General features: G+C 38.3%; 3 protein-coding genes across 5 annotated transcripts; 1 reads left to right on the forward strand and 2 right to left on the reverse strand.

Moving 5' to 3' along the window:
• Positions 1-7353: 7353 nt before the first annotated feature.
• ABCC9 (ATP binding cassette subfamily C member 9) lies at positions 7354-80910 on the reverse strand. 3 transcript variants are annotated; one of them, XM_032208031.1, is made up of 40 exons: positions 80795-80910; positions 79410-79447; positions 73054-73219; positions 70300-70441; positions 69813-69934; positions 68547-68713; positions 67646-67888; positions 61876-62070; positions 58595-58759; positions 56906-57061; positions 54077-54211; positions 52659-52821; positions 52011-52051; positions 50936-51078; positions 48249-48357; positions 46943-47053; positions 45943-46015; positions 44218-44323; positions 40070-40108; positions 38397-38495; positions 36894-36978; positions 35438-35518; positions 34300-34437; positions 33687-33812; positions 33047-33143; positions 31138-31382; positions 29963-30111; positions 29095-29164; positions 28088-28245; positions 25118-25210; positions 22315-22417; positions 19963-20064; positions 17077-17197; positions 15863-15993; positions 14416-14494; positions 11390-11498; positions 11051-11154; positions 10240-10373; positions 9803-9865; positions 7354-7691 (listed from the first exon to the last, which is right to left on the reverse strand). In XM_032208031.1, the coding sequence occupies exons 3-40, from the start codon at positions 73196-73198 to the stop codon at positions 7554-7556; spliced, it is 4680 nt and encodes a 1559-aa protein (XP_032063922.1). In that variant the 5' UTR covers positions 73199-73219; positions 79410-79447; positions 80795-80910; the 3' UTR covers positions 7354-7553. The 3 variants fall into 3 exon arrangements, with proteins under 3 accessions (XP_032063922.1, XP_032063921.1, XP_032063923.1); XM_032208030.1 differs by having other exon boundaries at positions 38397-38498; XM_032208032.1 differs by lacking the exon at positions 40070-40108 and having other exon boundaries at positions 38397-38498.
• Positions 80911-103873: 22963 nt separating this feature from the next.
• CMAS (cytidine monophosphate N-acetylneuraminic acid synthetase) lies at positions 103874-115640 on the forward strand. Its single transcript, XM_032194759.1, has 8 exons — positions 103874-104066; positions 106356-106498; positions 106702-106857; positions 109394-109527; positions 110801-110895; positions 111677-111848; positions 113656-113806; positions 114531-115640. The coding sequence occupies exons 1-8, from the start codon at positions 103906-103908 to the stop codon at positions 114782-114784; spliced, it is 1266 nt and encodes a 421-aa protein (XP_032050650.1). The 5' UTR covers positions 103874-103905; the 3' UTR covers positions 114785-115640.
• Positions 115641-126273: 10633 nt separating this feature from the next.
• On the reverse strand, positions 126274-134831 carry LOC116485665 (sulfotransferase 6B1-like). Its single transcript, XM_032181158.1, has 6 exons — positions 134687-134831; positions 133648-133832; positions 132557-132683; positions 129605-129699; positions 128360-128546; positions 126274-126392 (listed from the first exon to the last, which is right to left on the reverse strand). Exons 1-6 carry the CDS (start codon positions 134829-134831, stop codon positions 126274-126276), a joined length of 858 nt encoding a protein of 285 aa, XP_032037049.1.
• Between the last annotated feature and the right edge of the window lie 9348 nt (positions 134832-144179).

Here is a 144179-nt window from a genome sequence, read left to right on the forward strand (position 1 = left end):
GTCTCCTAGCCCTTTTTGTTAAGAACATAGTGTCTGAGTACTGTGAACACATCCTGTACAGCAGAAAAAAAATAATCAGAATTGATGACAGGTTTGGGTCCAGGTTTATTCCAGCCCATTATGCTTCTCCCTTTTTGCTGATTCATTTGCTCTCCACTCACAAGAGTTACTGATATTATGGCAAATATCACTTCACAATTATGCCTACCTAAAAAGTATTAAATAATGTTTTTAGGCATGAATCTTAAATTTCCACATTATATCTGTGCCCAGTCCTTTCAGAAAATCCTGCTTCATAATAAGTTTTGTTTGAAATTCTAATCTTAGCTTAGAGATAGGATGACTTTTCAGGCAGACAGAGATGTCAGGCACTCAGCACAAGGCTTCCACAAAGACACAAAGCTGATAAGCCCTATACGGACAGCATGGATGAACTCTTCCCCAGCTGAACTGGCAGTAGATCCATCAAACATGAAAGAGCAGAAACTGCAAACTAAGGGCGCCTGTTACCCTGAAACAATTTTTCTTTTTTCTTTTCTGTTTCATGCAAGAGCAGCAGGACAAAAATAGTCTTTATCATCAAAATACATGTAACTCATGCCCCTCATCCATTATTGCTAAGTTACATAGTAGAGTCTATATATGTCCTGTGGGTTTGCTGGCAGAGGCACTGATCTACATTAAGACTGTCTGGTTTGGAAATGATACACGTTGTTGAGATCTTAGCCACTTTTTGGATAAATAGTCATTTCTTTTGGCTTTCTTTGTCACTGCAGTGGCAGAGAGGCTCCAGGGAGTTTTGACACAAGATTTTATGGAACAAGTGATAGCACATGCCTCTTTCATGCTTCTTCCTACACCAAGGAAACAGGGGCCAAGTCTGCTTGCGTAGGAATGTGTCCTGGGATGGGCAGTGGTACTCCAGCCAAACCTGCCCAGAGCTGGGCCCCTACCACTGCTTGCAAAACAACATGAGCTCCCCTGGCCCTGCTGGCTCCCATGGCCTCTCCTAGGAAGTGCTACCATACTTGGAGGGCTGCCCCCTGGTGCTCCAGAGAATCAGCATGAAGGCCACCAGCATGCATCCATGACAGAGGGCATGGTCTTAGGGAAATGGTGCAGGGAGATCCCTTTTGGGCTGGGGCTCCTGCAGAGTCAGCAGAGAGGGGGGAGGAGGAGGGAGAGGAGAGGGATTATCATGCCCAAACCATGTGATTCCTAGAGTGATCTGATTTATGAAATCCAGCATCTTTTAGCCTCTGCTTCCTGTACTCCACCTCTGCTCCAGAGACATGCCTGAGCCAAGAAGGGGGTAGATGAAAGAAACGCCTTGTGCTCCAGGATTTACCTTATACTCACTCTCAGCCTCATTTCCCTCTAGAGGCAACCACATTGTACTATGTCTGTGTGCAAAACCCACCGAGACTTCTTGCCACCCCACATTACTTACCCATCTCCCTGCCTTTGTCTTTTATTTTAGCATTGTGTTTGTTTCTTTCCAAATCTCAACAGTGAAGGTTGAAAACCAAAGGCTGCACATTGCTGAGTCTCAGCACTATAGAGACTGTCACAAAACCTTCATGCCCTATCCCTTGATAGGGCAGTTGCTTGTCCCTAGTTGGCTCTAGGGACAGGCAAAGATGCCTAAGGTAGCAAAGTGCTGACTGTGGCAGAACAGCCTCTGTCTCCTTTTTCTGTGCCAGAACTTTGGAGAACCAGAAGTTAGAAGAGGGTACACACCCCTGTTGCTAGGGCTTGGACAATTCTTTTCTCCTTTACTTCTGGAGGGATCTGGAGAAACAGAGCCAGGTATCAAAGGTTTTTTCATTGATGTCCTTGTCCAAATTCTCCTATTCCTCCTGTGTAGCTGGAGCCAGAAGGTTTGTGGCTGTCTTCAGCATCAGAGTAGCATAATTCATTTTCGTCTCCATAAAATTCCATAGAGGTATGGATTTTTTTTGTATCTCCATCTCTGTGCTTCCAGGTCGCTTTGGTTACAAGTGATTGATATAACAGCTCTCTCTGCTGGCTGCAGAGTGAGAGTTAAATTAACATATGCCATTGATGGAAGATAAACACTACCTCTCATCTTCAGATCATATCACGGAATAATTGGCAGCTCTGAACCCTCTGGTCTCAGATGCTACAGTGGCCCCAATAGATGGCCCCAAACCCAAATGATTCAGCTGTGAAAATCTGTGGTACAAAGAGCCTCTCACAACTTAAGGCTCCCCCCTCTGATGGAGTAGTCTAATACTCATAGCTGATATTGCTGAAAGAGTAAGGGCCAAATCTAGCTAGTATGCTATAAACACACATAACTGTCAACCATCAGTCTATAACTTTATGCATTTCAAAGAATATGCGGCTTTGGAGCATCTGTAACTGTGATACTGAAGGACAGTGGTTCTGGACCATGTAATTTACACTGAGGTGCATTAGTTCCTTGGTTACATGGTTAAATATTTTACTGGATGTTTAAGTGATGTTTTCAGATGTAAGCTGGTACAGCCAGCAAACCCTGAAGGGAGAGTTAAGAAATGTCATGGGAATAGCTGAGACACGCATGGGCAGTTCTAGCTGTCACTGTTTGTTACTTATTTATACCTTCTATTCTGAGGATGTGCAACTATGCAAAGTATTCATTTGTAAAAATGACTAATACGCATACACAAGAATCAATTTTCAAGAATTGAAATCACCAAGAATTTCAAGAATTGGAATCTTCAATCAAGAATCACCAGGTGGTGAAATTTGCAACATGGTAACATTTGAGCTGAATGCTACATTATTATAGAGTAATTCATAGGATGGAAATCTCCATATTCAATGAAAATGAATTAAGACTTCTTGCACATGGTGAGTGTCAATACGCTAAATAGAAACTATTTCTTATTAATAAAACAGTTATTTTGCAATAAATGTTTGTTTATAGTCTGTTAAGAATGTGGCTTGTTTTATTAGAGGAATAAAAAACTCCTGCCAGGAATGTCTGTTATGTTTGCATGAGTAGTGTCTAACACCAGACAGATTCTATCAATGGTGGATAATTAATAACTGTGTAGGAAATTGTTTAAGACTTTTCTAGAAATCTCTCTTCTCTTGAAGAATTATATTTGGAAGCTTCTCTGAACTTCATAGCTTCATATAAGCCAATACTCTAAGCTGTCCTGCCAAAAGAGCATCAGCACATCACTGAATTGTAAGTCAGGGAACTTCTGCCTCATAATAATTTTTTGATAATTTGAGAACCTGGTAGTCTTTCCCCACAATTCTACACAGAGGTCAGTTCTGGTGGAGAAAAAACAGAGCAGTAAAAAAACAATGTGGAAATGATTGGGATGTTTGCATGGCAATGAAGAATTTGATTTACAGTTTTGTTTTCCGCCTTTTTTTTTTATTATTATTACTCTGTTTTGCCTCTGAAAGGATTTATTTCCAAAGAAACCAAAGAACTCCTCACATGACATCACTGAATTCATATCAGAGAGTTTACAAAACTTATTGTGGTTTTAAATTAGGCTTTCAAAAGGTACTGCTTGAGGATATAAAATAGCAAATCTGACTAATTCATTTTTGCTTTTTAACACATTTTATGGGAGAATCATTGCTCCAGAGAGATTTTAACTAGTAGCTATGTGGTTTCACTAGCTATTTTAGAATGGATTTCTACTGACACTATCACAATGGGGATACTGAGCTCAAACACAACTTAAAACCCCTGCAATGGGATTCATGGCACATGAACATTTTGGCTCAGAAATTAACACAACATTTGTATGGGGCATTGCTGGTGAAGCAGTAATGAGAGGTTAGCTGTTACTAGTATGGTGAAAGGTCACATACAAAAAGGGCACAAAGCCATTTGTGCCAGCCAATACAGGGAAAAGGAAAGACAATACACTGGTTGCAGCTCAAAGGTTGAGGAACACAGTTGTGGATCCACAAACAGCTGCATTGGCAAAAAGGGACCTTACTCCTTCTATTTTACTTCAAACATTCCAGAAAAATACTTGACAGAGAAAAAAAATGACAGATGAGATGAGAAACTTAATTTCAGAAGTCTCACAAGAGGTGATTTTCCTCTATCCATAGGTAAAAAAAATATACATGTGGCCAGTGTTTGCATTCAAAGCTCCTTTGTAAAAGGAGGAACTTGGTATTTCTAGAGTATAATTTTGCAATAATGAAGGCTTATTTAGTTACTGCTTTTGGGGAAAAAATCCAAATCATGATCACACTAGAGTATGTGTCCCCTGAAGAGGAGGGGTGTAAGGATAGCAAACTAGAGAAAAGCAGGGGAAGGAGGAGAGAGCAAAGCTGTGTCAGAGAGGGAATACAGCAGAGAACACAGAGTAAAATCAAGGAGTGGGAGGCCACAGGCAGAGTAGGGAGCACTCAGGAATACAAACATGAACCTCAAAGAGGGTATGATATACAGAGGTGCTGAGGGAGGAAAAAAAGCAAGGAGGCTGTGGCAAGAGAGGAAGGGCTGAGGAGTGACACCAGAGGTGGGAGTGTGGCAAGAGTCAAAGAAACCAAATCTCTAGGTTGATGCTTCCTTGTACATGTAGGGTCAACAGCCTAAGAAAACTGCTCCTAAAGGGGCCTCAGTTAAGACCTTTACATATAATCAAGAGAACTTTGTTTCAAAAGACTGTTGGGAACACCCTTCTTCAAAGCAAAAGTTCAACCTATTCCATTGCTGAGTATGTAACATAGGCATGGTGACTAAAATGCAAGATCTGACAGATCTATGGCAATCTGTGTGCTTTGTCTCTTGGAATCTGTGTGTATTGAGCAGGATTAATTGCTTGAGAAACCAAACCGTGCATTTAAACTTGCTAGAGGATATGCTCCAATGATTACCAAACACTTTGACCACAGTTGCGTAACTCCTGAACTCCATGCAGTACTCCTGCATTCCTTCAGCAAAATGAATCAAGCATGCTGGTAGACTATACTCAGCCCACAACGTATTTTCTTTTCTACATATTGAAATAGCAGTGTTTATTACACTGTATACCTCTGGAGGAATGGATGAGCAAAGAACAGTCTTCTTACTTCTGTGATGTGTTTGGAACAAATGTAAGAGGAAAGAGGTGCTAACTGTTGGCCCCTTTTAAGTTCTTTAGGATGCCTAACAAATCTTAGTTCTTCTACAGCCACTTAATGTGGCTTAACAGGAAACAGGATTTCAATGATAGCATCGGTACCTCTTAACATAAATCAGGACATCATCAAAGATACACAGGTGAAGTTATTTGTACTTCATCTTCACACTGTCTGAGTCTGACAGCAATGAATCCAGTTAGCTTTTCACTGAATACAATGAAATTAAACCAAGAATATTTCTGGCCTTTTGGCTCTGAAATCTATATAAAAACATGCTGTAAACATCTGCTTTATTTTTTTTTATTATTTTCTTTGTATGACAGGGTTCAGCAGAGAGTATTAATTGGGAAAAGAGCAAAAACTTTTCACAGCAGTAGACAGGGAAATCACGATGCTTCCCTTATTAAAATTTTCAAGGCTGATTTTTTTTGTTTAGTTGTGCCACAAAGCTTGTATTTCCAATAGTTAAGATGGGAAAACCAAACCAAACCAAACCAAACCAAGACCCATATCACTGACCAAAAACAAAACAAACAAACAAACAAAAACCAACCAACCAAAACACACACACGCACACAAAAACAAACAAACAAACAAACAAACAAAAAACATAAACCATTGTATCATTTTTACAATAGTAGACTAAATACAATTCCAATTTCAAGTCCTAGTTTTGGAGGCCAAGGGGAGCAATTATTGTCTCATGTTCTTTTCTTTACACTAGAAATAGGCATAACTGCACTTCTTGTTCATCCTCAATCTTACAGAACCATAGAATGACAGAATGGGTTAAATTGAGAGGGGCTTTAAAGATCATCTAATTCCAACCCTCTGCCATGTGCAGAGATGCTTTCCACTAGACCAGGTTGCCCAAAACCCCATCCAACCTGGCCTTGAACACCTCCAGGGACGGGGCGTCCACAGCTTCTCTTGGCAACCTGTTCCGGTGCCTCACCACCCTCTCTCTGAGTGATGAATTTCTTTCTAATATCTAATCTAAACCTTCCTTCTTTTAGTCCAAAGCCATTACTCCTTGTCCTCTCACTACACACCCTGACAAAGAGTCCTTCCCCAGCTTTCCTGTAGGCCTCCTTTAGGTACTGGAATGTCCACTACAAGGTCTTCCTGTATCCTTCTCTTTTCCAGGCTGAACAACCCCAACTCCCTCAGCCAGTCAAAATATATTTATATATAAAATATAAAAATTGTCTATAAAAATAGATGAATAAGAATCACATTGAATACTACTAGTGAAACTGATGTCTCAAACTCTGCCTTTGAAAATATGTCTATTAAACCCCTTCTAGAGGGGGTTCATTGCTCATTGCGCAGTTATCACAGTTCAGAATCTAGCCATATGCATTAGCCAAGTGCAGGCAACCTTTTCAAACATGTGTGAGGTAAATATATATCTAAGTGCACCTAAAATCTTGAAGGAATCATTTGAAAATCACGTCGTCTTGGACAAGATCTGATTTATGGATAATTCAGAAATGTGCAAAGGAAAAGACAGGTTGTTCTAGCATAAAAAATAATGTGAAGGGCTAAAGACATATAACACATTTAGTGGTTGTCTAATTAAATGCCATTTTAAATAGAATATTTTAGTGGAAATGTTTAAAAGATTGACTAATAGCAAGTTCAGATAAATTCAGATTAATTTTAATATGAAGTCTTATGATACTGTACAAAATGTATTCTTCTATAAACCTATCAAAGCATGCATAATTATAGGGTGATTTGATTCAAAAATAGGGGTCTTCGATTCAAAAAAGTCTGCAGAATGAATACAGATTTAGGAACTGGCTGTAGGGATAAGTCATCATTGCACTGAAAAAATAGTGCTGTACTAACTACGGTGTATGAACTAACACGAAGGACAGGAAGAATTTCCTTATTTCTGATGAAATTCCTTTCCCTCATTCACTGCTCCTCTACTACAACTTGAAGAGCAAAGTTTATCCCTTTGGAATGCAGAAGATTGCCCCAAGTGTTATGGGTTTGGATTTGTTGTTTTTTAATTTTCCTCTCTGGGGACTGAATGCTTCTGGGAGTCTCTAGCTTCCTTGACAAACTGCACGATTTGATTCTTGCTTCCAGAATAACATATGCAGTTTGTAAGAACAGTGCATTATTTTGTTGTCTATAAAAGAAAATAAGGTCACTTAAAATGTCTAAGAAAAATGTTGGATTTCCAGGAAATAAAAACTTTCTGCCTGCGTGTTTGTGTTTGTGAAGTTTAATGGATTTTTAATTAAGTGATACTTTTATTTCTTTGAGGCATACATGTATTGTAATGGGTTTTATTATTTTGAAAGATGGACGTGTAAAGAAAAAAAAAGCTCTGAAAAAAAGGTTAAAGTGATGTTACATTGAATATAAAGTATTTGCATTTGAGTTGTTTAAAAATAAGCTATTAACATACATCGTGTGATTCTTCACATGTCTGCCCGGACAAATGAAGCAAAGATGCCATCTTCTTGAGAAAGCAGGTTCTCAGGTGTATCATATTCTAAAATGTTCCCTCGTTTCATGACGATGACCAGGTCTGCAGTTAGAATAGTGTGAACCCGATGCTGCCATAAAAAGAAACAAAAAACACATACAGATGTTTTCATTTTGATAGTTTTCATTGCAGTTCATTAATGGGCCTAATCCAAGGCCTATGAAGTTGGTGAATGGCTGTCCTTGTTTACAGTGGTATTTGGAGTAGGTCCTTGTACTATATCTTTAATCTGAAGAGATCTCAAAATATTTTACAGCCTCTGGCACCAAGCCTGAAAATACTTATGCATGCACGCACTTCACTTTCAGTCAGCTAATTGCCTTTATGGACAACACAGCTGTTGGAATAAATCCCACGGCATCACTGAAATACGTCTTCCCCTTAAGGAAATATGAAGAAACATCCTGAGTATGCCTGTATAGTCAAGGTGGCTTATCGTCCTGCTCCAATCCTCGGTTTTCGTACATTGTCTGTACACACTGCATACATCTTAGGGAATTCCTACATTGTCTCCTTCTGCAAATCATTTAGCTCCCTCTGTGATTAAATTGGTGTCTGCTGAAGGGAATAGTTTAGTCCTATATAACAGGAATGAAACCAGGTAGAGTTTGGTTGCAATGCTTTGTGAATATAGCCAGTCAGATATAGACATGACTAGCTCTAAAAATGAGACATTTCATTGTATAGGCTGAAGGTCAGGGATTACTTTATGGGGTGGATTTCTTTCACGTCATAGAATCAATGTTAGTTGCATGTCTAGGCTTTAGATAAATCTAATTAGTATAAATATTGACAAAATTAAATAAACCCAGGAACCACACAATAAACTCCTTCTTGCACTGTCATCTCAGATGTTGTGCAGTAGAAAGGAAGCAGAATGAAAGGGAACTAAAGAGGTAAAAAATAACTACCATAGAGCCAGAAGTCTTGTGAACAGTGTGGACTGAGAGAGTCTATTTGTGAGTCTTCACCAAAGTGGTGAACAGGCCATCCTCTTTGAGGAGTAAGTTTGAGGCAGTGTCACATTCAACTAGAGAGCCCTCAGAAAGGACTAGGACAATATTGGCATCCAAGATGTGAGATACACGATGCTGGAAAAAAGAAAAGAAAAACAGGTGGGTGAAGGAAAGATCATATATGAGTAAAGAAAGGAAGGAAATGAAGCCAGCTGTGTGAGGAAAGCTAAATATTAATATGTGCCATTTTGAGACATGAAGTTTCAAAAAGCAAGGGAAAAGTGAGATTCCAGAGTGAAGAACAATACTAAAAAATCGAATGACATTTAACTGGAGGGGAATATGCTTACTGCTAGCATCTTCAGCACTTATTTATCCAGTAATCTTAGAGCCTGTTGTAAAGTACCCTGGGATAAGTCATTTGTCTGACATCAACTACCACTGACAGACTTGAAACCAGAGTCCAGGAATCATAACTCTAATCTCTAACCACAGGACTCGATTCTAGACATGGTGAAGAAACATCTGTTGAAACATATTTATCTCTTGGATAAAATGTCTGCTTTTTGAGTAAGCCTACAATCACAAGGTAGAATTTATCTAAAAGGTATCCTCTGTGTGTGTGTTTATGTATGTACATGTATGCACATACCTGTGCATACTTGCACAGATATTTGTTATGTTCTGTGTCACTAGAAATGGCAGGAAAAAACAGGAAAAAATGTCAGAAACATTTAGTTGAAGAGATATTAATTTTTGAGCAATCCCTGCTGATTCTAATTTTTAAAATCTTTATTCTAAAACCAACCTTTTAAAAAAATTATTATTCTAAAAGAGAAAAGACCATCTGACCTGAGAGATCTTTTGAATCTTTTGGAATTTCAGCTCCTTTTATAAATTTGTGCCATGGTTTTAGATGCCATACATGCATGAACTTTAGAGGCAAAATTCAAATCTAGATTTTAAAGCAACTTTCAATAATGGTTTGACCCATGGATTCAGTTTAAATTTGTTAATGAGAATAACTGCAATTTTTTTTTTTGAGACAATCTATATGCTGAAGTTTCCTATAAAGTCTTTCTTCAGATCTCAGTGTTTTAGTTTGGGAATATTCTGACCTTGGGTTTTACTTTTATGTTGTTTTCATTATGATGTTTATATGTTGAAAGGCAAGAATAACTGCTTAAGAAATGAGGACAGAGCATCTGTGGGTGTCAATACTTACCGCTATTGTTACAACTGTACGGTCTGCAAAGGCAGTCATCACAACTTTCTGCAAAATGTTTTCCTACCAAAGTAAAAGACTTACTTCAGTTATTTCATCCTTCTTTATTCTACTTTGTTATGTATCTTCAAACATCAAAAAGACAGGGTCATATTCCACACCATCTTCCATCCGCACATCAGACTCTTAGTAATGAAATGACACAGGTGAAATGTAGGGATGCTCTAAAATATTTAATCTGTGTTGTTTTTTTTGCCCCTCACTGCAGGCATCGACCCCCAAAATGCAACATAAATAATTGAAACTAAACACAAGACAAAAGAAAAAATTCTGTCAGTTTTCTTTTCTAACTAGATCTCATAGCTTACATTTTGGGGACAATGACGCCTCTTCTCCTAGTAGATCCATGCATCAATGGTATAAATTGCTATACTCACTGTGGCCATGTCAATAGATGCTGTGGCTTCATCCATGATGAGAATGCTACTCTTGCGAACAAAGGCTCGGGCCAGGCAGAAAAGCTGTCTTTGCCCTACACTGAAGTTCTCTCCTCCTTCTGTTACCATTGCATCTGTAATAAAATCAATTAAGTTGAATGTATGTTCTTACAATCAGGATGCAGTTATTTTGAGTGGTCACCATGAAAGCTCTGCTTGTGCACTGTTCCTGCATCAAGCAAGATCCCTGTAAAATCTAGTAAGAATAATATTGACTGAACACTGGCATAGAGAGATACCAAGAAAAATGAGCACATCTTGGGAAAGGATCAACATATCATTAAGCAAACAGCTGGCAAAAATAGTTAAATCTGGTAGGCTGCAGGATTGTATCTTAGTAATATGAAATACACAATATGGTAGGAATTAGGTGAGCTTCCTTCATGAACCAAATCTCAAACAATAAGGTAAATGCTCTGTCAGTGTTCTCAACAAGAGCAACAACTCTGCTGGCCAAGCCAGGTTCTGCTGAAGGAGCAGAGGTAAATCTGCTCTTTTAAAACTCTTAAATGATAGGTCACCCCTCTGTGATGCTGAAGTGCCACATTTTTCTCTGAAATAAGTGGAAAACAAGACTACTCTCCAGCTTTTTACTAACAATATTTTCTCTGTCATGGAGACAGTATATTCATAAGATGCCTGTCAACATGATGGTTCAGTGTGTAAGATCCCATGTATCTATCTATATAAGTCCATGCTCATTCATGTAGAATGACTTTATTGGCCTACATTCCTGGCTACTTGGACATACCAAGGCCTCCTGGCAATGATTTGACCATGTTCTTCAGCTGAGCAATCTCCAAAGCTTCCCAGAGTCTATCATCAGTGCACTTGCATTCTGGATCCAAATTAAATCTGCAAAGAAAAACAGAGCAGGAGTCTTGTCACTACAATTGCAGTTCATTCAGGTCTTCTGTAACGGAACAATTTGGCACAGTGTATCTCAATTGATTTCTCTTGGACAGACTGTGTGGACACACTGGAGTGAGCTGGGAATGTTCATTCCCATTTCCATCCTTTCCTGTCCACAGTAACCATCACAAACACGCCATGCAATGCTTTTCTTCACCCCCAGTCTGCTTACACCTACCGGATGGAACCGCTGAACAGTATTGGATCTTGGAGGATAATGGAGAGTCGGGAACGAAGAGTATGAAGAGGCAACTTGCTGATGTCTATTCCGTCGATCACTATCCTCCCTGTTTAAAACAACATACAGAAGATGTGAGAGAATTGCACAAAATGTGATTTGCAGATAGCAGGCAGAAAGATAAAGCAGATCCTTTGTGCTGGACTCCAGATGATGAAACAGCTTGCTTCTGCATTCTCTCAGCATTGTTATATAAACATGGAGAAGGTGCATGTATGCATTAACACAAGCCAGAGGGAATCTAGTTTATTAGTGATGTTGTTGCCTTTCTGTCTGCTCCCCACCCACACACCTCCCCAAGGAAATGTGTGGCTCCTATGCTACATGATTAATAATAGCACTTGAAAGATAATTTATTTTGGGGCAACCTAAGGTTTACAGCCAAACAGATCAAGAAGAACGGGAGCAACTTATGCAGTTAGGTCATGTTCTGTACCTTTCTCTATTCCCCTTGACTCTAACAGTAGCAGAAGATCTTTAATTTCAGATATGCTCACTTCTTTTTCATAATATATGTTTCTACAATCAATAATGCATCAGGAGCCAAAAATCTTGTAACTCCAGAGGGAATGGGATAGCACTAACTTTTTAACAAGAGGCAGATCAGGAAAAAAAAAAAAAAGGATGTCATACTGCAAGCATTTTAATACTATTCATGGCAGTTCTTACATATCAATTTCATTTAAATATTTGGTTGTGAATTAGCCATATACTGTTCTTCTAGCATAAGATTACTGGAAGTGGTCACATTAATCATTCCTTAAACTAGTAGTTCATTCCTGTACAAGAAGTTGCTGGTACAGCTGGGATACTTGGTAAAGCAAGAAGATTTTTCCATTCCTAGTCACTACTCCAGGTTAATGAGCATATGGATCTCATCTGAAAATCTGATTCATGATGTGCTAGTTGTTGGAACTGTAGATGTCCAGTTGAGGAAGGTGGAGGAAACGTATAAGAGGAACCATGGATGGCTACTCTGTAAGTTGAAGAGCTGGAAGGGCAACAGAAATCTCTTCCCTTCGATCCTCAAAGAAAAGCCAGGAACTAGTGAATCCAATGACTTTCCCTGGACACAGAAGCTTCCCTCTTCACATGTGGAAGGGATGGGCCAGCGTAAACTGGATGAGGATATTATAAGAGGTGTTTTCATCAGGCTCAACTCTGCCTTTTCCCTGTGGATTACTTCATGGTGTGACTGCACCCAGTCCTGGAAAGTACCTACTTAATGTTCATTAGTTCTCAAACAGGGAGAACCTAACCATGAACTGGCAAGTAAATGGATATTCAAAGCTCTGTGTGCATGACCCTTCAATCATTTCCAATTTTAATGACTTTCCATTTTGTAGGTTACAATATGAGGGCCTATTCCAATGAAAGACCCAATTCCCACCTAGCCAGACTAACATGCTCATGCTTTTCTCGGAAGTTCAGAGGAACCAAGATTTCATCTGTGGAATGCAAAGCTCAATTATTTCCAGACTTTCATAAAGGCTGAATCAGCTCATAAGACTTCAGCATGAGACAACAGTGGTTGCATGAACTCAAGCATGAATGAGGACATAAGAGAAGGTTAGAAGAATATGAGGTGGACTAATGAGAGAAAAATTAATATGTCATGCCTTGGAAACAAGGTAAGATATTTTTGATAGAAGCCAGGGTGCTCAAGGAAAAGAAAAGAGCAGATGAGATAATATCATTGCGGGAAAAAGTTAAGTAAAGAGGAGTTGGGAAACCAAGAAAGTAATGAGGGCGTTCAAGCAAGACAAAAGAAAGAGATGGTTTGAAGAGAGGACAAGAAAGGGAAAACATTAAAGACTGAAGAAGAAAGTGAGAACATGGAATATGGAATAAATAAAATTTTTAAGAAGTAACACAGACATAAGGAAGCAAGATGGATACCTTGAATGAACTCTTGGCTTCACTGAAGTTACTTGTAATCTTGTTAAATAATCTTTTTTTAGAGCCAGGACCCCACCCAGAAGTGGATCAGCTTACAGTCCAAATACGGTTTTTGCTGAGAGAGAGATGGTTATGCACAAAGGATAAACTAAGCTCAATTAGAAAAAGCTGAGGAATTCCCATAGGGAAAAATCAGGGATACAGAAGGAACAGACAAAGAAACGATATAGAAAGAAGATTAAAGTAGAAGGAAACCGAAAGCTGAGCAGAAATAAAACTGTTTGCACTACTTACATATCCAGGAACCTCAGTCATGAATCAGAAACCATATATACATATAGGCACAGAACCACAACAAAAGCAAGTATTAGCTGCATCAGATTTACTTATCTTCGCACATCCTACTGGGGTTTCCCTAGCAAACATTTAATGCACAACAACCAATCTAGAAACAGAAATCTTTGTAACAAAAAGATCGGTAGTTTTCCATATTTGTACAACAGTTCACATGTATATTTATTATAAATGCCAGGGTGTGTATTGCTGCACACTAGTTCATTCCAATGAGCTAAGAGAGTGAAATGCTGCAGGAGTGAAAACATAGTAAAAGGTATCCAAAACCCTTAGTCAGTTTCTGCTGTAGTTGTGGGAAAACACAATAAAATAAAAATAATTATCAAGAGAATGGGCTTGTCAAGTTCCAGTTTCTATTCTGCTAATATTATGACACTTATCATAAGTTAATACAGTCATTCTTTAGTGAGAAATTTTGAGACTCCAGACTTGCATATTTTTTCCTCCTACCTCAAAAATGGTATATTGTTTTGTCAATGCCAAATAAATAAATAAATGAATAAAATTTACAAGCATAATCTGTGTGCAACATTTCCTGGAAGAACCAAATGCTACTCACTATAGGACACTTTGTACTTTGAAGAATCAGGTATAACAAGCCCCATTCAAACCAAGTGTCTTCCAAGCCAGGATATAAATTATCAATATAGTGTCTTCTGAAGACATAAGGGGGAGCAGGTCAGGAGTGACAACAGACTCCAGTGAAAACTAACCATCAAATATGTCCACCATTCTGAAGAACGCCAAAGATAGGGATGACTTGCCACTGCCAGTGCGACCACAGATCCCAACCTGCAAAAGAAAACATGTAAAGATGTTCCTTATAAAAGGAAGCTGTAAGTCAGACTTGCAGTCCTTCAGGAAAGCTGGACTGGACTGCCCTACTGGTGAGAATAAAGGTCCTTCCCAATGGCCAGTGGCAGACTCCTTTTGATCTGTGCATCAGAAAAGACTTGTAAAATGAAAACAAAAGCATTGGGCTTTCACTGATGCTAAGAAGTATTAGGAAGAGATCATTACCCTGCTCCAAACTCCAGGCAGAAGGTAATAACAGAAACAAACAAACAAACAAACATATTTTAAAACCTATTTAAAGTGGTATTTCAGCTGCTACAGATGATATCTTATCTCAAAATAAAATAAAATAAAATAAAATAAAATAAAATAAAATAAAATAAAATAAAATAAAATAAAGAAAAGAAAAAAGAAAACCTGCTTAATTTCTCCATATGGCTTGTGCAGTGCTGAAATTTCAGAGACCTGGAGAGGAAACCTTAAGTGAAAGGTGAAGCTGCTTCACGTGTACACTGAAGAGCTCATGGAACATGTGATAGAGATTCCTACCTGTCCCAAGAAACAACCTTAGCAATCACATCGTAAAAGCTAGCTATTTACAGCTTGATAAAAAAGAGTATTATTTACTTCACAGTGAGACCTTATGGTGTTTCTCATTTACATGCAATGAGTTTGCATGTATGCATCACAATTCATACAGTGGAAAACAAAATTTCTGCAATATTAATATTGCAATAAATGCAATTTTAACCAAGGGAAAAATATATTTTTTTGGTTCATGTAGAATTTTATTTCATCTTATTGAATTGATCAGTGGGGTAATGTGCAATTTAATATTACTTTTATTTGAGCATTTTATAATGATTTCAGTAGCTGAAATTTAACATAAAAAAAAAAATAGAATTTCAGGAATGTTGGGATATTCAGTCAAAAATGTTGGAACAAAATAGTTCCCTTTTGCTAAATAATCTTTAGAAACATCTGTTCCAGGAAGATTTTAAAAATTTTGTAATTTTTTTGTCCTGGACTCCAATGACACTACATGCTGAAATGTGAGATGTTCTTGAGTGTTCACTCATCTCCTTTTTGATGTTCATCTAATCTCATCTGCCACCTATGCTCGCTCTAAGCAAGGGGGATGGACACGGAAAGAGATGGGAGTCTCAGAAGAAAAACTGATCCCAGCCAATAAAGTGATATCATCAGGGTGTTTCTAGACCCATGGCTAGGGACCTCAGAGAGGACCATCAATGTATGCGGATGTCACTGCAAATTGTTATTCTTGTTCTTCTGCTACCTTAGAAAAGAAAACACAATAAGGAAGGATCTGCTCCAGAATGAGGACCATATGCAATTATACAGTACCTTTTGTCCTGGTTTAATATAGGCCTTAACATGTTTGAGAACAGGCTTCAAGTTGTTTTCATATCTCACACACAAATTTTCAATCTTGATTTCCCCCTCTTGAGGCCAGTCTTTTGGGACTTGAGAAGAGTCTGGAATAGTCACAATAAAACAAAACATGCTATCAAAGGGCCACTTTTTATGACATTTCCCTTTCCCCTCCCTCCTTCCTGGGAGTCTTCATGAAGCCACTTGAGAAACCTAGGCCATGCCAAAAGGACATAGGCTAAGGGTGCGCCCTCTGCTAGGTTGGCGTTCAGATTGTTTTGCAGGGGAGCTGAGAACCGTCTCAGAGCACGTTAGCACTTAGCTGCCAGATCTTGACACATAAGACGAGAGGGTAAATGCCTAAGGGGCTCTTAGCAATGAAATGGGGAGAAGCAAAGAGGGCAGAAAAGGTCAGCGGAGTGTTAACATCTTCTGAAGTCAGTAACCAGCAGAGGAAGGACAGTGCAAGGAAGGATGTTGTTACTGCTTTACAACTTGAGCTGTTGACATTATCACAGCTCATATGTCATCCTGATTTACAAATATGCAGTCAGGTTTTGTCTTCAGAATAGGAGCCTGGCTTTCCAAGGAGGCTTTCTGACCTGTAAGCTTCTTCATCTCTGCACTGCTAGCACTTGCAAAATACCAGTCAAAGCTAATTTGAATAAAACAGCAGCAGTACAAAGAGCAGCATACAGTTCAGGGAAGAGTTGCTGAGGTCTGACTGAGGTTTGACTGCCATCATACCTCTGTCTTGCAGCAAATGGGGGCTACAAAAATCCCACATTTGAAGCATGTGACTGTTAATGCATTTTTAATTCTTATCTACATTTTGATAGGTTTCTTCTTCTCCTCCTCCTCCTCCACCTCCTCCTTCTCTTCCTTTTTCTTCTCCTTCTTCTTCCTCTTCCTCTTCCTCTTCTTCTCCTTCATCTTCTTCTTCTTCTTCTTCTTCTTCTTCCTCTTCCTTCCTCTTCCTCTTTTTTTTTTTTTTTTTCCTGTTGGCTAGTACAGGCTACATATCTCATGGCTGCTTTTGGCTATCCTTGTTAGTCAAATCAGTGGGAGTTCCTACATAACAAGGAGACCTATAAATTTTGCATGACCAAGTCTACCTTGCTTTAACAATCCTCTAGAAGAACAACAACAACAAAAATCAACGAACAAAAAAGTTTAGAGTGCAATACCCAAGTAGCCATCATAGTTCTCCGACTCCATGTTCAGGAAGCTGTGTACTTTTTTTACTGCACCCATCTGCACCTCCAAATCAGCCAGATTTCTCACCACCCAGTTCAAATAGTTTGTTATCTACATTACAAAAAGAAAACAAGGACAGGGTTCAGGTCTGTGCATCTATCTGTTTGTGAATAAAACTCAGATAAATTTGCGAAAGTCTTTGGCCTGACCCAGCACCGTGGATCTGTTACTGGCATTGCAACAGTCCTAAACTCAGTGGAACAGCATCAAACACATAACAGGCTTGTCATACTCCAATGCAAACAACTGTGACATAGTAATTTAGCACACAGTATACTCTTTTTTTTTTTTTTTTTTTTTTGAAAGAGGTTATACCCAGAGTCTGTAGATGTGATTGATTAGGGAAATCTCTTGTTCCCAAGTAAGCAGTACTGAAAGACACCTTCTTTAAACACACAACACAGAAGAAATCAAAATTGGTAATGCCATTTGGGAATATGGCAATTTATAATCTTTCAAAGACAGACTAAAGATTAAGAAAGTTCACTATTTGCAAATACATTGAAAAGAATTTTATGGGCATTTCAATTCTGCTTCTTTCTGTGCATATTTACATAATCCATTTATCTCAGTGGAAAATGTGTGTTCCTTTATCATAGCAATATATGAGAAAAAATATACTATCAGCTCAATGATATTTCCTTCTTAGTTTTTATTCCCATTTGTAATCAAAAAGGTATTACTTGTAGTAAGTAACTACTGATAACTAGTTGTCAAACAATACCCAGTAACTTAGGGAAGCTTATCCCTAGTCAAGACTATTTAAGGCTGAAAACTGTATAGCCATTTCCTAAACTTATGTTCCTAAGTCTGTTTAGGTGCTAATTAAAAAACAAAAACAAACAAACAAACAACAACAACAACAACAAAAATAATCTTATTAGGTACTGTTGATTGACAAGCACCTTTAGAAATTGAGCAGCTTTAGAAACCTGAATAAGGGTGTATAAACCTCACTTACGGAGAACATTCTATATGCTAACATAGCGAGAGAATGATTTTGTCATTTATTTGCCAGAGATTGATGAATCTGACAGATGTTTATTATGAATAAATCACTCAGATTCACTTCTTTACCACTTACCTAATACAGATGCAACAGGCATACAGTAAATATTTTTCACTCAGAGTCAACAATATTTGTTTTGGTCGATTTAGATGATTTAGTTGCTTGCCCTAATGATAAGGAGTTATTCTCAGGGTAGTGTGAAGTACTTTCTTTATTGGTCAGAAATACACATCTTCTGTGTCCAGCTTTTGATTCAGAAATTTATCTGCAGTCATAGCTCTAGCAGATTTGATAAAAGAGCCTGGTATCCCAAAGGCTCTGCCCATTGTTTCAGCCTTTATCTCAGTTGTGAAACAGAATTGGGAGGGTTTATACAAGGGGAGAGAATAAGCTTCTGAATGTCTATAGTAAACATCATGTTGGTGCAAACAGTTTGCTCTCATCCAGGTCCAAACATCAGCCTTCTCTTAGCTCCAAAGAGAAATGACACAAAAACCTGTCAGGAGATGCAGGCAATCATCCAACTGCATCCAATGTTTCACTAATGTTGTTATGAGGGAGGGGAGAGACAGGTAACCACTTTTTAACTGGAGCATCTCTTCATCTGCTACACCAGACTTGAGTGAACAGCTAACTTGCACTAATGATCTGTTTGCAAATGCAGACTAAATACAAAGTAGCCAAAGCTGATGCAGACATCTTGGCGCTTCCAGATCTCTGCTAATGAAGCAGGATTACCAGGAATGTTTTCAGAGTGAAGCTGAAAGTCTGGGACTGATTCTCAGTTGCTGGCAGATGCTCAAAGTGCTGCAACAGTGGCTTGAAGGGGATCTAAGGCCACCCTAAGACAGCTGCTGAGAATCTTCTGTTGCAACCATAGGCTCACCAGCATTTATGCTTAAAGCCAAATCTCAGTGTTAGACCCATACCCGTATCCTCTAGAGGACACCACCTTCCTTGTACCAGTGCCTAAAGCAGCCAGCTTTGTGCCACTCCAGACATGATTTCAAAAATTCTCCTTGCGACTATCCTCATCGTGCTTTTATCCCCACTCTCTTGGTGAATTTAGCAATATTTTTGTTCTCAATGATGATAGTACTCAGTCTATGCCCATGATGCTCTCTCATCCTGTCTTACAGCCTACTACACTAAAACACCGTTCCACCTTTGTGACTCGTCTCAAATAGCTCACTGTTAATGATAAGAGTTAAAATTAATTGGCTATTGTGCCATCAAAATCTTGTCTTTCCTAACCCCATCTTCTCTGATTTCCAGTTGCTACTTGTCATGATGGGCCACGCCTACCAACCTTAAAGGTCTCAATCCCCAAATCCATCCAGATTTGGATGGAGAATATTGGGTGTTTGAGCAGATTCCCTCCAAAGCAGAAATGGCATTTGTTCTTCTTCAGCAATGATTCTATCAGCCATTGGTTAAACATTACCCAGGTTATGACAGTCTGTGGGATAGCAGTTTCTGGCAGGTTTTGCTGTATACAGGAGCAACCAACACTGCGCTGTTCAAAACAGAGTGCACAGCAGGTTCTCTTACGCATTTTTAATTTTTCTGCTCTGCTTGGGAGCACTCGGGGCCTGGGAATGGCTGTGTTTTTTTAATTGGCTCATAAAACCTGAAGCAAGTCCAAGTTGTCCTGAACTCTCTCAACTTTGGCTTGAATCCATTATTTGCAAGATTTTTTTTTTTTTCTTCAAGATTAAGAAAGCTGGAAGATAATCATGTATATGTATTTTTAAAACTACCATAAACTTGATAATTGGTCTGAAAGTTCCTCTGCTTTGGTACATACCGTCAGAGCGTACAGGAGACCTAGCCCCACAAGCCCCGAGTTAGGCCCTTCAGTGATGGAAGTGACAGCTGCAGTAAGAACTATGCAGGCACCGAGGTAATCCTAAAATGAGACAGAGGGAGAAAGAAAGATTCTAGACAACATTAAAATGCAGCACCAAGAAAATTTCTTCAGTCTCACAGCACATTCAGTTTACTGAGAGTTACTTCTATAATGGCACCTAGTCCTTACTTCTGGGTTGTTTTTCCTGGAAAAGGTCAGGACTTTTGGTGCCCAAACTGAAATACTCTTGGACTTTGCTGGACACAAGTGAAACAGTCCAGTATTTTCTTCAAATACAGTTGGGCTGGGGCATCTCAGTGTAGCTACACCCAAAAGTGGAGGTATAAAAAAATCTATTAAGTGTGTGAAGAAAAACATAAGAATAGCATAACATTGACACCCTTATTTACTACTACTAAAACAAATCAAGTCTATTCCTCTCCACTTCCATGTCTTCTCAAACATGGGTTTACCTTTCAAAACAGAAGTAATGCTGACTTCACAATGTCCATGAAAAGATTCTAGTAGGACTTCTACAGTTAATGCACACATTTTGTAGGCAGACAGACATAAAGTGTCTGCAATAAAGCATGATGCATAAAGCATTGTGCAATGGAACACTGTGCATGGGGAAGACATCTCTAAGCCTGCTATACACTCACAGATTGCAGTGAAACACCATGTTGATGTTGGTAGCAGTAGCTGAAAGCAGTAGAGCAATGTAGTTATAGGGCTGCATTTGGGCTAGTAAGCCTTGCTCTTGCAGAAATTGCTGTGGAGATTGTATTGGACAGATCTGACTTCTCATATCCTCTGCAGGAGCTTGAACCAATCTCCTTGATGTGTATCTCTGTTTTGAAGTGAATGCCAGATATGTGTGGTCTTGTAGTTGTCAAGGTGCCTGATTCATGGGACTGCTGGCGTTCCCACTCTCTTACTGTTCCCTGCATTATATTTACTTTGGATTACAGGGTTAGCATTTTCCATCTATTTTTTTTCCCTCCTGTTTGATAATGTCCTTCCTGGAGTCTTTCCCTCTGAGATTTGAAACAAGGGTTGCCTAGTTCATCTCTCTGTAAGAAGTGTTGATGAGCAGATGACAGACTCTAACCTAACTACTGGGAAACAGAAGCACAGTGCTCTTGGATCTCCATGAGCAGCTGGGACAGGACTTCACAGCTGCTATTAAACTCTCCTAAGTTTTGAGTGGTATTAGTACCACTGCACTGTTAGGTAAAGCTAAATGAACTATTCCTTGGCAAGACCACATTATTTCTAATGTGATGATGAAGCAATGCATATTCTTGGATCAAATTCATTCTGCATGTAAGCAAGTCTGAGACTGAGACATTAATGGGCATTGCCACAGCTTATTTCAGGACTTGATGAGGCTCTGTTATTTTTCTGTCTTTGGTGTGAATGCAAGTTCAGCTTGATCTCACATGCTGAACGCTTCATGCACAAGGGAAAGACATGCCACCATAAGAAATGAAGCATAGCTTTGTTAATTTAGCAGTGTACCACAAAGTGAAGGTTGGAATAATGCCCCTGATGTGAGGATTAGTTGTGTATGTTACTATTTGTGTCTAGCAAAATCAGGTCACAGCTCTGTTCATTCTCTGCTCTTTTCACGTCAGATGAATAAGGAAATCACAGTGATTTTGCTTGCCCCTCATGCACATCAGGGAAGTTCCTCACATGCTGTCACTGGAGAGCCCCTATAAAATCCAGAAGCCTGTCTCACTGGTACTGGCTGTGTTGTGGCCTACTGTTTTTAAGTTGAAGCCTAGCTCTGCTATGTTTTGTGATATTAAACAGTCCTGTACATTACACACAGTAAGGGCTGTGCAAATAGGGGCTCTAAATTACAGCTGTGGGATTAAACCTGTTGTTGGGGAGACATCTCAGGGAGCTTCACGATGCCTGAAACAGCCCTGGCAGATTTATGACAGTTCACAAAATTACTTAAAAGCCATGCTATGCTTTGAAAATAGCTGCTGCAGGGACAGGTCTGCAGACAGTAGTAGAGAAACCTTATTTCAAGTTATGTAAATGTTTGTTCTTGCAGTCTCTTCAGACAGTAGACATCACAACAGCAAAAGATGAGGGAGACTCATATTTTCTTATTCATGGCCAAGAAAGCTTAAAAACCCCTATGTGCTTAACATAAACAATCCCAATCTATTTTAAGTAACAGTGTGTATAATCTCATCGCGAGATTTATTCTTGTTATCTTCTCTTCTGCATCATGCAAAATCTCTGTTTGCTTCCAAGGTTTCAAAATCATGGCTGGGACTAAACTGAACGTACCGTCCTGACCTCCAGCCATCTGTTGGCAGCCGATAGAAATAAGTAGGCAATGTTGTTCGTATCCGTTAGTTCCAGCATACGTTGTTTAAACCTGGCTTCATGCCTGCCGAGAGCAAAGTTGTTATATTACAACACATTACACACTCATACACAAAAGGATGAAGTATTAAATTCTTCTTTCCCTCCCCTTCCCTCAACCTCAAACTCTTTGCCCTTGTGCCTTTGCCAAGCTTTGGATTAAAAGCCCTTCCCCAAGCCTGCTGCCAAAGCTTTCTGACCAGGCAGAAGTTAGCTGGACAGCTTTGTGAGTCTTCAAAATGAGTGGCATCTCTAAGGTTTCATTGCTTATTAGTAGGTTGTAGATTGATTTGTAGATTGATACCTCTCTGCTTAGCTCAGCTGTTTTCTCAGTCAGCTATACACTGCCTAAGAGGCTCAGACAGCTACAATGAGGGAGTAGATCCCATGTAGTCAATGATCCCTATAGATCATTTCTGAATTACAGAAATGAGTTGTATCACCTCCAGTGTCAATTGCCTCTCCCATTTAATGCCCATCACCTTTAAAAACCAGTGCAAGAACATCAGAGCACCTGAAAATGAAGGTACACTTGAGTGGAGAGGAGGGATATAAGTAAAATGTCTGTTGGTATAAATACACTAAATTCATGGTGCCTTACAGTACTTCAGTGTCTGGCCTGCAGTCAGGTGGAAGACATTTTCTCATTCCACATTCTGCTGTCTGTTCAATACCATCACTTGAAAGAAATAGCCAAACTTCATACTGCCGCTTATCGTCTGTTTTATCATGGCAAGTTCCTACATTTCAAAGTTTCAGGGCCCTGCTATGAAGCTCCTGTAATCCTTGTTCTACCAGAAACCTTTCCTATCTTTTTTTTTTTTCCTTTTTTTTTCTTCTTGTTCTTTTTCCCAGTGATACTTCATTTTCCTCTGAACAGCTTGTAAACATGGCAAGCAACCTCCCCAAGGCAGCAACTGGCAACAGCAATGACATGGGGAGGAGCAAAGATTCACTGAATATTCTGCTCATCTGCCATTCTGGCAGCAAAACTCCTGTTTTCCTAATGGAAAATCTGACTTGCTCGATCTGTATCTTTTCATCCACATCCAGCTCATCTTCTGGGCTCTTTTAGACTTTTATCCTGTCAGATGACAAACAGCAAAGGTCACTGAAATTGCTTTCTTATCCAACTGTGCTACTTTGTGGTAAGTTATGCAGAGAGCTGCTCTATTTTATCCTGGAACATACTGAACTCAAACTACAGAGAATGACTAACGGGATTATTAGTAAATATGAGCTTGCTGACAAAAACCACTGGAGACTTCAGGTTCTTGGTTGACAGTGGAGCAAAAAAAGGGAAATGAAATGGCTTTGATTTGCACCAGAGATCTGGGAAAATTCAAGTGATGGTTACAAAGCCTCGTCATTTTTTGGGGCTGTCTTTTACTCTCTGCCATCCAAGCTCACTTAGTTGTTTTGTTAAGTAAGGAGGAGTTGAATGACTCCCAAGAAATGCTAAGCTCCTCTTCTTTCTCAGGAGATAATGTGATGAAAGGCCACGCTGAATGTCTCAAGAAGATGTCTCAGCATACATCAGTATCAGGACTTAATTATGAATTACCGGTTTAATACTTCATTCATATTGACATAGCTTGTCAAAATATTTTGTGTTAACCACTGGCTCATATCTCTTCAACACACTGCATACGTTTTTGCTCGTCTTGCCACAGTCCTTTCTGCAGCTCTCTGAACTAATAAACTGGGTCCTAAAGCTAGCTTGAAGTGATGGAACAGTCTCAGAGAATGTGTAATTCATTGACAAGATGAGAAAAGAGTTCTTCCAGACACTGGCCATCTAGGGTTTAGACTCTATCCCACTCTGTCCATCTCTCTGCAAAGAGGCAGAGGCACTGTTGTTAAACTCAGCCTGATCACTGCTGGCTAAAATGGGCCAATACCAGTAGAGCTGGAAAAAATATCAGAAGTCTCCTGCAGAGCTGAACCAGATCAAATACATATGTAAATAGTAGTACAGTGTGATCTACTCTGGTTTGGAATTCTACTGTGTGTGGAATGAGTGCAAGTTATACTTGGGGACAACATCAAGCTTGCACTTTGACAAAGTTATGCATGCTAGCTGTAATGCAGTGAAAATAAGCTAATTTGGCTTATATTTCATGTAGAAAAGAAAAGAAAAACATGGAAAAGTGAAAAAATTCTCACCTGGAATATAATTTTTTGTTTTGGCTGACAAGGCTACATTGTAGAATATCAAGATCAGGTTCTGTCCTGTCGTAGTTTTCTTGGAAAGTCTCTCTAGTTGCTTATATACTCTCCCAGCTAGTGAGTACAGCAGTGATGCATCCCTGACTGAGGTATTGGCTAAATACAGAAATGATTCAGAGGCACTTGGATAACACAGCTTGTAGGCTGTAGCACAGGGATTTTGAAGGAGTGATTCCTGTGCCTGCCCTCAAAGGCGAGCTCCCTGCTGTCCAAGTAAGGCACAGTTAAACTAAACATCTTCAAAGTTTAAAAAGCATATCCTAAAACTGTCACCATCTTTAATTCAGAGGAAAACCAATATACATGTTTAGTATGTTACTGTAAACATGCACAAGAGTTTAAAGGTATGGAAAAGCAACATGAAAACAAAAACCACTTCCCTTTTATGAGATAGCTTAATTAAAGTCCACCAAATCAAGTAATTTGACATGCTCCAAGAAAGCTACATGGGCCTGACCAGAACCCAAGCCTCCCTCTAATAACTGGTTTTACAGACCTGAATGCTCTGATGGTGGTAAGACCTTCAGCTGTTTCAGAGAAGTGACAGAGTAAAGGTAGCTGGGTGCTGTCGTCAAGTTCCTGGAGGTCCCTGGAGCAGAGAAAACAAACAGCAGGAAGCTATTACATCTTTTCCTGTAGAAATGTTACTGCCTAATGGACAACAGCAGTATTTTATGTATTGAACATATTCTTTTCAGGATCATGCAAAATACAATTTCTATAGTGTAGAAAGAAACTGGCACAAAAATCTGACATTTCATTTTTGTCATAGAAGACTACAATCACAGTGCAGCCACCTCCGCCCTGCCAATTTTTGGTTACAGTCAAGCTTCTCTTGGTCCCACAGTGAAGATATCACCACCTCTCTCCTGGCTAAAACCCTGCTGTCTATTTTAGCCATCACTAATCACCTTTTACTCTTAAACATTCTAATTTATTAATATAGTTAATACAATCAGCTCAGAGCAGTTAATTTGAAACTTCATAGCATGTTATTTGTGGCTCTTACACCAGTTATAAAATAAAGCTTGTGTATCTGTAAATTTGTCTATTTTAGTTCAAGTGTTTCAGCTGGCCTGACAAAGTTGATGTCTTTGCATAAAAACTTTTCTTCATTTTCAGTATCTGTAAGTACAACAGCATGCTGTACACAAAATATGGCAGAGTATAGCAGACCACCTGTTTGTAGCATTAATATTTGCCCACTGGTTGAAATAGAGATATCACTGATAGAGCAATAATATGAATGAGAAATTTTCTTATTTTCAAAAACTGTATGGAGCAATGACATTTAAGTCTAAAAGTTCCAGTCTTCTGAAACGGGAATGTTTTCCAAGGCACAGAGACAAATACATCTTTCTGTCACACACTGCCATTGGCATACCAGCCAGCTGTACAAGTATAAACAGAACAGAGGCCACAGCATTAGATATTTAAACTCCTTATTAAAATACTACTCTGTTTGCACACTGTATTAGATAGGCCAGCAGAAATAGCTGCTCCATGATGCTGAACGTTACAGTATACAGAACTGAATTTGCTGCTTATGTTTTGATGATAAATATGCTCTATTTCAAATTTATGATGGAAAATACACAGAAGTTTTTGAGAGATGTAATGGAAAATGCAATAAAGAATCAAAGTGCTGCAAGAAATACTGTAAATATTTGCATTTCTAAAAATTGTTGAAGCTTATATGGCTGGAAAGTATTGCATGCAAATATGTTATAAATACTGGCTCAAGCTATTCCTTCATCACACATTTCCCAAGAATATTTTTTCTATGAATAACTATTATATGTATTCTTTTCTACCATGAAGTGGAAGAACACAATTCAATCCTGTGTGCCTCATGAGTGATTTAAAATAATTTAATTTAAATAAGTTAAAAAAAAAATAAAGCACTTGCTGATGCATGTTTTCCCAGAAAACTGTAAGGAAATAAAATAAATGAGGTAGTTATGGACTTGCAGAATATCAGGGACTGCAAAACCAATGGTACACATGTGTGTGTGCTGACCTACAGGAGTGACTAACCTCTTGCTGGCTCGTGTGCTATGGCTATCAGTTCAGCACGTGGGAAAAACAGGTTTGGAGATGGATGGAGACTTTTATTTCCCTTATAAAATCACAGAGAGAAAACACGGTATTTCCTTGGGGTCTAATATATCAGGTTTTGCTTCCTCTTGTGTTTTTTAAGAATTTTAAATGATGTGCACTGCTGTGTATAGCAGAACAGGGTGACAGAAGATCATAATGAATTTATGAATGAAAAACAGGTCCCTTGGTTCCCTAGCCACCTTGAGTCACACTCTGCTGGACTGTCATGCACAGATTCAGTTTGGAAACACAGTGTAGAAATAACAAGGTTTTTGCAAAATCTTAGAAAATGTAAGCAATTATTTTAGAATTAAACAGTTTTTATTTTGCCAATTCTGACTTTAAGGAGTTTTCTTATGAAAAAAATTCATTGGAAATTCTGAGGAAAGCTGAAGAAAAGCCGGCTACAGTGAAGATAAATTACTGATACTTTGCTCTGTGCCCCACCTGCTGCATTGATTTAAGGGGAATAACTGGCATAATTCTTTCTCAGGCTACCTAAATAAGATAATTATCCATGAAATTAACTGTACTGGAGCACTTGATTTAAAAGCACCATGCCTTTTAGATGGATGCTAAAAACCAGAAGTTAATGCTTTGCAACATGCCTACTACAGAGACAGGGCCTGAAGTGAAGTGTTGCTGATGAGAAGGTTATTTTGGCCTCCATGCATGTTCCACCAGCAGGTACCTTGATGGGCATTTTTAAGTATCAGGAATTGGAATAAAACGAGTCAGACATCTGTCTGATTACAAAAAGAAAAGAAAAAAAAAGAAGCATGACTGAGTAAACTTAAGAAAAAACTTAGAATGACTTGCTTAGATGTGTTACTAAATCATATAATTAGTACTAAAAACATAACTCTGAGAAATCATGGCACTTTTCTACTGAAAAAAATGTTCTCTTTAAAACCAGCCAAACCATTCTGAGTATGAGATGTTGCTGTACAGCAGAAATAACTTTCTGTGGATTTTTTCACAATATGAAGAAAAAGTCATGACTGGCATTAATCCAGGAAGTTATTTTCAATTCTCTACTAACCCTCAAAAGATCAAAGAGGAGCTTTGACCAGATGTGAGCTGGCTCAGGTGACTTACCAAAACTCACACTAATCAGTCTCAACAGCTAATAGTGTACAAGACTTCAGCAACAAATGTTACTTCCCAAAATACCTTATTTGTGGTCAGATCAGCTGGAAACATCCTCTAATGCATGGCTCAAACTCATACCTCAGGACTGTATACAGGATGCCATGGTCACTATGGCAATTTTCCCCTTATACTAGTTCAATAATCTCACATTTCAATACAGTCCTATATACCAACTTTTTAAAAGAAATTTTCAGGGCAGATTTTAAATGCATACTTGGAAGCAACTCTGAAGTATTTCTGGATGAAGTAAAATGCTATGCCAAGGGGCACAAGAGCAACAAGGAACCATGGAGTGGCATACGAGATCATCCCGATGGCTGACAGGCAGAGTAATGTGGACCGGGTAAGAGACTCCAGGGTAGGGGGAATGTGCTAAAGCAAACAGAAAAACAGAAAACAGAATATATAAGACAAAATCAACTGATAGCACAACTATATGCCTTTTCCTGTAGAGGACCCTAGGGAAAGTAGAATGATATTACTGTACACTCATTGATACCCCCTTACACTGGGAGCCTGCATGTTTCTGTGGTTCCACTTCCCTAATGTGCAGAGGTTAAAAAACAGCATAGTAGTTCTTATTCTAGAGGTCAGTGTTCCAAAGATCATGATGAAGTAGGGGCCATTTCCACCTCACTTATATAAGAGGGAAGAAAGAGTATGTTGTTCTTGATATACTAAATATTTAGAGAAACAGCACTCTCTTTCTCAGAACTTCTTAATTTTTCTTCCATGTTCCCATCATCCTTATATCCAGGATTATTACTCATTCAAACCTTTTGATTTACAGACATAATGAAAGTATCCCTTTCTCTCCCTGAATGATCTAAATTCATACGTGCTACAGCCAGGATGGAGCACCTATTTACCTCACATGCACTACCATATAGTAAAAGTTATTATATTCTAAATTCTGTTTTCCTGATTTGAATCCAAAATCTGGTGTTTTGCTAACCCAGATTTTCCAACAAAAGTTACTAATCTGTATATGAAGAAATTAAGAGCTGCCATCTCCTATCACATTTAATCTAATAGTTTAATGCCCTTGTTGCTACAAATGTATGACTAATTTATATTTTGAATTTGTCTATTATCCTTTCCAGACCCTCTTTTTGCCATGCTTTTCTCTAGTGAATACTTTAATGCATCATCTTATTCAGCAGCTAAGTGAAAATTTACAAAGCTAAGATATAATAAAACAGAATATATTGATATGTATACCTGATCAATGATATTGGTATCAGCAGAGAAGCGATTTAGAATTAGTCCCAGTGGAGTCATATCAAAGAACCTGTTGAAAAAATTAAAAGCAAAATGTTATTTGAAATGGAATTCCAGTTTTGGATAAAAATCCTAGTCAGATAAAATACAAGGCTGTGTCCAGCTATTTTCTAAAACTAAGCAATAAACATAAATATCACACCAGCCCATCATGTCTGCATTCTAACTATCCAAATGCTTCTCTTGGCGTTTTTCCCACTTAGCTGCTAACTCATCTCTTCCAAAAGCTCCCAAATCATTTTACCTTTTGCTCTTTCTTCTACACTCCCTCCAGGCTTACATTCCATTTTAAGGATCAAATCCTCTCCCTGGCTGCTATTTGACCTCCTGCACAGGTCCAGGCACCAGGACTTCATTGTTTTGTGAAAGAACTGTGATAGCTGTATTCATTATGCAGGAACCCTTCTGGCCAGACCATTGCCTACAAGAGACCATTCTTGGCATGTACAGAATCTATCCCCACAGGCATTAGAAGAAGCTTAGTGTTCAAATCATTTGACCCCAGGGCTGGCTCTGGGTACTGTGGAGCCAGAACTACACTTAAAGCCTTCCTTGATATCCAAGCCTTGAAGCTTGCATGGAGCTATCTGACACACCTACCTTTCAGCCAGATAAAAAAGGGGTCAAAATTTGACATGTGCTGACATGGGATTTTTTCCCCCATTGCTTCACTGCTTATTTTCACTTTTTGAAGTCTTGAAGGAAACAGGGCCATTACAAGAGTTTTTCACAGGAGTACATTTCCAGCTAAAAAGAGGGCAGATTTTGACTGTGTAGTTCTCCAGAAGGAACATTATTTTTCCTGTACCTGATTGGTCCAAGGATGATCTTATTGAGGAGATTATGATGTAGGTTCTTGGCTGCTGTAAGACCCATCCACTCCACAGTTAGAGATGTGATGAGGCACAGGACTATTCCTGCTCCAGAGAGGATGCTGAAGACAGCTACATGATAAGTCTAATAAAATGACAAATATATCAGTCCTAGGAGTAAACACACATTTATTTTGTCTACTGTGAAGTTCTCAAGGTACTGCTCTTCAGAACTAGTACCTGGTACAAACAGCTGCTATGTCACATTGCAGATACTACATAATTATATTACATTTTAGATTGTTTTTTGTTTTGTTTTGTTTGGTTTTTTGGAAAATAAAAGAGCTGTCATGGAACTGAAATTCATGAAGTTAATGTAATTAGAAAATCTGACTGCTCCAAGATTACTCAAGCTACTGACAAGTATCCTTCAAGACGCTGAAGAACTATGAAGAACTATAGAACTATAGAACTATGAAGATAGACGAGGTGGGTAAACATGAAAGTAGGCAAATTGTTAGCCAGGGAATTCAGACAAACAGACTAGATTATCTCAATAATTAAGGCACTATAGAGACGTTGGAAACTTCCACATTATTAAGTTCAAGCACCACTAAAATTCTTAGAGCAAATCCTACACTAATCTGCCAGGGCTATAACACTCTTAAGCCTTCTGAAAGTTTGCTAAGTGGATTCTGATAAGATATTTGTATATTAGTTACATTTACAACAATAAACAGATCCTATTTAAGCAGTACACTTGAATATTTGAAGACTTTTTGTTTATTTGTTTGTTTTTTTTTTTTTTTTTTGTACTTTTCTTTCCTGACAGGACATAACTGGATAGCCAGTAAATGGGGTCATTGACTTAGGTGTTAAAAAATCCAGCTGGAAAAGTTTGTTATGAGATTCCTCATTTCTCAACCATTTTTCTACCCTTAACATGCTTCTGCTTCAGTTTTACATGTTTGAAAAGACTGATAAAATTTGAATTGCCTTGTATTTTTAGCATAATTTTTTCATACATCCTATCTAATGATTAATTTTACTATGTCTATCTATCTTTCCAGTCTAGCTGGCTTTGAAATGAACAGCAAACATTTTCTCTCTTTTTTATTTTTTTAAATTATTTATTTTTTTATTTTCTGTCAGGTTCCAAGGTATGGCCCACCTTTGTGCTCTTAGCATCATCAGCATTCCTGAGTTCATTTTCATTGTCCATGGATGTCCACGTAGCAAGCCAATAATCTATGGCTACTATAACTGAGTGTTTCAACAACTTTGAGAAAATCATCAGAAAGAGCAAGAAAAATCCTCCAGAAGTTAGATATCTCCAGCAGGTTCTCCATGGCATCTTTGTCCTGAGCCTCAAGACAGTTGACATATTATCATCTTCATCTTCTTCCTCTTCTTCCTCTGTGATTCAGACATTTAATCAAGTTAGCTTGGATGCAGTCCTAAGAATCATACCTGGTTTTACTGTATGTGGTTGACTTTTGTTTTGAACCTTACGTTTTAATGACAAAATACAACTCATCATTTGAAAACAGAAAACACTTCAGACATATTTTCATAAGACTTGTTCTTTGTCCTGTGTTCTTTGAGTAACTCTGTAGTCTGTCAGTCTTCGACTAGTTGAAGTTTCACTAATGTTAAGTCTTCAGTATTGACTGTATTTATAGTAGAGACTAGGCCTTTTCCCAGTGTGTTCAGCTGTTTTTCTTGTACTGTCAGCACAGCACTATGGGTCATGTGCAAGATTACAAAATGTTCTCCCAAGCTTTCCATTCAGAGGCTCTGTCATTTGTTGCACAAGTGAATTTTACTCTCACTTTATTTAGAGGTACTAAAGTTTTGTCTATTTAAAAGAATGTAGATGTTGGATTAGTGTTTCTTCTGGGCCTACCATTGACTATTTGATAATTTGCACATCATACTGAAATACAATTGGTGGCAGACTTTTGCTATGGCAAATATGTATTTCATATATGCATAAATATTACATTAAAATATTTTTCCACCAAGTAAAAAGAATATATGTCTGATAGCTTTGCATGATACACTTGGGTAAAAAAAAAAGATGACCTGCTCTTACTTGACAGCTCTAAACTGACAGTGTATGCAACCTATTTCTGATTTTGAACATTAAAAATGAATTAGTAAGAAGCATTTTCTTTAAAGTTAATATTATACACTTTTGAAAATTATATACTATTTTGGGACACAGAGACGTGTACATTCCCAGGCTACATAGGAGTTGTGGATGACCTGGAATGCATTCTCAGGTTATATTTCAGCCCTGAAGATACTGATATATAGTTTATAATCCTAACGATGACTGTTTTTTGTAAGCATTCTGTGGACTATAAGGACACATCTTTTTTTTTGTACTTTCTATATTACCCCCACAAAGAAATAATGGGTTCCAATTTCTGGGATTAGGTTGTTGGCAAGGCTTTCCTGCACAGATCAAAAGGAGGAGCTTGGGAGTGACCCCAGTTTAAACTCCTCCAAGAAATTAACTGATAAAATGTAGTGATAACTGCACATAGTAAGAGCTGTTCTGCCCACATTCACCAAATAAGTATGAAGACAATGTAGTATTTCCATCTCAAGGACTTTGGTGTCTAGCTCTGCCTACTGTACAATGATTGGGAATCTCCTCAAAATGCAGTAATCAAGGCCCAACAGATCTATGTCCTAAATAGCAATCCACCATGAGTTTTGCCAGATTAAACACAAGGCATTAATAAAGAGCCTGCAAATAGCTAGTCTGTATTCTGTGATCATTACAGCAAACAGCACCATTGGAATCTTTGTGATTAGTGCTCCCTGTAAGAGGAAGCCTGCACTTCACCTCTTCTCTTCCCTGGCATCACTGAATTGCTTCTCAGGACTGACTAATCCCTTTAGGCCTGGTCTGTCATCCTAGGGATGTTCCTGATGGGTCTTGTTGCCAGCTGCCAGTATCCAGCCTCCCCTCAACATCTTCATACTTCACGGCTAGCTGTCAGCTTTGTATATTCAAGTGAAATGGCAATGATAGCAATAGAATAAAAAAATGAAATGATAAAACATACCTTCATCTTCATCTTCCAGTTGTGATTTGGATTCTCTGGGGTACATGGCTCTTCTAAGAGTTTTTCTCTCCAGAGTAGTCTGGTCAGCTTCCATATCCTGTGATAAGAAACCATTCATTAATTTGAGAGCTCAGTTGTCTGCTACTGTGTTGGCACCAACATTAACCTCAAAGAGACTTTATTTGGATCAGTTAGGCCACAGAATGCAAAAACGCAGTATTTTAGGATTTTTCTTTCAGAAAATCCTTCTTTGTCCACTTTCTTCCTCTTTTTTGCCTTGTATTCTTTCTTTCCCTCTCTTCTAGAATGATAAAAACTTTGAAAATAGTTCTTAAAGAATCCTAAATCCTTATGGCAATAACAGAACATAAGGCTAAAATAGAAAGTCCCTTAGTAGACCCCTTGCCCCAGGAATGGATCAATTGCGCACATCATTCCAAAAGGATGTTTGCCTAATGTGTCCTTAAAAACCACCTAGGATGGACTTCTCAGACAATCTCTTCTAGACCTTACATCTCCTACTGTTCATGTGTTATTCCTTAGTGTCTAGTTTAAAACTTGCTTCATGACATGTTTTGATTTTTTAGAAATTAACTGAAAAATATTTCCTTGATATCCTTGCCCACATGTTCCTATTTACCTTTTCCAATTCTTGATCCTGGCGATTCATCAAAGTTTTCCAGTGTTCATACAGCTCAACATCCTTGTTTTGTATATCCTTTAGTGTCCCTTCCCTAAGCACCATTCCATCCTTCATTGCTATGATCTAGGGGAGAAAGCACCCAATAGGTCTACTCAGCAATATATGTAGTATAATCACTGACCTGGATCCTACAAGATGTCCTAGAATTGTTGAGATTACATTCATATAAATTTCTGTGTTCACTGTATTCAATATTTAAGAAATAATTTCTTAATTTTGTTAGCACAGCTCATAAACTGAAATTTCTGTAAGCCAAACTCATCTGTACTTGTAAAACACATGGACAAGCCATATTAAGTTAGTCATAATTGTAATTAAGTCACAATTCTTTAGTGGCTTTCCATCAAAAATCCTACACAAATAATATAAAAATAAAATGTTTTCTTCTATTATAAAATCCATGTTATGTAATGTTGTAGCTAGCCACATGATATATAGAATTAATCACTCTATTACAGAAAGCAATAGTGAATTTGTCAAGCATTACAGTGTTAACTTCAAACGTATGTTCATCGTTAGCAGATCTGCAGCGTAGTAGCTCTTTTCTTACCCAGTCAGCATGTGGTAGATATTGTAACTTATGTGTCACCAGAACAAGAGTCCTCTTGTCTTCTTGGAGAAACTTCAAAATCCCTTCCTGCATTAAATGATCACTTAAGTGAATGTCCAGAGCAGAGAATGGGTCATCCTGCAATTAAATAAAATAAATAAAATAAATAAAAAGAGCAGGGTTTAAAAAGTATATATTTTTAATTTAAAAAGTTTTTGTTTGTTTGTTTGTTTGTTTGTTTTGTTTTGTTTTTTTAATAGAAAGCATCTTCCATGACCAATCATCTCTCTCTAATGACTAAGACCTAGTCAGAGGGCTGCACTATAAAGCAGTGACCTAGAATCCATTATTCTTCAATTCATAGTAACAGACTCATTTAATTTTTTTGTGTCTAGATGTGTGCAGTGCTGGTGCCACACTGACAATATGAAGTAAGCATGATAAGGAACACTAAGTCTGAAATTTCACATTCAAAATTGAAAATGTTGGAAACCAGAGCCAAACTTGAGTCTAACTTTGATGTGAAACTGGTACAGTTAAGATAAAGCAGAGTCAGGAACTACACTGATTTCACCCAAACTAAACTTGCAGCTAGCAATAAGATAACATTCAGCTGTACAAACACTTCTCTAAGAACAGAGCTAAGTCTCTGGTTAATTTTGAAGGGTCTCAGACAGCCCTTTCATGAACAGTAGCCTCCTGAAATTCCTGACATACCCTGAAGTAACCGAGAAGGAAAAGTCTGTCTGAATCCACAGCGTTCTACAGGAGACTGCTGAATGCTCAGTCTGTTCATTGCTCAGATCTAATTGCATTATGGTGCTTCTCCTTATCCTGAAGTCTTGCTGATTTCAGCAGGATTATGTTGATACAAGGTACCACTGTGAGTGAGTAAAAGGCAATCTGTTTGCCTCCTTCAGCATTAATCTCTGTAGGTCCCACCTTCTTTAGTCTCCCAGTATGTTTTGATACCGCCTCTGGTGGCTTTTTATTTCCTAACTCCATAACTTGAATTTGTAGTTGAATACAAGTCCCTATAGTTCTCTGAAGATAATATAAAGTTTTCTGAAGATATATACAAGGAATGACAGTTTTATTACTAACTTTATGTGCTCCATATGAAAAAGAAAAATCTTACCAAGAAGACAATGTTGGTGTTCTGATAGAGTGCTCGAGCTACACAGATTCTCTGTCGTTGGCCACCACTTAAATTAATCCCCTAATGAATATAATGGATCAGAAATATGCATCTTTGAATAAACATTATGATAGGTCTTGGGAAATATGATTTTTACAGTTATACAAGGTTCCAATAAAAATCAATTGCTTAGTTAAAATGCTAATCCTGTTGATAAACAAGCATAATCCTTACATTACAGACAAAGAAAAATTATTATTCAGCAACGAATCATGGATAAGTATGAATTATGAAGAGCTTCTCTAAGCACAGTAGGCTTCTTAGATTGAAAAATGCAACCAATGCTAGCATAAAATTCTGCAAGCAAAATATTGGCTATCAAAAAATCCCTTTTGAGGTACAGTTGAAGAAGGATTTTTTTTTTCAAAACAATTTTTAACATGTCAATACAACAAAAAGCATGGTGCAGCTGTTCAAAAGGAGCACATTACTTTTTATTTATTTATATATTTTCTTTCATTTTCTTTCCTTTTCAACCATTAAAGTGTCGGCCTTTTTCCAGGCATGTCCATCCTACAGTTAAGGCCACTCGTTCACATCCCTGAGGTCTTAATAAACCAGAGACCTTCTGATCTGTGCTGTTGCTGTACAGGCCTCAGTCCTGTCTAGATGCCCAAGTATTTATCCAAGGATGTTCAATTAAGATTTATATGGCCATGTATTCATTATTGGGAAACAGAATTAGCTTTTTTAAACTAACTCATTCACACACATTCAGACCAAAATGGAGATGTGCTTGACAAGAGCTTGGGAATAAAGCTCTCCTGGCTTAAGATCAGTGCCAAGTAACCCAATTTTCCTGTAGGACAAAATACACAGTTTAAATTTCTGTATGCTCACAGCAACATCACTCTGCTATATGAATATACTGTAAAAGGGCCATTTCACCCATCACTTTAAACCCTATTTATCCTTTTACTGACTACTACATTTTGAATTTTATCCCATAGTGAACAACAAACTCACTGAAATAATTCCAGTATGAATCTTTCCCAATTTTCTATGGAAATTTGCACAAAACTCATCCCTTGAGAATCTTTGTTTTTCATTGTGTATCATAACATCCAGTGTAGTAATTCTATGGCATACAAAGAAACAATATATGCGTAGGGGCAAATTCTGATCTCTGAAACAAAATACATTATTTAGATTTGTATCTGTCTTGTGCTCTCCAGATTAGAGATCACATAACAATATTGTTTAATGTCATAGCATTTATTCATTGTCATGACTGCCTAGAATGCTGCAGCAGCTAATGCAAAATAACTTCAGTAAACACTAGTGAATTACAATTATTTATCAGGCTGGCAACCCAAATCAGATTAGATGAGTGACATCAGAAAGTCCCTTCTTAATACATAGACTAAGCAAACACGAAAGCCTTGAGGTTATTTACCCTTTCTCCAATTTCTGTCTGATCACCAAATGGTAGTAAGTCAATGTCAGGCTGCAGAGAGCATGCATCCGTAACAGCTTTGTACCTGTAAAACCAACACGGTCATTGCAATTGTTTAACCAGCCACATGCTTTATTAACACAAAAACAAAAACAAAACAAAAAACCCTATATCTCAAATTCACAGCTAAGTTATTATGGCCCTGTGATGTTTTGCAAATGATAATTGCAAAAATAAGTAAGGCAAATGTTGTAAAAAATCACATATTTATCAGAAATTTTCATTGGCAAGACTATTTTTTGAAGATTCTGTTACTTAAATTGCTGGATACGTTCTTCCCTGTCACTGAGCAGTTTTGTTGGACTCTGGAGTATTTGAAGACATTTTTCAATGAGTTTTCTTCTTCCCCTTTTAGGTGCCTCTTCAGTTACTTCAGTGTGATATTTCAGGGCAAAGGATCCTTACAGTGCTTCTGATCTTGCGTCAGGAAACCTCTTGCAAAAACTCGAAATGTGTTATGAGATTTCTAGGTCTGTGGGGTATCTCTGATGATCTGCTAATAAGCAGCTGGGACCAGAAAATCTGAGTGGTGTTAATTCAGTTTTGCCCCTTTGATATGAATGAATTTAGGATGATGTACTAGCTGAAGAACCTAGTCCCTGAAAATGTAGGTGCTTGATTTTGAGTTATTTGTTAACTTTTGTTAAGTGGGAATGGAATCATACATCTTATCAAAGTACACACTAAGAGGAATGGGTTGTATTTTTTATAATTTAAAATAAAATGAGTATGACCTTTGAAACAACAGCAATTTATTTTACTTAAGTCATTTTTTCCACTGTATTTGTTAGCTAGCCTTTTTGGAAAGACGTTATAAGCAAGTGCTGGATAGGCAGAACAGAAACTATGCACTTCCAGCTTTCACACTCCCTTCTCCTGTATTTCTATAGGAAGAATTAAGGTTATTTCCTTGAGGTACCCCATCTGCATATGTGCATTGTTTTTGTAAAGTGGGTGCTCCAGCAACTATATCACAGCAGGATTAGGACATAAACTCAGTGGAAACATGCCTACTATCTTTGTTTCCATAGTCCTCTGGCAACCTCAAGCTCCACTAAACAAAACAAAAATATGGCACTAGCATCCAAAGATGGGATTCATCTCACCTGACTTTAGCTGCTTGAAAAATACACATAAGGCTTCCATTGTATTCCATGGAGAATCGCTGCTGCTGTGTGATTCCTCACATAAATTTTAGACATGCACTCAGGGTAGAGAAAGAGCCTCGAAAGGCTAATTTAAAGCAAAAGCCTTTTAAAATGGCTAAAGTCAGGTTAGCTAAACCCACACTAGGGTTCATGTGCATTGATATTTTTCAGAATCTGAAAGCTTCTGCCAGAAGGAGAAGACAAAACCCCTTAAGGGAAGCAGTCAGGTTTATTTATTATTTATTATTATTATTATTATTAAATTTTTATTTTTTGCAAGTTGTTTCATATTTACCTTTGTTTATTAAATGGGCTCCCAAATATAATGTTCTCCTCCACTGTTGCATTCAACAGCCATGGTTTCTGAGCTGCATAAGCCACTGAATATCTGTTTCTACTGTAGATGAATAAAGAACATTAGTAAAAAGCAACACATCCGCATTATGAAATGTCTGAGAATCAGGGGAAAAAAAATACAGAAAAAATTCATAAAAAAATACAGAGAAACACATAGACAGAGAAATTGTTACTGAAGTGAAGGGAAGAACTTTAAATGAGATACTTTTGTTAGAACAGCACGCACTCTCTCCCATGGTGGCACAATCTATATTCTAGGTTGTACTCTATTCTGCTATAAATGACTGGTACCTACCTCAATTTAGTAACTGTAATTTCAATCCAAAAGTAGATTATAAATATTCAGAATGATGAAATTATGACAAAAATGATTTTTTTTTTCTCCAACATTGAAACAGGTAGTAAAAAGGCACTGCTCAAATGTCATCACTATACTTGTCTTGCTGCTTTCTGAAGCCTTAAATTATTTTACCAGCCTGTGCACATGAAATATCTTTTTCTCAGTCAAAGTTTTTTCTTCTTTAAGCCTATTAGATGTTCAGTGAACAGACATGATATGGGAGGAGAGGACAATTCAATACAGATTTGGAAAGAATCATTACAGTATCCCAAGTACTTATTAGGCTTAATTTTAAATGTGTCTAAATACTTCATTAAATATGTACAGTAAGTGTAAGAAAATTCTTTACTTCTGGGTGTTTTGTCTGTGTATTGTGGCAAAAATGATCATATAATGTCAGGCCTTTTTCTGTAATGCCTGAGACGTGTGGGAAGCATTGTTAATGGCTTGTAAATCTGAACGGTTATCTTTCCTTTCTGTTTCTTTGATTGCATTGCTTCAAACCAAGCATTCAAATTAGCTTTGAATGTAAGTATCTATTACATTTGAGAGAGAGGGTGCTAGGGTATAAGTAATAGCTGGTTAGAAGCAGTCAGTAGTACTCCCAAAATTTTAGCAGTTTCAGCAGTTCGATATCCACTAGTATGAAATATGTCTACAGGACTGTCAGGTGTCAAATAACGGTGTGGCTCCCAACTACTGCTATTGGTGCCACTACTTGTTTGTCATTTATGGCGTGCCTTTTTAGTTTAGCTTGCCCATCTTTTAATCCTGCAGGCTCCTTCATGGAAGCCAGGGCTGGAATTACCGGTTGACATGAGCTGGACTGCTCCCTTTGCATGCCGTGGCCCTGCTTCATCGTGCAGCAAGCAGCTGGGTTACCAAAAGCATGAAACCTAGTGCCGATCAGAAAACATGCAAGCTCATGGGAGGGTACATGTGATGATGACTTGTATCTGGGCGTCCTGTCTTGAGAGATATGGAACACACTAAACTCACAGTGTTGTCAAATGGGAGCTAGGAGCACTCAACCTCTTTTAAGCAAGATGTGGGCCTTTCTGGGATGCTAGCCCTCAGATTGAGGTAGTGGTACAATGGCTGGGAAAGACTGGGATCCACTGGATTTAGAGCAATCTGTCAGTTAATTCTACAGTAAATAATTATTGACAGAGTAAGGAAACACAGAGATGGCTGAAGGGTATGAAGATGAAAGTTTGAGGAAATTCTGAAAAAATTAGTGTATTATGATACACTAAAAACAGAAATAATACCTTCTGGATGCTTCAAAAGAAGGTTCAGCCTCATTTACACTGTAAGTTATGGTAAATGACATTTAGTAAGCAGGAAGTAGAGAAAATAACATGTTATACAAGTTTTATATACAGGAAAACTGTAGTTAAGTACATACTTTACGAACTCAACATCAGTTTTTTTTTTGTCTGGTTAGGTTTTTGTTTTTTTTTTTTTTTTGCTCTTAAAGGGAAAATAAACATGGACTAATTAAAAGCATATAACTTTTCTAAATACAACAGTTTTGTGTCTATTGTGCATAGTGGCTAAACAGGCAATCTATCTTGTTAGAAAATGAATTAAAAATGAAAACTGCATTGTAAAACCTGTTAAAATGAAATTATTAACATTGCCTGTGAATATAAAAAATTGACAATCAATAAGTCAGCTTCTCTATACTGTTCCACCAACAACCTATGGAAGCTGGTAACTACCCTACCATCAGATTTCATTGGGGCAAAGACAACCTTTGCAGATATAATTTTGCAAGGTTCAGGTGACACGCTTTTACTGTGTAATCAGAACAGATTTTGAACCTGTTTGTAGCAGCGAGGCTGCATCAAGCTATGTATGGCACTGCAATGCCTAGACTTTTCTTGTCAGCCTCCACTTCTAAGGATCATATTCATGAAATGCACTTTGTAGAACACACAATGTCAGTAATGACAGTAATGATATTGCAGTGTTCTTTGTCCATGAATTAACTTATTAACAGTGCCAAGGCCATGGAATGCCATACAAAGGGGTTCTAGACCAGTAATGGTGCTTGCTGCCAGGAACAGCAATGCATCACTCCAAACTGCCAAACCTTAACAAGTAAGTTCATGCCACGTAAATGGAAACAGACATTAGAAAGGACTAGGAAAATTATATTAATGTGTTATTTGCCTCACTTAAACAAACAAACAAATAACAACAAAGCAACCACCAACAAAAATCCCCCAAATCCTCCCTTCCCAAGTCTACAAATACTCCAACTGAAGTATTTTGCTGCTGAAACAGAAATGTGTTTGCCTGCTAGGATACCAGTAACTGCAGCTGCACTTGAAAGCAGAGGATCCAAATCTGGCAAAGGACAGAAAAATTCTAATAGCAGAGCCCTGATAGTGCCAGACTCACATATTGAGCATCTTCCCAAAGTGCTAGAACTGAGACATGCTGCTTTCTGCACTACGCATCAGCTTTCTAAGAACTTTGATAATTAATGCCTCCTTAAGTGCACAATCAGTGTGTTTTCTTCATGCACCAACTGCTGCAGAACATGTTAGATCAGAGGTGAATGATCCCTGCTGGTTATCTCAGAAGGGTCAGAGAGCCACAAACCGAGGCTCAGTTTGAACAGACACTGCTTCACCAGAGTTTGTCCTTTATGAGCAGACGCTCCCAGTCTTCTCTATCATGGAAAGAATTTTCAAGAAATCAAAAGATGGACTCTAGTGAGAGATTAGAAAGAGGTCAGAAATTAGGTCAAACCAAACAAAAAGGAAGAAAGTCTAATGCATTAACTCTTGAGTTCCCCCTGTTTCTCACTTAGTACATGGCAGCCTGTTTCCACAGAAACCTGTTCGATAGTTGTATACCCAGTGAAGGGCCTTCCACTTAGCTACTCTTCTCTGCTTGTCTGTCTGAGAAGATGGTTCTGACTCCTTGGTTTGATGTGGATGAGGAAAATATACATTTTTCCCAGTATACAATTAACAGTAACTCAGATCCGAAACAGGCTCAGCTGAATCACTGAATCTTGATAGACTCGTTTTTCAGTGTTTAAGACATCTGTCTGGCTGATTGTTCACTGCGAAAACAAAACCACAGTTCCTTGTCTAAGGTTTGCAATGCACCTGAAGCATGTCTCATATAACTGGGAAGAACTGAGATCTGGCCCATCAAATTTATTCTTGCCAAGAGGTGTTACGCTCTTGCTTTCCCTAAGACACCAAAACGATGACAACCCTGGCAATAGAGCATACAGCTCTCAGTAGAGCCAACCACAACTGCAACAGGGCGTTCAAGCCCCATGATGAGCTTTCACAGTGATGTATTGCAGGATTATACTATAGCTGAAGTTTGATCCATCATTACTTTACTGTGCTGTTACCCCTGAATTTGTTGGAGAATTCACCTTTCCTGCATATCACCCTTGGATCAGTAGCTACGTTAGTCGTGCATATGGAACCACATGGAAAGGGATTCAAGAAAGTAAATAGGACCTTTATTGCTATTTTGTAAAGTATAGAATCCATTCAGTTAAATACCTGAAGTATCCTTCTGTACATGTATTCATCTCTCTGTCAGGCACTCTGAAATTATCAGCAAAACATAACCATGTTTGCATCAGCTATAGCAAGGAACCAAATTATACCTTGCAATGAAAACAGTCACTCAGTAAGGCCTGAGATGCTTGCAAAAACCTGAGTTACCTGTTTGGTTATGTACAGATTGCTGGTAAACAGACAATATGTTTCCAATCCCTTAAACACTGTGAAAGTTCAACATAAAGTTTCACGTTATTTCACAATCTTTCTGTAACTTCTTGCATTTGTCTAGATTTCTCTATTTCTCTAATCTTTCTAAGATTTCATATCCTTCTCTAGGACTCAATTTGAGTCTTTCTCAAATATATCTTTGAAAATATTTGAGAATAATTTTTATGTACACTATTCTGACTCATCTTTTCTTAAACTACTTCAGAATAGAATCCAACTCATTGTGACCTCAATATTTTCATTATATATCTTGAAAAAATTAACCATGGCAAGTCACATATTTGTCCATCAAAACTTCAGCTTGCATATTATTACACTAAAGTAAGTCTTGCCTTGGCTCCAACTGTACCTACTACTCTAGTGAGATCATACGTTTAGAATAGCAGACAGTGAAATATGGCTAGGGAACAAAAAAATGCCATGCGTACTAACACAGGAAAAGTAAAAATATCTTGCAACATTGCTGTAAGAAAAAGATGACAAAGCAGGTTCCTATTCAAGGACAGGGCAAAAAAAAATATTGGTATATTTGATGAAATTCATCCTTTCTCCTCAAAAAGTTACTTAAGAAGATTTTCGTTTGTTAGATTTAAGGAAACAGAACTGAGCTTTAGAACCAGAGAACAAGTCTTGGGGTTACAGCACACCACTTCCACAACCTCTGTCCTGCCTACACTGGAATAAAGGTCCCACTTAGTTTCCATAGGAAGTTTTCATTCACTGGGTCTGAATCCATGTAGATCCAGAGGTCTGACCCCATCTGCAATCCCCTCCTCAATAACAGCTTCTTCAGAGCATTCACTCTTCAGTATTTGGCATCCTCAGTCTGCTTTCTGTAGGCATAGGGGAAAGAATATGGCTCTCACAGATGAAGCTTGGGCAGATAGCAGGGAAGGGAGAAAACATTCTTCTCTGCTAGCAGCAACATCACTGAGTGGCGAAGACAGCCTTTCCCACATGCTAGTACTCCACACATGCCACTTCTCAAGTGAAGAAGCTCCAGCCTGTCACGCCTTCACTTGTGAACAGTTGCAGCATAATAATGCTGATTTAAGTCTGGGTAGGAATCCACACTGTTTTTCCTTTTACATTGGCTAACTATCCCATCCCTTCAATGCATCTTGAAGAATCTTGTTATTTGCGCAACCTGAGTTGCAAATACTATGCACAGTGTTACTAGACAACAAATGCCTCTGACGAAACACAACAGATATAAATTGAACCTCATTGTTCTTACCACAACAGGGAAATACATGTTATTTGCTGTAAGATTTTCTTCTAATATAATGAGTACCGTAAACCCAGAGCTGATTCCCACCACAGAAGGACATTTGATAATAGGAAGAGTGTATTCTATTCTTTCTATTCCAGTTATTTCCTAGTGCTAATATATTAGATACTAATCACCATACTGGCCCATTTCCCTTCCTGAGGCACTCTGCTCTGCCTGCTACGAACCATGAAAAAATCAGAAATGAAAATAATCCCTCATAAGCTTTCAGTTGATGCTTTTCAAAGAGAATCTGAGTGATGCACATGGGTAATTATTTAAGAAGCAGTATGAGACATGAAGTTTACATTTCTCACAAAAAAATCCAGCTACCTCCTTCTTGAATTAAAACAATTAATAGCTATACGATACATACTTGCTCCAGTGAACTTTTCCCTCCAGTGTCTGCATCTCTCCCAATATAGCAAGGAGAAGTGATGACTTGCCACAGCCAACTTGACCCACAATCATTGTCATCTGACCTATGATAATAACAATAAACACATTAAAACAAACAATCAAACAAACAAACTACTCAAGTCCACGAGGCCCAACTAGATCCCATTCTACAGCACTTGAGATAGTTGGTTAGATTTGTTAGTATACGCTATATAATTAGATAGCATTGCATCTGTTCAATTATAGAAATACACTTATGGATAGTACAAGTACACACCAAGTTCCATAAGCACAAGAATATTGCTTTGACATACTTTATCATACATTGTATGAGAATGTATTATTTTGTGAAAATTATTTGGGGTCAAATGATAATTTGGGTGGGAAGTAAGGATTCAGTCCATGATTCCATGAAAATCTGGGCCAATCACAGAAGTGTTTGCATCTGAAAGAAGATCCATTTTATTCTTTTCTCCTTTGCTGTACTCTTCCTCCTGCCTCCTCCTCCCCCCACTTTTCCATCTGCACCCTATGGTGGTAATGGTGTTAGATCTTGCCACAAACTTTTTGAAATCACAAAGTGTGCTATTTGTTGCTTTTGCCAGGTGAGCTTCTTGCCAGATAATGTGTTAATGGACTCATTCCTTCTAAAGTATGTAAGCTCTTAGAATGGCTGACCAAACTTGTGAACCTGTGGCCTTAGTTTGTAAACTCCCTGGAGCCAAGATCTGCTCCTGGTGTTACAGGTGGGACTGGGCCAGCACAAAGGAGTGTTCACTCATGTATAGGACACCTAATGCTACTGTGAGAAAGATTATGTAGAATAATGTACTCCAGGATTACTAACCAGCTATGTGACATTCAACATGTGTCAGCTTAAAGGAACAAACTATTTTGAAAGTAAACAGTAGGATATAATACATATATATTCATATATATAAAGTCTTATTTAATAACATGAAATACCACCAGACCAGCATTAGGAATTTTATAGTATTCACCATTATCAAAGTAAAAAATAGCTTTTGCACTTGCTTCATAGGTTTTCCAAAACAAATCAATGTTCTGTAAACCTGTGCACCTCATAGCCAAAAGATGCTGTGGATGCAAGAAATGTAGAGGAGGCAGACCAAACGACTACTTGAAAAAGAAATTCATTCAGGATTCCTTAAAAGACAAACTGCATGAAGGTCAAGGAATACACTGAGATGAAAACAGCTGTGTACTGGGAGACGGTAACATTAAAGAATGAGAGAAGTACAATATATGACTGCTGTGTCCCTGTGCACCGACTGGTGGCCACTGCTTAAACAAAATCCTGGTCTAGATGAACCTGTGGTTTGAAGAAGCCTGGAGTTCTCATTTTTTTTTTTTGTTCATAATAAAAATTGTATTTTTCTGCAACCATCCTTTTTACATTTATTCTTAGTGTTGTTCCTGCTATTATAAAAGCAATATAAACAATACAGGTATATAAAAACTACATTTTTTTTCTGTGTATATATAGTACTTCATGTTGATGACAAAGTTCCATACCCAATATAATTCATAACTTTGTGTATATTTTTAATGCTATTTTTTTATTAAAAAAAAAAAACAAAACACTAAATGTGTATTTTTAAGCCTTTCACAACATCAAGAAATGGAATTATTAGCAATCTGATATTACATACTTCGTTTTTAAGATGTGCATTTATCATACCTGTTGGGATTCTGATGTTTATATTGGACAATGTAGCTAAACCGCTTCCCCATGAAAAGTATCCGTTGGTCACCTACAAAACAATTATCATGTCAGATATAGAAACATGAGGAGCAAAATCTAGAATGTCTAGTTTGTATTTAAAATATGTTACTAAAAAAAAAAACTATGAGGAATGATGAGGTATTCTCACACAGACACATAAAAATGCAAGTTAGGTTAGAAAAGATTGTCAAACTCAGAAAAGCTTGGGAATAAGAAAGGTTACATACACAAATATATACACAGCATGAAAGGTGATAAAGTTGTGATCTTGAGCTGTACCAAATACTTTCATTCTGTCAAATAAAAGATTAAACACTGAATATAATGATCACAAGATTTCACAGGTGACATTCTAAATACCATAGCTTATCAAGGAACGAGTAATTCTGCATATTGTGATATATGGCCTATTGTGAATGGATTCCCAATGTACACATTAAATATTCTCAAGGTTCATGCTGGCCATAAGAAAAATATTCCCCAGTGGAACCTGGCCTTTGTGTGCATACCTCCAATGAAACATTATTTGCAAAGAGAACAAGGACATATGTGGGGAAAAGTTGTCCAAAATAACTTAAAATAATGTGGCAGAATAAACGACAAAAAATGACACAAAATTTTGATCCTGGTTCAAAGAGTGAAAAAGAAGTGCATGAAGGGAAACTCTAAAAAATCTGTATTAATCCTGAGAATCAGATTATCTAGTTTTTGTTCCTTTAGACTCATGATGCCTCTTGTTTCCCAAAAAGACAGGGAAACATTGTAAAGAACTGGTCTGAAGACAATTCTTCACACTTTATTTTTGGGTAAAGTGCTTATTTTTTATTTTTATTTTTATTTTTTTTCTTGTTCTTGCAATGGACAATTTGCCTTTGGAAGAGGAACAGCAATTAGGTGCTTTCTAGTATTGTAGTACTTAGCAGGAAGACAGTATGTGTTGATTTTTTTTAACCACCTTGATTGCAATGTCATCTGTTTCCACAGGACGTGTTTGCCTCCTTGATGGCTGTTCATAGCTTTCAAGCTGATACCTCAACGGCTGCCTCCTGTTGATGGCCTTGGTGTGCTAAACAGTGAGGTGAAGAGAAGAGAAGAGAAAAGTTGGAATTCTCAAGAAAGGAAAGCATTTCGTTCCATAGAAAAAAGAAAGTCCATTCCCTTTCCTCCCACCATTCTTGGTCACAAGAAGAAAACAGTGCTTTTCAATATGTGTGATAAAACACTATACTGTGTTGTACATATTGCAATGTTTTAATCATCCTTAAGTGAAGAACTGGAATTGATCTTTTTGATGTTGGTCTCCTATGTGTAACTATCCCAAATTGCAGCTCTGTCATCCTCCTCAAACTATTAGGTGTGTCTGCTCTACCTGAGGTAGCTCCAAACAAAGCTGTGTCAGTAAAACTGAGTAACAAACACATAGAGTGACTTAAAGACACACAGAGTTACCAGCTTGGTTCTTGGAAGCAAAATAGATGCAACAGTGAAAAGCATATTATATTAGCTTGTGCAGAATCCTCCACTAATGCATAATTCTGATTGTAGAACGAGCTTGTTTAGAGCTACCTGGGATATTTGTAAGCAGCACTGTATTGAGCTGAATAGGCATAGCAGGTAGACAAAAGAAAATAAGTAAACACTGAAATAATTTTGTTTTTATTTCCTTTATTATAATTGTTAAGCCAGAAGAAAAAATATGCTGTTTTGGTTTGGAAAGGTTAATTCAGCTGAAAATAAAGCTTGTTTTGTGCTTATTCTTTCTGTTGCTTTCTTTGAGTTCTAGTCACATTTTAAATGAAATCATCAGTTTGAAACAATTGAATTATCTAGCTTTAGAAAAATTTTGAAATGAAAAAATATATTTTCCCAAATCATCTTAATTGTTGTAACTGATGTCTTGGCTAGAACTATTCCTCAAATTTTACTCAAATTCACTAGATTTTTAGCACTCCAGCAACAGCACTTTGGAATTAATTCCTGTTTCACAAACTTCAGTGTTGTTTTTTTCCACTTCCAGTCCTGAATTTCCCAGAGCAGGGAGTTGTCCTACCTAAAAATGCCCAATGTACCATTATTCTGTCAATGTACAGAACAATCCCTGTAAACACAGAAAATGCACCTGGGACAGTTATAAAACTGGTCATCAGTAATGTCAGGTAAGAAGCCAAAAAAACCTGAACCCTATCAGCCAGGCCATTGGCCTTGTCCTGGGCTGTATGGGCTCTCTGCTTTGAAATTCAGTGCCATGAAACAGAACTTACAAGTCCCGTGTGCTTCTTACAGGATTCATAAGCCACAGAGCTGTCCCCACCTCTCCAGCTGTCATCTCCAATCTCATCACTGAGGAGAAATTCATTCAGCTTCTGTACACTTAAACAAACGAACAAACAAAACAAACAACAACAACAAAACAACCACAGGACAGTGAGTTAAATAAGCCCAGGTTTCCATGGGTACTTTTCCAGTTATCTGCAGTCCAGCCAGCAGGATACACCAAAAATATTTCAATAAAAGTTTGCGGGATATTTTCCTCTTCCTATTAACTGTCTGCAAGTTTTCACTTGCCATTGGGGCAATTTTCACCTATCAGGAGGACAGATGAAATAAATGCAGTGGTAGCTGGAAATGAAGAGGAGAACTGAAGTCATGTGCTTGCTGCTAGAACTCTGTGAATATGGTTTCCGTCTCAGCAGATTTCTCTCTTCTGTGCCTCTGCCATGTTTACACACAGTCAGGGTGCATAAATGAGTCATTCACCTACCTGCATCCTCTGAAAATATCAGTGCAGTAGGTGCATCCTGAACACAGCTTTGGCATAAACTACATTCTAACAGGACCCAACACTACACAAAACAGCATAGCCATGGCCAGCTTTGAAGAAATACAGCAAGAGTTCTCTATGCCTACTTTGTAAAACTGCTTCCTGGGAAATACAGCACAAAGGTTCATTTAATTCTTCATTCTTCAGAAAGGCTTTATCTTCCCTCTGTCCCACTTCCTGTAAGACTGCTATAAGTACCTGGCTCCATCATTCTGAGGAAGAGATGAACCTAAACTCCCACCTGCCACGATGGAGCTACATCACTTTGTGAAAACTAAGATCTAGGTGCAGGAGATAGCAGGAGGGTATATACCTTTAGAGGAATGATTTGAACATGAACCTGCAAATGGGAAAGTAGACCTGTTTCAAGACCTGCCTGAGCATTTTGTATGGAATAACCAGTACCTGTTCAAGCTACAGAGGTAGTGGCTAGCAAGAATGTACTGCTATTGTCATTGCTTCCTCTTGTCGGTATACATGTTCTTTAGATGTCTCACTCACATAACAGAATTTCAGTCTTTCATAAGTATATCTGCATCAGGCAAGAATTTATCTTGTAGAAGATAAGAAACCTTGCTCTGATCATCTGCCTAATAAGACATCGATCATTACTTTGTGTTTGAATGAGGACAGGTACCCTCAAAAGTTTTTGTGTTACTAGAACTACTCTTTAAAATAAAATGGAGATTCTGACCAAAGTATTAGTGTTTTAACCTTAACACAAATGAGTGCATACTTGTATACATATATTTAACTGATGGAATTCATTCTTTATTTGGGGGATGTAATGCTCATGGGAGAAAGATGATAGCAAAGAAGATCGCCAAAGGATAAATTTTGTTTTGGCAGACCTGATATTTCCCACTAGTCAGAAATCATTTTCAACGTAGGGAAAATCTCTCATGTGGCTCTGATGCTGCTTTGATAAAAATAAACGCTATTTGTTTAATTTGTTTTTGTTTATTAATGAGTGCTGGTAAATTACAGCTGTGTAGCCTGAAGTCTCACTGATTTTTATTTTAAGCCTTCCAGGTGGGAAGGCTAGTTTGATCTTCATGTCCTGATAGTGCTTGGCCTCTGACATGTTACTGCCCATCAGGTGTCCATCTGTTCCTCTTCGGGCAGCCTGGCAGTGCCTACCTCTAGATAACTGCCCTATGACTGTGACTCTTTCCATATAGACCACTGATGCAATAGCTGAAGATCTGAAATTTGACTTACTACCAACCAGCTTCCTTAAGATTAAGTGTTCTGTACCCCAGCACAAAGGAAGCTGTTTTGTCAGGTTACTTGCAGAAGTGTATGCGTGGCACATACATGCTTCTGATGAAGTAACGCATTTTATGAGTTCCTTTTTCTTTTTTTTTTTTTTCTTTTTTTTTTTTTTTCCACTTTGTGCCAGCTTCCTTGCTGTCCTGACATTAACATCTCTTGGACTTGAAGACAAAACTCCCAAATTTCTGCCTTGCTCTGCTTCCTCTCCTGCACCTCTTTAATGTCATTCAGGGGAATGACAGTAAAAAATTAGAATTTCCTCTATAAGAAAAGTCCTGTAGTGCTGTTGCTCTTGCATAATTAGTTCTTCAGTGCCTTATGTTCCTCCAATCACTCTCTTTCCAAAGAGAGTCCATGCTATCACTAGACAATGAGAGAGAATTATACTAACTTCTCACTTGAAGCACAATGCATCCTTTGTGGAGGTCAAGTTCAGCCTGTTGCTCTCCTTGTACCAGCAAGGCAAGCCTTACTAGATAACTGCAACCCAGCCTCTCTTATCAGCCTCTGCATTGGCTATAGCCCAGAAAAGTACTATGTGAGTGCAATGACAGGTGGCAACACTGTGAGAAGAGAAGCAACCTCAACACAAGAGAGACCGGCCTGGTTCTGAATCCAGACTTAGAAACTTAGTGAAGTTATAAAAAAGAACAGAACACTTATCTGTCTCTGTATCATGCAGTGAAGAGAAATGGTTACTCTGTTTTCTCTCAGGCTTATAAACATTCTGAGTCCCACCTCTAAATCTTCTTCCAGGTGACTAGGTAGGAACAACCTTTTTCTCTAGCACCTTTCCTGCTGTATAAATGAATGTAGATGTTAAGAGCTGGAGAAACTACAAGGACTGCTTACCTTACGATAGCCTTGACTGCAAAACGAACCACAGTGGAGAGCAGAAACAATGGTGTGACAAGGATGTGGAACAATGACAGTGATGCAAAGGCCTGGGCAGGCTGCAGTGGCTTGTCATTGGTATATGCATAAGTCACAAATGTCTGTCACATCAGAAAAACAGAGCATATTAGTATAAAAGCTCTTGAAAACAAAGAAAACAAACAAAATGTTTTACTTCAATAAGGCAGATAACTACATATCTCAGTTTGCTGGGAATTCCAGAAAATTGAAGAGAAAGGTGGGTCCTGCTAAAGTAAAAAAGAATCTAAACCTTTGCGAGAAATTTCAAGTGACTCAAGCAATTAAGAATGAAAAATAAAAATCTTTGTAAAATCAAAACGTTTAGTTTTGTAAAGTTTTGTAGAAACTTTGTAAAGTTTCAATGTTTAGAGAAAACAGACAACTTAGAAAAAAATCTACTAAATGTTTTTACTTTTTTCACAGACACAAAACTATTATTATATTTCACTGAATTCTGGTACACACCATCATCATACTCTGAGTAAGGCCAGAATTTGGTCTCTGCAGAATTCTTACTGACCAGCAGGCCATAACTACTGTAGTGAAGGCTAAGATTCATATCTGGCCAGAGGACAAGCAAAATTTATTTCTCCTTAAACTCTGTAGTATGCTTTCATGAATACTGAAATGGAGGCTTACAATGCACTGTGTAACAGGAATTATTTTTCACTGCTAGACAACAGAAAAGCAAAGCCACCTAAATGAGAACTCACAATGAGAGCTCTCAAAATGAGAGCTTCTGTGTCTATAAAATGGGCCTTTCATTTTTTATTATTTATTTATTTATTTATTTATTTATTTTTGAATTACAGCTGGTGAAATACCAGTACTGGGAATGGGCTTTTCTAACATCATGCTATGCTCCAGCCAGCACATGTGCATTAACTCATGTGCTGTTTTTATGACTGTAAACAATGGTCCTGCAATAACACCAGTGTCCTTCTTCTCTTTCTCCTCCTGTCTTTTTCTTTCCCCTTTTTTAAGAAAAAGAGTGAAAAAAAGCATTTCTTACTGCAAGAACAGCTGCTATTGGTATGGCTGCATTCATAAAAACTGGGGAAGAGAGATAAAATAGGCATCAGATTACATGATATATAAAAAACAGTCTTACAATATGGAGGTAGAATAATCCAGGTATTTCCAATTCAAGTACTGAAAAGTCCCAAGGGAAAATTCCTCTGCAGGAAGAAATTTCCTTCCGTGACAGAGAGATCTTAAACATACAAATGAATAAGCCAAAGAATTATCTCATTTGTATACTTTAGTGAACTTGGATGAAACGTTTTATGCGCACAATTATTATGCAACATAACTAAAACATTATCCCCTCAGCTCTTCCTCAGTACAAGAAATACAATTTGTTTTAGACACTAATTTATCTTTGCTGTAATCAGAGCTTCTGATATTATCTGGAGACTCCTTACTATAAAACAACTTGTAGTTGTAATGTCATAATTAAGGTGACAGAAAACTTACTACAAAAACCAACAAGACATCTTCTCAAGTTTCTGTGTTATGTATTTGTCATGTCTTTTTACTGTAATACATTCCACACAGAAAAATGTCATAGAAACAGCTGTATCTAACTGTAGCTGAAGTCAGAAGGAATGTTGACATGAGGAACAGGATGCATTTCCAAGAGCTAAAAACAGTTACTTACTGGAAAGAGATGTATGAAGAGCAAATGTTTTGAGACTGGTGAGTTCCTTCATTCTTGTTTCTTCTACGCTAGTACAAAATATGTGCTCCCAGGCATAGAGCTTTAATAACTTTATGCCTTTTAGTATTTCGTTTGTTTTCTTTAATCTCTCAGTAGAATAGTCCTTTATTTCAAAAGAAAACAAGGATAAGAAATTGACAATGCTTTGTATTTTTAATGAGAATTTTTCTTCCCTTTAATTCTCTTGTAAAATTCATTAAAGAATTATAATTTTGTTTGTGATTTTGCATAGGATTTCGGTTGTCAAACAGAGTAAGGCAACATACAATTTCAGGTTCTTTGGAGATATTAAAATACTTACAATCACGAGGAAAAATTAAGTGACTCTGTTCTGAGAAGAGAAATAAAACAAAATACCTGAATCCCTCAAACAGGTTGAAACTTGGGAAGGTGGATTAGTAGGTCGATAGTGTCCATAAGAACAGATGGAAAACTACACGTGTAATTGCTGATACAGGACTCATTTTGGGATTCATACAGAATGATCATGAAAATAGGTGAGATGTTTATTCATGTATTTAGCTAATTGTTCCTCACCAGAAAACATTGCTCATATGTGCACGTAAAATCATAATCCAAAAGATTTTATGAGTCAGAAGAAATTCAGAAGAGAGCAAAAAGAAAGATTCAGAAATGGTGAAAGAAAGATTTCTGAAACAGTGCAGAAGATAAATCCTCTATTGTTATAAGCTGCAATAACTCAACAGGATTGAAGTGTGCTGAAGAGTAGATACACTTAGATATAATTTGCTTACTGAATATTAAGATAACAATGATCTCTAAATATTTGAGGACTCGCACATCAAAGGCTGATCAAAAAAGTTCAAGGGCCATGAGAATAAGGTTAAACATTAGACAAAGTATCAGAAAACACTTGCAACTGGTAAACTAGATTAGACGATAAAATAAACTCGCAGCATTGAAGAGGGCACAATAGATATTAATCCAGCAATGCCAGCTGAGTTTTAGAGAATTCAAAGGCTTGGAGCGAAAGCGTAACCTCCAGCCATTTCAGAAGGGGGTTGTATTCTTTAATAGAGGGGGGTTGTCATTCTTTAATAAAATACTGCCATAATTTATCAGTCACTTGTACTATTTGGTAACATCCCATGAAATACAACATTTGAATTTAGGAGTAACATCCTTTCATAGAATTGAATTCAAAGAAAACTGTGCCATTTGGGTGAAAATACTCTCTGTGGAGAGGACAAACCAAGGCCCACACACTTTTTTTGGATTCTTTCTGACAAACATTGAGGTGGTTTTCTCAGACAGCAAGGGCTGCTGAGCCACAGAGAAACAGAAAGGGAAGAATGATGAAATTAAGTGATGGCTTGCCCCAAATATAAATTACTTACCAGTGTGCTCTTCTGAGCCTCAGCCAACTTTGTAGCTATGAAGTACTGTATTGGAGCTAACAGTACAATAACCGCTGCACCAACCAAGGCACTTACTCCAAGCAAATTATAGAGTAGAATGACACCCATTATTATCTATGAAGAAAAAAAGATATGTAGAAGGAAAAGTAGATTTCAATACACTGGAATGATAGCAAATATATCTATATTTTTATTCTTCTAATAAACAGCTAAATGTTTCCTAGGAGTTAAGTGAGACCTTATTTCAGAAGGTCATGTTTAGAAAGTGTGGGAAATGAACCCAGATGCCTTTATTTCTGACATTAACTGCAGTTTATTTTGGTGCCTGGTAGTCCTAACTCCAGATAATGATTCCAAAGAACTGAAGTAGCACCAAAAAAGATGGTGCTTGCCCCAAGGCATCTGACAGAATCACTGGCCTCAAGTCTTATTTACACTACAGCTCCTTACATCAAGCTAGAAGCATTCAAAGGTCATGGAACTGTCATGAATCACTTTTGCATTCTGTCCTATGGATCCTCTTCCAACTGCAGACAGAGGCATGTCTAAGACAGGCACTGAAGCACAAAGCAGACGTGCTGGGAGTGACACAAGCATGAGCTTGTGCATCAATACTGTATAGCTCTGTAGGAAAGTACCAAGGTGCTAGCTGAGCACTACAAAATGTTTAGAAACAGTACCCACACAGGTTTACTTGGGAATGACTGATGCAGTTACCATGATTCTGGTGCCAAAGTTAATACAAGCTCTATAACATAAGTATTTTAATATAAAGCTTCACTTTATGGTACAGAGAGATCCTCAGTGATAATAGGACATGTAGAACTTGTTCCCCACTTTGTTTTGCTCTCCCTTACATGACTCAGCTCTCTCTTTAAATCTGCCCTATTATACAGAATATGAAGAATTATAAAGAATCAGTGGAGTTCAACATTCTGAAAGCATTATTTAGATTTCTAGGCATCTGTAATGTAAGTTAACATACACAGATGCCTTTTTCTTAGCAGAAAAGTACAAGATTTCAGGTAATAATTTCTATTTGGGGTAAACTCCAAAATCCTTACTGCAGGCCCAATCCCATTATGAGTTTTTGCCCTTTGATAGTAGGCCAAATATATCAGATACACGATACATTTCCTAAGGTTAGTAACAGTATTCAGCAAGCTATGGCCAGTTATACTACATTTGATCACACTGGGCGGATATAAATTCAGTATTTGCTAGAAGCTGTTCTGCTTGAGAAAGGGGCAGCCTTTACAACTGCTGTTTCTTGGGACATCCCTTCTAGCTCATCTCTTTCCCGGATAGTTCCATCATCTTTTCCAAAGCAGTATGTTTCTAATCGAGTCCATAGTTACCAAGGGTTATTTCATTCTCTCTTTTTTTTTTTTTTTTTCTTTCTTTTTTTCTTTTCAAAGAGCTAAGAGCTGCCAATTGAACTGAACAAGCATAAAGACACATTATCACAATAACAGTGCCACTGACATCAACTGCATAATACTTTCAGAAGGAAATAGTATTTTCCTTCCGATTTTATTGTTGAAGCAGAGCTGTAAAGTACTCACTACAATTTATAGTGCTTTAAGCACAGAAGGAGACTAGTAAAACCCAGGCCACAAACGCTCACTAAATTCAACATCAGGTGCAAATTCCTGGGTGATGTTATGCTCATTCTTGGACAAAGATATGATCAAGTTGTTCTTGTGTTCACTGCCTACTGACTCCCTGAAAGTGAAATACTGATGAGGAAGGCCATTACATTCCTTCAGTAGAACCAGACCACCTGTTCATTTAGTAACACTGATATTAACAGCAACACTTCCAAATAAACCTGGATGTGAAACAGAAACCTCTTTTTATTGATTTATAACTTAAATCTGAACCCTCTGCATTATTTCTAACGTCTGTTACCACGCAAACTTTTTTTATGTCTTTTTCTCTATTAGTTATTTTATGACCATCTAAACCCTACCATATCCTAAAATATACACATAAAAACAATATTTGTTTCCATTAGCAGTAGTCATACTGCTGTCTAGTGTAATCAATTATTGACGCAGTTCCAGGCAACAAGAATGGCTTCTATACCATTTTTAACTTGTTTGGTGTTGATGGAGGACCATGCCAATCCCACCTGAAGCTAAAATTTTGAATGTGGTATAGGATTTCAAGCTTTTTGGAAAATCAGTGTGGCTTAGGACCTTAAGTTATATATGTACTTCTGAGGATTTATTTCAGGACAGTAATTATTACCTTTCCTTCCTACACATCTGCTCTTTTTTTTCCACCCTTGATAACAACCAGGTGTTTGTATCAGAGCACCTCTGAGCATTTCACGCAGCACAGTGTTGGTGCTGCCATCAGTCACAGAGCAGAATTCAATTGCTTTTCATTCCTGCCACAAAGTGCAGTTACAAGTGGGCACTGCAAATGCAACGCTTGGCTCTGGAGAGATGCCCATGCTGCTGCTATGTGGCAGAAGGAAAAGCAATGACTTGTGTCAGTAGACGAAGAGAGATGAGCAGGGAAAAGATGACAGGTCATAATTTTAAAGCCACAGATCTTATCAATGACAGCAAAATCCTCAAAAAAAAAAAATCCTCTCTTTATCGGCCCTTAAAGACACAGCCTCACAGTTCTTGGAGGAGATGACGGACCACATTTCTGCTTGTTAGTCCTCTTCCAAGAAAATGAGCATGAAGTGCAGTGCTAGAGGTTCTGAATTTGGTGTTAATCTCACAGCAGACATATACTCTTTTCAAACAGGTTGGAGGATCCTGACATTTGGCCCTTACTTTGATGCTCTACCTGAACAGGCATAGCCCACAGATTGGGGCACAGGAACAAGAACCACATTAATTGATTTGTTTCTATGGCGACCAAGTTATTGATTTGTCCCAGTGTCATCTCTCCCATGGACAAGTTGGATGTGGAAAGTCTCAGGATCTTATTGTATATCATTGCCTGTGGGAAAGGAATAAAATGGCATATATGAAAATTATGTCATTATAAAGCAATAGCAGCAGCAGGATGTTTCACATTTCAGTATCAGTGATTACCTAGCACAGCCTTTCTCCCACTCTCTCACTTGAGACAAAGAGAGATGGAGACAGAATGAGAAAAAGAACCAGAGAGAGAACAGACTTTTAAAAACTCCAAAAGCTTTGCTGTTTAATGCAGACCTAAAACAGAACAAAATGACAAGAAAACATCAGCATTGAGGAGACTGGGCAGATCTTTTTTTGATAAACACATGGTGAGCCTGGTTTTCTGGGCACTGTCAAAGAAATTCTTGTTTCCAGTGAAATAGTTGAATTCAAGCTATGAAGTTTTGAACAAGGTGGATTTATATTCCTTTGCATTTCTCTCCTGTACCTAGCCATCTATTTCCATAAAATCTGTAGGAGCTTAACAGGGTTTAAGGTTAATTAGGGCTTCTACCTACCAGAATTTTAAAGACAAATGCTGTGAGCCCAGTCACAGCTGTGATTAAATTTCACACAGTACAGCTTTAGGGAATTTTTTAGAATAATTTGTACTCTCTGCCCTGTTTTGTCTGTGAGCAAGGTAAATCCTATAGAACCCCATTTTGGCAACCAGGAATCATAAAAACATAAGCAAATAATCAGGTACTCTTTCTTCATCAAGTCTACACCCTCAATCCTGAGAGAAGAGAGAAAATGTTTAAAACAGCTACATCAGTCACTGTGCACACAGAAAGAGAAGCCTCCACAATGGCACAATAATCCTGTGGTTAGTTATACCTGGGAGAACATCAGTGCAACTTCTGTTCTGCTCAAAGTCCTGATACTTTCTGGGGAGTTTGGTTTGTGGATGTTCCAGCTACAGCCCACAATTTGAGCTGGAGTTGCTGGTTTTAGTTCATAAGCATGACTTTCACAAAGGGTTAATGGATGCTGGCTTTAAAGACAATTTTGGAGATGAATCATTCCTGTCCCATCCCACAGGGCTCTGTGCAAAAGGGCATAACTGTTCAGAATCACCACTCATGATTCATGGACTTGCTCTCCAGTAAAACAGCTCAGCCAATGATATGGCAGATGACTCTGTTCACAGTCAGCAAAAATAACTTCCTAAGCAAATGAACAAGGCAAACACAGAGCTTCAAACTTCAATATGCTGAACAATGCTGCTTATCTTCATATGACTACCTGCAGAGATATGTTCTTAGATGCACAGACTGAATGTTAAACTTCTCCATATTACTATGATATGTCTAGTTCTCAGTGAAAGGAATTGCTGCCATGACTTTGGCTGTGTCAGTGATATTACATTTTCTAGTTTTCTGTGTAAAAATACAGTGCATATCTTCTCTCAAACTATTATTATTAACTGAGTCTTTAAACAAAAACAAAAACAAAAACAAAAAAAAAAAAACAAAAAAAAAAAAAAACAAAAAACAAGATAAATGAAAGTACAAAGTGGGAGCTAATGTCAGTGAATTTCTTGGCAGATCACGGGAACATCTTTGCTCACCAGTAAAGCACCTCGTAGGTTGATACCCGTTTCTGTAGTCACATAGTAGGAAGCCTGCAGGAATGTCCTCTGAAGGATAAGGGCCAGGAAGAGGAGGACTGCTAAAACATAGACATTCCTGAGGAATTCCTCTGAGGAGAGATATGAATTTGACGGATCCTTTGACTGAAAATAAAAGGAAAAACATGACAACAGTGGCAAAGGAGGGATTGTCTGTTCTGCATTAGAATAAAATATATTGATAGTAATATGGGAAAGTTACAGGAATTATAACTCTTACTGTTGTACATATCATAATCATTTAGGCAGAATTTAAACTGTCTGTTCCTGTTCCAAAGATTTAGGACACTAATTTCTAGTAGTTCTGAAATAAATTGTTTTTAGCAGAAGAGGGACAGTGAGATTACCATGCTTGGTTTATCATTAGTTTATCCATTGAATTCTGATTTGGAGGATAGAAATACCACTCAGCAGAAGATAAAGCTTATTCCACCTGCACATGAAGAAGTTGAAAAAATAGTATTTTCTATAACACGTGATTGGTTATTGGTTTATTGCATTGATATTGCAATATTAAGTATGTTGCATTTGTACAATATGGAAGCAATTCCTTCCAGAAATATAGTCTATTTTACCTTTGTACTCTGAATAAAGAAATATTTTAGCTTCCAGTATTTCCCATGAAATGACATGTAAATGCCTCTACGCGGAAAAACAATTCTTGTTTAAAACACTTTATTTGTTTTCCTTTTCTACTTTTTTATGTTCGTTGTGCTACTCTGTTTCAGCCAGAGAAGGAAATAAATGTACCAAAATACTGCAAGGAAGGCTGTTCCTTTGGCATTTCCGATCCAGCTGGAAGCAGGATTTACTGGAATTCTTACAAAAAAAAAAGAAAGGAAAAGCCTGTTCTGAAATCCCCAGGCTGATGCTGAGATGAAAGGTCTGAGAAATACTGAAAGGTAAGCTGCGTATCTACACTCTTACAGAGTCTTTCATCACTCTGGGTTGCTGTAACCTCCCAGAGGACTGCAGGGAGGAGAGAGGTGCCCTGAGCTTGCAGGTGCACTTCACCATGGTCACCCAGCCAGGAGAAGTTCAGACTGGTCATTAGGAAAAAATTGTTTACTGTGAGGGTGGTCAAACACTGGAACAGGCTTCCTAGAGAGGTGGTTGATGCCACAGGCCTGTCAATGTTCAAGAGATGTTTGGATAATGCCATCAATAATATGCTTTAACGTTTGGTTAACCCTAAAGTGGTCATGCAATTGGAGTAGATGACCTTTGAAGGTCCCTTCCTATTGAACTGTTCTGTTCTTTCTGTTCTGTTCTGGTTCTGCTCTGTTCTATCCTATTCTCTTCTAACCTCACTCCACTCTCCTCCCTCTGTCAAAGACACAGTGAATGGGTAGCCTGGGTTTGGGCTGAACCCGTTGTGGGGCTGGGGGGAATCATTTCCCATCCCCAGTCAGACATCTTTTGTACAAATTAAACCATAAAATTCCAAAAGTCATAGATGTACGCAAACATTTATAAGCACCTAATGGTGTTTTCCAAAGAGCTAAAGTCTGTAAGACACCTAAATCCTGCTGAAATAATAGGACTGAGTTGGTTACTAGCTCAAGGCCTTTTGAAATGAGGGCTGCCTAAGTGCATAATTGGTCAGATAAATCTAACTTCCCCATGTGTACATAGTAGGGATAACAATAACAAACTACCATTTGTAGATACCTTTATCAATATATATAGGGTTCTCATGAAGTAAGGCAGAATATCCATAAAATTCAAGTAATTTACATTAATCGAAGCTAGAAAGAATTTAAAGGAGAAAAACATAATAGCAAGAACAACCAAGGGAAAGTTTATCAAAATCTGTAAATTAAAAGCAAATGTATTCTGAAATATATCCAACAGAAATAGTAACTGTCTGTCACCAAGCCAGCCTCTTGGAGCACTTTCAAGTTCTCTGATGATTTTAATCTTCCTCTTAGGCAATGGTGATTAAAATGCGACAAAAGAATACACTTCACTGAAGAGTGCAACAGATAAAGGAAGGGAAAAAGGTACAGGTTACTACATTTGAGATCCAGAAATGATCATTCCCAAACTAAAATGTTTTGTTTGTTCAACAAGCAAAAACAAAACAAAACAAAACACACCACCTATTTTTGAGGCAAAAGATGTACTTTGCCTTTTAATTCTGTGGCTCAAATCCAGTATGTGGAGGTTCAAAGATGATAAAATGCTTTATTTGATAAGCTGCACAGTTACACTCTGCTTCTTCAGTGTAATGGCTGGATGAGAGTCTAAAGCCAAATTGAGAGAATCAGTCAAGAAAATGAATGTCAGGAGCAAGCAGCCAAGAAGATGCTTGGATAACAATGACAGTCAAATCTGTTATCTGCAGAGGAAAATTTTATTCCATTACATACCTATCTGCTCATTCAAATATAAAACATTCACTATATAAAGTGTATGGCTGTATTTCCATACCCTAAAAAAGACAAAGGAAAATATTTTTCTTGTGTTTTGTATGATGTCAGCTAGTAAAATAAATGTTTTCTTTATGTTTTCACTAGTTACTAACAAATTCTTGTTCTTATGACAGAAAATGTCTTGCATCAGAGGTTTGCTCAATGCTTTGGGAGGTGATAATCTGAAAGTGCAGTCTCAGTGAAGTTTGAAATATGTAAACCAGCAACTTTTGTGCATCTCTAGAAGAATGGATTCTATTGAACAAAATGGATGGCCTTTAACTTTGCACATACTCAGTGTATTTCATCACAGCAACAAGCAGAATAATCAGTCATAGAGGGTGACTACTCTTGGCCTCTCAGAGGAAAATAGATTGCAAATTGCTCCAAGTGTCAATGACTGACAAATAGACAGATGGACAGAAGTTAGGCAGAATCCCCAGACTCTTCCTTACTGAATCCATCTTTGGGGCACTACCAGTGAGGTGTCCTGCCTGAAATGAGGAGGCACAGAAGCTGTTCCTTCTCCCCAGAAGTTCAGAACAGACTCCACAGAGAGGCAGACAGCTGGGCAGCTGGGGGAAGCCTGCACTACCTCTGTACCTGTGCTGCATTCATACCCAAGACTTTCACTACTTAGGTCTATAACTTGATGGTCTTTCACCAAAAATACCCAATTTGCCTGAAAGTAATAATAAAACATTACAATGATGATCATAGGCATATAGGAACATACAGTATTAAATATGTGATATCAATCAAGAACTTATGCCAAACAAAATATTTTAATCCATGTTGTCGGGTTACCTTTTCTGTTGTATTTGTGTTATTGGTTGTGTTCTGGAAGCCCTGGACAATGCCAGAAATGCATAATGGCCCAGCAAAACCCAGCAAGTCAGCCAAGTAACGGAAGGTGCTACTGAGAAGAATTGGTCGTCCAAAAGCACTGTACATTGCTAACCATATTGAGGGACTCCGGTTGGGCTGGTCTGCTACCTTTTTCTGGAAAACAGAAAGAAAGGTGTCAATGCACCAAGAGGCCTCCTTGGCAGTATGTGGCATCTTCCCTTTCATTCCTGTCTGGATGCCCAAATGGTTCCTGCAGGGTGTTTTAAGGGTAGACAAAGCACTAAACATGATGTAGGTATCAGCAGATTTCAGACACTGTTCACAGCAAATTCAAATTCTGCCTACTCTTGGTAACTGTGGTTCCTCACCTCTAAATCCTAAAACTTTTCTGAACCCATGAACACAGGGATGCAAATACAGATTGAGCATACTGGTATGTAGATATTGCTCTTTGTCATGTGTGCTCAGGAAAGGGTCTGACCTTTCAAGCCCTTGCTCCTATGGATAATCTTTACTTTCACAGTAGGTGTGAAACAACTTGATCCAAAGACTTCTGATATGAGAGGGAAAAAATATGGTCAGACACCGAGAAGAACATCATTTAATTTATCTGGATTTTCTTCTCTCTCTTGGATGCCTTTCAGGAAGATTATACTTCAGCTAATCACTAATTACTGCACTCAAAAAGGTGAAAGTGGTGGGCTATTTTAGGAGGTAAGGTTAAATCATCTAATGGTCCTTTTGAGCCTTCAGTTCTGTGAATCTGTGCAATATCTTGACTCTTGCACTAAAACACCAGCCAATGGATATCTCTGAGCCTTGTCAGAGGAGTACTGATATTGCTGAGGCCCTTTTAATCTTAAGAAGAAAGAGGTTTATTTAACAGATCCATGGTCTGCAGAGTGCTGTCTTGCACTTTGGGCAGCAGCTTTTGACACTGTAAAAAAGCATCTGTCATTTTTCAAGTAGCACAAATGCCTGCAAGTTATAACCTAAGCCAAGCACTCTTGAGTGTTCACAGAGACATTTTAAGTAAAGCCCAGTAATAACAGGCCCCTGACCCAGCAAGTTAACCAACAAAAAGCTAGTATGTCTGTATTGTCTGTCTGCTTCATGCATTTTTTTTTCTCTTTTCTCATTTTTTTTTCCTTTTGTGCCACTTCAACAGTGAGGTAGAATGTTCCCATGGTGCCAAAAATATACAAATGTACTGGAGGGCCAGATAACTGTTTGCTGGCTTCTAGGGATTAGACCAGGCTGGTCATAACCAATGGCAAGAAGTGTAGTAGAGAGAAATAGGCAGCATGGGGACAAACTAGACCTAACAGGCTGTTTTCAGGCTCTCCACTTCACAGAAGCAATTCTCTTTTTTTGTTGCTTGTAGGCAAGGAGAATGTATGTCACAGACAAACTTTGGGTTATTCAGGTAGCAGAGACCAAATTTTGAAGATGTTTTGACACTTGAAGATGAAACAACCAGATTAATAAATAAATAAATGAATACAGGTGGAATCAGACAGACTAAAAATCCCATTGAACTAATTTAGAAATAGGAGCTAGAGTGCAATTTTCTCAAGCCTCTTCTTTCCTGTTGAAACCATGGTACTGACAGAGTGACCTGGTCTGAATGGGTGTTATGCATGTTCTGCCCTGCATTGTGCCCACATCCTCACTGCTGCTGGGGGCAATCCAGACCACAGCAGCAGACGGTGGGCAACTCTGCACAACTCTGCACCCAGGGACTCCTACACATCTGTATCTCACCAGGCAGCTACAGAGACCTGCACTTTAACTGTTTGATAGGAGTTAAGTTACCTTCTTAGGAAAATGCATGTCGTCTTTTAGAAACAACAACACATGCTATTCTGGGCATTCCATCAATGGCAAATTTGGGAAATGGTAATGATGAATTCTAATTTCTTTAATTATTTTTTTGCTATTTTAATTGCTGTTTTCATTACTTATACAAAATTCACATAATTGTCATCACTGCATTTAATGCATTTACTCTTCACTGAAATTCTACTAATTAAATTAAATTAATATTCTAATTACAAGTGCAATTGTCATCCTCCTTGCTATTCAAGCTAAGTATATCAAAGACAAAAAAAATAAAAAAAAAGATAAGATCAAATGTAAGCCTTAAAGTTACTGTCTTTCCCTGATATCTGCCACTTCAATTTGTGAAGTCATTCCATATTCCTTCAAAGAACTTTCTACCAAAAAAAAAAAAAAAAGACATTAATTATAAACAGAAAAATAGAAACATCATTAGACATTTAATATCTGTCACAGGGTTGTTAGACTATTAATCTCTACTGCTTAACAATGTTTGTTCTCTTTGTATTTAATCAGGACTTCAACATAACTGAAGCATCTAATGTGAAGGGAGGAGAAAGAATAGTGGATTTTTTTTAATAATCACAAGAGATTTTACAGAATGGTCCTCTAGGCCTAATGTTATGAGCTTCAGTATAGTATGGTGTACAGTGCAAATCTCTCCTGGATATGTGATATATGCATTAGTTTGTGGTTTGAAACATCTAGACCACTTGTACAGTTACCAAAAAAAACAAACAACACCAAGCAACAGCAGAAACACAATCAAAATACTTTTAAGGATTATATGACAAGTCCTACTCACATGTAGTACATTGGTCCAAAAATTTGTCTGTGAGAGATTAGTTTGATATTATTAAGGACTTTTTTATCATCTTAATCTTAATAAAGAATTATTTATCTTCAGCCAAAATGTTCTTTTATAGAGTGGGAACTGGGAACATGCATTAAAGGTCTAACCCTATGCACATGGTGTGCACCACAGCTTATTTTGCAGAAGCAACCTTCCTATCCACTGTTACAGTTCTTAGAAAGGTGAGATTAAAATACAGTGATCAAGTATTTCAGTTTCTAGGGCAGACTATCTAGAAAAGCAAGAAAATATACTGTGTCTATCTTTTAGGATATTTACTGATGGAAAAAAAAAGTAAAGGAAATCCAACTGCAGCGTGTTTTGCTGAAAATACGTCCTTTAGGAAAAAACATTGCTTAAGAAAAAACAAATACATTGTTTAGGAAAAAACTCAAACAACATATTTAAGTAAGCTTGGTTATCAAAAGAGCATGTTTTACCTGTTAGTTTATAATATTTTCTACTTTGAAAGAACACATGCTGTATTCTATTTTATGATTATTCTATTTTATGTTGCCTGTTACAAACAATCTACAAATCCTGTAACAAACAACCTATATCTTATTGTAAGAGCTGGAATGCCTTTGGCAGTAGTGACTACTAGACTAAGAGACAAATAGAATGTCGATCTCCAGTTATTTAGCCTTTATTGTACTGTTTTAAAGTACTTTATATTATGATAACATTACTGATAACTGACTTCAATAGTCTATAAAATATAATGCAGCATGAAAGTGATATTAAAATTAAATGACTTGATGCTTTGAAAAAAATAGTTATAAGTCAATAATTTTGAGCAGTGTTTGTATTAACAATGCCAAGAACTGCTTGATGCAGATTGGTAAATGTAAGAAAAGAATAGTGAATTCAGATTTGTCACCAAGAAGTGTTAACTGTGTGTTAACTAAGTGTCTCATGCGTCAGTGGGCAAACCCTCATCTGGTAGGAGCCAGAAGGATTCTGTCAAAAGAGTTGAATACAGATTTCAGGAGTGATCCTACTGGCATCAAAGGTAAGAAGAAAAGGTTCCACCCAGTGTTCACAGACTTCATCGTTACTCAAGTGGCGTTTTATTTTAGCAGAATATAGCAGCCACAGAACATTGGTCTCAGCCCTACAAGCCTACAGTCCGATCTGCGTGGGACACAGAACAGGAAAACAATGATTTTGAGCAAACGGTCATTAACCTAATTAATTTCTCTTGCTTTATCTTTTGGTATGCCTTCAAATTAAATTTCAGACAGAAGGGACAGAAAAACAACAACAACATAGCAACAAACCACACTTCATGTGAGCTGTGTCAAAGGCATTTTACAATACAAAACATTCATTTTCATGCGCAATGTCTTTCATCAAGGTGTGATAAAAAGGTTTTGGAAAGGAACAGTAGCCTTCCCACATGGCCAGGGAGTACAGATGAGATCAGATCTCTGCAGGTGCAGGCAAGGGTAACCCAACTTAATCCAGCGGATATGGGGGCTCCTCTCACCACCTGTGGAAGGTTAGTGTAAAATCCACCCTGTCAACAGAGACAGTGACATAGCATTTATTCCAGATTGCAGACCGTGCAACCTTCCAAATTCTGTGGCTATTTTCTAACCTGGCCATGTACAAAACCAACATGTTGCTTTTAGCACTTCGGTTTACTTCCACACTGTCTATAAAATACCAGTTAAGGGTTACAGCCTGTTTTAGAATATTAGCACAAATAGAGGCTATCATAATCTTGAGACTTCAAACATTTATGCAAACCAACAGGAAGAAAAAAATCTGATGTAAGTCATCTTTATAAATGTAGGTGCATGCAAATGTATGGGCAAAATTCTGCAAGTGTTCATATGTTCATGGTGCACATTGATGGAAGCTATGCACTGAATGCTTGCATTCATGCACAGGAGCAATAACACACTTCAGTTGCCTTTTGGAATCTGAATCACGTGTTTGTGCAGGCACACAGTGTATCTGAAGATACAAATGAGCTACAGACAAATGCTTGCACTGTCGTATGCTTGTGATAAAGAAAAGAACAAGAGTGAGCTCTTCAGGGGTATGTATGTGTCTAAGGCTCATTGGTCTCTTTAAGTAAGATTTAGGCACCAAATGCTTCTTTAAGGAGCTGGTCTAAGAGATGCACTTCTCCTCTGGTGTGAAAAGCCCAATTCTGATGACTCCATAGTTTTCTGCTTAAAGTAGAGTCTTTGACTCTTTGATAGCCTAAAAATCCATTACAAAAGGCAAAAGAAGCAACCTCAATCTATTAAAATGTAAAGAATTGTACTTATTAGGCCTTCATATCAGAGACCACAGAATAGTCTGCAGCTCCACCGGCTACTGGGTGGAGAGCGCTGCTCTTTCCAGCTTCCCCTTGCATTAACATTCTTAATTGTTTGCTCCCCTTCCAATGTGCATCTTAGAGGAAAACCACAGCTGAGCCCTTACATCATATAGACAGGTTTGTCCATGAGTTTGTACCCTCTTGCAAGGGTAAAGGACAACATGTAGAGCTTAGGGATATGGTTGTAGAGCTTAGGGATATGGTTTAGTGGAGGGCTGTTAGCGTTAGGTTGGAGGTTGGACTCGATGACCTTGAGGTCTCTTCCAACCTAGAAAATTCTGTGATTCTGTGATTTACTTAAACATGCAACATTTCTAAGGCAGAATTTCTAAGGAGAAAGTGAAGATGAGTATTTCCAGTTGAAAATACTCATCATTAGAATACACTTCTAAATTAACATGCTGTCATGAATATCTAGTATTTAAACAAAGCTTTCCTTTTTAAAGAGGAATCTAGCAAGTGATCATTCTGTTATGGTTCTAGTATCCTCTTGCTCTCAATTTGGCAACTCTCCCCTGCTGTAAATTCACTTAAAACCAAAAAGTAACTATTGGATTAGAACTTCCTATACCAAGTTTGACCTTGGAACAAACAGTCCTAAATTAAAAATCCTAAAACCAGGATTTCATAGAAGCAGAAGAAATTCACAGTGACTTTACGGTTCTGAAAGCCAAAACAATGACATGGACATCTCTGGTTACCTTTTGTTCCTCATATGCTTCTTTGAGGCAAACATAATTTGTCAGTGCTCTCATTGCAATTGGGAGTTTCCCAATTGCCTTCAAGTCCACAGGTTTCTTGTGAGCAGATATGATGAGAGTATTCATCCACCAGTAAGTCGCCTTTGAGAGCAAATTGACAAATGGCTGAAGAAATCTCACCCCCAGGTCCTGTAGATCCTCTGGTGGCTTTACTTTCTGAGGGTTCATAAAAAATACATACCTCTGGAAAGAAGATAATAAACAGCATGTCCCCAGGAATTATCTTATTAAGCGCAATTTCTAGTAAAAAATATGTATAATATAACTGCAGTGACAAATTTGCATGTAAAAGCAATTATACATTACAATCAAATATACATTTGCATTTAAGCAGGAGTATTTCCATTTTGACAATGTAACTGTCAAATAATTGACCACTGTGGTATGTAGACAATCCACTATACCCTACCAGTACCACCTATCTCTGTCTGAATAGCAACAAAAGAACTCTTGGTATATGTTTTAAATTACAATGGGTAAAAGCATATGCTTGTTTATGCATATATAGTTTATCTGCATTAACATAGCATATACTGTACAGATTACACACACACATACCTATACATGCACAAATATGCTTGTATATCTATATACACATGTATTCTCTGTATGTATATATATTCATATGCACACATAATAACAAGTCTAGGGCCTAAATCAAGGATATATTTAAAAAAGACACCAGGTCCCATTGATTTCTACAGAATTAATGAGACATCCATAGATAAGACAAAGTTGGATGTAAACTTGACACAAGTTACAGTTACTGGGACTAATGATCCATCTTCATCCCTGAGATACTACAGATATCTTTTCAGAACCTGATCACGAAATCACATACCCTAACTCGAATAACATTGATCTCCACAGCCATCAGCAGTCCATAGAGAATGACCATAATTCCAGTGATGCAGAAACGCAGCTGAGAAAAAGGCACACCATCCTGGCAGTATCTGACAAGCTTGATTGTTTTGGTGACAAACGCCATTACCCAATAAAGAAAGAGAGCTGTAAAACAGGTGCACATGCATCATTATAAAATACATAGTTTAGCTATAATAATGCTGCAGAAGCTGTAGCTTTCTCAAGCAGAAATATTCTTAAGCTTAATTCGATGCAAGCATGGTGATCTTCTGTATCACCAGCCTGCAGGCTGGCCAAGGGTAATGTCAGCCAAAGTCAGGAGATGGGGATCATGAGATTTACTTTGCATTTTCTTTTCACAAGTCACTGTTTACTTTTCTTGGCTACCACCTTTCAAAGAGATCCACTATGTTGAGTCTTTGCACAGTTAAAAAGTCCATTAAAGACAATCTGATGGGAAACTATGTTAATAAAATTAAGTAAAAATCACTTAACATGACAAATATCTTATTGCATCTTTGAAATAGTAGGGTTCATCATAGGTGTGCATTTGGAAATGTGTTTATTTTGAAACAAAGTATACATAGTTTAATTATATCCTGCAGCCTGGTTTGTATCTGACAATTACTAGTTCAGGTTGTTGAGATACAGGTAATTTGGACAGTATAGTTCCATGAAACATTATCCTTCATTGTCTAGTCAAATTCTTCTGACCACCTGCTGACTGAGATAGATGTCATGAATACAAGGTAGCTGTGTTTCTCAAAGATATACCTTCCTTACCCCCTACCTGCCAAGCGTATTTGGAAAAAGCAAGGGATGGCATTCATTAGACTGGATAAATGCAGAGTAAGCTGCAATAGATGCTGAGAAACAACAGCCATCTGCACAGGATGGCTTGTGAACAGATTACTATTAAAAATGGCCTTTCAAAATAGCCCTTTTGAGTTGAATAAGTTTTTCCCCAAAATTAGTGAGCAGTGTCAAAAAAGAACACCTAAAAGCTCATGCCAGAAATACTATAAGCATACTGTGCTTTCCCTTTTGTGATTATTTTTAAAAATAGTTTTCTCTGTGTACCTAATAAAAGGTGTAGTAACTCCTACAGCAATAGTAGTTCTATGATCAGAAAATTACTTTTAATATTCCTCTGGATTTCATCTTCCTTTTCAATCTAAGCAAGCTGACTTTGGCTAACCTACTGCTTTTTGTAAGAGTACAGAAATATCAGACTCAGACTTACCTAACAGTAACTTTGGAAAGTTAGATGTTTCAATGTTATGATAATAGACTATGGATACAGTAGCAGCCACAAATCCCATTATAGCTGGTAGAAAGAGATGGAGATGGCGAGATTTCATTTGTCTGAAAATAAATGAGGTTTAAGTTAGTGAATTTGGTGTCTTTATTCCCCAATATTACATTGCTAGGTATTCTGTTAAACTACTTAAGAGGACAAATATGACTTTCCTAGTAGCATTTTTTTCTCCATGTGTATGTGTTAATTTCTGTCAATATTTACTTACTGTTATAGCTTGAGAGGAGAATAACAATTATCTAAGAACAGTCATTTCATTACCCCTTTGAAATCAAGAGTTTCTGAATTGATGCTCCATCTTTTTTGGGAAAAAAAGCAACTCTTTAGAACATATTAGCAAGCATGTCACATGTTAACAGTGTACATTAACAAATTTGATTAACTTGGCTATCCACCCATCACTGTCACTTACGTATCAGAAACTATGCCCTCTGCTATTTCACACACATGTACAAACAGGAGAGTGAATGTCAGGATCCACCGTAGGTTGTGTCCAGGGAAGTGTAGCCATGTATTGTGGTGAATCTGGACTTTGGAGCTTTGGCTTCCCCAGCCTGGAAAATAATATTAATGAAGGAAGAAAGTTAGCATTCAGCCAGCAAGAGATCTGGTTATCCATTCTAAGCCGTAGTCATGCTTCATCAGTTGAAAAGCAAATCAACTATCAACATCATAAAAGAGCTACAAGACCTGTTGTTACCTACCCTTGTGACCCAGGAGTGTCTGAGTTGCCATGTAGCCCTCCATAATTTAGATCTGACCCTGCAGACAACAGGACAACAGACTTTCCAAAATAGCAATCAAAGAGAAGAGGTTCCTGGCCAAGAACAAGGATGAAAAAGACAATAGGAATATCTTGGTCTCTCCCTCGCATGACAGGGGCTGACAGAACTGAAATGGTGGTGTCGTCATGTTTTTCCCAGCCACAGATCAAGAGCAGGCAAAGCTGCCAACTGATATAAAAATACATCCTCCAATGAGGCCTCAAAGAGATATATTTACTTCAAACAAATAAAATTTATTATGTCTCTCTCAGGCCTGGCTGGGAGCACTATCTCAGGGGATACCAGGCAGCCATTTCCCAGTCTCCTCTGGCGCAGCCTGGCCTTGTGCATTCAAAGCTCCCACTACCAGAACTCAGCTGATTTAATCAATGAATTAAATTTGAAGCCTATTTCAGTTTCATCACCTCAGATATCAACTATCCTCTTCAGAGAAGATTGTCTCTAAGCCAGTAACCTGAAAACAAGCTGGACACCAGGGACCTGACAGACGTGTCAGTGCTGTGAGGAACTGAAGTTTGATCAGAGGTTAGTCTCTCATGGTGTCAAGTTCTTTCTTGCATGTTGCTTTGTAAGGCAACTTGTCCTCTGTCCTTTCCCATTCTGGTAAAGGCCTGTCCTGAACCATTCAGTCTAAATGCTCTGGTCCGTACATGTCCCTTTTACTATACGGCAAATTCTGGAACTCACAGAGAGAAACTCAAGAACACAAATTTTTAGGGGAAGTAAAAAAATAAAAACACAACCAACCAACCAAACCAACAAACAAAAAACATTTTTAACCAGGATATGAGCTTTCCATCTTTTTCTTTCAGATGGTGCAGAACTGAATTTAAAGTTGAGGATATACCTTTGATACACAAGGATCGCAGAATGAAAGAATCATAAAAAGGTTTGGGTTGGAAAGGCTCATCTAGTTCTAAGTCCCTGCCATGGATGGAGGTAGTGTCTCATAATGCATAGGGCTCATCAGGTGACTAAGACATACACAAGAACCCTTGTTTATTCATTTTTGGAAACCATCAGTCTATCACCATTTCATCCTTTAATATGCAAAGTACTGCAGGACCAAAATATCCTCTCTTCTCCCTGTCTAACTCAAGAACTCTCCAGAGTTTCCAAAGATTTTCCTAGTCAAATATGTCTTCCTTTGACCTTGCTTTTATCTTTGTCTCTTCCAAGCTGCTTTTCATTTTTATTTCCTTTTGCACATAAATCTGCACACATTTCATCATCAGTTTTCAATTTTAGATTCAGTCAATGTTGTGGACTCTAGCTGGCTCTTAAAGCTCTGTCCAACACCTACTTCTCCTGTTTATCATGGTACAAAATAGAAAAGAAAGAATTGTATACACACACACACACACACATATATAATTGCATGCCATATAATTTAAGCTACCATGTTTTATTTCTAACATTGTTAGAAAACAGAGTGAATTCTTAGTTGTCACAATACTATTTCAAAATTAATTGGCTAATACCTGTAAAAATATTAAAGGAGCCTGCTACAAGTTGATACAACACAGAAAGTTGTAAAAGATAATGTCAGCCCTCAGACCCTGTACTAGGTTTCAAACACTTCTGCAGAAAGCCCTGTAATTCAAGGATGGCTTACATCTTACCTCAGAGAAAGATCCAGCACTGATATTAAGATTTCTGTTGGATGCAGTGCTCCATAACCTTTGTTGTTGATTTTTTTTTTTTCTCCAGTCTTTAATTACTCTTCTGTTAAAATTTGTTTCCTATTCCCCCATTTAATTATTCAATTAGCTTTCAGTCTCTGGACCTTACGATAGCTTTGATTGCTAGTTATTAAGTGTCTTAGCTCACCAGCCCACTTAGCCCAGAAATATTTATCATTTATTATTTTCATTCCCATAGGCAAAGATTGTAACCTTTGCTCTACCTTTGCTTCCAAATATTGGCAAAAGAGAGAATTATTCTGTTTTAAAAGTTTCCTACATTTCTCCTACTGCTAGATCCAAGATATTCTCCAAAATTCGCATAACTTCAAGGGAATTCAGACCCACTGTCTTAAGTCTTATAGCATCTATAAATAACAAAGTTTGCAAGTTGCTAATTTCAAATCTGAAGAAAGCCTCTCCAGAGAGGAGTTTCAAAGCATTTCAAACTGTTTTTTCTGGTTCTCATCCATCTTTCTTTTTTCTTACTTCAGATTTGTATCTAAAATTCCCAATATGTCAAGTGAGTTTGCTCCGGGTCCTCTGGATCAAACCACTCTTTCTCTTCTTTTTAAAAATTATTAAATACAAAGCATCCAGCAGTTAGCACCACTGGCCTCTAGGCACATGTAAACATGTCTGAGTTTAAACACATGCTCAAGTGTTTGTAGGATTGCACAGCTCCACTGAATAACTCACCAATGAACAAAATTGGAAAGGTGATAAAAAGCAGGAAGACATGGGGAACCAAGTTGAGGGCATCCACAAAGCAGACATTTCTAAGAACACCAGCACTGATGTTATAGGCTGAAGCATTGTCGTTACCACAAAATGCAAGCCTCATGGCTTCCAGAAGGTCTGGCTACTACAAAAAAGAGAATACAAGAGACATGTTGAAGCAAGAGTTGACTACCAAGACTGCTAACATTTATTTCAGCTACATACAGAGAGAGAGAGAGAGAGAGAGAGAGAGAGAGATACATGAGGAACACACTGAGCAATTGACAAAGAATAAATTTCTGGTATTTTGAAAATGCTCTGGAGCCTGTTCAAGTACAAGCACATTGGAAAGAAGGCCGTGTTTATATTAAATATATTAAACGAATATACATTAATTAAATATACTGTGCAATGTCTTCTAGTGTTCATTATATGCACAAGAGTTAGACTGCAAGTGCTCTATATTCATAAGAGGATGTGGAAAAAGAACAAGAAATTTTTGAGAAAAAATACTTTCACTTCTAGTAAGAAAACTCAAGTTCACATTAGCTGAATCTTGTGTGTTACTCTTTCTTTGATGAGACAACACTCTGCGCAACTTTTCTGTTCATAAGATTTGTTGCACATTTTCAGTGCAAGCACATTGAACCTTTTGTTTAGCAGCTTTGAATTCCCTGATATTTTGCATTTTTTCATTGTCCCATTGAACAACAGTGATCATATACACTAGTCATTCCAGACAAAGTGTGAACCTACTTAATCAAAGTAGGTTGTATTGAAGATTGCATGGGCAGTAAATCAGCATTCATGCTTGTTGATCCTGCAAATCCTTATGCACATGCTTAGCCTCATCTAGGCCACTATTTGGCTTCCATGTTTTCTTATGAGATTATCTTTGTACACCAAGATAAGCTCACGCATTCATGCTTGCAGAGTGTGGGCTACAATATGACCCAGAGTTATGGCCAGATTCTGGCTTTTATCACCCTGTGCATTAGTTATTTATTTATTCTTCTTTATAGGAAGATCAAAGAAGATTGCCACCAAAATGTTTCATTGCTGGTTTCTTTTCCCAAAACCTATACACAGAAATGTAGTGCTGTAGAATAGCTTGTGTAAACTTATCTGCTTACAACATTGTTTTTCAAATTTTACACGCTAAATAAAAAGAATGCCTTTAATTCAGCGAAGTATATTGTATGTTTTGGTGAATGCATCTTTCTGTAATAACATTGGCATTAAAGAGTTTTGCATACTCAGAACAATAAAGACATGCAAAAAATACATGAATACAATTTAAAAAAGAAAAGTTTAGTTCAATGAGGAAAAATGCTTTCCTTATTTCCTTAGATAGTTCAGACTAGTTTTATCGGTTTACTTGTTTAAAAACGGTAAATATGACAAGGTAAATATAAATTACTCAAGTACTACCTTGGAGAGAACACAAATACAAAGATCTTCAAAAGAATTCAGAGATCAAAGAAGCACTTTGAACCTCTGCTAATCCCCTCTTTTTTTTTAAAAATACTACTTTTAAGTAGTATTTTGCTGGGTCCAGAAAACGTAATCCATATTGAAATATATCACTGTAACATGTAAAGGAGTTTAATTGAAAAGAATGTGATAAATGCAACCCCTTTTCCAAACATATCAGGGATTCGTGGATTGAGATTTACCAGAAGTGAAGCATAACAAAGGGTCATATGGTGGACCACATTCTGCAAACATGAATTCATGTACCTACTGTGGTGCAACAGATGATGGGTAACCCACTCAATTTTCAGTAGAACAAAATTTGATGGAGAATTTGACCCAATCTCCAAAATGAATAGTATGATATGACCACTATCAATCTGACATTATACTTTAATATAAAATATATTCAAAATTCTAAATGTTTAATAATCCAAAATAAGTATTCCTTTGAATTCATGAATTCTTTCTAAATAGTCTGTAGAGTTATTAACAGAACAAACAAATAACTTAAAAAAAAAAACTACAAGGAGATTGTTTTTAATTTGTAAAAGCTTGACATGTCTCCTTTAAGAGAAACATAATGGTAATGATAATCTCTTGAAAATCAGAAGTGTTGTTTCCTCATTTTTATCAAAGGTCAGAAGTCCAAGGGAGTTCTGCTGGGAATTTTCCTCCCTTTCCCACAAATAGGGCTCTTTTCTGAGACAGCATAAGATGCTATTGTGGTCTAGTTGTTGGATTGGTACTGAAGGGCAGGGGGATCCTGGGTTCAAACAAGTACTGAATCACTGACTTCAAGTGTAGCTTTTGGCTTCTGGTCAAATATAAATCTGGGAGAAAGGATTAAAACTGTGTCCAAGAGAAGCTAAGGGAAACCGTTTTGCCTTTTTTTTTTCTTTCTTCCCATTTTTCTGGAAGTGAAATGGAATATAGGCAGTAGATGTCCCCATGCAAGAATAGGCCATTATCTGCATGGAGAGTGCTCTCTGCTAGCTAGGACCTAACCATCAGTTTCTAGAGGATTCTTATTACACCTCAAACAGTGGTCCCTAGAAGCTGTCAAGAAAGATGCATAGCACCTTTGCTGTGCTCAGTTTTATGGTGGAGTATGTCCAACAATATACTATCTTAAAAACAACCATCCTTTGTACATTGATAGAGCTGAGGAAAGAATCTGTTTCTGTCATTAACACCAATACAGAGAGACAGTGTCTGTCATACTGATGATCATTTTCAAGATACGTATAAGCTGTCTATTAACAACATTTTTGTTACAGGTTCAAAGAGCTAGAATTTAATTTTCTTCTCTTAAAATGAGAGAAATCAGAGTCTAGGTTGGTTAGTTTGTTAAAATAAACCAACAAACAAACAAAAACACAATCAAAAAGATTGCATTGTCAATGAAATGAAATAAAGTAATTGACCATTAATTCCCAAGTTACTAAATCAGAAAACACTTCTTTTTTAATCAGCACATCCAGTGACCGCCATTATTAATGCTCCTAAGGCTTAAAATCTATTAAAGTATTCTGATCATCAGGAAACATTAATATTCCAGTGGTCTGCCCTCCTGTCCATCCGTCCGTCCGTCCGCCCTTCTTTCCTTCCTTCCAACTGTCCATCTGTCATTGAGCTAGACCTGAACTATGGCTGTGAATGGAGGACCCACAGAGGAGATGTACTGCATCTGTTGGTACATGCCAGCTTTCATGGATGCTTTCTGGTGTTTGAAGACAGGCTGCTAGCTGTTCTTTGTGTCTTGAATAGTGATGTATGAAAATACACTGCATTACATTAGAGGCAGAGAAATAATTGTCCCTCACAGGGAGCAACAAACCACTTCAGCATTCCTTTCGCATCCACTTCAGGTGCAGAAGGTATCAGATCAGATAAGATCAGATACAACCTCCCCAGTTTTGCCCATGTGGCCCAAACCACTAGACCTAGCTCTGACTTTTGGAAAACTCATGTACATAGACTTTGGAGATGCACAGATGCACATTTGAAAATTTTGAGTCAAAAAACTGATCCTGGAAATGAAGATAGCTTGGAAGATCTCACCTGCATATAACCAATAAAAGGCAGAATGAAAAAGCACTAATCCCTCTTGTTCTGTAATACCATAAAGTTTCTTTTCACAGAACAAAAATGTGAAATGGAAGAACATCAAATTTTGAAATAATATCAAGAATTGTAGTTTTTCCTAATGCTAAAACTCATCAAAACTACAGCTGGATTTAGAAAGGAAGATGAAACACATTTATGAATGACCACTGACCAAATTTGGGTTCCTCATTAATAATTAGACTTTTCTTCCATTGGCTTTAGTAAGGTTATGCTAGGGTTCATTTAGAACTAGACTTATAGAGAGATGGATAGAGGTATATTGCCTAAATGAGGAAGTGCTGCTTGTTTCACGCAGTGCTAAGCATCATGCTATAACATAATTAAATACTCCAAAGACTTCTTATGTTTTTTCCCAAGCACCAGTTCTTTATCATTGCCAAAGATAGAATATTGGCCACACTGAAAAACAGTTTATGCCTGAAATGAATAGCCATGTTGAAGCTCTTTGAGTTAGCTCTAAGCAAGTCAGAATACAAAGTTCACTCAAGCTTTCCACACAGTGTAGCCAAAGCTAACTTTTCTCCTTACCAAAGATGTGGAGACAAACTTTTCAGGCTGCAGTATGTATGCAGTGAGGGGTCGAAGAGGAAAAGCTGGGCTGCAGAGCCACATGAGGAGAGATTTGAGGAGATTTCTGTTGTTAAGGGATGGTAGAGAGAACAGCAGAGGTTGTTGCAACTCAGAGACATTATCACAGTTGCCCTCCTACACGTGCCAAGCCTCCATCCTTGGTGACACTGGCAGCAGCATGGAGATTCTAATTCCTGGAATTGTATGTAGGTGAATCGAGCAGCAAAGCCAGGTTGCTTTATCTTCCCCAGCAGCCTGCTGCTCCAGGCAGCTGCCTGCTTTGTTGTACTCTACAAGGTCCAATGGGGAACCATGAATATATTAACTCTGTCTCAGAGTTAACGGTGTTCTATTACCACGGTACTCTTTCCAAGACAAGAAGCTCTGCTCGCTGCAAGCCTGAGACGAGATCAGTGCTGAGTTGTTGCAGCTGCCATACTTCAATTTCAATGTTAGCTCATTTAGGACAAACTCAAGGACCTATGAGTCATGGGGAATAGCACAGCAGGGAAATGTCCACTGGTTTCTTAGCAAATCTTTACCTATGTGTCCCAAAGGAAGGGACAGCCTCTGGAAAGCACAGAGACCTCTTCTTCTCACATGAATTACCAAGACCTTTTTTTCTAAGTTCTTACTCAGTTTGTAGTGTTTGTAGCTGAAGGCTTATTTACAGGCAGATGGCTTTGTATAGTGTACAGGAATGACTGCAATAAATGGGAGCAGTCCAACTGCCACTACAAAACAACAGAATGCATAACCTAGACATAAATATTCAGGAGAGGACAGATGAAAGGGTAACAAGTTGTTTTGAAATTTTTTGGACATCTGAAGTTATTGACCACTATTTCTCATCAAGTAGCAGTAGCCTTTCAGGATGCCTGTTGAGATCCTAACACTCATTTCAGAAAACAGTATTATGGCTATTACAAAAATGGCTTTCCCAGAGATAATTTCTCTTTCTGCTGAATACAGTAGGCCACCAAGCTATGCAGGGCTGATTGCACCAAAGTGAGGATATCATTATATATTTGCTTTACTACTAATTATAGTAGGAATGGTATACTTTATAATAACATTGGCAAGCACACTAGGCTTAACCTAGCATTTCAGTCAGGAGAAATGCAGTAATGTGATAAAGATCTTCAGCTAACAAGTGCATACTATTTGAGGGTAGCAGCTACATTCAGCCCCAGTAAGGCTGCCAAATACCTGGTAATTTTTTGTTTTATCACTTGTACAATGAGAGGCCTTTGTCCTTCAAAATTAATGACAAATTGTTCAGTTTAACTTCAGTCTTTGCAAAGAGTAGAACTAGTTACAGATTTTCAGTGGTGCTTTTTCTTTCTCCCTTTGCAAACAGTCTGCTGCAAGCTAAAGCAATGAGCAGAACTTCACAGAGTAGAGGAATGAAAAGAACAGTCAGGAGGATGAGTCCATGATGGTGCCAGTGGACAGTTTCATCTCTCCTTGACATCATTTGGCAATCTGATTCCTTGTTGGTTTACTTTAATGAGGATGTGAACTAACAGCAGCTCACCCTGCAATGAAATAGCTAAAAAAGTTTATGCCCTTTAAGCATTTAAATTTTCATCAAAAAATCTCCATCACTGGCAAACTGAGACTTTCTGGCTCTGAGTTAAGGTGTACAGACATTGTCATAATATAATAAACAGAAATCAGTGCAAAAGAGTTTAGGAACATACATGTATACTCATTGTGAATAAGAAAAGCATTTTGGGAAGAAAAAAGTAAAAGGACAACAAATTAAGCATGAATGTGATGAAATATTTAACCTAAACACTTACAAATCTCATTTTAACAAATTGAAATTGCTATCCTTAATGCATAGAGTCAATTCCTGAGATAATTTACATAAGCTATAGAAAAGAATAAAATAGGAAAATGGCAGAAAATGTAAATTTCCATAAAAACAATAAGAACAGCCTGAGTGCAAAACTGTTTAGAATTTGAGTTACAGAGTTACAGACATTTTAATTATCTTTAAAATTGATTTTAATTATATTTAAAATAAGATAAATAAATAAATAAATAAATAAATAGGTAAATAAATAAATAAATAAGATAAATACATTTTAATTATCTTTAAAATAAGACTTTAAAATTGGGCTTAAAAATCTTCATATTCAAGAGTTTTATCTTACCTGGATTATCACTGTTCTGCACGCTCTGCAAGATATGACTGTAAAGAAAACAGCATAAATACAGTTCTCAGGTGGACCTTGCTTGGGGGAAATATGGAACTTTAAAAAAGTATTTATTTCAGCAGTTCAGTTGCCTTAAAAAATAAAATAAAATCAATAGATGCACTTCCTGATTAAAATACATCAGCTTACAGAGCATATTTGGGTCTCAGTTCATATTTTTTTGGTCTTAGAATTTGCATTATATGCCCATATATGCATATATACAAGTACACATGTATACATATATATATACATGCATATGTGTACACAGATGCAGGATGGAGAAAATACTGCGAGTCTTATGAAAGTAGTTGGCTTTTAACTTCTCAGTAATGGAGTCATTACAAAAGCAAGATTTTTTTTCCTTCTTTCCTGAAATTCACAGAGAAAATTTAACAAAGATCAAATTATTTTTAGGTAGGATAAGCAGTATGGAAGGCCTAACTTGCCATGGATTTTCAGTTAGTGCTCTGAATCATTTTTCTTTCCAGGTGTAAACCTATTAATTCTTTTTTCTTACCTCCCTAAAAGCACCTGATATAATGGAATCTGCAATCCATAGATATGCACTATTTTCAAAGAGTTCTGCTAAGTCAATGGCAAAAAAGTGCTGCCCACTTAAAATCTCTTTTACCCTAAATGATCCTGTACCAAATTTCTCCATTTCTATTTCGGCTTTGACCAGCTACCCTAGATATACCCTGCTTCCTTGCTAAGCACTGTCCCAGTTACCTTGGGCCTTAAGGTGATGAATTTCTGATACTTGTCAGCATTCTCATCACTAACTGGTGTATACCAGCAGCCCGATCCAAACTGCACTGAAGTCAAAGCAAAGTATCTCATTGACTTCAGTAGGTTTTGGATCAGGCCCCAAACACAGAGAAAATCACAACAGCAAGGCTGCTAAACACAATACTGACGCTAAAAAGTATTTCACACAAACATCTGCAGTGCTCTCACACATCTAAGACATTGCTTTTTCTTTTTTGGTAAGCTCCTTAACACAATGCGATTTCAACCATCGGCGTGCTACGCTGCCTGCTGCAAAACCTATGACTCCACATGCTAAGACAGGACTGTTTAAAAAAAGAAACATAACCCTGTGCACAGCAGCAAAGAAAACATCAGCGGTAGGGTACTGTAAAGCCTGAGAATGCCTGAGAATGGAAAAGGAAAAGGAAAACAGATCTGAGTTGTAATCCCAGGAAAGAACAAGGAGCAGCCCTGTCCCACAGATATAAAGGGAAGGAGGAGGAGACGGTTAGTGGGGGATGACGGGGGGGGGGGGGAACACTGCATGCCCCGCTTGCTTGCTGAATGTTAGAGCAAACTCTGTAGCTTACCTTTGCAAACACAAAAACAAAATACCAACCCAAATTTTCACTCGGTTGTGCTATGTGATCAATATCATCCCGGTGGCAGGATTTTCCTCCACTTAGTGAAGCAGCTCCAAGCCCTGTAGTGGATTATTTTTAGGCTGGTGATGGGAAGATCAGCTGCTGCCTCCTATCGAGTTTCCAAAGCGCACAAACTCTGCTTGTCTTTCTCACACGCCGAAGGGGGCAGGAAACTGGGAAGAGACAGGCAAGCAAGAAGCACCAATTTTTCGCCGCCTGAAGCTACAGTCCCCTGGGATTTCTTCTGCTTGCTTTTGTTTTCATTCTTACTCGCTGGAGTGGTAAGAATCCAAGAGGCTGCATTGCAATGCGCAGGCTATTATCAGATGGTTATCCTGAAATAATTGGTTTGGACAAGGTAGTCTAACTTTTGGCAGGCATGGGAGCTTCAGTTTTTGAATTCTTTTGAATTAAGCTTGGTTAATTTGAATTTGACAACATAATTTTGTACATTGTCCATCATCTTGAGCAAAAGAGAAAGCATAAGTCTACTCAGATATTTTACTTTACCCTAGATCCCTCCAGACTCTCCCGCTTAACATACAGAAGAAATTCCACTTTTTTATCACTTAAAGTACTGGATAGCTTTTCTTTTGAAATAGATTGAAAACAAATAATCTTGAAATAAAATTCAAAGTAAATGTTATGTTTATTCCAGGGATATAATTTTCCATACAATTGCCCTTATTTATAAGGGATAATATTTTTTGGCAGCACTGGAAGTTGCTACACTGCGTATGTTTCTTTATTTAAAAATAAAGAGGTCCTCGAGAGCCTACAGGCTGGTTTGTTGCCTATTTTCTTTCTGTGCCATTGAAGCAAGATATGCCAAGGTTCAGATTTTTCTGTCATGATAGCTTCATTTTATCAAGCCATACATCTTGAGGCCAAAAATGGCAAAGTTCTTAGGGCTAGACCTGGGGCTTGGCATAAATACTCAGAGCATTTACAAGCACAGCGGTTCTGGGGTTGGGTACCAGAGCTAGAGGCCTCTGGTACAAAGTTTGCTCAGACCTAGCAGAATCCAGGGGTTGCACTGAGATCAGCGGGGAACAGATTGTCTCAAATAGATTGTGGTCAAATGTGTTTTCATGCTATGAAAGGGATTACAGAAAACTGTGATCTGAATATGCAGGGGAATGCTTGGGGCCAAATATTGCCAGAATCATTAAAATCTTGGCAAATCCAGCCTTTTCCTTTTTCTGAGATTTTTATTTTTATTTTTTATTTTTTACCTTATGACTATAGGAAAAAAAAAAGTGGAAACCTCAGATCTAAAGAAGAATACTGCCTTTTGATATATCCCATTGACTTGAAACATCAACACACCATTACACTGAGCGACTGAGACAGTCCTTGACCATCCTCCACAGCACTTGAAATGTTTTACTTGCCCTTTTTTTTTTTTTTTTTTTTTTTTTCTTCCCTCTAACATATTAATATTTAGTGTTTCAGGAAAAAGTAACTTTGAGGGGAAAGGATCTGAGTTCTGTTATATATCTATGTTTCATTAAAGATGATACAAAATAAAATCTTTAACCCATCATGTGGCGTTTTGGAAAAAAAAAAAAAAAGGTGTGATTTCAGACAGAAGGGGACAAAAGTAATGGAAAGATTTTCTTAATTAAAACATGAAAATTTGGTTCACCCATTTCCATCAAACTGTTTTAAAAGGAAGGAAAAAAAGGGTACAGTATATGAAAATAAAATAGCAGCTACCAGAATGTTTCATTTTCTATTTTCCAATTGAATGCTTTAAGTTTTATCTAAAATGCTTTGTAAATGAATGTTTAGAAGGATTAAGGAGAGCGGAAAGCTCTAAAATGTCAGAAAACATTCTGCTCTGATCCAGAATGATTTTTTTTGCGTTTGGGCTTCTTGATTCGCCAGATAAATAAATAAATAAAAAGGAATTCAAAATGGTTTAAGATACGTTCAGATCTGTAACTAAATGAGAAAAATTGGGTGATTTTTAGGTGTCTCTGCCCAAAACCTCCCATGCAGTTTCCCACGCCTGCCTCCCGAATGCCTGTAGCCACTGCTCAGAAGCCTCCGGACGCCCCCCACTGCGGGCCGCTGCCCCCTGGCCCCAACCCCAGCCCCAGCCCTGGCCTAGGCCCCAGTCTTTCGCCACTGTCCCTGCTCGGGGAGCGGGTGTGCAGCCATCAGGGCTGAAGGGCTGCAGAGCGCAGCGCCGCCAGCCACATTACCTGATGACTCTGGGGGGAAAGTGCGCAGATCTTACGAAACCACTGAGTTTTGGCTGCTGGCTCGCAGGCAGGCAAAATTAAGTGCCAAAGCCCATTAACATGCTGGCGATAGTTTCCATGCTGTTTGCAGGCTTGCATCACGCTTGACCGGCTCAACCCAAAGGAATTGAAATGGTGAAGGAATAGCGGGAGTGGGAAAAGGTTTTCATGAAATAGCACTCACCTTTGTGAATACAATCCATTGCAGCCGTGGATTAATTTGCCACAGGTCCCAGCTGAGCACTTTCCACTCTAATTGTCTTGGATTATTTAACTCTCCACACGGCAGAGGGTACCTGTGCTTTGGACACTGTTCACATAACAAGCTGTTTTGCAATATGTGGAGTCTCTGCTGAGTACAGCTCTCTCCCACATTGCAGACCAGTCCATAGACCTCCCTCAACACGTACTTCACGGCCCACGAACACTAGTAATCAAATAATTGGCCTTTAAAGAACTGTTACTCATTAGCCCAACTCAGGTAGCTGCATGCCAGCCCTCAGTCTCTCCCATTCCTTAGGCAAAGAGCTGAAATCACCATTGTTTCACATATACACACAGGTTTTGTTTGAACTGTTGACACTGAACCAGCTGTTTTTGACAAAACCTCTCACGGATCTTCAGCTGAATAAGTATGGATAAATTACTTGACTTATTTTAAACCTATGTGTACCAGAGTCTTACACTAATATAGCTACATAGGCAATGCTAGGAGGAAATTATATAAGCTAAAGCATATCAAGCCTTTATCTTACTTCTAAATTTGTCACAGTAACTGTCCTTTAGTAGTGCTGTGTCAGGACTCTTGCCATCATATAAAAAGACCAGAGTGACACACCTTCAAGATTAATTATATTTATGCTTACAGTTCTATTTAAAATAAAAGAAAGGTTTTCTGCATTCATTTTAATTTTATCTCAAAAAATGGATCTGCCAAGAACACTTTAAAGAAGTACCAAAACGTCAATTTTCTATTTTAATTTTTTTTAATGTAATGGAAAATGCAGCCTGCTCTTTGAATAACTTCTCTGTCCCTTTTAAATATTTATTGTGATTAAGCTTGGAGAGGAGAAGCACCAGAAGCTTAGCATTATTTAAAATATTTTCCACAGCTTTAAAAAAAAGTTATTATTCCTGGTTTCTATGGGGAAAAGTGTTGTGGAAAATATATACAGCAAAAGTTCAACAGAGCAACCTAAGTGGAAAAGAGCTCTATATGGAGAACTACAAGAAAATCCCAGACCTCGGAGTTCATCACTATAAAAGGTGTATACAGCCACATGACTTGAGCAGGGATGTACCATCCTTCTGATCTTTTGACGGACAACTAAGTGTAAGTGGTGCAGTAGTGAAGTCCCAGGCACCAAATGCAATGCTGTATTCATCTCAGTAGTTCATAATCTTGGCTGAATCAGGGTGCAAAATTGCAGTTTATCCGCAGAAGAGATTTGCACTGCTGCAGGTATCTGGGTTGCTCCACACAAGGCTCATAAGCACAAGTCTGGACTACTACTTAGTTGTTAGCATATCCTTCCATGATGCTTCCTCACATTGTTTTGCCAAACTTCCAGCCCCAAGTAGTTTTTATAAGAATACAAAAACACAAGTCCAACCACATAAAGAGTTAAAAAGTTCTAAGTTGCAACAGGAACACTTGAATAACATGCCTTTGTACACAGAGCATTAACTAGAAAGTGGCAGTAAGCAAAAATGAGATAGACTAGCTGAGTCTCAGTGTCTCAGATCCCAGAAATATGAAGTAAAGCACTAGGATAAATACAGAAAAATTAGTTACATGTTTAAATGTTAAACACAATATTACTTTTAGGATCTCCAGTTGTATTTGTTCTGTTTGATAAAGGTACTGAAGGGTAGTCACATGGGCAAGAAAACATGTACGGTTTGAATTAAACATTTTTATTCAAAATTACACATTTTTAGTCAAAAAAAAAAAAAAAAAAAAAAGTCACAAAACCTGACAGCTATTCTTTTAATACTGGAGGGCTTTTTGAGGCTGTCAAGAACAATAGAAGACTTGCATCTCCTTTAAGCACAGAGGTGTTTGATCCTAAATTTCATAAAGTAGTCTTTTTTTACTACAATATAAAGTCTACTAGATGCTTAGACTCACAAATATAAATGACAACACTGTTCTGGATGTTGTGTGTGTATGTCTGGCTGGAGCTGGAGCAAAGTATTGGTGTTTTCTTTGTTTTTATCTGTGCTGTATTGAATTTATTTCCTTGGGGCTGACATTGGATGATTTACACTGTTCTTGCATGTTGACCGTAAAATCTCTTTTCACTTCTAAACCAGCAAACCTTCTGATCTGATTTTATCCTTTTTGCAAACATGACAAGACTAAACTAGGGAGAGAATCATTTTCTCCCATAGAAATCAACCAGCCACCTACCTTCACAAGTCCCCTTTTTTTCAAATTTTGGATTTTAGATACATCATAGACAGGAACAAAAAGATGTTTAGGTGACTAATTTCAATGTGAACTGAAAGGGGAACCCAGAAAACAGAACTCACCTAACCTAGAGTTAGATAGCTGATAATTGTTTGCTTACATCTTAGCTAGTTGCCTAGACTATCTATACAGAATTTGAAGAGAAAAATATATTCTTTTCATTGTAAAGCAAGCATATAAGATACTGGGAACTCATTCACCTCTGGATATTTCACTATTTCACTCCATAGACTAACAGAGAGTCTGTATGATTGTTTTAGGCTTAAGTAATTCTCACACACATAGAATTAGTGAAGTGGACACCTGCTTCTATGATACATTTAGAAATGAGAATTATGAATCTAGATAACTGGAATATTTTTGAAAATTCTACCTTTTTTTAAAAAAAAATCTTTTTCTACCCTGTATCTTTTTATCTTCTCTCTCTCTCTCTCTCTTTTTTTTTCTTTTTTTTTTCTTTTTTTTTTTTTATTTTTTTTTCTTTGAGGTATGGAAATAAATTATCAACACAAGATATTTTTGCATGTAGTCCACTTTATTTATTTATTTATTTTTTAATATGGCAAAAGAGTCCTTTACAATGTGATAAAAAGAGTAATAATCATGACAAGTATCTTATAGAAGTCATCTTCACCATTTTTACTAGACCTGGTAGAACCCACACAAGCCTCCTCCAATATGCCTTACGACCTCTGATGGTAGTTCTGAAACTTGTTATTCATACTTGAGCAGTATTTCGCTCTATGCTAGCATGAATGTATAAATGCAAGTAAAGATTTATAAGAAATAAGAAAGATTTATAAGAAATACATTCTACAGGAAAACATAGAGTCCATATTTGCTTATATTAACCCTAAAATTTGACATCTGCTGTACCAAAATACAGCATTAGTTTTGTTATTTCCACCAGATATTATACATTCTTCTAAAAGTCACTACCATAAGAGGATGCATTCAATGCTTAAGAAGGTCCTTCTCACTCTCTCTCTATTTTTTTTTTCCAAGGCAAGATATGTAGTGCAGTCTCTTGCTATTCTCATATGCTATTCTGGACTATCCTCATAGTCCAGTAGTCCAGTCTCTGAAGTTTCTGGGAATAAAAATAAAAAAAAAGACTTCTATTAAAATTCACTTTTATTAAAAAAAATGCAAATTTGAAATATATTTAAATTAATTGTGGTCACTCTTTATGTTGTGTTTGAGTTAATAATATGTCATCTAGGTAATTTAACTGCTGCAGTGTGAGTGTAGTATCTCAGGTCTTAAAATGCTTTTTGACTTACCAACTACTTCTGTATCTGGTGGGTACTAAAGACTAGTATCCTGTATCTGTGACCTTTTCATCTTCTCTGCTTGCTTATGCCATCTATGACCTTTGCTGAAAATGGTAAAACAAGTTTTAAGTCTATCTTACAGCACAGAGAACATTATTGAATCCCATGGTTACAGATTAAAATCTGTAAAAGAATTTAGCTAAAAGAATTAAGATTAATTTCAAATAATTCTACTTCTGTACAGAAGGATATGCCAATGGCACAGCAGTGGAATACAATATCTAATCAGAAGACACAGAAGACCTCAAATCAAAATAAATCAAAATATCCTAAACTATCCAGCGATCATCACACTGTAGAAACACCACGTCATAAGGAATGGTATCCCCATAGACTCTCCAAAAACACTTTCTGAAAGTTCCTCATTAGGGTATATCTAAGGTACTTCTGTAATACTTCATCATGATCCTGTGACAGCAGTCTGACAGCATCGTCAAAGGGATTGTATAAATACAGAAAAAGTGGGAAACATTATTACAGCACAACTCAGTCCAGTTCCAAGACAGCAATAACATGATAACATATGGCACAAAATGGTAGAAAATAAAAGAGTCTTTGGGGTGAAAATAACAGTTCCTGTAGAACAGTAGTAGAAAATGAACACTGTGAGGTATATAATGCTTCCAGGCAGACTCTCAGCAGACACCATAAGATTTATTAGTATGACTTCAGGGAGATTTACATCATATTTGCTGCAATAAAGCAAATGGTCTGAGAAATGTCAAAGGGAATTAAACAGACTTTCACTAGTGTTCATTCTCTATTTTACATCTTGTCCCTGCAACAGTAATCGACTTGATAGGGAGCACTACCTCATTTCAAGTGGACCAGCGGATTCTTTTGTAACTTTGCATACAAAATGCTGACATGCTGAGGCAATCTGGACATCATCGAACAACTATGACCAGAATCACTCTAGCCAAATTTTCCATTTGTGAGTCAGTTTGTAAGTTGATTGCACACAATCCTGAACGCAGCTATTCTGATGAATTAATTTATTCCTCCTCCCAGCTATCTCAGGAAGCAAGCTAGTACATGTATGTGAGTCTGCACTACATATTAAGTCATGTATTGCTTGTCATTCCAGCCATAATTAGAAATTAACCCCATTTGCACAGCTCAGATCCAGATCTGGTTTGTAGATGTGTTATCACCCAGCAGATGTTTTAAATTGAAGGGTGTTTTATTATCTACAATGAGACAGATTCTGTGTGCCATCTTGCAGCACCTAACTGCTAGATGTGTCTGAGGGATGTCTGAGAGCAGTATAATGCAGTTTTGCATTTGAAACATAAAGAAAGAGCCATTACATATAAGAATCATATACATACGATGTTATATCTGAACAGAGGAAGTGATATCGTCATGAGGCAGAACTCCCTTGTCCCTTTTCAGAAAATCTTGGGTGGAAATATGAGTTCATGAAACTGGAATGTGGCATGTCCAATACATTTTTCATAGATTGTATTGTGTCCTGGGCAACTGATGCATATGTGCAGTCTTTTATTTACACTGTGAAGGGAACAGAAAGTGGAGACACTAAAAAGAATGACTAGGAGCATTTGTGTCTTTGAGGAAAAATATGGTTTTGCTCATCCCCTTTTCACGTGTATTTAGCAGACACCCTTTTAAGATAAGGTGGCTTCATTTGGACTGAAAGAAAGAGAAAGGAATTTGGTCAGTTTCAGAAAATAACAGAATAATGATGAAGACAGGGAGGTCCACTGCATGGCAACTGTGTTCTGAAGTTTCTTAAATTCATATGCTGCCTGTGGTTGTAAAGGATACCTTGTTCTGCTCCTTACCATTCACCCTGGTAACTAGTGTTTAATCAAGCTGGTTTATACTAGCTGGTAGGAAATCCATGACAAAAAGAGTTGATTGAAATTGTCCTTTGAAAAACTTTTGTCTTGCTAGTTTAAAAGAAAAAAAAATCAAACTATTTTTGTATCCTTTTTACTAATGAAAAATATAGCTGTTTTTTCTTATCTTCTTCTCCCCCCCGCCCCTCTTTTATTTCCTTCCTTCTTTTAGCAGCAAAATGCAAAGAAAAAAGTTGGAAAACCTAATATTTGGAATTTTGTGGGTCCTTGATATCTCATATTTATTGAGATGAAAAGTCTGATAAAATTGTGAGAAGTCTTACACATGAAAAATTCTTATTCTCATTCTTACGACATTTGTTTCAACATTTTCAGGATACTGGATACTAACTTTAGACCCCATATTTTGAAAATCTTACCTTCCCTCCTTAACAACAAATGCTAATTCTGTTAAGTACATTTCCACTGAAGCTGGGAGGAGATGCTGATTCCTGGCATCTGCAAAAATCACATTTTCTGAGGAACTTACAAAGCTATAAAGAGACATATATAATAATTGAAGAATATGAACATGAGGAATGAGTTACTTAATGTACTAACACATTGAATTATGTCTGGGGAAGCCCATAAAGTGCAATCCTGATAAATAAAACAAACGGAAATACTGTTTTACAATAGATTATATTCCCACTGCATTTACCCCAGTTTCTGTACACATGTTAACCAGTAGAAAATAGGATTCTTGTTCAGAAAGCTTTCTGTCCTGTAAATATGCATTTCAGCTTTCACCATGAAAATTTATAAAGCTTGTAACAATGGCAGAATAGTCCCCTTATGAAAAGTGTTCTGTATTTCATTATCAACTACCACCAATAAACATGTTGATAGAGCAACCATCTTATGTAGATATCTACAACATTCTCCTGTAGTCCTTTAGAAGCAAGTATTGAGGTTGCTGGAACTTCAGAAGCTAAAGCATCATGTTCATTCAATACATGATTCAGGTTCCTTCTCCCTATGAACAGTGTTTGCTGTCAGACCATATGGGTGCCATTCCCTCTGAGCTCTAAGGAACACCTCAATGGATACAAAAAATTATTGGTCTGAGCTAACAGAGTAGCTCATTAAGGAAAATGGGAAGAAAGACATGGTGAAAATTAGCCTACAGTGTTATTTACATGGACAATTTAGCCTGAAGAGCAAAATGGTTGACAGGGCAATTGGATGCTAATTGTCCTGGTCAGCGTGGCTATGGTCAGCACCAGGAGAAGCTCCAGCTCCAGAATGCCATCCCCTTGCAGCCATCTGTGCACTTTCTCCCTGAGACACAGCTATTCCAACATTAGAATAATCCTTATTTCTATGTCAAATATATATTTTCAGGTAGTTTTAACAATTTCTGACATTAAAGAAGATGTAATGCATTTCAAGTACTGTAACAGGCAAGAGATTAGCATTAAATTAGTACCACCATGCACCACATAGATCCCTGTAGGTGCAGTATTGTCAATAGTTACTATTTTTTCAGGAATAATTTCCTCAGAAACACGGTATAGAAGTGGTGTTTGATTTGCCTTAGTCTTCCCAAGAAAGCTCACTCCTGTGCTTGAACAGAGATCTTTGTTTTGGATCACTTAGAACAAACAATTGTGAATCTCCAAAATTGCTCTAAGATATAGTATACAACACATGATGCATGCAAATTGTAGCCCAAATATTTGAAAGCAGACCACTGTAATGAAGCGTAGAAAACTTTAAAAGACCAGGCTTTTTAATGTTGTTTGAAAGACAATTTGAGGTTACATGGTAGAACAGACTAAAGTTTTTAGTTCTACATTATCAAAAACTCCTGAGATGTTTTCAGAGATTTTACTGAAAAATGTCAAAAACCTTGCAAAGACAAGTATAAGAAAACTGCATCATAAGATGGGAGACAATAAGATGAATAGATAATGTCTCTTTCTACAAAGTAGAAATTTGTGTGTCCAACTCTTCTCCAAGACACAACAAGGAAAAAGTGGAGAGTACATGAGTCGCCTAAGGTACCTGGTCATTCTAATAATCTTTTGGCCATACTAGTCACCTCAGCTATCTGTAAAATCAGGGTAAAATCAATTAAAATTGCACAACTGAAACTATTAAAAAAAAATCCATAAAATCATACTACATTGCAGATGTTTAAATGTGCTCTGTCTTTATTATCAAGTTAAAATGATTCTTTAATCCATAATCAGCACAGTACATTTTGGGGGAGAGGAGAGGGTTGTGAAAAAGTAAAAACTATCCCAAATGATATATGGCTTTATGTTAGCTTCTGCAAACACATACTCAATGACTTGACTTCCCAGCAGCAATTATGCATGAGATGTGTCTCATGCTCTGGTGTGGGTAGTCCAAAATGACTACTCACTAACTGATTAGTTGGAGTGTGAGAACCGTCTTTCAAAAATTTCCATTGTAGTGAAACAGGAAGATCGTACGTGCAGACCTGAGCACTGTAATACTCTCAGCAGCTGCGCTGAGGCAAGTGACCCTACAGAAACATGACACAAAATATCTTTCGGTCTGAGAAGACAGTTAGCTAAACACAGGGGCACGAGAGAAATAAGAACTTTCTGACTCTATCGGCTGTTGCGTAAGCAATGGGGAGTGGGAAGTAGATTTCCTAACAGCATGAATTACAAAGGTAGTATCAGGAGACCCTGATCTCTGCCTGATCTTTTGTACACTCTTCTGTGATTCACATGCTCATAGAAAATTATTAAGAGGACTATTTATCTGACCCCGCAAAATGATGTTCGGACTTCGCATGTGCTTTCTGTCTAGGGCTTGCTCTGTGGGTCATCTGCCAGCAATGAGGTTGAAAATAGGAACTGGTCCAAACAACAACACTCTACTGTACTCGTTTCCCATCCAGCTTGAGGCCTAGATACAGGGAGGGTGTTTACATTGAAAGGAAGAAGAGCAACATGCGTATACAAGTGATTCATTTTAATAAAGGGAAACCACCATCTGGTCTGTACCTGAAAGTTTTGGTCTGTAAAAAATAGGAAATCCACCTCAGCCCGATCATAAAACAAATATAAAATACAGTAATTAGGAACTGAATACTGTAATAGAATAATGGCATCTGCAGAAGCTATTTCTTGTGTAATAATCATAGATGCCTGCCTGGAAATATATCTACAGTAAAAACAGCTGGTGATTTTATTAAATTCTCCATGGACATGTATCAGCATCATTGTTAGAGTAAGAAGGGTAATCTAGCAGAGTTCTTATTCCATCTCTGACGATGATTTTCTCAGCTGGTTTTACTTGCTTCAATACGGCATGGTGTTAATGCTGTTATAATAATGTCACTAGATGGCACTGTTCCCACCAGCTGCCACTGCTGCTTTGAGCTGTCAATCGGGTTACACAGGGTCGTGACAGGCTCTGTTACAGGAGCAGTTTCAGGAGACATAGCAGAGTATGAGCTCTAAGAATCTATAATTAAATCTACTCTGTTAGATAGAGGAAAGTATAAGTTGCTCAAGACTAGATGCAAATAAAGCAAGCTATGTTCAGATTATAGATCACGGTTTCAAATAATGGATTTCTCCTCTGCTGAGAAGGAATATGCAAAAGCACTGCACTTGGCAGACCAAAAACATTAGCGTCAGTCAGGGATGGTCAGTGTCAGACAAGAAGGAGGAAATATACACACATTCCTGTGTTTCAAGTGGAAGAATTTGTTAATGTGTAAAATAAACATGTATTTCATAAATAGTTTTGACATATATTGTAGGCAAACAGAGGCTGTAGATTGAGGATGTTTATGGACTCAGGCAGATAAACTGTTTAATGACCCAGCACACAGATAAAATGAGTGATTGGTGTGGTAAAGTTGTAGAGATTTGTAACAAAAAAAATAAATATTAAGAGTGTTATGAACACAGTATGAATGGAAACATATGTTTGTGAGAGCACCAGATGAGACAGAAGAGGAAGGAGTAAAGGAATAGACTGTACTGATAATGAAGAACACCATTCCCTGGACACTGCTCCCAGAACAGTGTTCTCAGCAGTAAAATTGAGTAATGTGATGTTTAGGTCAAGCCCAAAAGGCCTGTACTCTGATAAGGCCTCAGCACAGGCAACTTGTCATGAGAAGATGCTGCCTTCTGACAACAGGAAGATGGCAACAAGGTTCCATGATATGACATATAGCATTCCTTTTCCTGTTGGCCCATCAGAAAAACAGATGTACATTTCAAACAAACAAGAAAAAATGTGCAAAAGCAGCAACTTTGCCTTAGATTTATGGAGACTAGAGTAAGCAAAATCCTGAAACAAAAGACCACCCTATGACTAGCACTGGTTCCTAAAGGATATGAAAGATCTGTCAAAAAACAAGCTCACTATTGTCAATCAGAGAAATGACGAATATTTGACAGCCAGTGTCCCTTGTTGGCTGTGTTGCACACAAGTGGTCCTTAAGAGTGCATGTGAGTGAAATCTCTGAGGGAAAGATAGTGCATAACATCAATTTATATAGAAGCACAGAATCTCCCAAGTTGGTAGGGACCCACAAAGATCATGGAGTCCAACTCCTGGCTCCACAGAGGACCACCCAAAATTAGACCTTATGTCTGAGAGCATTATCCAAATGCTTTTTGAATTCTGGCAGGCTTGGTGCCGTGACCACTGCCCTGGGGAGCCCGTCCCAGTGCCCGACCACCCTCTGGGTGCAGAACCTTTTCCTAACACCCAGCCTGACCCTCCCCTGTCACAGCTCCATCCCATTCCCTCGAGTCCTGTTGCTGTTCCCAGAGAGAATACTTACATAGAGATTTTGTAAACAAATATAAAATGTTCATTTTTTTTCCAAGAGCTTGCATCGAATTTTGTTATGATGAATTTTCTTACAACAGCTTTTACTTGTATTCCCATGTCCTTTGATTACCTCATGTCTTTCAGTTCCCCTCTATGGCAATCTTCTCTGAGACTTCTACATAATAGAAGGTGTGGGGTTCTTCTCTTCCCATTTTCTTGGTCAGATTTCCTTCACTGCAAGTTATAATTTTTATAAAATAAAAAGAAAGGGGGCTGGAAGGGAGCTAAAGAGATCATTCAAAGAGGGCAGATTGTCCCCCTCTACTTTGCCCTCATGAGGCCCCACCTGGAGTGCTGCATCCAGGTCTGGGGCCCCCAGCAGCAGAAGGAGTGGGGCTGTTAGAGTGAGTCCAGAGAAGGGCCACAAAGATGATCAAGAGGTTGGAGCACCTCTCCTATGAAGAAAGGCTGAGAGAGCTGCCTACAGAAGAGAAGGCTCTGGGGTGACCTCATTGCAGCCTTTCAATACTTAAAGGGGTCTTATAAAAGGGATGAAGAAGGACTCTAATTGGGTAGATAATTATATGACAAGGGGGAATGGTTTTAAACTGAAAGAGGAGAGATTTAGATTAGAGGTTACGAGGAAATTTTTCATTCAGAGAGTGGTGAGGGACTGGCATAGGTTGCCCAGAGATGCTGTGGATGCCCTGGAGGTGTTCAAGACCAGGTTAGATGGGGCCTTGAGCAACCTGGTCTAGTGGGTGGCATTCCTGCCCATGGAAGGGGGGCTGGAACTTGATCTTTAAGGTCACCTCCAACCCAAGCCATTCTATGATTCAATTATTTGACATATAATATTTGTTAGATCATTAAGTGAATATTTAGGTCATCCATTGTGATACAAAGCAATGGCAACTGTGCCTAGAGCAAATCACAAAATCATAGAATATCCCGAGTTGGAAGGGACCCATAAGGATCATCAAGGGACCCATAAGGATCGTCCTGGCACCGCACAGGCCTACCCAAAAGTTTAGACCATGTGACTAAGTGCACAGTCCAATTGATTCTTAAATTCAGACAGGCTTGGTGAAGTGACTGCTTCACTGGGGAGCTTGTTCCAGTGTGTGACCACCCTCTCGGTGAAGAACCTCTTCCTGATGTCCCTGCCTCAGCTTAACACCATTCCCATGGGTCCTATCACTGGTGTTTACAGAGAATAGGTCACCTGCCTCCTCACTCCCCCTCGTGAGGAAGTTGTAGACTGCAATGAGGTCCCCCTTCAGCCTCCTCTTCTCCAGGCCCAGTGACCTCAGCCACTCCTCACACGTCTTCCCCTTTAGGCCCTTCACCATCTTTGTCGCCCTCCTCTGGACACTCTCCAACAGTTTTATGTCCTTTTTGTACTGTGGTGCCCAGAACTGCACACAGTACTTGAGGTGAGGCCAGACCAGCGCAGAGTAGAGCGGGACAATCACTTCCCTCAACTGACTAGCGATGCCGTGCTTGATGCACCCCAGGATATGGTTGGCCCTCCAGGCTGCCAGGGCACACTGCTGGCTCATATTCAACTTGCTGTCAACCACAACCCCCAGATCCCTCTCTGCGGGGCTGCTCTCCAGCATCTCATCGCACAGTCTGTATGTAAAGCCAGGGTTGCCCCGTCCCAGGTGAAGGACCCAGCACTTGCCTATGTTAAACTTCATGTGATTGGTGATTGCCCAGCTCTCCAATCTGTCCAGATCTCTCTGCAAGGCCTTTCCACCCTCATCTGAGTCCACAACTCCTCCAAGTTTGGTGTCGTCAGCAAATGTGCTCAGAACACCTTCTAGTCCTACATCCAAATCATTTATAAAAACATTGAAGAGGACTGGCCCTAAAATGGAGCCTTGAGGGACCCCACTAGTGACCATCTGCCAGCCAGATGTGGCCCCATTAACCACAACTCTTAGAGCCCTGCCCATCAGCCAATTGCTCACCCACTGTATGATGTTTTTGTTAAGTTGTACGCTGGACATTTTGTCCAGTGGGATCCTATGGGAAACTGTGTCAAAAACTTTGCTGAAGTCCAAAAAGATCACATTAGCTGGTTTCCCTTGATTGACCAGACAGGTGATCTTATCATAAAAGGAAATCAAATTTGTTAGGCAGGACCTACCCCTCATGAACCCATGTTGGCTCGGACCAATGACCGCATTGTCCCCCAGATGCGCTTCAGTAACTTCAAGAATTATCTTCTCCATAATTTTACCAGGCACTGATGTGAGACTGACAGGCCTGTAATTGCTAGGGTCTTCTTTCTTACCCTTCTTGAAAATTGGCACATTTGCCAGCTTCCAGTCTACTGGGACTTCTCCAGATTGCCAAGATCATTGAAAAATAATTGAGAGAGGTCCCACGATGACATCAGCCAGCTCTTTAAGCACCCTGGGATGAATCCCATCTGGACCCATGGACTTGTATGGATACAGGTGGAGCAGCAAATCCCGCACACGTTCAGGGTCAGTTGGGAGTTTGTCATTCCCACTATCATGGTCCTCCAGCTCAGGGCACCCTGGGTCCTGAAGCCCATCATCAGTGTTGAAGACAGAGGTGAAGAAGGCATTAAACATCTCTGCTTTGCCTATGTCATTGTCTGAGGAGACCTTCCCCATCAAGCAGCAGACGTATGTTTTTTTTGGTCCTCCTTTTTCTGTTCACATATCTAAAAAAACCTTTTTTATTCTCTCCCACAGACCATGTCTTGTCTCCCAGCTTCAACTCTAGTTGGGCCACATGAATTTTCTACCTACAAACATGAACAGCATCCCTGTATTCCTTCCTCGTCGCCTGACTCTCCTTCCAGCAGCCGTACATTTTCTTGTTTCGCCTAAGCTCCAGTAGAAGATCTCTGGCCTTTTGCCCCACCTACCTGTCTTCTTATATTTTGGAATTGCCTGATCTTGTGCTTTTAGGGGGCAGTGCTTAAAGATTGATCAGCACTGATGAATGCCAATGCCTTAAAAAGCAGTTTCCCAGGGGACCTTGCTGACTAGTTCCCTGAGCAGCCTGAAGTCTGCTTTCCCCATATCCAGGGCTGAAGTTTTGATGGCAGTTTTCCTTCTGTCACCATAAATTCTAAACTCAACCACTTCATGGTCACTATGACCGAGATGGTCGCCAATTGCCACGTCTCCCACAAGACCCTCTCTGTTCTCCAGCAACAGATCTAGGAGGGCACCTTTCCTAGTTGGCTTCCTTAGCACCTTCACTAAGAAGTTATCATACGAACCTCCTGGACTTGCTCGTGTCAGCTGTGTGGTGATCCCAGTTGATGTCTGGCAATTTGAAATCCCCGATAAGGACAAGGGGAGTTGATCTTGAGGCATCTCTTAGTTCTGCAAAGAATAATTCATTGGCATTGTTGTCCTGGCCAGGTGGTCTGTAATAGATTCCCACTACAACATCCCCTTTATTTGTTCGTCCCTTAATCTTTACCCAGAGGCTCTCAACTTTGTCATCGCCAACTTGAAGTTCCACACACTCCAGCCCATGCTTCTTATACATTACCACCCCCCCCAACTCGCCTACCCTGACTGTCCCCCTTGAAAAGCCTGTAACCATCTATTGTAGCACACCAGCTACAGGACTCATCCCACCACGTTTCGCTTATGCCGATGATGTCATAGCTTTGGGACTGGGCCACGACTTCTAGCTCATCCATTTTGTTCCTCATACTGTGCCAGTGTTGGCTGCCAATGAGGGAGATGTGGCATCATAGAATCATAGAATCATTTAGGTTGGAAAAGACCTCTAAGACCAACAAGTCCAACATCCTCCCTAAGCAATGAATTAGACTGTAATTTTTCTTCCAGTTAAGATTTCTTATAACTAGCCTGAATGACCTGTGGTACACCTCAAGCTTATAACTTCTCATCCTAAATATGCTAACATGGCAAAGAATTTTTCTTTTTTTCTTGCAGTGGTCTTTTACTTATTTCAGGCCTACCACCACGCCGTCTCTCAATTTCTCCTTCTTTTGATTAAAGATCTCTGTCTTCCTCACCATTTCTTCACAATTTCATGCTATAAAGGAAAACCATGCAGGATTTTCAATCCTTTGCTTAACCAGCTGGCAACACTACCTCACAATTTTGTGATTCAGCTACCGGTTAGTTGATAGAGCAGTAAGAACAATAGGCTAGAAAGAATCACATGGGCATGCATGTGATAGTTGCTTAGTTCAAAAAGTCTCAATATGCCAAAGCATGACTTTTTCTGACACTGTAACAAGACACAAGAGTTAGAGTGAAAAGAATGAAAGTCACCAACAAAAGGAAAAAATACCATTTGTGTACTTTAAAGGACATTTAAGTCCTTACATTTGAAGAAGAGTTTAGGGAGGGCCATAACTAAACCATACTACAGAATAAAGTAAAATAAAATAAAATAAAATAAAATAAAATAAAATAAAATAAAATAAAATAAAATAAAATAAAATAAAATAAAACAACATCAATGAACCAATTTAACAAAGATCTTTACAAGTCTCAATTAGAGGAACATTTCTTTCTGCCTGCACATCTGGCCATGAGCTTAATCTCACCTGTTGTGGTGGTTTTACCATACTAGGCAGCTAAACACCACAACCGCTCACTCACTCCCCCTCCTTAGATGAGGAGGGGAAGAAGTAAAGGAAAGAACAACTCACGGGTTGAGGATAAAAGGATAAGGATAAAAAAATAATTATTAAGGAAAGATTATTATTAACTGAACAATTTAACTAAGGGAAAAAAAAATAAGGGAAAGGGTAAAAGGGAGGAGGAAAGGGAAAAACAAAGCAAAACAAAACAAAACAAATAAAGGCTATGTGGAAGTGCAGAGGAAAGAAATTACTCTCTACTTCCCACAAATGAGCGATGCTTGACCATGTCCTTGAAGCAGGGCCTCAATGCACATAGCCAGTGCTCAGGAGGAGGACCAACATTTTCATGAGAGCCCACCCCTCTGCTCTTCTTCCTTCTTCCACCTTTTATTGCTGAGTGTGACACCACATATCACAGAATCACAGAATCACAGAATTTCTAGGTTGGAAGAGACCTCAAGATCATCGAGTCCAACCTCTGACCTAACGCTACCAGTCCCCACTAAACCATATCCCTAAGCTCTAGGTCTAAACGTCTTTTGAAGACTTCCAGGGATGGTGACTCCACCACTTCCCTGGGCAGCCTGTTCCAATGCCTCACAACCCTTTCAGTGAAGAAGTTCTTCCTAACATCTAACCTAAAACTCCCCTGGCTCAACTTAAGCCCATTCCCCCTCGTCCTGTCACCAGGCACGTGGGATAACAGACCAACCCCCACCTCGCTACAGCCTCCCTTGAGGTACCTATAGAGAGCGATAAGGTCGCCCCTGAGCCTCCTCTTCTCCAGGCTGAACAAGCCCAGCTCCCTCAGCCGCTCCTCGTAGGACTTGTTCTCCAGGCCCCTCACCAGCTTCGTCGCCCTTCTCTGCACATGGTATGGAATATCCCTTTGGTTGGTTTAGGTCAGCTTCCCTGGTGATGTTTCTTTCCTCACTTCTTTGCCCACCCCCTAGGAAGGTTAGAAAGAGTCCTGATGCTGTGCCAGCACTGCTCAGCAGCAGACACAACACTGGTGTGATACCACTGCTGTTCTAGCTACACATGCAGAGCATAGCACTGTATGGGCTGCTGCAGGGAAAGTTAACTCCATCCCAGCCAGACCCAGTACACCTATACAATCAGGACACACTAACCTGGCATCTGAAAAAGCTAAGTATGATGGATAATGAGCATCACTAAAACTCATTTTCCAGCTGAGGCAACCTTCTGATGTACCCTGTGTAGAGAGAAATTCAAAGATTAGGTGCTTTAGAGCATTCTTTAAAGATACCTTTTGAAGGATATTTGAAATTATGGTGTTTTGTTTTTTTTTTGGCCATACAAGGAAGGTATATATCCAAGGTATGCAGACTGCTAGTTTATTGCCTCAGTTAGAGGCCCGGATTTAGGCAGGGTGAATCTAAGCCACAAAACTGAAAAATAAATATAAGTACAAACATCTGCAACATAAATGATTTGATTTGCAAAATGGCTTGGATTCTCTTAAAGTAAAAAATAAATATAAATTACTTCTGTTATTACAATAATTAATATTCATAGGCAGGCAGGTAGTATCAACACCATTTGTCAAATAATTTAATAGTCATAGCAATAATAACGAAAAAGTCAAAGCAATAACAATGAAGAGTTCACTTAAACATTTTGAAATTACTGTTAATTATCCACATTTCAGGTCTCTCTGATTTCTTCTGTGTACATCAGATGGCCATAGGGAACCTAATCCATCTAGCCAGAATTTAATTAAACACAGTGCATTTCAGTATGTTTCAGCAGAGCAGTTTGCTCCATTTTCTCTTCAGAAAGTCTAAGTAATACACCAAGTCAAGTGTAAGCTCCAAGCAACTGTATTCCTTTCAGTCTGCTTTTCAGAGGTGACTTAGAGAATTCTTAGACCCTTGAGAGTTGGCTTTTTTTATAAACCCATGTTAATATTTATTTATCTAGCTCTTATGGACAGCCCAAAACTTGCATGAAACTTCCAATAGCAAGAACAGGGGATTTGCTCGTCATCCTGAGGCCAATTCCTTATTTCCTTTGTATTGTTTTGACCCTAGCATTAGTGATTGACTCCACAGACTCCACTGGAGGTATCCACAGTTCAGTGCAGGCAAGGCAAGATCTGAGCCTCTCAGCTTTCCTGTACCTGAGAAAGGCAAAGAGTAACTTCCATATGACCCAGATATAGCAGAATCTCCCCAAATCTGAGGGAGATTCTGAGTCAGAGATTTCCAATACATGCTTTCATTGAGTCTTTCTGATCTGTTTCTGTAGCACTCATTAAGTTAGGTATGTCCCAGAAAAAATAGGAGCCTGCAATTGGAGCCACCTGCATGGATCATTTTGGGGCCCTACTGACACGGAACTACACTTCATGCACACAAATTTACTCCTGGCCCGTTAGGTCAATGGCAGTCTTACCATTGTTATTAAGGAGTCAGGCTTTCACCAACATACCAGAAAGGCTCTGACTCATGAAGCTCCAATGTGAGCTTCAGAGAACCACTGTTAGACACTTTTCCCATCTTACAGACTAAGAACAGTGTTGCAATCACTGTGAACAGACTCATGACTGACTGGCAGTTCAGAAGATGGAGGGCAGGGTAGATGTCACAACTGGCGGTTCAGAGGATGTTGGTTTGAATGCAGACCCTGGCACTCATTAGGATGAGGTTTCTTGTTCGGCCATGCTTGAAACACATTGTATTTAACAGTCACATACTGCATAACAAAGTATTGCTCTAAACATCCAAGAGATTAATAGCCATTGTGCTAAGGTCGACAGCGTGCTGCCTGTTAGTAGGTCATAACCTTTGAACAGTGATCACAGTAACAGCTCGGCACAGATCTACCTAATACCTTCAGTTTTGTTCATTTGTCTCCCTGCTCTTATGCACAGATGTGAATGAATGGACTTCTTTCTTAAGCAAAACTACAGTGTGATAGTTTATAGCAACTGAACTATGGCCAGAAAGGAAATTTGCAGATTTTATTATCCCCAGTGGAATAGCATGACATGGAACATGTTTTTAAAATAGATTTATTCCCCCTACTTTTGCTAGCTTATCAGTATTTCCTTGAAATGAGCCAGTTTGGGGCTCATTGTTCAAGGATAGTTGGACGTGATAGGAGTAGGGGTGGGCAGGCTGTACAGTCACAAGACCACAACCACATTATGTGATGTGGGAATGTGTGCTGCACTAGCTAGCAGTGATGGGAGAGCTGAAACCCTTTCATCCATTCTGGGAAACCTGTGCCTGCAGGCCATTTCATGATTACATAAAACAGAGTACATGCTCCAAAGAAACAGAAAGCATAGCATTGTATTCTTTGTTTTGTTCTCCACTGCTCTATTATTAGAATAGCAAATGTTCTTATCTCAGAGTGTTATAACCCACACAGTCCCTTCAGGAGCAAGCTGCCAGTACAAATACAGAAGAAACAAGTCAAAATATATTTAGGTTAGTAATATATACTCAGACTAGCTCAGAGTTTCATCTTTGGATACTAAATCAACTGTCTGCTGAAATCTCAGTGTTATCAAGCCCATAAAGCATAAAATGCCACATATGTTAAAAATGGGTGGGGGTGGGGGTGGGGGAAATAGCCTGGAAACTATCCAAACGTGCTTTAGCAAGTAGTGTGACACAGTAATAGTTTATGTGCTTTGAGATTCAATTCAGAAGTGTACTCTTGTTTTGAACAAAAATGTTGATATAGATGCATTTGGGCCATTAGTCTATCAGTCAATAATAGCTTAATTGGAACAAGTCAAATAATTATAAATTCAATCTACAAAACTAGGCTTACAGCTACAGGAGGATGGATATCTTTAGTTAAAAGTCATGACAATGCTGCACATGTCTTTCATATAAACTAGGGGAACATGGTTTACATGAAAATATTTTAAGGTGGGGACAGAACTGGTTGCTGTAGGAGCAAATGCAATATACTGCATTTGGGCAGGTATTGCCAGATGCAAAGACACAGCTTGGAAGCATCTGGCTATGTATCAGCTCTTGCAGGAGCAAATCTTAGGCCAAAGTGAATCACTGGCTGAATTACGTCAATATTGTGCAAGAAAAGGAAAACTAGAGATGTACAAATGAGAATACGACCTTCAAGGTACATGAGGTACTGGTACTTTTGCTTCTCTCACTTGCAATGTTCTGTTTAATTTTGAGTCCTACATTATCAGCATTCTTGAGAATAATGGGCATGATCAGAAGCCTGAAGATTTGAACTAAATGAAGGTAACTTGCTCCTAAAAAGGAAAAGTCTAAGAATTGAGATGGTGCCTATTTTCAAATATGCATATGCCTGTTATAGAGAGATAGGAAATAAAACCGTTCTGAATATCTGTTCTAGATAAGACATGAATGGGCTAACATTGCAGAAAGGAAGATTCAGTAAAGATTAGGAAAGGCTTTGCTATCATATGTTTCTCAAGATTGCCTGGAGTACTGATAGTCTAAGAGACTGGGTTAGGTACATGTCTATGAAGAAGGGCAACAGTATTTAAGATATCAACTTGAGGATCATTCCAGCCCCACGAGTAAAAGACGTGCTTTTGGTGTGAAGGGAAAAAATACAAACAGGTTTTAATTATGTACAGACCTGTAATAAAAATTCTTACTAGATGAACCCAATCTAGAAAAGCTATGATGCATGCTAGATCTTCTAATGTCATTTCTTTTCTTTGTAAATAAAAGGTGAACCAGAATCGGCTCCTTGTTTAGGATATCCCTGGATTATGAGAAAGTACCAAACTGAATTATGAAGTTCAAGTATCTTCGCTGTTAAATCATCCAATTTTCACAATGTGATGAACCAAAAGACAAATCTTTTCAACCCATTCCTACGTAACTTGTAGGCATTTTGATTATTCTGGCAGGTATCCTACTTAATGTGTAGGCATTTTGATTATTGTAGCATCTATCTAAGAAGCTCAGAAAGAGATTTAATAGAGCATATGATCTCTTTGCTGTGTTTCATTGAACAGATGTCCTCTTCAGAAAGAACAAAACCCCAGCAATTATTCTTTTTAATGTTTTCCTAGAGCTGAATATAACTGGGAGTGTTTCCCCCAGCAGCGGTAGACAAGCTCCATCTGCTCTGTGACACATCTCAGATAACCTGAGGACAACTTCAGCAAAACGTGGGACACGTTCCCGGGATGGACTGAGAACGCGAGTCTCCAGGACTGACTTCATAATGCTGCTCAACAGCCTCTACTTCCTATTTTCCAGATTGTATTAAAAAGCAATTTCCTCTGCGGCCGTATAGCATTGGTAGTGCATCACTTTATTTTATCCATCCGGTTTCTAGAGGTGAATTCTTAGAACTTGGGGCGTAGTTTTACGCTTAACGCGGTTATTAGCAGGTGGAAAACAAGCGAGGAATGGTTTATGTTCTCACGTCTAAAGGCTCCGGTGTGATTACTCTGCCCTCTGCCGGCGCTCTCCCCACGGGAAGGACGTGAAAGTTTGAAGATTTATGCTGGCAGCTGACGGAAAGCTACTGAATCCAGTCAGCTGAGAGCCACGCGGCACTCCTGACACAGCCTGCAGCCGTGCTCAGCCCCAGGCTGCAAGGGCAGCCCCGCCACGCCCTGCCCCAGCCGCCATGCCGCCTGCCAGCCTCCCTCACGTCCCCGCCCAACGGCCGCCCCCTCGCGCACACGCAGGCGCGGAGCGGGACTACACTTCCCATCATGCACGCGCGGTAGCGGGAAGGGCGCCCGGCATGGAGGCGGGCGAGGCGCGGCCGCGCGCCCACCTGGCCGCGCTGGTGCTGGCGCGCGGCGGCAGCAAGGGGATCCCGCTGAAGAACATCAAGCTGCTGGCGGGCGTGCCGCTCGTCGGCTGGGTGCTGCGCGCCGCGCTGGACGCCGGCGTCTTCCACAGGTGCGCATGCGCACTCCGCATCCCCCCCCCAACCCCCCCGGGTGTGTGAGGGTGGGCGGGGGCCGTTACCCCCAGGCAGGGTCGGTGGCGGCGGGGTGCTGGGCCCTCGGGAGCCAGCGTGGGGCTGCGGGGGTTGGGGAGCCGGGAGCAGGAAAGGGTGTCAGGGGTGGTGACCCGAGGCTGGTTGCCCTCGTTGTGACAGAGCTGCGACATCTCAAGTGGCGTTTGTGGTCCTGCAGAGTGTCCTAGTGCTGCGCGTGCCCAAAAAATGTTGCTCAGTTTTCCTTGTGCCTTCGTGCTACGTATGCGAAGACAGCAGTAAAATCATCCCCCTGCCTGCGCTGTGTAAGGCTGAGGGAGCGTGCTTCTGTCAGCCTCTGCAAGTTCCCAGAGTCCTGGAGGCAGAGAAAGTCTCAGAATTGCCAAAGAGAATGAAATAATTGTGTGCTCGGAAGCAGGAGCTCACTTTGTGGCAAAGTGTGTGAAACTTTGGCAGCAACCGTTAGTCACATAGAAGCAAACACATCAGTTGTGCTAAGAATATGGGCATTACAAATTTCACAGAATCACAGAATTTCTAGGTTGGAAGAGACCTCAAGATCATCGAGTCCAACCTCTGACCTAACTCTAACAGTCCCCACTAAACCATATCCCTAAGCTCTACATCTAAACGTCTTTTAAAGACCTCCAGGGATGGTGACTCCACCACTTCCCTGGGCAGCCTGTTCCAGTGCCTAACAACCCTTTCGGTAAAGAAGTTCATGAATGAATTTCTTTCATTCTACCAGAAGAAACATGAGAATTTTCCGCACACATACTAGTAACTGTAATCAAAACTAGTGCGTGGTTAGGATACTCTTGGTACGTAGCATGCTTAGGTGCAACTTCCTGATACAAACCTTCTGTGTTATGTTAGGAGCAGGGACTTGAACTTCAGGTTTTATAGTAAAGTGTACAAATGTAGCCTGACAAGATTCAGAGCTGGACGTATGCACAAATCTGCCATATCCCATAGCTACTGTACTATTGTCCCATAAAACCTTACCATAGTCTGAAAAGTACAGTAAGCATCTGTGGCTTTATTTTTAATAAAGAAACAGTTAAAACATTTCTGACCTAGATCATTGATAATAACTTCATGCAGGTGAATCCGTATTGTTTAACAACCTGTTATGAATATGAGGGTTTGAGTGACCTCCACGTTTCTACTTGAATTTTCCTGATAGGAGTGAGGCATAACAGGTGTGTTAGATGAAAGTGTGATGGGTTTTCAAGTCCCCTTTGAAGCAGCTGTACTGACAGTGTACACATTACACAGCAAAACACTGTTAGTCAAATGGGTAGGGTATGTTTAAACTAGCCATCCTGAAGGAGGTTACGGAAAATACATCTTCTGCATTCATTTACGTGGGTGTGATTTGATATTGCTGTCACTGTCGTACACAGATTCTGATAATCTCATGATGTCTTTGAATGGAAAAGTTTAACTAAAGCACTACTTGCTATGTGCAGTGCACTGAGAATGCCGTTATTGCTGAGAGAATAAAGTTTTTTTTCATTTTTGTTTCTGCATCTCCTATGCTTTTTTGTCATAATGATGGCAGCAGCCACCTTACAGTATTCAGGTGGTGTTTACCTTCACATGATACTCAGACTTTGTCCTTCCTTTTGTAAATGTTTGTTATCTCTGACGCACAACAGTCTTGCCTTGCTAGTATTGAAGGTTTTCAGTGCCACAACACACACACAGTTGTAACTTGAACAGTTCTTTCCCTGGGATTGTATGGAGCCTAACTGATAGATTTTAAAATGCTTGCAGGATAAGCTATTTGTCTGAGTGGCATTTTTACTTACTGTTAGCCTTGTTTCTGAACTCTGCAGTGATTTTGAATACATCATTCAAACCAGTCATAATACAATGATCTTTTAGCATGCCTAACATTGTGGCATGCTGGCAATAGATTTTTTTTCTAGTTACAACTTTGAATTTTATGTTGTTTAAGATACCTATGGATGTGGTAGATCAGGCACCCTACAGAATTAAATTGAAATGCAACCCAGGCTTTAGATTGTACAATCTGATGAATGTGTGTGTGTTTTATCCCTGTTGTTAAAAGTGCTTTGTTGGACTGACAAGTAGTTTTACCACACAAATAAAAGAACTAGTTGCTTTCATTGCCAGGTATAGTACAGGGAGTTGTTCAGGTTAGCAGATTACAGCAGACAAGTGGACAGTACTGGGTGTTGTTCTGTATGTAATCATTCATTTCTGTCACTGTCTGCCAACAGTGTGTGGGTTTCTACAGACCACGATGAAATCGAGAAGGTTGCAAAGCAGTTTGGCGCCCAAGTTCATCGTCGAAGCCCTGAAGTATCTCAAGACTCCTCTACTTCTCTAGAAGCTATCAGAGAGTTTCTTAATCATCATCAGGGTAAATCAGTAATGAAACATGCTGAGCTTTTATGTTGTAGCCCTGTAAGAATGATGCATTTAGTATTTAGAAAAATAAGTAAGTCCTATAGTAAGTTAAAGCTGGAAAGATTCTCCTTTTGTGGCATCCACTCATACCACATTTTGGGGTTGTATGTATTAAAATACTCATTGTTTCATAAATGTTTCTTTATTTTTCTTTAGAGGTTGATATTGTAGGAAATATTCAAGCAACATCTCCCTGTTTACATCCCAGTGATCTTATAAAAGTGGCAGATCTGATCCAGAAAGAGGGCTTTGATTCTGTCTTCTCTGTTGTGAGACGGCATCAATTTAGATGGAGCGAGGTAAAAAAAGGAGGTAATATTTATCTGTTTCTGGTTACAGTTAAAATTAATCAAAGTTTTACTTATTCAAGTGTTTAATGTTTGTACCTATGACATTTATATCTTGAAGGGCCTTTAGAGACATAGGCTGGCTTCTTTGAAAGGTTAAGATCACTTAAGATTCCTCTTAAGTAGTGCTGTTTTAATATTACTGATCATTGCTCAGACAATCTTAAGATGCTGAAAATGAAAATACTATTATCTTGTCTAGGTTCAAAAATAACTTCCCCAAACTTTACATGTCAACATCTGCGTGGTGGGTGTTGATGTTTTTGTGGACATGACTCTGAGGTCCTGTCTTAACTAGGGAACTGTTTAGTATTACTGTGTGATAGCTAATAAGTAGCAAATAATGTGAGCTAAATCTTAGTCAAGACCGGATGGCAACCTCATAGCTTGGAGGCTTAGGGTTGTTTTCAGCCTGCTAAACTGTCAGCTGACTCAAGTGAGATTGCAAACTGCCTTTGATTCATAAGGACCGAAGTCAAGTAGCTCATACAGAGAAATACTGTTTTTCCTAGACAAAATATTCTTCTTTCCAAGGTGACTCAGGACTGAACTTTACTTAAAAAGCTTATATGTTATCATAGCTAGATAAGTACCTTCTGTGCTTGTACTAAGAACTATTCCCCACATTGCTTCTGTTTCTGTGATTAAAGTAGACATTTTTGCTTCCTTTTTTTTTTTTCACAAAATGATTAGTTCAGATACAGTCACATTTTTATTTTCTAAAAATTAATATGTTACTCAGATACTAATGTTATTCTGTTGATATCTAAAATGTTTCAGATGTAATTTTTTGTGAGTTCACAAAGTATCGTGCTGTAAAAGAAAATGCGAAGTAGATGAATGTTGATACTGGAGGTATGTTGGAATAAAAATTTGGCCTTTGTTTAGAATAAACAGATAACATGAACATACTCCTTTTTCCTCATAAGAGGAGGAAAATTTACTGATAAATGTGTAAGAGGAATATCAAAATCATGGATAGAAGTGTAGGATTCTGTGGTTTGTATTTTAGATGACTAGGTGAAAGTCCACTTCATGTCTTGAGATGCTAGATGGACATCTGAAAATCTAAATCTCATTTGGATGTACCATGTGGCTTTGAAATGATGGTGTGCCAGCACTTCTCCATAGGTATTTGGTAACCTGTATTGACCTCTGTAAATAACATCTATCCTCAAATTGTTACAATAAAAAAGCCTGGATGCCTACCTAAAAGAGCAAATTGCTCTTTAGTGCAAGAAGATACCTGAAGTCTTTTAATGTAGCAAAAGATTTACTCAACTGCAAGGCATACATATGAGGAGAACAAGCTAAAAATTTTGAAAACATTCACAGCTTAAGGGTAAAAGCAGCTTGCCTTTCAGGAACACAGTGTTTCAGGTAACACCAATTTGCCTGAGTAGAATCCAGTTCAGTATTGTGCTCTTCTCAGACTAATTTAAAATACTGATTGTACCTCTTCCTGTGTATTTCTGTTGTTCTTTCAGCATTGAGGTTTAATATTCATGTACCCTGAAATACACAGATGTCTTCCCCTGCTTAGGAATGTCAACTTCATTAAGCACAAAGTTGTATTTATTGAACACTAAGTTCATATATATGGAAGTTTCAGCATGTTTTGGGTTTTTGTGAATACCCTCTAACTTCTTCATGGGATAATGAGACCCAATGAATTTTAGCTGCTTTGTGCATGTGAATTGGGGTGGCTTAAAAACGGAAGTCTCTGGCAGCTGGTTCAGTTTCTGCTAACAGTATGAGATCTTACAGGATCTTGCTTGTTCAAAGGCACTGCTTGAACATATTCATTTTTAGAAAATAAAAATGTGACAGTATCTGAACTAATCATTTTGTGAAAAAAATCAGTGTGGACACCGATTAAACCATATAAGAATGGTTAATATTATGTATATCTCTAAATAGGAAGTATTTTGGGGAAGTACCGAGATATTTCCACAGGCAAAATTTCTTCTATGCTTATTTTTCACCTTTCAGATTTCAAGATGGTCCTCTCAGCTCTCCGTTCTTTTAGGGCATTTTGTTTTTTAGGTGTATGTAGCTGAATGCTTTTTTTGTGTGCTTAGCCTCTAAACCCCTTCCTATTGTGTACTAGGAGATAGATTATGGAAGGGATATGGTATTTCCTTCACACTAGCAGGAACACTCTAGAAGAATATCCCCCTACTACTTTCAGAAATCAGTTTTAGGAGATGATAACATCTCAGGATTTTTTTAATTATTATTTTTATGTTGGAAAGTAGAACTTTATTTTACTCTGCTAGAAATGCAGGACAGTTCTCCACTTCGTTACCCACAGTTCCAAAAAAGAGCAAGCAATTCAGTGATTCTTTATAAAGCTAAAAAATTAGAAATAATAATGAAATAAGATGGTGACTGAACTGTGTCCTTAATTTTCCAACAGAAAGCTGTGTTACAGAAAGTTATTAAGTGATTTTGAACAGGGATTCTGGAAAACTTATTTTGGCATTTCTGTCTGTTAACAGAAAACAAAATGACAGAACCCCAAAACCTGAATCCAGCAAAACGGTACCGGAGGCAAGATTGGCCTGGGGAGCTGTATGAAAATGGATCATTTTATTTTGCAAAGAGGCATTTGATTGAGAAAGGCTACTTGCAGGTTAGTGCTTCTGGTTTTTTTTACGTCTGTTTGAAAAAATGTATCTTTTACTCTTGTCACAGAGTGTTTTGAATTCAATGATGTCTTTCAGTTTCTGATGCCATCAGTATCTACTAACTGCACTTTGACTTTAGGACAGCATATTATTTGTAATTTAAGAGGGCTGGTTGTAGTTAGGGCAGTACCAGTTACAGCCTCCTTCACAACAAATTTGTACAAATAATATTGAACTGTATATACTTATAAGCCTAAAAACCTGAGTTTCATGTAGATTTACTGCTATGTAAGTGCATACCTTATAATTCAGTTTAGCGTTACTGAGGGTATAAAACTGACCTGCAGTGCCACAGGCTTCTCATACAATCTATAAACTTGCATTCTTGTCAAGTTTAGACATTTTGCCTTATGCCTATTTTGTGCTGTAGTTTAAACAGTCTTTTTCCCTTTCCTGATGTTTGTGTCCTTGTGTAGTAATACAGAGCAAACATATTTACTTCAGCTTTAATTTTGTTTATCTATAAAAATAGTCTCTTAACTTTCTCATGCAAGATAAGTTTGTCATCTTACAGATAATTTCCAATGTTTGTCATCACAACTGGAAAAAAGCCTAATGTAGGTATTTCCACTTTTGTGATATGAATACTGTACTAGTTATGTCAGAATACTATATTCTTAGCTCTTTTGCAGATACATTACTAATCTAGAGGTAATAGCTTTAGTTTTCTATGCTTTGGATAGACACATGCAGCACTGGATAGTGCTGTGTGGACTTGCAGGCATTGATGCGAAGTTGTACAGTTGTGCTGAATTACACATTTTTTGAAAGTTGGCCACTAACTCTCTGAGGATCAGGGGATCGGGGCTTTTATTTTTTTTTAAATTACACTGGGTTTTGGTGGATGTTTTTCCAGTTGAGATGAAGTCTTTGCGTAGACAGAAAGCAAAAAATAAACATACTTGTATTGATTCAGTGCTAAGGTATTACTGCTTTACTGCATTAAAAGACCTATTGAATCAGTATGACCTAATGAATACTAGCCTAGTTGCACACTTCCTCTAGTTGTGCAAGGAAGATATTAACTGTGGCTTATATAAAGTTTCAAATGCTTGGTTCTGTGTAGCTGACAAAATACTGTTGTTGGTGGCTCACTAGCTTCTAAGCTAGTCAGCATGACTTCCATGTAACCAACTTTCATTACAAGATACTAAATTGTAGAGTTTTGTAGCTTTATTAACCCAAGCAGAAAATTGTAATAGGTTCTATTTTATCTAGGGTGGTAAAATGGCCTACTATGAAATGCGTGCTGAGCATAGTGTGGATATTGATATAGACATTGACTGGCCTATTGCAGAGCAAAGAGTACTGAGGTAAAAGCAAGTCTCATTCCTTCATTTCTTTAATATTGGTCATTGTTTCAAAGAATGATCATGAGAATTCATAAAGTAGTTTTTTTAATTGCAATTTCAGAAATTAATCAAAATCAAATATAATTGAATAATTTAATTTCCATTCATCATTTTTCCTTTCTTTCTTTAAATCATTTGAATTACCTTTGCACTGTTTGTATGTGTTTCTTGTTTGCTAGTTCATGTAAGTTCAGCCTGGGAAAAGGGATTGTGGGCCTCACTATACCATAGCAATGTGTTAGTATCATTTCTGGCCTTTTTAGCTGAGCTGTCTTAGGTTTCCGCAGTCTAGATCATGCTTACTAATTCACATGACTAAGAGTGCTCCAAGTAGAAGGCGTGAGTTGATTACATTTTGCCTGCTGCCTTTTCTTTGCAGATACTGTGTATCTCTACAAAGAAATAGCAGCTGTGAATGGGATGTGTTTATTGTACCTTTTTCATCCTTTACTCCGTTTTATTTTTTCTTGCCATAAGTGTTAATAGAACATAAGCTTTTATGCTAGGGAAATGAATGCCTAATTTTTAAGTGGGTAATATAACTGAGCTGTCTTAGATGGCTTTATATTTTTTTCATTGAAGGAGAATCTACTTGGAGAGTGAAGGTAATGAGAAAAGGCGTTAGGGGAAAAAAAAGAATTTCAAAGCTAATTCTTCTGTGTGAAGGTCACAATTGTATTTGAAATGTTTGTTTTCAGAGTGTGCAAAAACTTCCATCTAAAAAGATAACTTCTTTGTCTAGCTTTGGGTATTTTGGCAAGGAACCATTAAAGGAAGTGAAGCTATTGGTTTGCAGTATTGATGGATGCCTGACAAATGGTCGCATTTATGTCACAGAAGATCAGAAGGAAATGGTCTCCTACGATTATAGAGATATTGTTGGTATCAATCTGCTAAAGAAAAGGGGAATCGAGGTAAGTGTTGTTCTAAAGCATGACACTTTATGATGAGATCAAGCAGGATGATACACTGGTTCAGGGTTGGGGCAAACGCTGTTTTCAGATTCTGTAGAGTAAAATAAATGTATTCTGATAAACTGATCCATTTCATTCATATCAGCTATGGCATCTTTCTCTGTTTGTCCTGGAAAAATGTGGAAAGAAATTTGTATTGTGTTTTGCTAGCATCAGTCATATTGTGTGCTCTTTAGTCTACGTACACATTAGCTAGCAGTCAGTTTCTTGTTTATTGTGACATGTCTCTGCTGTATAAATTGTATGTTTTTCCAACAGCTTTACAAAGCAGGAATATGTTGTTATCTCTTAGCTACCTAAGAAGGATACCCAGGCAAATTACTTGGTTCATCCTAGATGAGCCATTTTTATGGCAGAGGGGAAATTAAACCCCAATTGCTTTTGTCCACATAGTTGCTTTAACCATAACTTATGTGCTCCTAAGTTGTAAGAAGTCAAATGAAAAAAATAACACACTGTAATATGAATGCTTTCCTGAATTATTATTATTATTATTATTACTAAATTCTGCTGAACAGACTATTTGCTTGCATTGTGTAAAATTAGCCTTCCTGTTATTTTCTCTTTGTGCTGCTGCTTTTGATATAGCTAGAAGAATTTCTTAGAGTAAGAACTAAGTCTTGGGGTAAGAACTAAGTACAGATTTGGGCTTTCTTCAGAGAGTTGGGCATGGATAAGACAAAGATAGTTAAACCCTGAGTAGTTTGTTGCAGATTCATTTTGGTTTTCTGTTGTTGTAACAGGTTAGGCAAGATGTTCCTGATATATTTAGGTGCAGCTGGTGCTGCCTTGGGGTAGTGGAATGAAGCATGTGTTTTTTCAAAACTTCTTCAGCTTTGTTTTCTGTGAGGCAGAAGGGAGGAAGCTTGTAATGATTGTTTTGTTGCCTCTGGGTGCCCATTCTCATACTTAGTGACTTGGAATTTATTATTAAAAACCTCTTGGGCTTTGTGCCACACTTGCTGTATTTCTAGTGCATGGTTCTGGTGTACACTTGCTTTGTGCACTGCTCCCATTCATTCTGTGCTTAATGCCAAATACTTGTTAGCATTTAACAGCAATAAACAACAACAAAGATAAGCTTGTCCATAACTTGGGCAAAAACCTTGGAGTAGTTGTGTCTGAAATCCTTAAAAATCCTGATACAGTAATCTGGTTTTAGCCTACATTATACATCATTTCTAAATTTAAAATTTCGAATGAACTTCCAGAGATTAATGTGCCATGCCACTTCTGTCTCTTTAGTGGTCTCTTGACACTCTGAAGTCCTACTGTAACTAATGTGGTAACATTATAAGGCAGAGGAATCAGGAAAAACACTTAAAAATATTCTACTTCTACAAAAACTGCTGATACTTTCCTTGGAAATTCTTTTATTCCCTGCTATGGCTTAGGTTAGATGTTACTGCATTAGATAGTGAGCGTGGCACTGTACCATGATTTCCAGTATTTTTATTTGGTACATATTGCTTTTAAAAAGATAAATGTAAACTTCTGTTTTGTGCTCAAGCTCAAGGAAGCCTACAGTTTGTTTCGCTTTCCCAAAGCAACTTGTATTTCAAGACTGTAATGTGTTTTTTGGACACAAATCACTTCCACTCTGAGTTCTGAATGAAGAAACCAGTCATGCAACACTCTTCTGATATCTAAGAAAGCCTACATCTGAAACTTCTAGTCTCTTTTTGTAAATCAACTTAAATGGCTTTTTTCCCTTGTATATAGAATTTATTCTAACTTGATTTAATAGGTTCGACTCATCTCTGAAAGAGATTGTTCAAAAACCCTGCCAGCCATGCAGCTGGAATGTGTAGCAGAAGTTAATGCAACAGATAAATTACAAGTCCTGGAAGACTGGCGAAAATACATTGGCTTGAGCTGGAAAGAAGTTGCTTACTTAGGTCAGTTTCTTTTTTCTTTTTTTTTTTTCTTTGGTAGTAAAATTTCATGTAGCATACACATGCAAACTTCGTAGCACTGCTCATCTTCAAAATGACTTTGCCCATTGCTAATACAGTAAACATAGTGGGATTAGAGTGCAAATTACAATACAAAATCACCAAAAGCAAATACCTATTTGAAGTCCTGTTGGGGTACAATCTAAATATTAAATGCAATGATGAATCAGTGTCTACTGTTGTAAGTAATGTTTTACCTATTTTTGTAGTGTGATTTAGAAAATCTTTCGATATTGAACAAGTAAACAGTTGTGGTTCACACTTTTGAATTCCTTCTGGTTCATTTCAGACTAATATTGTAGAGTTATATATTCTGAAATATAAACAAAAATCAGACAGAATTAAAACTGAAAGCTATGTAATGTACAAAATTACATTTTAGTGATAACTTAAGTCCTGCAAATGCTTACTTAGCTGCTCAAATAATTTCACTCATCTTAGTAGTACCATTCTTTTGCCTGAATATTATGTGTAAAGTATGATCAGTGTCTACATATCACTGGGATTTTCTAAGAATACATATGCAAAGTGCTGTTGAGCTTCTCAGATGAAAATTGTGGCAAGAATAGAAATTCTGAAAACTATTAATAAGTATATTGAAAAATGATGATTTGGCTCATTTTTTTCCCTTTGTGGTATTTTTATATCTGTCATTTTTTCTCAAAAGGAAATGAAGAGTCTGATGTGGAATGCCTGAAGAAAGCTGGCATGAGTGGTGTGCCCGCTGATGCTTGTGCAGTTGCTCAGAAGGCTGCTGGTTACATTTGTAAAAGCAGTGGTGGTTGTGGAGCTGTCCGAGAGTTTGCAGAACACATATTCCTGTTGTTAGAAAAAGTGAACTCTGCAAGAAAGCAAATGGAAGACGTGAATTCAGCAGGAGAGGATACAGGGGGAAAAAGAGAGCAGCAGAAGTGGAAATAAGGAATTACTTAAAAAATAACACTGCAGTCGTTCTTCCCCGCTTTTCATCTTCTCCATTTCCCCCTCAGTAAGCCTTAATCCCAACGGATGGCTGCCTTTCAAATTTTACACAGCAGTAGAGTTAAAAAGATGTTTCCCTCAAATTAAAGATTCCATTCTGATAAAGTGCTAGTATCCGTGATTGTATTCATGATTATTTTAAAAGCCAGTTAAGTGCAATTGAAACTACTAGAAAAAGTGGTGTCATGTAAACCTACTCTAAATCATTACACTTGTCCAAAAGGAATGATGTATCTTTATTTCATAATACAAATATTTTCAGGGAATAATGATTTTTTATGATTTGTGGATATGTAATTCAGACTTCGAAAAAATTTGTTCTGCCAGTTGTGCAGTTATTTACATTTCCTCTATCTTCTATATGATATTGTGGTTGTGTGCTAGCTTTTCATGAGACACATCTTTAGGAAGGAAGAGTTTTAGTATATGCTGGAGAAGTTGGGTGTAAAATAACTACCAAACATTTTCCTATATTTTGAAAAGCTTAGTTACTGTAAAGCCAGCTAATACTAACACTAACTAACAAAAGCATTTAAGCATGTGTTCAATTTTGGGCTAAGTAATTAAGCAGCATTTGGAATTATGCCATCTTAACCTTTGAATCTGTTTATATTGGGTTTTATTTAAGTGCTTAAATTAACATACCTAAATGCTTTGCCAAATTTAGAACTAAATCTTCCATTAACTTTGAAATCTTTCCTTTGCAGAAACTCTGTTTCTTTCTATGAAGTCTTTATTACAATCACTAATGAGTTAAAAGAAAAAAAAAGTAAAGAAAATGTTCTTTAATGTTTATTTTATGGAAAAGGAATTGCCATGGAAGAAAAAATCATAGCTGACATTTCCACAAATATTTATATAAAATATATATTCAGACTATTTTTAGCATGCTAATTTAAAATTGGTGTATATGTGTGTTTGTATTTATGTAAAATACAATTTTTCCTGTTTTGATTTGAAGAACTGTAAACATTTGTATAACTGACACTAAAAATATGCATCTGTTTTCAATCCTAGCATTTACCAGTGAGTCAGGCTCAGCCTTGAGTTATACTAAAAAATAAAATAAAAATAAAATGGCAGTGGCACACAGGCAGTTATTACAGAGATGAATGATAATGGTTTGTTTTATTTTATGACTCTCAACATAAAATTCTCTGTATCTCTTCCCGTTATAACATCTACTGTTTTACTGCTCTCTGATTAACTTTGTGTTGACTTCCCTTTACAAAGCAAAGTTTTAAATTTGAAATTATTTTACTGCCTTTAGTAGTAAGGTTAACAGGTGAAAGGTGAATTAGCTGCATTAGTCCCCTCTTAAATTATCGTTCAAATATTTCTTTCATTGAGGTTTTAGGGCTCTGCATGAGATAAATTCTGTGGATAACAACAGTTATTTTGGACAGAACTATGAACTTCGTTATAGGTAGATAAATCATTTTACTCATATAAACTATGTGATAAATTACAGAAGTCTAGATTGTTTAAACAATTCAGCTTTAATAATGTCATTTAAAATTGGCCAAGTTTTTAGTTACTTCACCTTCTCACAGTCAAGTAACTTGCAAACTTTGGTTTCAGGAACAATTTCCTGTGGATAGGCAGGTTTAGAGAAATTGTGATGAACTTGATTTCTATTCTTTTTATGTTAGAAAAAGCAAAAATATGAGTAAGTGCAACTATAATAGAAATATGAGCTATCGATACTATTGCCAGGGTTACTGTTTGAATCAGGAACTCTTTAATGGTTCAGCTACTTGCTGAATGTACTGCAAATGCAGTGGGTATACCCCAAACCTCTACAGGTATCAAAAAGAAATGCAGAAACTTTAATGTGAGTGTTCATAAGGGGCAGAAAGAAAGGGTAGCTGATACATGTTTTCACTTAGACAAATTCTTGTTAGAAAAATCTGGTATAATCTTACGTCAGACACATCAAACGACAATGAATGATAAACTCTGCAGACAGTGTGCAAAATAAAGGCTGTCTGAGGATATGGGAAATTCACAATCTATTGCCTGTAAGATTCATTTTTGTATTGCTCACACTGCAAAGGAAATCCTGACTATAAAGCTACAGTATCTTGAGGCATGCCTCCATTGCTCCTCGTGATTTTATAAAAGCTCTTCAATCATATGGAGGATTTAATGGTCACAGAGGGGCAGAGGCAGTGACAATGAATGTAACAGTCACCATAAAGGTGAAATCCTGGATCCTGGGCAAGCTTGAAAAGTGTAGTATCTTGCTAAATATTGTTTTACTACATATCTGGCACCACAATCGCCCTTCACTAAAGGTGTGTAGTTCACTCAGACAAATTTCAGTGGTCATTTGTCATTTTTGTTATAGTGGGCTAACTTGGGAATAATGCTGCTTGGTCATAGAACTTGAAAAAATGTGCAGATTTGTTTCTCAAGGTGTTTTTTTTTTTTTTTTTTTTTTTTTAAACAGCCTGTTATGAAAATATTTCCCAAAAAGCTAATGTGGGCTGTTTATCATAATTCTGTGAGACTGAAAAAGGAAAACTACATAATTTACATTAAGCTATCTTAAAATATAGCTGGTTAACTGAAATTTTCAATAATCATTTCTCTTTAACCTTTTAGGTGGAGAATGGTTATGGAGTGATTTGTCATGCACTTGCATATGGTAAATGGTATGCTTCCAAGTTCCTGTGCCATGTGAATGGAATATATCCCATGAACGTAGACAGATGTAATAAATGCCTAAGTTACTCATTAAGGTGCACAATCAGTTGCCCGATGTCTTTGCCCTGATCTGCTGTTGGAGACCGATCTTCAGTGTTTGTGTGTGTGGTTATCCCCTGTTAAATAAATTTCTCCTTCACTTGCATGTGTTTCCTATTTTCAAGTAGTCCAAGTTCAGATCTTGACATTGCAGTGTGATTTGTGCCTGTGTCTGTGAAAGGTTAGATTCATTCTTTCCAGTTTTCTGATCCGTCAGAGTTAGCCTGGTATTTCTACGTCAGGATCATCTTGTAAATTGAGCAGAATGTACTGAGGATTTGCTGACAGGATGTTCTCAGAGAAAATTCCCATTTTAAGCAGGTCTCAAGAACTCTACTGTTCTTGACTGTTTGGTGGCTCTTGCCAAGAGTATTGAGAAGAGGGGAAAAGGCTGGATGGTAACATGTTGTCATTATGTTTGTTAACCTCTGCAGAAGGGGTATGTGTTAAACCTTCACCTACTTCTGGCTCCATTATGTCATTTTTACCTGATCTGTCCTGTTCAATATATGTTTCTGTGCCATTTCCTGTATGGTGATCCAATGTGTTCTGACCTTAGTTCATTTCAGGTCGATATGAATCTCATAAAACTTGGCCTTGTGAGTTCTGAGGTACTTTATAATGCTTGGTGATTTTATGTTCTTAATGCTTTTTAAGCACATATTAGTTAACTTGCGTTTCCAGTGTCCAGCTGAGAAGGCTTTTTCAAAAAATTTGTATTTTCAATTAATATTCTCTAAAAACATAAATTCTTATTTCCAGAAATACTCCAAATTAGTCTAGTTACAATGCATTATGCCCATCAGGAGTAATTATCCTAAACGTCAATGTTACAAGAGCAATAATAAAATATGTCCAGTGGAACAAAATCATTCTATTATGCATGAACCCATTGCATAAATGAGCTAAAACAACTTGTCAGTAACACACTTGTCTGAAAATTTGTTGAACAGTGGTTTTGGTTCTCCTTGCTCTTGGATGGGTTTGTCTATCCCCATTTGTCATCCTAGGTATATTTATATATGTGGGCAACCAAATAAGGTTGTCACTATCTTATTTTTGCAGAAGGAAGGATTTTTGGTTTGTTTATATGAAAATGTGTTAAAAGGAATGAGCGGTGAGCAATAAAGAGGGATGATACCAAGTTATTCAAGTTAGTAAAGAGCAGGATGATGAAACTGAATAGATAAATATAATGGAATAGCTGGTAGAAAAACAATCCTAATTTCATGTATAAAAATATCCATTTATATGGAGGGGTTATGATCAAAGAAAATACCTATTGTTTAGAAGTGTATACTAACAGATAAAAAGCAACCAAATTTTGGGAGTGATTAGGAAAATGGTATAGGACAAAAAGGATAAGAGTCGTTATTCCACTGTATTAATCAGTGATTTTTATGTATCTTGACTACTGGGTGTTTTGTTTCTTACATATTAAAAAAGCTGTAAAACTCTAAAGGCTTGTAGGAGGATAAGACAGGTGGTGAAAGGAATAAATCAGCTTTTGTGTGAGCAATAGCCAAGAAAGAATTCTTCATTTTGGAAGGATGACTGAAGAGAGTTGTGTTACATATCCATAAAATTAAGAGGAACAGAGAGCTAGGAAAAGACAACTGAAGAAATGAGCAATGACCAAAAGCAGATGTCAAAGGAATATAAATTTGCCATGTTGTGTTTGACAACTCTTTCCTGTTTTCCTGTGACCGCCAAACATCTATGACTCATGGATTTCTGAGGCTGAATGTGTCTTTCAGAGATTTAGTAAGCTTTGGCACACTTAAAACAGCCTTTGTCCATGTGTTCCATGGGTTTGACACCTGTTATGTTTCCTCTGGTTCTGAAACTTGTTTATTTGTGTGGAAGATTCCCAAGTGCATTTTTATGCTTAATTCACAATATGTATCCATGGTTCATTCTAAAATAACAGTGTATCTCCAACACAGTAAGGAACAAAACATGGCATTGCTATTACTATCAGGAATTCATCATTTAATCGTCAAAACAACTCACTGAAAATAAGGCAAAAGAGAGCACAGAAACTACGTAAGAACATAATGACATCAGCTAAATTGGGATCCATCAGTCACAGATACTCATGGTAAACTGCATACGGAATTTTCAAACAAAATGCAATTGGAGGTTTGAATAATATTCAGGTGAGTATCATGTGCTTGTCCTGTTTATTCACACACTCTTGCAGACAAGTTTTTGGTCTAAATTCCGGTCTACATGTACATCTGAGCTAGTGTGCTTACTCTTACACTGAAGGTACATGTGGGGATAGTGAAAGGTTTTGTCCTCGGAGAAACTAAGGTTGTTGTTGCACAACCATTTTTCATTGACTGTACAGCCCATTAAAAAGTTTGATAACTCTTATTTCCCACCTTTTTTTCTTTATTACATCTTGTTCACATCAACACAGTGTCAGCTTGGAAGGGGATGCATTGCCTTCTGATCAGTGATGCCCAACTGAAATGTTGCAAATGATTCAGTGAAGTCTGGCCTAAAAAGCTTGAGAATGGGGTGGAGTAATCTGGTGTAAATGGATGTAAAACACCTCCATTCATTTATAGTAATAAACTTAAAGATTTGTTTTAAGTGTTTATCATTATTTGCTCTTAGATTCAATTCCGTGAATGCTGCCGTATGTTTTCTTAAAGGAGATGGAGCTACACTTGAACCAGATGAGTATGAAGGGTGATTTTTTGCAGTATTTCTGATTACTTGCAATCAAGCACTAGCACTAACTTGTCATAGCACTGTATCAACACACTGGTGCCTTTGTGTACTCTCGCTGTAAAGAACTGAAAGCTGACTGCTGCTTTTTACTTCCTGCTCTTGTATGCTTAATGCACTGCCACGTTTTTATCACCTTGTCATTGAGCATCTTGCAGCTAATAAAAGAGTAGGGCTCCCCAGGTTTCTTGCTTGAGTGTTTATACAGAGCACCCATTTGATTTATAGTGAAAGTCAGGATATTTCAGGGGGTTTCAGGGTAAAGTTGCTGGCAGTGCATGGCACTGTAAAGAACAACAAGCTAGCTGTATCTGTGCTTTGAAGTGTATCTATACTGCAGTTTACTGATGCGTCTGCCAAGAAGCAGGAGAACTCGCTCTAGACTGCTTCAGCTAAACTGCTGTCTAAGCTTGGATAGCAGTGATATGTGAGCTAGCTTTATACTGCACTTCATTCACCTGCTGATGAGTCCTTGTCATGGTTTTGGCAGGGACAGAGTTAATTTTCTTCATAGAGGCTTACACAATGCTATGTTTCAGATTTGTGATGAAAACGGTGCTGATAATGGGAATGTTTCAGCTGCTACAGAGCAGGGCTCACACAGAGCCAAGGCCTTTTCAGCTCCTTGCGCTGCCCTGCCGGTGGGGAGGCTGGGGGTGCACAAGATGCTGGCAGGGGGCACAGCCACCACAGGTGTCCCAACTGGCCAGAGGGACATCGCACTCAGCAATAAAACTGGTATAAAGAAGGAGAAATGAGGGGGGACACTCAGGGTGATGGGGCTTGTCTTTCCCAGGGACTGATCTGCATGCTGAGCCCTGTTCTCCTGGAGGAGGCTGAACTCCCGCCTGCCCATGAGAAGCAGCAACCGAATCCCTTGCTTTGCTTTGCTGGTGTGCCTGGCTTGTTCTTTGCCCAGTGAGCTGTCTTTATCTCAGCCCAGGAATTCTTATACTTTTACCTCTCCAGTTCTCTCTCCATCCCACCTGGGGAGAATGAGCGAGAGGCTGGATTGTGCTCAGCTGCCTGCTGGGGTTAAACCACAACAGTCCTGCTATGGCATTTTTTCCTATTGTAATGTAGGTAAATCCTTAATTTAGCTGGTAGGCAATGCTGTAGACTGATTAAATTCCTCACACCTCCTAAAAAGACGTAGACAAGTAACTGTAGTTTGAGCAGCATACTGATACCTGCTGGCTCTTGGATTAGGTCTAAGTAGTTTACCAAGGTCATAAATGACAAACAACAGACCCCAGTTGTCCTTTTTTGTAAGGAAAGGTCTTGCAGACAGAAAAGTAAAATCTACTTTTATTGCTCCTGGCCATTAATATTTGCTTATACATCTGCAGTGTGTCATCCCCCCACCATTCCTTCTTCGTGTCTGCTCATAAATTCTCAGTGGTGCAGGCTGGTCATCCCCAGATCCTGGCAGATGCTGGCAATCAGAAATGAAGGACGTTTTAACAGGCTGTGCACAAGGACTGTCATTAGGTACCTGGAAAACAGGCCTCTTCCCCTCAAGCCTCTGCCTGATTCTCTTCACAGCCCATTTCTGCTTTTGACCTTCAGAACACCCTGTGAAAATGAATGCCCAATTCTGGTGCAGAGCTTCGCAACTCAGACACTGCGATCAGTGTACATGTACGTATATGAGGAACAAACATTTATGTTCCTTGCTGCTTCCCTCTTTACCAGCAGAGAGCAGACAGGTCTCTGGCACTCTGGGTTTGCAGTCGGTTCCCAAGACCACCATTTCTCCACTTAGCGTTGGCCCGTGGGGCCGATTTCGCCAGAATCCAAAAAGAGGCATGGCAATGCAATTTGTGCCTTCATGTTTTTCCGTCTCTGTTTCTCACTTGAGCAGCTGTCATGTTGAGTCCTTGCTCGCTCTCTGTCTGGGCCACAAGGTGCCGCCACTCCTCTATGCTTGGCCTGGTGGAAGCGGCTTCCTAGGGAGCCACACAGCCCCGCCATGTCTCACTCTCCTGTAGTACAGTTCGTCCACTGCGGCATGCAGGACAGGCAAACAGATTCAGGAGAAAAAGAGGACTATCTTCTATCAAAGTTAATTGAAAAGTTACCGCAGAATCACCTCTCGTGGTCGCTGGTCTCTTCAAAAATGAAGCCAGTTGTGGTCACCGGTGAAGCTGGAACTGGTGGGAGTGACACAGCCACTTACAGTCCTTTCTCCCCCCTCTGAACATCATCTTGCAGCAATCACCTTCACCCCCACAAGCCTTTCTGACAGGCTTAATTCCTCCCTTCCTGTTCCCACTGGGTCTTTACAGCACGAGCACCACTGACTCTTTGTCTGTAATTTGTGACTCTCCTCTCTTGTCGGCTGGCAGTGAAGAAAACCCTACGGAAATTCCTCATGGTCCTCAATGTTTTCTCTGCTAGATGACAAATGAATACATGTAAGCCCTCATGTTGATCTCCTGAGTACATCTGCTGTATTTAGACCAAGTGCACAAACCCACCAACTGATCTCCAGCCCTTCTCTCCACGGCCGCTCTTCCCATTCAACCCCCCACCTTTCCTCAGGCAAACTTGCCTTTAGTACTCTTCTAGCTTCTGTTCCTGAAGCTATTCCAAGAGATTCCTCACCAGACAGTTTTCCTCCAAGAAACTGCTTTAGGCATCAAACTCCTCGTATCAGATCTAATGTGAATGAAAGCCAGGCAGCTAGGGTATTTGCCTTTTCTTCTCCAGCACAAACATCTCTTTTTGAGAACTACTTTAAAAGTTGATTGTGTGATGTTTCTGGGGAAAATGTCTTTGAAGCAACGCATGGAATCTGTGTGTTCTTTTCCCTCTTAAATGTTTTAGTCATTCAAATACTCTTGCTCTCATTTTCACCTGACCCAAAGGCCATGTAAGTCTGGGTAGCAAGCAAAGCAGGCTAACTTTGACAAGAGCAGGTAGAATCCTCACAACCCAGCTCTGATGGCATAAATTTTTAATGCTGTCCTCACTAATTAAATCAGTCTTGAGAATCAGTCTTCTCTGGTGAAATATATTACCTGAATAGGAAGCAATGTTGTACCCGTTTACTGTAACAGAGATTGCACAGGGTTTTGTTTCTTCCAGATCCGGTATTGCTGCGGTCTAGGTACATTTTGGACCAGTATTTTCCTATTTCTCTCTTTTTCCAAAAGTTTTAAATTACATAGGGGAAAAGAAAGAAAGGAAAAGAGGAGAGGAGAGGAGAGGAGAGGAGAGGAGAGGAGAGGAGAGGAGAGGAGAGGAGAGGAGAGGAGAGGAGAGGAGAGGAGAGGAGAGGAGAGGAGAGGAGAGGAGAGGAGAGGAGAGGAGAGGAGAGGAGAGGAGAGGAGAGGAGAGGAGAGGAGAGGAGAGGAGAGGAGAGGAGAGGAGAGGAGAGGAGAGGAGAGGAGAGGAGAGGAGAGGAGAGGAGAGGAGAGGAGAGGAGAGGAGAGGAGAGGAGAGAGACGAAGGCGGGAAGGCAGGCAAGCAGGAAGGAAGGCAGAAAGAAAGAAAGAAAGAAAGAAAGAAAGAAAGAAAGAAAGAAAGAAAGACAGAAAGAAAGACAGAAATGGAAGAGAATTTTTTTATAACATCTTACTATGGAAGTTTTGAAGATTTTAGAACATCTCCACAGCTGGCAAAAATGCCCTGTGGAACCAGATTGATGATTCCTTGAAAAATTCAGTTTGAATCTCTCTTGATGGTGGTGGGATGCTACAGCCATAGGAATAGGAGTGGGAATAGCAACACAGTCGGAAGAGCAAGAAGAAAGAGAATGTAAGAAATGGTAGGCATAGCAACTGCTGGCAGACCCTGGTTGCCAGTAGCTACCAAGACATGCCCCCATCCTTCAGTAAGTGCCCAGCGTAATATTCCAGACCTCTGACATAGGCCAGCTAGAAGAAGGACACCTGAAAGGCATCCACGGACAACAACGATTCGTGGCATTTTAGAGTGCAAAAGACTTTAGTGTCAGAGGAGCAAAGGTACAAAATCAAGTGTGTGGTTTCCAAAAGGGTGATTTGCATAAAACAGTGCTCAGAGCAGCATCTCCCTTGATTTGGGCTGAATTGCTAAATGGCAAGAGACTGCTGTTGCATAGGCTTTTCTCTTACTTATGTCCTCAGCATGTAACTTCCTGTATCATTTGTGCAGATGCACAAACAGTTGGCATTGATGTCAGCTTGCAGCAGTAAGGTATTAAACAAAAGGGCTGTGTAGCTAGTATGGCTGGAGAGAGCACCTATATTCACTACCAATAAGGTCATATCATGACTTTTCAGAAACAGCTCACCCAGAGGATGAGCTTGCCTTACAGATATGTGCCTGCAAAACACACAGGAATCACAGCAGAGTAACAGTGCTTGTCTGCATTAGTTTATTTTCAATCAGTTTTTCCTGTTTCCTCTGCCTGTTGATGTGTTGTAATTATGTGGTTGGGAAAAACAAGTTTGAGAGAAGAGTACTTAATGCTAGCCTGCAAGGCAAATTGAAGGTGTGGACAGAAAACACATCATGCAGTAAATCAGAAGAAATATCTTCACTGCATTCTTAGAACAGTCCCTAGGATGTGAACACGGACAGCTAGTTCTTAGAAAACCTGTCTTATCAGAGCAGGGTAAATATGTCTTACTCAGATTAAACAGTCTCCAAGTACTAGTTTATTTGCTACACTGGAACTGTTGAATTCTATTGCACAAGGACTGTGAAGTTAAATGGAAACTCAAAACACTGGAAATAGGAATTTTGCAGGGAGAAAGTCGAATGAAAAAAACTTTTATAGTTTCCCAACATATGGTACAGAAATCTGAATGGATATATATCACTTACATTTAAAACACAAATATTATACAGTACAACCCAGAAATAAATTACAAACAAAACCTATGCATTGTGAAAGAAGGAGAGGAAAAGAAGGAAAGGGAAAGAAAGAAAGAAAGAAAGAAAGAAAGAAAGAAAGAAAGAAAGAAAGAAAGAAAGAAAGAAAGAAAGAAAGAAAGAAAGAAAGAAAGAAAGAAAGAAAGAAGGAAAGAAGGAAAGAAAGGAAGAAAAGGAAAGAAAGGAAGAAAGGAAAAAAGGAAGAAAGTTTTACAAACAAACCTCACTGCAAATCTTCAAATGTACTGCTACAGTTTTCAATTTCAGTATCGATAATAAAGTCTGATAAGACAGGTGCTTTCCAAATCATGGTAGATGAGAATGGGTTGAGTCTAAAGTCAAGTCTTTGGTCATTTTCTTATGATGTGTTTTTAGATTTTTTAAATATACAGTTTATTACTGGATTTATCTTTTTTTTTCTTAACATGTTATCATAGAAAGGTTTGAGTTGGAAGGGGCCTTAAAGATCATCCAGTTCCAACCCCCCTGCCACGGGCAGGGATGCCACCAACTAGACCAGGTTGCCCAAAGCCTCATCCAGCCTGATGTTGAACACCTCCAGAGATGGGGCATTCACAGCTGGGCAACCTGTGTCTGTGCCTCTCCACCTTCTGAGTGAAGAAAACATCTTGGGTAAGAACATCTTAGGTAAAATTCCTAAACCAGATCTAAGAATTTCATTCATATCACTCTAGAGCAAAATAAAATAAAAAATAAATAAATGATAAAGTAGATTTGGTTGTTGAAAAATTAGTCTGACACTTAACTGTAAAACAACATAAATCTGCCCTCTGATATTGGAGTTCAGTCCTGTCCTCAAATCTCCATCTCACAATCCTTCTTCACACTTCTACTGCTTGACTAGGTGAAAAGTAAGGCTGATAACTGAGGTAAATTTATGTAAACATGCTAAATGAATGTGATCAGTCAGTGCTGCTTCCATCTTCAAGGCACCAGTTCCAAGAGCAGTGCTGAACTTTTTTTAACTTTTACAGTCTATTAGCCCCATCCAGAATTTCCCACCAGTTGCTCTCTCTGTATTTGTAATTTGATAATTGAGTATTGTTCTGCCCATGGAATCAGAATTCATAGGTGAGTCTTTTTGCCATTTTGCTGAGCTTCATTTTCTCATTAAATATTTCCTCAAACTTTAAATTCTGTTTTGGAGTGAAATGGTTCTTCCAATCACCAACAGTACCTAGAAGAGCAGGGGTAGAAAAATAAGATTGAGGCTAGCAATATATAGTGCTGAAAACATTTTAAAGGCAGACTAGTTTTATTAATGCTGCAGATGGCATAAATTATTACTGTGTCATCAACCACAGTCTCAGGAATCGCTCATAATCATTTTCCCAGTCTGGTGAGACTCTGTTGGAAACAGCTGAATCATCATCCATAAAGGCTATTAACGCCTCAGACTGTTTCTCATTGTGTGTCACCTGACAATGCCAACAACACTAAGTGGTACATGAAGAGTAGCAGGTTTCCAAGATGGAAATAGAGCTCTTGGTCATCTTGGCAGAGAGGCATCTTGCCTCATCTTAGGTGTTTGCAGTTAAAGGTCTCCATTTAAGCTCTTTCAAAGTCAGTAGAAGAAAATGTTTGCTTCCTGGCTGAAATTCATCTAATCATAGTCAACATCTAAAACTCATCAAATGAGTTGTGCCAAAAAGGCAGCTACGTCTCTCTACTGAGTAAAGAAGACTCATAAAAAAGGAAAGCAGAGTGACTTGATCACATGAATTGCACCCTCACACCTGCTCCTAATTTTTAGGGCTTTCTACAGATGAGACGTCCCACCACTTAAGAGGTCAGTTAACTACTTCTTGGTGACCATGCACATTCGTGTTCTATTGAATGTGTTTATACAAGTGTTTCAACTGTTTTTCAACTCATCAGAAGTTTGAACAAACATGATTTTTGTTTGTTTGTTTGTTTTTAAACTGGTATATTTAAATGAGAAATGCTCAAAATTTCCCCTCACGTGCACCCTCTAAAGAAGTGTGCATGATCTCAAGGCAGTTGACTAAATAGTGTTCAGGATAGCAAGGAAAAGAAAAGAAAGCCTGAATAATAATAATAATTATTATTATTATTATTATATATGTATATGCATATACACAAAAGTCAAGCTGATTGAAATTTGCTAAAACCTCTGGATTTGCATAGAAACTACTTGGAAATAAAAATGTTGAAATTATTCAAGTTTTTCAGCATAGATTTGTCAAAAGTCACTGACTATATCTGTTTTTGTTGTTGCAGGTTTTGTTTGTTTTTTTTTGTTTGTTTTGTTTTTCCTGACATTGTATTCTGGCATTTACTTCAGCTCATTGGTAAAAACATTCTGTTGAATTAGTGAAATGTAGTTTCCCTATTTATAATTGAAAACAAGTTTTTCTTAATTGAAGTGACCCTAATTTTTGAATTGTCAATGATTGTTCAAAAAATAATTACAAATAATGAAAATCCATCTAAACATGTTGGCTTTGATTTAGTAATTATTCTAATCTGAAGAAGCTTCTGAAACATCAGTAACAAGAAAACAGCTCCTTGAGGTATTTTTAAGTCACATTCAAGCTAAGTCCTGTTGAAGATTTTAGTACAGATTCCAGTTTGGCCAAGGCCTTAAGGCGACCTCTTAGGTCACCCGGTGGTTGAGTCATCCATTCTTTTGTTGTCATGGTCAGCATATTTCTTTTTGGGAACATTTCAGTAAGATAACAGGGAGTACAGAGGATAAAGGCTACCAGCAGACTTCTTCAGAAGGAATGTGTCTAGCTCTTTTCCATTCTTGCAAACTAAATGACCTTCACTAGTGATTTGAGAGGAGACTCTGGGGCTTGTGAGAGACTGAGTGTAAACTTTTAGATACAAATAGGCAGATAAACAGCAATGTTTCATGAAGCTTTCCTTTCAGCTGCAAAGCTCATATGGAACAACAGTTAAACTGTTGTTTAAGACTCTCATGTTTTTCTAGCACATGCATGCATTTGCAACCAGAGAACTTGGAAAGTGGTTTTTAAGGGGGCTTCAGATTGGAAAATCCTGTTACTGCTTCCTAGGGTGGACCGAAAACATCATCAGAGGCAGGGAGAGACCCAGGCTGCTGCTTCTAGAAAGGTTGTGGTTGGTGCTACCATATTAAGCCAGGAACACTGAATTTACCTTTTCTGAAAATCAGCTTCCTGTTGGATGTCAGGGCACAGACGGTGTGACTGGGGTCACTGTTTTCTTTTTCAGTGTTGTTTTTCATCTCTGAGAAGGATGACTTCTTGCAGATGTCTTGAATATCATCATCACTGATGTCTATGTCCAGGAACACACTGATTTCCTTCACAATCTTGGGGAGATCCTGAGATACAAGAATAATTTATTTTTTTTTAATTTCTGAGCTGATTATCAGATTTTCAGTTGATATGGAAATTATTATTTTTATTACATAACAGGTTTTTCCCATTCATTTGCTTTCTAGCAAAGCTAAACAAGTCTTTGGACTGTATACATGACAGATACAGTAAACCTGATTCCCCTCTTATTCATACTCACAGAAATGAGTAAATGTGCAATCATATAGAATTACATGGCAAGGTAAACTCCCAGTTTGTTCTTCTGTTTCTCAGAATGATTTCACTGGGAACAGAAATACTCAAAGCTCAGTCTCTGTGTAAGGAGCTTATTTTGTTGGAGGTGCCATGTCTAGAGATCTCACAAGTGATTCCAGATTCAAAATGGGCTTGGAATTCCTCATAGTGGAATTGCCAAAAATAAACAGAACTATTTTAATGGAAACATTGGGAAAAAAAAAAAAAAAAAGTGTTTGCTTCATAACAAAATAATAATTCTCTGAAAGCTAAAGTATATTTGATATTAGAGGTTTTGTTGTTGTCTAAGAATAGCAAAGCTGTTTCTGCATAATAATTTTCCTTTGTCATTTTTTTTTCCTACCTCCACCCCCAGCCTCTAATTTTCTTCTTTACTGGGCACACTGTTCCCACTGACCATGTCTAGTTCTGTTGCTTTATATCACTTTCTGAAAATTTCACCTGAGATGTCAGGTATAACAGGTTAATGTGTGGAACTCAACAGATGTTCTTGGTTAATTTTTCTATAGGACCAAGGACCAGGAATTTAAAATTCTTTCTGTGGCTGGGGAAAATCAAGTAATATATGTCCCACTCCTGCATCTATGAAATGCAATACTCACACGATTTAAGACTTGCATAACTTGTGTAGTCTGAATTATTTAAGTAACGTGTTTCAAGACAAAAAGTCCTATGCAAATATAAAATATGCCCATTCACATTCACATTTTCTTATTTGTCCCTCTTCATTGCAATTTGCTACTTGATATTTTAATTACGTCAATTTAAAAGTAAAGCATTCTGAAATAAGAACTGAGAGCATATTTACCTTCTTCATGTCTTCATAGAACAAAAACAGGATATTTTTGTCATTTTTATGTTCTTCCCAACTTAGGAAATGATCAAACCAAGATCCACAGACAACTGAAAAGAAAACCCATATAAATTCATATAAATTTGGTTCATAAATAACTCTGTATCTCACACACTTAGGGGAATGATTCCTTCTTGGTATCTACCCCGCATTCCTCTAAATCTGATTCAATTCTCTCCATGAAGTGATTCAAGTTTACCATCCAAAAATTTTATCATTCCTGTTGGACTTTGTTTTTGTAAAAGAGATGCAGGTACTTTTCTGAGGTATAATTCTCTAGTGGAAACAGTCTCCAAATCTAGGAATAGGCCAGTAAAGAAAGAAAACATATGGTCACAATGAGATCTGAGTATCTGAGCAAGTATCTGCATGTTTATGGTCACAGACATAAAGACTAGGAAAATAAACTAGGAAATAAATGTATCGTAAATATAAATATCACACTAGGGAATAAAATAAGGAGTCTGTTAAATGGCGCACACTATTGCTAGTTCTATTTTGGCTCAGTAGAGGAGAAATTTATATACTTTAAAAAGTCAAGGAAGAGTTGATTAAATGAGTAAGTTACTATAGAAATACATCATGAAGCCAACTACATGGATAATGTACAGTTTTACATGTACAATTGACTCATAGCACTTCTTTTGCCTAAATGCTCCTTCTGCTGAACTACAGGAGGACAGATAAACTTGAGTTTTATTTTAAAAGAAAAACAGTTCTGACCCTTCTGGTTGAAAGACAAGATTGACAGCTGAGTTGAAAGAGTCCTCCAAGCAATTAAGAAAGGGATAGACAGAGCAGTCACATCCACCCTTCTCCGTAACTTTGGCCTTGCTTTATGCTGCTACCAGAAAGGTATAATATTTTAATGTTGTAAAGAGAATGATTTTGGTTATAAACCTCAGGATGTATTTAGGTATTTTGCTGAATGCTCCAGCCCATAGCCACCTCCTACACATAAAATGCTATCTAACTGCAGGGCACATATGCACCACAGTGTCCAACTAAAACCTGCTTAGCCACACCAGGGACATGGCCAACAAATGCACCTGCTTTCCCCCAGCCCGCATCTGTGCAAGAAATGTACAGATCTCCAGAATTCCACTGTCTACACATAAATTTGGAGTTTCCACTGCTTTTCTTTCCTGTTTCTAGCAGGGAAAGAACATATTCATCAAGGTAGGTATCCAAAGAACCTATTTTTTTTTTCATTTAAAATAAAAATTAAAATTGAAAAATAAAAATTGGAAAAAAAAAAGGAAAAAAAAAAAAAAGAGTGATAACAGTGACGTCTTTTAGGTCCTGTAAGCTCTTAGACTAGATCATCATTGTCTCAGCTCTCCCCAGGTCCTTTAGTTTTGTCTCTCTGTGGGTTCTTGCTATATGAGTGAGCAATCCTATTTCCAATAGCTGAAAGTCAGTGACCCTTTTGGCTCTGGGGTATAGCAAACAGTCTTGGAGACTCTAGTGACAGCATAAGTTGTGTCTGAGTGTCCTTGCCTTTGTTCTCAACTGAAATAACTACACAAGAGTACTAAAGGATCTAAATCAAGCAGCACAAGCATCATACATTTCTATTAAGAGCAAAAATGACAACCTCTCTCCCAGTATCACCTATCAGATAAATTTCTCCTGTAACCAAAATAATTTCCTTATGCCATGCATAAGCATGCAGGAAACAGCAGAAGGCTACTAATTTATAGACAAATGGGAGATGTTTTAAAATTTGAGACAGTCCTCTTTTCTGTTTTCACTGTTGAATGTTCAGAGGTGTTACTAAACAAGCCAATATCCTGCACATCACTTATGCATGTGCCTTAGGGCTACTCTGAATAAGGAACACAAGATCTACAAGGCAGAAGAAAATTCAAACTGACTTCTAGATCTTTGATGTAAGCTCATGGTGACTGCACTGGCACTTTTCTTTCAAATTTTTCAAGGCCATCTATCATTGTTGCTGTTATCATCATTGTGGTTGTATAGCAGGAACAAGTCCTCAAAGGAGTAATAAAGCACTAAAAATGGGAGTGGATACCTGGAACACAGTCCTCCTGTCAGCTTCCAAGCCACCACTGCCATTCACACAAATCTCACTCATGTCCTTGGTCTTTGGACGCCACGACTAAGACAACAATCAGGCAGAGTGTGTGCAAGGGCACTTAGTGTGTGCAGGGGCACTTTGTGAAAGCACCTAGACTTCCTTTGAAGGGCCACACAAGGCTACTTTCAAGATCAGAAAAGGCAGTAAGCCTGCAAGTGTGGCTCTCCATGCAGCCTGGGGACTGTCTTTCTGTGTGCTGCCCACCTTTCAGCAGGACAGTGGAGCTCTGCTCTCTGGACACATTCAGATAGTGTCTACCCCACCAGACTGCCTACCAAGGACAGGAGGTGGCTGCAGTGATCCCAGCTGCCTTTTTGTCTGCTTGGAAGGAGCTGTGTGCACATTCCTTTGTTATCAAGGCTTAAACACGAGTTCTTGGTGTGAAGCAAACTATTAGCATGGCTCATGAGGCAAGGTCGGAAATGTTTTAACACAGGGAAATCTGCATCATAACCAACAAATTGTTGGGGTTTTCAGAGTATGTGTGGGAAGAGATGAAACCTGCAACTTGGTGATGAGAATATGATTTTAACAGGTGTGTCAGAGGATAGCAACCTGCAACCTGCAGTTGTGCTGAAAGAATGCAACTACTTGTCAAAATATCTCCTCACAGGGCTGAAGACAGCATCCAATTATTTGTTCTTGTTTGGTATAGCATTAGAATTTACCTTGAAAAAATAAAAAATCTAAGGCTATATAAATGAGGAGTTCAACAAGGAGTTTTCACACAGTTTGCATTTGTTAACACCTTCTGTGCATGATCAGATAATGCAAGCTGCAGGGAAAAACATAACACTTATCCTTACCGTCTCCTTCTAAGAACAAGTCAAAGAAAGCAGTCCAGGTATCAACAGTGGGAAGGTGTGGATTCTCTCTGTAGTAATGATACATGGAAACTGCAGTATCTTTTGGATTTCTGCTGATGTAGATCATCTGTAAATGAAGATGATATGGTTATTAGTGATAATGTTATTCCTTTATTTTAGAGGAGCTGTGTGCATAAATGTGGCATTTTCATAGGCAGTTTGCAGTGTCAAAACCCTTTCCTTTAGGATTCTTCCATTGGACACCACGTCATAAATACAGAAATGCATTTGTCCCTTTTTAGGCAGAAGAGAGCAGTGGTCAGCAAACAAAACCTTGTGGGCAGAGGTGTGTTTCCTACAGATGGGTAATGTTTACATTTTGTGAAAGAGACAGGTTCATTTTAACTCATGAGTTAAACTACCTCATATATGAAACTGTTTCCTTAACATTCACAGGACAGCTGCAAATGTAAATCTTGGCTTTTCACTGAAATTAGTGTTGTCCCAAAAGTCTGTATCTATCTAATCCTGAAAATTTGAACTTTTAATGTAAAATCTGAGGCCCAGAGCCGATTATTTATAGACCTCCTACATCAGCATGGGTTGACCCCCAAACTGATCTGAATCCTCCTCCTGCATTTGAATTCACCTCTGTTTGGCTCTATTTCAATATAGGGTCTTGACAAAGCTTCATAGGAGGGACAGGGTACCTTCACCCCCAGAATATTCCATAAATACCGCAGATAACTGCTTTTTAAGCAAATGCTCCAGTCACTAGGAAATGGAGCCATGATACACACACACCACCTTCCAGTCCCTAATAATATTGAAAGATCCTAGTGTTGCATTTTTTTGTGGTGCCTGACATACAAATCACCCAGTGGGAACAGTAGGGCAGGAGCAGAACCCAGTTTTTAGCCTAAGCCTTTGCTCATGCTGCCTTCAACTGCTGGTTAGCTGTGTCTCCAAAAATCACAGCAAACCACTTCTGGGAACTGTAAGTCATTTAATATCATTTAAGGATTAACAAGACAAACTAGATTTCTAACAGACACAAAATATCTTACTGCTTTTATAAATTTTTGCCTTACCTTGCAGTTTTTATTCTTAAAATTTGAAGGCAACATGTTGTAGTCTAAGTGCGTTGGGATGATTCTCTTTGATGAGAGTTTATTCAGTTCCTCCAGTTTGGAAACATCTCCAAATTCAATGGGAGATGTTAGTGTAATTGGAGTGTTGTAAAGCTTTGTTATAACTCCTGCCAGCCAGTGTGTGCCTTCAGAAAATTATTTTTAAGGAGAAGAAAAAAAAATAAAGGAAGAATGAAAGAAAAGAATGAATATTTGTTACAGAGAAGATACATGAAACGTGCAGATTGCATATGGGAACAGCTTTCTCACACACGCAAAAAACCACCTTCTAAAAAACACCTCAAAACTTCTACACCTCCAGATTCAAGAAACTACATAACTGTATAATCCCATTGGCTCTAGATGTATAAATACTGAAAAAAATGTTGTTGCTGAAGTACAAAGTAATTCTATGCAAAGTGTTAATATTTGTATTGAAACAAACTCATTAGCTAACATAAAATTCATACTGCTTGTCAGCAGGTGGTTATATTGTCTTTATTATTTATTTTAGAATAATTTCTTTTGTTTTGTTCTGTATTCTTATAGTAAATTGAGTCTATATATTTGGAAGGTAACTGACTGAGCTTCCTCTTTGGTATGTGTGTGAGACAGAGTCTGGGTGAGAGGGAAGAAGAAATGAATAAACGTGCAGGCAAGGGCCATACAAATAACCTAATTCAACTCTTGCCTTGTTATAATTAAATGTAGGAAATCCTCTGGCACATCCTTCAGGTATAAATTTTGCTTATAAGAAAGAAATACCTATTTGTTTTCCAGTATGAAAACGTGAAATTATTTTCAATTAAAGAATCAAAATTTAGACAAATGATTTGTATTTTGGGGGTAATTTTAACACTTCCTGAGAGAATAACATTCTCGCATATTCAAACACCCTTCCCTGTTTCTTGCACACAGGTATTTCACAAGTAAGTTAAGCAGAGAACACAAAACAAACAATCAAAACGTCTTGCAACTAACATCTAAAAGTAGAACTTACCAGACTTGGGATAGGAACCCAAAAGGACATCATCTTCCCTAGCATCAAAAGTATCCAAGGATTTTAAGAGTTCTAGAGAAGACCTGGTAGTAAAGGGAATCCCCTTAAACATATGAATTAGTTCTGTCTCACTGGGGTTGGACATGTTTGCTTAAGTCTTCGATTCCTGCAAATCAGATAGCAGTGAAATGACAAGAGGATTTAAGAGTCACCTCTAAGTCAGATGATTTGAAGTAACAAACTGAAACCAGCAATACAAACTTCATGCTTTTATACTTTATTATGCATGATGAAGTCCCTATCAGATATTGATTTTTCTAGTTAGCTGATAAAGGCAACTGAAATGTTAGAGGTAATTTCATAAATAACTGAAATGCAGAGTCATCAAAAATGTGTATCATTTGTCATTTATTAGCTTTCCAGATAAAGAAAGGGGGTGATAGTTAAAGTATAGTAATTGTGGAAAATGCCAAGACTGACCATTTTGTGTTGCCATAAAATTTGCTTAATGTGATTATTGAACAAGTTGTACTTCCATGGAAGCAGTATCTTATTTTATGTGACTGGGATTTTCATTTTATGAAATATGCAGTGGCCTGAATGTTCAAAAGTGCAAGCTGATTCCCAATGCTTCAATTATGTGATGTCAAGAAACCAGTTTTCAAAGTATTTCAGAATTTCAGCCTGAGGCTTCTTAAAAACAGAGGAACTTCTAAAGCACAATCATTTTTTTAAGCTGTCATCTATCTCCATAAGAAGAGTACAGAAAAAAAAATATCACAAATTCTAAACAGATATTTCACATTGGTTTGTATCCTACATGTTGCATGACTAGAAATGGTTGAAGATTTCAATTTTTTTCCATGGAAAATGCATAACCATAATATAATCATAATAATAATTAAAAAAAAAAAAAAAAGGCACTTGCAGGAAAGACATAGTTCTCAATTCATTGCCCATTATGAAATGTGTTTTTTGAAAAATTTTGAATCTGTAGAAATCACCATTAATGTTTTTCAACCTGAAATATAAATGTATCATATTAAAATAAATAGCTCTGGTTTGAATCAAAATATTTTCAAATGCTTAATATTTCAGTTTTCATTTCCATTGCCACTAATTGATTTTTTTAGGGTGGTGTGATTCCAGAACCTTCAGACTTTGATTTTTCACTGGATTTTTTTATTTTTTTTTGTTCATCTAGGTCTCAAAATCTCATGGGATAAGACAAACATTTGTAAACAGAGCTTCACTCTTCTTTACATTCTTTTCCCCAGGCAGCCAGTGGCTTCATTATTCCTGTTGAAAACCTCCTACAAGATATTCCACTGAGGTCCTTCAGTGTATTCAAATCTGCATGCAAATCTAGTTTTAAAATAAAGTAGTCCTTTGGAAATTTCTCAAGGTCATGGTTTTTGTTTTATCATAAATAATAATACAGGTTTAGTCATAAGCTGACTACCAAAGGTAGCTCCCATGATCCAGGGTAAGAAGTTAATGATGGAGATGTCCTTCCAATACTTGACCTATTGAGATTACAGACAAGGAGGAAGGACAGCTATCAGCTTCTGTACATGCTTGTTTCTAATCCAATTTCCAGAAAAATTAGTATAATAGGAGTGACTTGTTTTTCTTTCTTGGCAGTATTGCCAGTCTACTAGTCAAAGAAATGTGAAGTCAGCAAGCCTTGATATTTTCAACTGTCTCATCTATAAAGCTGCCCTTAAACAGCTTCAGCCTGAAAAATGTGCCCTTTATCCTCAGAAAAGTCAGTTATGCAGGGCCAGGTGGGGATCAGAATCATGTCAAATACACTCTGGGGACATGTTTTCTATTACTAGCAATGAGGGGAGACAGGAATCATTCAGGAAGTAATTGAGTCAGTCTTTGGGACATCTCTACCTAGCTGCTTTGAATATATACTTTTATTTCTGAGGAAGACGGAACATTGGATGGGCCTCTGCATAATGTCTCTAGCTCTTTCTGCAGGAAAAAAAAAAAAAAAAAAAAAAAAAAGGATACAAGAAACACGTGGACACTGATGCACAGGCAGAATTTGGAGGATCTCTTAGTAGTGACAAACTCAACATTTTTCTCTTTACTTCCCGATCTGAAGACCTAAGTTACCATTGCTTCATATTTTATGAGCTAATTCCTTAAAAGTCTATTCTCTGTCAACAGATTTCATTTCGGGTACTTCAGGTGCACTAGGTACACCTGGAGACATAATGAATCCTGCTTCTGTGGATTAGTCTGAAATTCAGAGAGATTTCAGAGGTTTGTTTTACAGTTGTGGTTCCAGCCATATGCATTTAATGCAGGTTAAGAGAACTATTACACTGATGTAGCCAAAAAAGTTCACTGTAAAATACATTGCATATTTACTATGCCTTGGCCCTTTCACTTCTTCATACATTCCTATTATCTTCTGAGTCAGCACATTTCCCTAATCTAATCACTTGGAGCCTAATTAATCATTCACAAATGAAATGGCCAAGGTGTAAAACAGAAGCAATACAGTAGCAAGGAAAATTCCAATTCTATTACCTCATCTAAATTACTTCTTACACTAGCTTCTGTTTTCAGCACCCATAATGTAAATCCAGGGGAAGTAAACTGAAATTGCTGCTCCTTCTCACATCCTGTCTATGCTCAGAAAATAGGGTCTGTCCCTGAAAGAATGCAGTATCCTGAATGCAGTGAGCTAAGGAAAAAGAGTACTCAGCTCCTTGCAGGACCGGGCACAAACTTCTGTTTTCAAAGTTAGCACAGTAGAAAGGGTTTAAAGAATGCCATACCAAGTCCTCCATCCCACTTTTGCTGTATTACAACACAGAATGCAGACTACAACTGACACGTTTTGAAGCAGATAAACACAGGCATGGCAAGCTAATCCTGAAGAATTTCTGTGTCTGTTGCGTAGATCTCTGCCACAGGATCTAAGGAACTTCTTTCTATAGCATGTTGTCTTTGTCCTGTTCTCTGGCCCTGCTATGGGTACAGATGGAGCACACATTTTACCAGCAGGTTTCACAGAGATTTGCTAGCAGAAGAGCAATCTTAAATTTTGAGTTTTGCCTTTCTGGTTTAAGGAAAATACCACTTGGTAGGTGGACACTGCATTTCTGGGCTGCTTTGTTCCAGCTCCTTCTACCTCCTTCTTACCTTCTCCCATCTGTATCCTTGCCCTGGTGAGTGACTGCTTTCTGTTGCCTTAAATAATTCAAAAAAAAAAAAAAAAAAAAAAAAAAAAGAGTGTTTTGTAACTGTGTTTATCACTGTTTTGTGTTACAAAACTTTTGTGTTTTGTGTTACAAAACTTACTGTTTTGTAACTGTGTTTATCCCAGCTGTCAAGAGGTATGGCTTAGCCAAAATCACTACACACAAATGGGCATTACATAGCTTTGCATTTCCAGTAGCAGATTCTCTGCCTGGTATGCTTTCTCAAAGTGCATGGACTCTTGCATGTGGGCAGAGAAGCCCTCATTCATTGTCCCATAGTTCAATCCTAATCATGTACAATGATTTAACAACTCTGATTTCAGAAGTTTGCTATCTGTAGTGGCTACACCCACATTTAGGTATACTGTGAAAAAGGTCAACCATTTGCGCAGTCATTTCTTTTTATTTTATTTATTTATTTATTTATTTATTTTTTACGGCATGTCAGATTATAAAGTTGACTGTCCTCCTTTGAACCTTTCACAACATGTCATTGCCCAACAATATTCTGTGCCACAGCCACAACTGATACAGCTAATAATAACAGGGCTGCCATCAGAGCTGTATCTTATGGAGAGATTGCAGGCAAACGCCATGGCTGCAAGGTGACAGCTACTGCACCAGCTCCTGTCCTGCAATGGCATGTGATGGTTTGCCTTCAAGGAGTAAACACGTACACAACAAAGACAACAAAAAACAAAAACAAACAAACAAAAAGCAAATGAAGATTTGAACCTTCATTCTTTCATTGAGGTAATAGAGATGAAGCTGTGTAACGTGTAGGGAGGCTCAGCCAGGTGACTGGTCTCCCTGGCAAGTACTTGTCTGTTAGGGTAGCTTTGAGAATTTCCCATGTCCCCAGGGTGACAGGAGAGGCCTTGGAGGCATTGTTTATCTTCTGTTTATCTTTATTGTCATATCTAATATTCAGGCTTGCTGGGGTAGGATTAAATAACAGAACCTGATGAGTCACATTTTTACTGGTAGTACACGCAATTATGTGATGCCAACTGTTTCTGTTTTCATTTGTTAGCATAACTACAGAGAAACTTGCCTGATATTTGAAGTACACTTCCAATAGTAGGTTAAAGTATTCTATAAGGAGACAGTAAAATTTCAGCAAAAAAGCCTTTGAGAGTTATGTCCGACAGAAATCAACACCCTGTGGAACATCACTGCACACACAAAAAACAGAGCTAGGAGGACTGATGGCAAATGCTACCCTGTCAACTCACACACTGTCATTAAATCCAGCAGTTGAGAGAACCAGCAGCTGAGCTAACCACATCTACCTTGGTGAAGGCTTTTGGTCCAAAACTGGTGGGAGTGTACTGAGGGGAAGAGGAACCCTTGTGTCCATACCTACAGTGAGACAGCGCTCCACAAGCAACCCGTTGCACCCTGTGCCAGCTCTCTGGTGGGTCCGACCCAAATGATCTGAGGATACTGAGGTAAGAAGCAGTGCAGTTTACATCTGAGGGCATGGACTGGAAACCTCAGGCTTATAAAATGCCAGAGGGAAGCCCACCTTGGCCACCACGGACTGGAGGCCTCCAAGTCCCCATGTTGCATGAGGAGTTTGCGGAGAGCCTTACTCAGGACAGCTGACAGCCCCATTGTACCACGTCTCATTTGTCCATGACCTCCTGGCAACCAATGGCCAGCTGAAACATTGCCGCACAGCAGCGTAAGTCTGGCTGTTAGTCTTGTCTTGGCTATTCCTTCATCCAGCCCACTGTGCAACTCTGCAAGCACCTGTCTTGTCCCAGGAGGAAGCCAGGCAGTGATCAACCACAGTGTTACTTCTCCCTGACCTAAGGAGGCCACTCCATGGGCCCTTGAGCTGCACCCTATCATTTAGGTGGTATCATTAATGCCGACAGCATGCAGAAATGATAGCCGCCTGGCTGCTGGGCCTGTATCAGCAGTACAGACCTTATGTTGCAGCAAGGCTCCTATCTGTGGGCAAAAGGTCACAACAGGAAACAACAACCTGTTTCCAAGAAGGGGCACCTCTCTAGCGGCTGAGAGGAGCCTGTGATAAACACAAACATGGCATGACAGGTTATCAAGGACTTGTTATTTTTTGACATGGTGAAGGATTGGGACTGTTTCCTCATGCCCAGTTGATTGGCAGCACCCATATGCAGTTACAAGCATGCTCCTCACTCCCTTGAACAGCTTCAGACTCCTCACAGAACTGAGCTGAGCCCCACAGCCCTTCTGCAGTGTCCCCAGCCTAACTTATTTTAAGGTTATGGCCAAAGTGTCACTTTCAGCACACACTCTGTTGCAAGTTATTAGACAGGAGCTATAAAATGCTGCAGGAAAAACAGGGGGTGGTAAAAAGGAAGGTGAGCACCACAGGAGCTGCTCTGAAGAAAGACGGCTGCTTCCCAGCCAGACCCAGTATAGCCTGGTAGTGCACAGAGCTGTTAGCTGTGCTTGGGCAGGCACATTATTTGAAACATAAAGAGAAGTTACCTCTCCACTTTTTCTAACAGACTTATATCATTTGTGATAGGAATACAAATGAGAATGCATGCCAAATCCAGACCAGATAAGTGAAAATGTTTGGTGCTTGTTCTTGCTTTTCATGTGTCTGCGTAGTAATCTGCAAACTTTTATATTTCTCCTCTGTTCTTATGAGTTTTTCATATGAGATTTTCATACATGGCCACGTGTTATATGAACATACAAAGCATAGAGATTTTACACAGGAAAGACTTTTATTTTTCTTTAAGCAGAGTATCCCTATTGCACTACAGTCCTCTCTGTTAGAGTCAGGACATGGTTAAGAACAACGGCAGAAGAACTGGTCATTCTCTGCCACATTGCGTTTAAGTCTTACTGTTGGCTGTGGGGTAAACAACAAAAAAACTTTTTTGTGGTTCTAAAGGAAGCTTTTGAAACAGAAGCTTTACAGCTGCATAGATCTTTTCCTGACACTGAGCAGAACTCATAATTCTCTCCTTCCATCATGCGAGTTGGTTTTTTTTTTACAGATTTAAAGGTACAAATGGCTCCACAGATCCTATAGTCTAACCACAAGCTTAACACTTGTACAATGCAGGGAGAAAGGGGGAGATATCTGCTGAGGTGGGCAATGGGTAGTGAGCTACCAATTGCCCAGGTGCAAGGGCTAAATCTCTGTCATGCTCAGATATCCCAGATGTGATCAGTCCCTGTGGGCTCACACAGTGCACAGACTACGACTTCAGCAGTCTCTGCCTCTGCTCCTGGGTGTTCACAGTCTATGCTGGGACTACACCAAAACTGATGTGGAAAGCAAGCTGAATTTGACCAGTCTTGTTTTCTCTGCAAGCTGACATGAGCACAGTTGTAAGAGCTCTTTTCTCTGAGAGGCATTCAAAACTGGGACATTAGCTGAGTAAAATTAGTCACAAGGTGGACCACTATTAGATTCTGTTTCTATATATATTCATTAATCCATATTTATAGAGTAACTGCATACAGGTAACACAAATTACACTAGCTATTTTTTAAATTCAAGTTGCAGCAACTTTTTCCCTCAAAAATGAAGAAAAGAGAAATATTCCCTCTTCTTATCTGCTTATGGAGTATTGGCAGACTGGGTTAAGGCCAGCAGAGGGCCTCCCAGATGACCAGGGATGGAGCATATGATGGACAAGGAGAGGCTGAGAGAACTGAGTTTGTTCAGGCTAGAGAAAGGAAGGCTGAAGAGGGACTTAATTTCTGTTACGCAACTAGTGGGTATTTGTAGAGAAGATGAGGCCAAACTCTTCTCTAGCAGTGCACAGCAAAATGATGTGTGGCAACAAACACAGGCTGTGACAAAGGAGATTCAGGTTAGATATTTGGAAATCTTTTTCACCATAGGGGTGGTCAAACATTGGAACAGGTCATCCAGAGAAGTTGTGAAGTTGCCATCCTTCAATGGATCCAACACTAGAGTGGACAAGGCTCTAAGCAAATTGATCCAACTTGGCACTTTGCAGCCCTGAGCAGGGCTGCGAATAGATGCTCTCCTGAGTTCCTCTCCTACTTGAAGTGTTCTGGGGTTCTGTATTTCAGAACTGAACAGTAGGGCCACTGTGCAAATCTGAATCTGATAGTTTCATCTGATGAATGATGTCTTTATATACGTGGTGTCCTGTAAACAGCAAGAAAAAGTAGATGCAAAACTTCATTTAAAAGAATGGAGCTAAAATAGTGATGAGGTAACTGCCAGTGCAAGATCATATCTTTCTGAATCATATCTTAAATGCAAAATTTCAACCTAAATAAGTAATAAAAGAACAGCCAGCAAAATCCAACTAGTGTTCTACCTAGGTCAGTCTTTTTTCTTCATTATCTGCTGCTTTTTATGAGGGTACCAGACAATCCCAAAAGTTAACTGATGAACAGTGACAGTGTCTTCTATTCACCATTCATGAATGATAATTTTCTGCCTTGAAAATGCAGGGTAAGACCTCCAAGATCTTTGTACCTTCTGGAATATAGTTGAAGGATCATATATTATTTGTAACCACATCAAAAAATCCTTGGTCTAACAGAACTGAAATAGTTGCCCTTGTTTTAAATGGCTAGAGAATCAGAATCTGATCTAGACTAACTAGACAGATAACCTTTAGAGACTGTTAGGCCAATAACCACATCAAATTTTAAATTTGTGTATCCACATTAAGAGCTCCTTAATGTCATCTAGGTCCCTAGGCTTAATATTTTTCATTGGCTGGCTCTGTTTTCAGCGTTACCTTGCCAAGACACAAAGTTTACCGTGATTAAAGTGTAATGTGGAGTGATTTATTAGCTCATTTTTTAAAAATATTGTTTGAGTCATTAGGTTCCATACCACATCAAGGCACAACCAGCTTCAATAACTTCCATTCACAACAGCATTTGTATTAACTAAGTGCATTATTTCTTCAGGTGAGCTTTAATCAGTCAACTTTTTCAAAAGTCTCTCTTCCTGGCAGGTTAGTAATAACATCATGAGCTATTTTATTTTTCTCTAAAGAAAAGCAAGTGTTCCTGAAGGCCAACAGGTTAAATGCAAAATTGAGCAAATTAGTGCTAGCACTACAGATCTAGAATTCCAGCTACTTTTTGCAGAATTGCCCTCAATTTCCTGCATTTTCTGATCATTATTTCTTATACTTGTGCCATTCTGTTATTATTACTAAAAAAAAAAAAAAAAAAAAAAAAAAAGTATCTTGGTGAGGGATAAAAAGAAAAGTTATTGGAAGAGAAAGAATTCATGGTTCATTTCTCATTTCTGCACAATCAATTGCAGTGAAATTCCTAAAATGATCCTTTACATAAGTAAAATAAAGAGAACACATACAAATATCACAACCCAGACTCACATTTCTCCAAGATTTCAGGCATATCCCACACTTTGGCTCAAACCCATATATTTATTTTAAAAATGTTTCTTACTATCCTACATGATTGCAAGTGTATAGTACATTGTTTCTTATTAAAAAAAATGGGAAATTCAGAAACTGGGAAATAGTACTGAGTTTAGTGGGAACAGTATGTTTATGCGTGAATGAAGAATTTTTCATTATGAGGTCTGACTAATGAGATACTTTTTTCGGAGTGGAAATAGAAATACTAAATGTTACAAGCTGCCAGAATATTGCTGCAACAGTTCTTGATTGCTGAATACAAAAATGAGATAGTTATATGTATGGCCTCATTAAATGTGTGTGCAGAAGTTGCATATGTATGGAAGATATGGCTTTAGAATATGGAAATGAATATATGAATATATAAAATGAATACATGTAAGTGTAATCTCGATTTTCTTTTATTCTTAATATCAGATAGATCTTCAAAAGCATATTTATGATTTGTGCAAACATCTTACAAAGTTACTAGGTGTTTTCCTTTTCTTTTGGCTTGTAAAGCTATTTATCCTGCTTATTGTGAAATTTTAACATCAGATTTCTGCCCTTGTTGTCAGACAGCATAATAAGCAATGACTGCATCACTCTCATTTGATGTAGATATATTCAAATCTTCAGGTGATTTTTCCATTACTTTTGCTTCTTTTTTGGTAAAATGTGAAAGAGAAATGCATCAGAAAAACAATGCAGCCAGCCAAGAGCAAACACTGTAATGCAGATGTAATGCTTATTTATTTTTAAGACTTAAGTCTAGAAGTGTACTTTTTGTGCTGGGCAGTATGCCAGTGGTTAGTTTTAAGCAAGTAGATAATATTTTGATTGTTTTGAATTAATTTCTAATTAAGCACAAAATTAGATTTATGGCATTTACAT

Source organism: Aythya fuligula, chromosome 1, assembly GCF_009819795.1.
Source record: "Aythya fuligula isolate bAytFul2 chromosome 1, bAytFul2.pri, whole genome shotgun sequence".
Classification (NCBI taxonomy): Eukaryota; Metazoa; Chordata; class Aves; order Anseriformes; family Anatidae; genus Aythya; species Aythya fuligula.

Bases quoted from the DNA above. Each gene is read 5' to 3' on its own strand.
- ABCC9 (XM_032208030.1), bottom strand. From the start codon at position 73,198: ATGAGGCTTGCATTTTGTGGTAACGACAATGCTTCAGCCTATAACATC. The intron at 38,499-40,069 runs GTATTATTTCTG...ATTCATCTACAG, and splicing joins TCTTTTGAAGCATCCAGAAG to TAGAAACAGATATTCAGTGG. The intron at 31,383-33,046 runs GTATGTTTTATC...TCTGAATCACAG, and splicing joins ACTGGAAGATGAAGATGAAG to AGGAAGAAGAGGAAGAAGAT.
- CMAS (XM_032194759.1), top strand. From the start codon at position 103,906: ATGGAGGCGGGCGAGGCGCGGCCGCGCGCCCACCTGGCCGCGCTGGTG. The intron at 110,896-111,676 runs GTAAAAGCAAGT...TTCTTTGTCTAG, and splicing joins GCAGAGCAAAGAGTACTGAG to CTTTGGGTATTTTGGCAAGG. The intron at 113,807-114,530 runs GTCAGTTTCTTT...TTTTCTCAAAAG, and splicing joins GAAAGAAGTTGCTTACTTAG to GAAATGAAGAGTCTGATGTG.
- LOC116485665 (XM_032181158.1), bottom strand. From the start codon at position 134,831: ATGTCCAACCCCAGTGAGACAGAACTAATTCATATGTTTAAGGGGATT. The intron at 133,833-134,686 runs GTAAGTTCTACT...AATTTTCTGAAG, and splicing joins GGGTTCCTATCCCAAGTCTG to GCACACACTGGCTGGCAGGA. The intron at 126,393-128,359 runs GTAAATTCAGTG...CTGCTCTTCTAG, and splicing joins GAAGCTGATTTTCAGAAAAG to GTACTGTTGGTGATTGGAAG.